Genomic DNA, 118,618 nt, shown 5'->3' with positions numbered 1-118,618 from the left:
TGCAAATTAGATCGAAGAAATTAAGGGTGATGTGCAAGAGTGTAGGTATCAAGTGTGGCACACTGCTATTTGGACTGTTTTTCAAGTAAATGGGAGAGTTTTAATAGTCTAGCTGTTCAAGTTTCAGTTACTGTACCCCACATGTTGCTAAACAAGGCTGGATCTGAGGTCAGTTTAAGTTGTAAGAGAATCTTTTTAGGTCAGGCCTGTTCCATTAATTGTTTTTGTTTAAATAGTTTTTTTTCTGGCACTGTTAACACTGAGAGGATGATTTTGTTGGTGAGAGCAGTTTTATGTAAAAAAAAAAAAACTTTCATAGGGATAAGCTTAAACACAATTTTCAGGTATGTGTGAAAATTGAAGCAATAACACATTTTTTATTCAATGAGACCCGATCTACCAAAAGCAAGATGGTGGATGATGGCGTTGTATTGGCTTGTTCTCAATCTGAGATTGCTTCTGTTGAGTTTATTGTTTAACATCAGCTTAACTTTAGACGGAAGTACACTTTTACTCATATGCATACAAAGGCATGGCAAAGCATCTAATCAATCATCTGAGATCACAGCAGTTAGCAAACAACAAGGATCTTTTGATTAATTACCTGATAACCAAAACAACAATGGTGGACTACAGAACCACATGTGCACAGACTGTTTTTAGGGTGTCATCACCCCTTCTTGCCATGCAAGATGCAGCAACTTTTTGCTAGTTTTGTTTTGACAACATTGTCTTGTGTAGTCATTTTTAAAACAATAGGAAAACTGTTCCATTTTAGTATATTGTTGTCATGTAAATGCACCCTAAGATATAAATCACAAAAGGGTAAAAGACGGTCTCAATTTCCATTTCATGCTGACCTTAACCAGACGCAGGCCCCCTGTGTTGCATGATGGGGCCTCCATAGTTATTTGCTTGCAGGAATACAGTTGTATCTTCTGTTATATTGTAATACCAATAACGAGCACCTCTGAGTGCCTAAATTCAGGATAATAAATTAATCAGAAGCTCCATTGCATTTGATTAGGTCTTGAAGATGAGGCCCTCCCTCACATATGCTCCAGTAGATACATGAAACAAACAGGGGCCTGTGTGTTTTTCCTAGAGGGAACTTTAGGACTGGGGGATGGGGTCTTCGATCCATTTGGGGTGGGGGTCAGACTGCTTGGGGCCTCTGGGCATGTGCCCCACATGATGGTCAGTAATCACAAAGCCAGCACATAAACAATGCATCAGGACATGAATGTGCGACATACACCATGCCAAATCTGATGGTAGTAGTACTTGCTATTAAAAAAATAAATAAATTTAAAAAAACTTACACTTTTAGAAATGTATGATGTCTGCATCTAACTGGTCCTGCACTCTAACAAATAAAGGTTCTTTAATGAGACTGATGACTAAAAACATCCATAGAACTTGACCACTTCACAACGATTTTTAGTTTAGTAAAACATTAGGCTAGCATGTTCCCACATAAAATATGTTCTTGCCACGGGAGCATACAATGGGCATTGTCATGTGGCGTTTCCATAGCACAAGATAGGTATTCAAACAGACCAATCTCAAATATTTTTCCATTTACATGCTCAGAAGTAATTTAACATGTTGCTCAGTTCTCTGTTGCAGAAACTGTGAACAAAAAGAAAGTTGAATCTGGACAGACAAATACTTTAAATAACAGACAAACATACTTAACACAACCTTATCAAGTATTAATTTGAACTGATTTCTGACCATTGCTTAAAGCTCATGTTTCTGAGACTGGAATTTCTGAGATTTAGGCCGTACTCACACTATGTACAGTTGCCTGGAACCGGGCCAAAGCACGCTTGTCCCCACTCCTGTCTCCCCCGACGGCCCGCACTCACACTACAATTGGGCCTGGGCATGCTTACGTCATTGATGCTGCGCTGTTCAGTGAGCGCTCTCGCTCAGCACAGTGGAGATTTCTCTAGTTACATCATAAGTTGTTTGATATGCAGTGACATGCAGTCAAATATTTCGCCAAACAGTCCTTAGGGATGCGGTGAAACGCAGTCAGATATTTTGCCGAACAGATCCGCCACTTTTGGCGCTCATAAAAAGTCATAAAGTCCTCGTGCTGCAGGAATGAGGTTTGCTGAAGGTGCGCAGCTGTCGTGCAGTGAGGGGTTTGCGTCTTCAATAAACTACAGCAGTTTGCGTTTATTGAACAGTAAGATTGCTTAATAAATCCATATGAAACAGTCCCCTAAAAGTCACGTCAAGCTCTCAGTTTCGGGCTTTGCTGCATTTTGCACTCACACTACAAGCGTACCGCGCCAAAGCCCAAGTGAACTGCGCTCAGGCCCGCCAAGTGAACCGTGCCTGAGCCCGATTCAGCGCACTCACACTTCTCAAACGATCCGGGAAACGGGCCTGAGCACGGTTCGGATAGCATAGTGTAAGTAGGTCCGAGACTGGAATTCCGTTATCAGGCAGTACAAAATGCCTCTTTGGCCCCAATTACACAAATATATTTTAGTTTTAAAACAGCGTTTTAGAATAAAAATGATCCACATCCACACTGACGTTTCACCTAGTGGTTCTCAAAAGTTTTGTCCACACTACACCGCTGAAAATGCACATCACGTGAGCACACACACTCTGGCATTCGCTGCAGCCTATGTGCACATCTGAGCTCCAGGCAGTCAACAGGTGCTTTGAGCACATCTACCCAGATGAGAGCAGTGCACGTCAGACAGTTCATCAAGGATCTTCTGCTGGATTTCATCTCACTATAGTTGTTAATTGTGATATTTAATTTGTCTTGTCTCTATCTAATGACTCTTTGGTCTTTTGAATCTATTAATTGTTCTCAGGTAAAGTGTTTTAACTGAGCGCAAAGATAAGTTAATATATTAATGTAACCACGTTCACTGATTGTGCATATTGACTAATTGCCTGCCTTTATTTCTTATATTGTATAAAATTATCGTACGTTTACTTTTATAATGGAAATTATTGATTAAAACTGATATTCAACAAAAGAGACGGTTTCATATTTTTCAAAAAAAAAAGAGGAAAAAAAGGAGGCAGTTATGTTATAGGCTCTGTTTTGTTATAATGCATACAGTGAAGATGATAATCATCTAAATATATACAGTACCTACACAACACCTCAACATTTCTGGTGTCTGTAAAGTTGCTAATATAAAATAAAAATAGGCAGTTCCTTATATCAAGTTTTCATTTTTATTGTTAAGATAACGAAATAAAGTACACTGTTCCCTTTGAAGATTTACCCGACTTGTCCTTGGGAGTTTGTTTTCCATATCAAATTTGCGAAGTCTGAACTTACAAGGTGAGGATTCAAGACTGAACTTTGTGCACTTAATATTGAGGGGAAAGCCTCAATCAGATAGGCGAATTTCTGCAGCCATGCCTCTGTTTTCAGATGTCTCCGTTTTCCCTCATCCACACTGACACAGAGCAGCAGCATTTTAAAACCATAAGCGTTTTCATAAAGCTCCATTTTCAGGGCTCGAAAACAAGGGGTAGTGTGGACGGAAGGCATAACAGTAGCAAAATGTATGCGTTTTAAACTAAACGTATTAGTGTAAATGGGGCCTTACTGATGTCTGTCTGACAGATCTATAAAATGTCCACCCCTCCCACCTAGACCAATCCCCATTCCTACCTGGTTCCCCTCTTTTGAAAGAGCACACAATGGAGTGGGAGACAAAAGAAAACAGCTGAGTGGGCAGCACTGTGTATGCTCGTGTACTGGGGCCCTCTCTAGCTGGGACAGACTGGCTGAAGCTCTGCTTACATAGACCTGCTTTCTGCTCACTACAGCACATTCAGACTCTTGCCCTCTGTCTCTCACTCTTTTTCCGATTTATCTTTTTATTTCTGTCTCCCTGTCTTCAAGTTCTCTGTATTTTTATCTGTCCTATTGTATGTAATTTTTTTTTGAGAATGGCAGTGAGAATGTTGAGAGGTTTGGGTACTATGATTTGTAAGTGATGTAAAGATCTGGTGTGTCCCACTGCTTGTTAATGCAATTATCTAATCAGCCAATCACATGACAGCAGCTCAATGGGTTTGAGCATGCAGATGTGGTCAAGGGTGAACTTGCCTTGATCACATCTGCATGCCCAAACCATTGAGCTGCTGTCATGTGATTAACTGATTAGCTAATTGCATCAGAATGAAGAAGAAAAGTGATTTAAGTGGCTTTGAATGTGATGATTGCTTGTGCCAGATTTTTGAAACTGGGGATATACTGGGTATTTACACAAAACAGTCACTTGGGTTAGAGAATGGTCTGAAAAAAAAAGAAAATATGCAGTGTTCTATAGGTGAAAATGCCTCATTGATGAAGAGATTGACCTGGGGTCCATTTCAGAAAGGAGATTAAGAACACTAAGTATATTAACCCTTAAATGAGGGAAACTCAAACCAAAGCAGAGAAAGTGTGGCAAGTTAAGCCCATTTCTAAAAGGAAGGTAAATTACGGCACCTTTTCCACAGAGCGGTACAGTACAGTATAGTACACATTTATGTTTGTATCCACTGTCAAAGGTAACACGTGAACTGTACTGTACCCCTTTTTTTAGATAACACATAGCAATGTAACATGGTTGACTGAAGCTCAAACAAAGCTTGTCTTTTCTTGTGACAAACAGCCACATGCAAAGGAGCAAGAAGGTGATGTCCTCTATTGTTGCTTGTAGAATCGTTCACATCTAAACACTGCTACCGCTATATAAGCCACATGTCCACATTTGAAATAATGAACTCGAGTTTGCAAAAGATGCGATTGTGAATGGCCTGTACAGCTTTCTTCCTCAAGCAAGAATGACATTGATTTGTACCTTTGTGTCATACACCAACACCAAGTAAAGGTACCATTGGCAGTGGAAATGCAAGGCTGATCTGAGCGACCCATACTGAAAAATACTGATCCGTACTGCTCAGTGGAAATAAGGCATTATACTTAAGGTTTACCATTACTTATAGGTTACCATGGTAACCTACTATGTGAACCTAGCCTATTAAGTATTTTATTTTATTTTAGGCACAAATATTTAACACATTTTAAATCAAGATGATATGTCTATAAAAAAAACTATATAAAATGGGGAAATCACTTTAGACTTAAATAAGGCGTAAATAAATGATATGCCAGAGTGGTAATACAATATGCTTAATGTAAATCTAAATCAAGATTATGTGGAGTGTCAATTACTGTGTGCAATTTTACAGAAGCTCTACAAGTCACAATGAATACAAAACCTCTGAAGAAAGCCTTTGGTGATGTTAGCAGTAGTGACCAGGTTTAAGTCTGGATTTTACCAAGCTCAGATCACATTAACATTTATTTTCAATAGAAATAAATGTTCTAAAAGATTAATTGCTGATAATGATTGTTTGATAAAGCATTTTTCCATTTTAATGCATATATTCATTTACACTGTTGTTATTGGATCTTGTTAAATGTACAACAGTTGGTTGAACCACCTTATTGAAACGGGTCCCAGACTGATTAGGGTTGGTAAAAAAACAACAGTATTGCTTATAACCACTTGTTACAGCTAACACCTGCACATGAGCATTTTTGAATGCGTCGAACACATCCAACCTTGATCAACAGCAGAAGAAGTGCACACTTAAGTCAGCTGAAAACAGTAAAATGAGCTTTAATTCCCATGGGCTCACCAAAACTTAAATGATAAATGATTTTAAGGTATCTTGGTAATGATTTCTGATGTGGCATTCAGATAGTAGGGTAAGAACCTGATTTTGTATCAATGAGTACATTTACATAAACACAGATAATACGATTTTATAATACGATTAAGACAATACTCTGATTAAGAGTCTACTATATAAACAGCAATTACCTTAATCTGAAGTCATAACTGAACTAAACAGAAATCCAATTAAGGCGTGGAGTATGCTACACACAGCAGTTTGACACAGCAGCTTGACACTATTCTTTGCACCTACCGAGTCAATGCAGAACCACAGACACCTGCATTGTGAAATGCGGAGATTTTTTCCCATACATTTCCCAAATTCAATTAAAACAACACTTTTCCAGCAGTTCATTCTTGCATCCAATATCTCGTTTGTCATGGGGGCATGCATGAAATGTTCCTGAATGAAAGTGAAAGTGACAAACTGCAGTTAAAGTTGACAAATTAAAAGTGAAACACCCCAAATTACATGAAACTCCAGAGGAAATGTGGACAGTGTGGTGACGCAATGATGTTAATCGAATAATGTGCTATACCATGTAAAGCGGGATCATGAAAGGAACATTCAAAAAGCGACTCATGTAAACACCTTAATCATAATATTGTCTTATTCAGATTAAGGCTAATAATTTGATTACTGATGTCCATTTAAACGTAGTCAACAATATGAATTGCTGTTGATGATGTAAAGCAGGGGTCACCAATCCTGGTCCTGGAGGGCTGGTGTCCCTGCAGAGTTTAGCTCCAACTTGCCTCAACACACCTGCCTGGATGTTTCAAGTATACCTAGTAAGACCTTGATTAGCTTGTTCTGGTGTGTTTGATTAGGGTTGGAGCTAAAATCTGCAGGGCACCGGCGCCTCCAGGAACAAGTTTGGTGAACACTGATGTAAAGTGTGTGAGAAATTCTTTTTGCCAAATTTTGCCAATTAGTTACAATTCAGCATTAAATAAACAACATAGTCTACATGAGTACTGTTGCTGGTCATGTCCACCTCTGTATGACAACAGTGTTGGCTTCTTCCAGCAGCACAATGGGCCATGTCACAAATCTCCAATCATTCTTTCAAAAACAATTTAAAAAATGTAAATATTAAAAACTTTATATAAATGAGTACACTTGTAATTTTCAACAAAACCAAGCTGACTTATTAGCACATTGTTAAGTCTGTCTGTATTTGTGTTTTGTGTGCACAAGCAATTATTTTTGCTTAGGCTCATAGCATGTGTCCACTTTTGGATCTTCAAATATGTTGGCTCTGACCACCAGGGAGAGTGTGTGCTAAGATAGATGGAGTCTTTCAAGTCTGCGGCTAAGCTGAACACACACACATACAAACAAACACAGTGCTGATCCAATGTAGATTGAGTAGATGACTGTGATTTATGACAGCTCTTGTTTCTTGATACTATTGACTGATGATGTACTGTGATGCTGAAATCACAAATGTGCTCAAGAGAAACCACACGACGAAACGCTACCACATCCCTCCTTCTTCCTTTCTCTCATCTTCTTCTCCCCTTGAATCTCTCTCTTCCTCTCTCCATCTCTCTCTCCGACCTACTAAAAGATATTTATATTCCTCTCACAACCTCCTGGAGTCATCTCACTGGGACAAGCGAACTATTTCTGTTCTTGCTCTGTTTCTCATTCTCACACCACCAAGTTCTACCTATCCTCCAAGTTTTTGAAGGTCGCCTAGCTGTTCCACTTTAGACCACAAAAATTGCTGGCTTAAAATAGGACAAAGAATGTAGGAGATGCAGAGGCAGAAAGGGATCAGGACGAAACCAAAGAGATTGCACAGTAATTTAGGTGATGACATTTGAGGCAAGAAGAAGAAGAATATTTCGCTTACATAAGAAACCAGGCAATGCACTCAAACAGCAGTGGCGGTGATTCCTCAGAATCTAGAAACAAACAAAAAGGAACTGCATCAGCGTAGCATCTGGAGATGATCCCAACTATATTACATATTTATGTAAGCAGTATGAGCTGCACCCCCTTCAGTCATGACAGTATTTACAATATATTGCATTCATAAAAATGCTTGTTTCGAACGAAATGTAGGTAAAATCTAAAAAAAAACAACTATTAAGATTATTCATGTTTAACCAAATTTAGGGTGAAATAACCCAGCATGTTTTAGTGTAATAAATCTAAATATTAAAGGGGTGGTCCACTACGATATCAATTTAAACTTTAGTTGATGTGTGATGTAGCTGTGTGAACATAAACAACATATCTGAATGTAAGACGCTCAAAGTTCAATGCAAAGAGAGACATTAGCCCCTTTCACACATGCAAACCTTTCTAAACCTTTCAAAGATCTGTATGTGTGAGCAGACACATTTAGCTGCTGTATGTTAGTCAGATAACATTTATATGTTCCTTCTTAATGTCAACTGTGTAAATAATTATCAATAAGATGCTTATGATAAGCCCTTTCAACTTTGTAAATAATTATCAATTCATGCTGCTTGACGCCATCGCGTTTACCTTCAAGCTCTGCTTCTTTCAGTTGCTTGACGTGAAAGTTTTGAATAGATGTGTGGAGTCTTTTACTGGAAAATTTCTGTAACGTCCTTGCCTGTGTGAAAGGTTTTTTGAATTTACCGCTAAAGTCGTCACAAGGGCTTCCGGTTACGTGCATTCACCACACGCACACACCCTGCACAGCGAAAAAAAAACTAGCAAAACTATAGCTAGCATTTGACAAAGGAGAACTTCTCCCAGTTCAGTGCTGGATTTGGTTAAAACTTGACAAAGCTCTGGATTGTGAACCACAACCTGCAAGTGTTTTTATTTGTTAAAATTTATCAACTACAGGCACAGTTTCAGCGTTAATGGTATGTTATGAGGACATAAACAAGTATGTAAAGAACGGGAAATGCTGTTTGGCACCGCTAACAATTTAGCTACAAACTCATATTTAACAGTCAAACCCATGAAAACAGCCACAATCTTCAGCAGCGCTGCAGTAACTTTCCGTGCGTTCTACATCTCAAATAACAAACTTGCAAAAGATATGAGAATGTTTTATATTACTTACACATGCTTATTCCAAATATATGTGAAAGATTATATTTATATATTATATTTGTGTTATTTTAGAGAGCAGGCATGAGGTTCAGCTGTGTGCTTTTCATTTTTCCGTTCGATTTAGGCAGCAAATGCTTGTAGGGGCGTGACGTGCCAATCCGCAAATCACAGCACATTATGTTAGCTGACCAATCAGAGCCTCATGAGAGTGGGCCTTGTTAGCAGAGTAGCTGTATATAATTAAAGTAAAATACAGGTATATGAACAAATAATGTGATTTTCTACAAGTGAAACATGAGCACACATTGCTTTGCATCTTACAAACACAAGTCCTAAAATACACTGTGGACCACCCCTCTAAAGTAATAAGTATGTTATTAATATGTTCATATTTTAAAGTAAATAAGTAAAGGTGTAACATTCCTCAACAGAGGTGTAACATGCCTCATCTAAGAACAGAAACTGGAAACCAGTTTAGCCAAACTGGAGTTGTTTATTTAGTTGTTTTTGCTGAACACATAAAACAAAACATAGGAACCAGAACTATCCGTTTTATAAAACAAATTTAAAATATTCGGGAGCACAGTGGCGCAGTGGGTAACGCTCTCGCCTAACACCAAAAATGTTGCTAGATCAAGCCTCGGCTGGGTCAGTTGGCATTTCTGTGTGAAGTTTTCATGGTCTCCCCATGTTTGCGTGGGTTTTGCACTTGTTGCTCTGGTTTTACCCACAAGTCCAAAGACATGCGCTATAGGTGAATTGGGTAAGCTTAATTGTCCATAGTGTGTGTGTGTGAATGGAAGTGCATGTGTGTTTCCCAGTGATAGGTTGCAGCTGGAAGAGCATCCGCTCTGTAAAACATATGCTGGATAGGTTGGCGGTTCATTCCACTGTGGTGACCCCAGATTAATAAAGGGACTAAACAGAAAAGAAAATGAATGAATAAATGAATGAATTAACTAAAATATTCCAACATTTATCTGCTTATTTACACACTTTGGTCTGTGTACATGTGCAGTGTATAGTACCATAGTACATTGCAATTTAGCTATTTCACTTTAACTTTAGCTATAATTAAGTGCCTTGCTATTGTGCATTTCTGATGGAATGCAAATGAAATGAGAGACGAATGAATAAATATAGAAAGAATGAGAAGGGTGCACCAAAATTGGCAAAAGAGCTGAAAGGGAAAAAAAATGAAAGAACTAGAAATGAGAACAGCGGGAAGATGACAAATAGGTTATTTCTCTGGTATGTTTATCACCGGTTTCTTCCCAGAATGCATTGTGTGGACAGTGTCAAATGAAATAGCCCTTACAAGACGCTACAGATGGCTGTGCAAGTGTGTGTGAGGCACAATATGCCTACGTTATGAGAATCAAGCATCGCCACAGAATCAAGCAATCAAGCACAGTAAAACCTTAAACCACCTACTGTACATTATAGGAAGCTGCTAACGAAAAAAAAAACATAAACAAAAAAACATACTAACTCGTGTTTCAGTGAAAATATAAAAAGTCAGATCAATTCTGTGAGGTTTAGAACAAAGAATAGGGGATTTGAAAATATCAATAGCTCATAAAAATAGCAGTCAATGGAAACGCCACACCACAAAAACAAACGTGTAGGCTACATTACATAATCTTTAGATTGTTCTTTCACTCACCAGCACACTAATCTAGTATGGAATAAAAAAGATGAACAGATGAGAGGCGGAAATGATGAGGAAAATAAACAGCAAGCAGTTTTTGTTTTTAAAAGATGTCTAACCCCAGTGGTGGAAAGAGTACTGAAAAAGTATACTAAAGTAAAAGTACCATTACTTGCCTAAAAATGTAGTGCAACTAGAGTAAAAGTATCTGTTGTAAATATTATTCATGAGTAAAAAGTAGACAATTCAAAAGTACTCAAAAGTAGAAAGTATTACACAGTGAAAAGCTGAAATTTGTGGATGTGTGTAAACGTAACATTCTGTAGTGCATTTAGTCATTGCCCAGCAGGCACACATTGTCATAAGACGTTAATATTAGGTTAGATTTAGGTTGTCAGGTGACCAAAATTCAATGTCTAGCCAGCTTCTAAGGACACCATTATATTGATGTCCAATAACAACATCAAATGACGTTGTTATTTTGTTGATTTTAGGTTGTGTTAGAAAGTGACCCAAATCCAACGTCGAGCCAATAACTTAAACCAATGTCATATTGATGTCAAGTACTGACATTTATTCATCAGGTATGGCAACCAAAATCCAATGTCCGATAGATGTCATAGTGGTAACGTCCACACAACTTCAAGCTGTAACATGATTAGACGATAATATCTGGTTGATTTTAGGTTGGACGTTGGACATTGATGTCAGCCTGATGTTTAGTTCTGATGTCAACCAGATTTTCATTTCCAAACAAAATACAACATCCCCACGACATTGGGATGCAACATCAATCTCACGTCATGTTGACATCTTGTGCCTGCTGAGTGCTGAGGCCATTGAAGTCATCATACATCCGTAAACATCCGTCATCTTCTCATCAGTGGCATGCATCTAAACAGTCTTTGGGCCATTGTGTGTAAAGATTTTGGACATCTTCTTGGACACATTTAATGCTTCCAAACAGTTTCGCCGATGTCTTGAGGTAGTTCATTATGATGCGATTTATCTTCTATATATCAATTTGATTGGAAAGGAATCACAGGACTTCCTAATCCTCATAGACAAGGAAAAATAGAAAAAAAATGAAAAATGAAAAATGTGTGAAAAAGAACACATTTTTAAAACTACTTAGTAAATTATAGTTTCTGAAAAAAACTACTCAATTACAGTCATTTGAGTAATTGCAAACAGTCGTCTTGGCTAAAACAATGCTAAATTTGGGCTGTCAGTGAAAATCTTATAAATGAGAATAGGCCAAAACTATCAAATAAACAGAAATGAATGGTTACACATACAGCTGAAGTCAGAATTATTAGCCTCCTTTTGATTTTTATTTTCTTTTTTCAATATTTCCCAAATGATGTTTAACAGAGCAATGACATTTTTACAGTATGTCTGATAATATTTTTTCTTCTGGAGAAAGTCTTATTTGTTTTATTTCGACTAGAATAAAAGTAGTTATTAATTTTTTTAAAAATATTTTTTAAGACAAAATTTTGAGCCCCTTTAAACTAATTGTTTTTTCGATATTCTACAGAACAAACCATCATCATACAATAACTTGCCTAATTACCCTAACCTGCCTAGTTCACCTTATTAACCTAGTTGAGCCTTTAAATGTCACTTTTTGCTGTATAGAATTGTCTTGAAAAATATCAAGTAAAATATTATTTACTGTCATTATGACAAAGACAAAATAAATCTGTTATTAGAAATAAGTTTTTAAAACTATTATGCTTAGAAATGTGCTGTCTGTCTAATCTGTCCATTTGAAGACCAGTCTAGTTTTGGGCTATTCTTAGCCTTGTTTTAGCCAAGCTGTCTACGTTTAGATGTCTATTATACGTCTATTAAACACCAAATTGTTTGCTGGGAAGACACAAACTCTCCTCTCAATGGTGTATACAGAGCAGCATTATTCCATAAATACACTGTCCATTTTGATAAAGTTACATGAAATAACCCAGATCTCCCAAAAAAGTTCTGCCCTCAAACTTTAGCTACAGACTATTTTAATCAATCACCGACCTAAAATAGCCATCCGAAACCAGGACGCTCAGAATCATGCATACAGTCCCCCTCTCTCTCGCTTTCAAACAGACACACGTTCATTACAGAATCCTGTTTTGTGTTATTTAGGCAGAGTGACATTGCTACTGTTTTTATTAAAGCTCCGAGCCTGGAGACATGTGCCGCATGATTCACTCGTTGGGTAACTGTGACTTTGATACAAACTCAATCTCTGACCTCATTAGAAAGAGACAGAGTGGCACGGGGATAAAGAGAATTAAACAACATAGAGAGAAAAAGGAAAAGAAACTGTGCTGTAGACAAATCAGGTCAACTAAGATTTAGCAGGATAAGGTTTGTTCAGCTCCATCTTTCTGCAGGGTGAAACCCATTCGGGTGTTACAGAAACGACTCCTAGTGACCAAACATCTGCCGAATAACCATGTCAAATCTTGCACTTGTATGTGTGTCAGAATGTGTGTTTAAATCACTACGAGCACTTAAGTCACTGAAAGAGTGCGAGTGTCCTATATTTTAGGTACCTCTGGGTTCCGTACCAAGAGAGACTAGCTGACCTATTCATGTGCCTTTCTAATTACGCTAATTAAGACTTAACACGACTGAGGCCTGCAAAGCTGAGCATTATCTCATGAGGATGAGCTGTGCACGCAGGAAGGTAATATTATTAATAACATATTATTAGTATGAACGCATATTAGGTCACGTAACAGACTGTGCAGCTTACATAACCAAGTTCTGTCTTTCAGTATGTTCAAATATCATCTGCTGCACCTCTCTCTCTCTCTCTCTCTCTCTCTCTTCGTTCCCCCTCTGCAACTGGAACAGGCTATCAGAACATCAGATGTTTCTTGTTGCTATGCAACCGGTATATGGGATGGTGGGTTATTCTGTGCTGTGCATGGCACTACTTAACCATTGAAACGCAGAGCCATCTGCATCAGTGGCTCAATGAGGTAATGTGTGTGAGATCCTGAAGTAAATGTGATAGCGAGTCTAGGAGGATTGTCATTCGGCGCTATGAAACGAGGTGCAAACAGAAATGTATTTAGAAAAAACATTGAAATGTGTGCATCAGATTGATAAACATTTCTGAATGTTGCCTTTTTAGATTGATGGTTTATGTCAAATAATTGACATGAATTCATAAGTGAGCAATTTTTCAACTTAAGATATCCAACGTATATTCACAATTTCTATTCATAGTTAAATGAACTTTCATATTCTGCATATAAATACGTATGAAGACATTTTCAGTATATAACTATTTTATAAGGATTATTCAGTGGCTCTTTGGGTACATTAATTCAACAATATAGGTGATTGTGAATCATTCACCTAAACAATGCATTCAAACGCAACAGATAATCTGCTTTCGAAAGTATTTTTTTTTCTATATCTAGAATGCAAACATCAGTATGTGCTAGGAATATTAACTGAGCAGCTACATACAGTTGAAGTCAGCACATTATAGACCCTTTTCACAATTACGTGTTTCTTAGTAGTGGAAGGCGTCTTCGACTTGGGTAAACTCAGAACGCAGTGAACCGCGTAGAGTACAACAACATTTTTTTTACAATCCTATTTGCTGAACTAATAAAAGAAAAACTCCACTATGGTGTTATTAAGATTTTCAGAAAACGGAAAAAACTGAAACTGTGAGACTGATGACGGTTTACAGAGTGGAGAATAACGTCAAATTTACTCTCAGCCCCATTAACGCTGCAATAAATGTTTGTTTTTTTTGTAATTTGACGCAAAGATAATATACTACAGTACATACATAAATGCATATACGTAAGAGTTTATATGTTTAAAAAAATTATTATGATGACTGTTAAACACGTCAGTCCTGTGAAAGTGTCCATTAGCAATCCTGCATTCTTCGCTCCCCTGTATATTTTGTCCCAAATTTCTGTTTAAGAATTTTTAAACAGATTTTTTCAACAGATTTTTTCCAACACATTTCTAAACAAAAGATTTATCATGACAGTATATAATATTTTACAAAATATTTTTCACAATTTTTCAGCTTAAAGTTCAATTAAAGGCTTAACTAGGTTTATTAGGCAAGTCATTAAGAGTGGTTTGTTCTGTAAACAATGGGAAAAATAGAACTTAAGGGGGCTAATAACATTGACCTAAAATGGTTTAAAATATTAAAACTGCTTTAATTCTAGCCAAAAAAAACAAAACAAAAAACAAATAAGGCTTTCTCTATAAGAAAAAATATTATATGAAGAACTGTAAAAAATCCCTTAATGTTTAACATCATTTGAAAAATATTGAAATTAAAAAAGTTATTTGACTTTAACTGCACATTTAAAAGGCTTATTGTTTTTTAAATGTAGTTTAATAAAAGTTTTTTTAATATTCTGTTTTCCAGCAAGAACACAGTACTAAACATATATAAAACTGTAGTCTCTGCATCTCCACCATTACAACTTGCTGAAGTGCAGCAATGTGGCTGACAACATAGGTCACATGGCAATGCACAGATGTAACAATCCTTCAGGAAAGCGTTCATCGGACACATTATATTATGAAGGGCTCAACACACATGCCCTATAATCCTTTCAAAGGGTGTGTCTTCAAGAATAAGCACACTGGGGAGATTAAGTGTGTATGGGAGAAAAATACAGTTCAACTGAATGCATTTCTGCATCATCTATATCAGGGGTCACCAACCCTGTTCCTGGAGAGCTACCTTCCTGCAGAATTCAGTCCCAACCCTGATCGAACACACCTTAACCAATTAATAGTTCCTAAAGCATTCATACATTCATTTTCTTGTCAGCCTAGTCCCTTTATTAATCCGGGGTCGCCACAACGGAATGAACTGCCAACTTATCCAGCAAGTTTTTATGCAGCGGATGCCCTTCCAGCCGCAACCCATCTCTGGGAAACATCCACACTCACATTCACACCCACACTCATACACTATGGTCAATTTAGCCTACCCAATTCACGTGTACCGCATGCCTTTGGACTGTGGGGGAAACCGGACGAAGGCAGGGAGAACATGCAAACTCCACACAGAAATGCCAACTGAGCCGACGTTCGAACCAGCGACCTTCTTGCTGTGAGGCGACAGCACTACCTACTGTTGTGAAGGCCTGAAGGCAGTGTTCCGGCATGTAGTGCAAATGTGCTTTGGAGGTCCTGAGTTCAAATCATGGCATGCAGATTTTTCCCAATTTCTCACCCCTTCTCCAACTTCACTTCCTGTCTAAAGTATGTTAGAGTTTGAACATAAAATTTGGTTGGATGGAGCTGTAAAAAATAGCAGGATCAAATAAGATGATGCAAGTGGTCATATTTTGATCCTCAATTGGTCTCAAGCATTTACGTGATGCAATTTCACAGGTTAGAGTCTATTAAGCTTGAACTTGGAACATAGTGACAAGCAAAAACTGTCGCACTAGCTTACTTTCCGATCTGGTAGGAAGTCTGAAAGTCAATGGACCAAAAAATGATGATCACAATAATATATTAATATATTAGTAATACCAAACAAAATATATACATGCATACATACATACATATACATATATACATACACACATATACATATACACATATACATATATTGTAGCGAGGCAGAGGGAAAACACCGACACAGTTGGATAAGTTTACAGACAAGTCCCCAGAGGGTGCTTTATTTACAAAGTGAATGGTGTGCAAACGGTGCTCTTCTTCAAGGTGAGGTGCTCTGGTGCTCCGGGAAGTAGGTGAAGGACAGTGAGTAGTCGGGTGTGGGATCGTCACGAGCTGGAGTCTGCTGTGGAGAGACGGAGAGACAGAGAGACAAGCATTAGCGCAGGGAGTCATTTGGTGAATGAAGCTCATCTTACTCTGCCGTGGGCTTGGCTTATATGCCTCTCCTTCTGATGAGTTCCAGCTGTGAGCGATCCGGTGTTAATGATGATCCAGCTGGGGTGGATCTGCGACCAGGGCGACGTGGCATTCGTGTGCTCGCTACATTATATATATATATATATATATATATATATATATATATATATATATATATATATATATATATATATAGATATATATATACATACATACATACATACATATGTATGTAATAGTATACATACATATATATATATACAACAGTTCTGTCTGGTTCTTGGATCTTATTGGCTGATAGCCGTGCAATATTCTGCAAATAACAGCACTCCTCCGGCATCATAACTCTTCCCTCCTGTGTATTACTCCACCCACATACAGCGAAAAGCAGAGGACACTCTAAAGTTTGACAAATATTGCTGCTGTTGGACAACATACTTTTGTATGTACTTTTGAGGCTATATTAGGCTAAAATATAGTAGTTTAGATTGCAACTATGCAAATTAGTGTATTGAGTTTGAGATGGGACTCAGGATTGTGTGTATTTTGTGTTGGTCTCTCTTTGTAAAACACTAAGTTACTTTTTGGTTGGCCATCTGTTTGTTTCTAATGTGCTTCCTGATTTCTTTATTGCAGACTAGTTCATTAATAAGAAAGAAAAAATAAATGCCTGCATTTGTGTAACGTTTTTTTCTTACCAGAAACACAATAGTAATCTGGTAGTGTTTGCGCTGCTTTTACTTTTTTCGGGATAATTTATTGTGATCTCTCAATTGCAACAGAGAAATACTGGGAAATCTCTGTAGACTGATGGCATTTCATGGCGTTCAGCTTTATAGTCTTTAAATGTCAGCAATAACACCTGTTTTTTATTCACTTTAGACACTACACTAGAAAATCATTCAAATACTAACTCTTTGGTGAATAAGCTGCAGATGTGAATGAGAGGTGGAAAAAAGTTGTTCCTCATGCAAAAGGGGTTTTAGACTCTCCGTGTTAGATTATCTTTTTTATATACACTAATATGCCATCAAACTGTTGTATAAACGCCATATCACACTCATAGCAGTGCAATGTGGCTGTATATTATGACTGGTGGGACAGGCAACACATGCCTCACACAACCGATATACAGCCATATTGCACTGCTACTCGTGTCATAATATATATATATATATATATATATATATATATATATATATATATATATATATATATATATATATATATATATATATTAGTGCTGTCAAAATTAGTGCGTTAATGCATGCGATTAATTTAAAATAATTAACGCGTAAAAAAATTATGCAATTAACGCAGTTGCAGGTTTTTTTTATTTCCTGTTGTGGTCGACGTGTGTTTAATTTGCAAAGAAATATGGGTAAGACCAAGGAAGCACTTTTTGAAGCAAGTTTCAGTTTAAAACAATTAATGTCACATCACCAGGCTCTTCAGAGTTTCATGCAATTTCAGGTGTGTCATTTTTAACTTTCGACTTCTGTTTTAATCAAATTTGATACCGCATGCAAACAGAAAGAAAAACCTCTGCATTCCGTGACTCGGTGGTCCTTTAAGGTAATCAAGAAATCCCTGCTTACATGGGAGACTCTTAATAAGAGTATTATCTTAATCATATTAAAATCGGAATATTGGTGTCCATGTAAATGTACTCAGAAAGTGTAAGATGAAGTCGCGAGCTGTCAAAGACAGGGCATTCCAATGCCTTTCTGCATGAGTCCTCCATGTTTCATTATATTTTACGTGTTTCCTCCTTAAACGCAACGAAAGCAACGAAAAGCGTATGTCAGAATCCTTGTAAAATACAGCCATACTTTACAACGCTTAGTTTAAGCAGATTTGATGAACGTGGTCATGCGAGTCACTCTGGCTACCCTGTCATTGTGCACGTTGTGCATGTGTGTGTCTGTCTGTGTGTGTGTCTGTGTCAATCCCGTGCACAGAGCACAGACCCTTACAGGGGCAGGTGCTCAACGCGATCGTAAAGTGAAGAGCAAGTGCCTCCTGAGAGGGGCACCACAGCCAATGAGGGAAGAGGGGCAGTGACTCTAGCCACCAGGCCACCCCCCTGTGCACGGCCCTGGTCTGTGTGTCTGTGTGTGCGCGCGCGTGCGTTTCTTAGCAACAAACCTGTCTAAACATCGTTGTCCGTAGCCACTAAATCAAAAAGTTACGAATTGCTGTGGGATTGTGTTGCACTCTCAGCTCACATCATTCAAAAGAAAAGGTCCACATTGTCCCCCGATAATGTCAACAGACTGGACTGTCTTAGCAACTGGATGAATGTAAAGCAGGACTGAGCAAAATTGTTTCTACTTTATAATTAATTGTCTCAACTCACAGCAATACAACTTTACAATGAGTACAATTGTTTGTATTTAATACTTTATTATTATTATAATTTTCCAATTTCCATTTTTGCAATGCCTGTATTGTGGCATTTTTTGCAGTCCACTTAGAATCCAACTTGGAATTTTTTTTTTCTTTATTGGCATTGACTGTTTTGAAATTCAAATGGCATTAACATGCCTGTGTTTTAATTTCTGGAAATATGGCTGTCAAGCCAGGATCTTGATGATTTATTGTGGGTTTGTTGTTTACATGAAGAAATCTGTGTTACAAGTTAAACAAAAATACTAATAAACAATTATATATTAAATTTAAAGAGTATTGTCTTGCATTTACATAAATTTTACATTTGAATAGCCAAAATTACAAGTTTTAGTCTTTTAAATGTGATTAATCACAATTAATTTTCAAAAAAAGAGTGATTAATTAGTTAATTTTTTAATCGATTGACAGCATTGCTTTTTTGCATTTTTAATACTTTTACAGACAACAATGCCATTCAAACAAACAAATAAATAATGTAACATGCATCTCAGTCCAGTAGTTCATGTGACTTTGTAAACAAACACTGTAGCTTGATATAGTTTTTGTTTTTTTATGTCCTGTGTAGTACACAGAGAAGATAACAGTATAATTTCTGAGGTTCACGCCCTCAAAATGCCATTCTAATCTAATAGTCGTTTAAATGAACAGCCAAAGCGCATAAAGTTTTCACCTAAAAACAGTGTCACACAAACATACTAATTCCTTATCAAATGCACTACGTACTTGGACAGTTTTGGATCACATGCTTCACTGAATCATTCAAATGTTTGATGCAAAACTTTATTCACACTCCTTATCTGTTTGCTCTGAACATGCTGATAACACACCGTCTGCTGTCAACTTGATCCTGACAGCAACCTGCAAAATAATCAAAGTAAAATACAGTAACTAATGACAGCAGTGCTGCTGAATGACAGTATATTACCAACTACAGCTACAGTTCGATAAACAGATTGTCAAGCTGAGGCTCTTTTCTATATACCCGATTAAGGACCGTGAGTCATACTGCATGGAGAGACAAAGAGAAAGTATTTCTGAGCTGGAGAATGACTCACAGAAGACCTAATCACATTCTATGAAACATCCAGGTGACAAGTGGGATGCGGAGGCAGATGAATGAAGACATAAATCAGAAAGGAAACAAACTTTAATATGTCATTTCAATCAAACTCTCACCAATATTAGTCTCACCTTCTTTTTTCTCTAAGAATAGCATCATGGTGCAGTGTTCAGACCTGGTTGAGTTCACCGTGTACAGTGCCGATGGCTCCCTCGAGCGGCTAAACTGATTTAGAGCAGCAGATTAACATAATGACCTTGTGTTCTGAACCTGGTCTCTGAGGGGCCGTGCGAAGTTCGCCAAGTCACAACACCATGTAGCTGAGGCTGTCTGGGATTTTATGCACCCTCCCACATAATGAATTAATAAAATATAGAGATCAGAATCTTGCGTTGTCATCGCTATGTCCTTGAGTGAGGCATCAACCCCCCCAGTGTCAAATCCCCCACACAAATCATCTCTGCTATCAGTTTACAGTGAGTCACTTTACATTAACATCATCTTCCTGCAATATGACATCTAATTAGAAAAGTGAGGAACCTATGGATGGACAGGCTGGAAGATCAGCAGTCTAACAGACATGCATATGCCCAGTTCTTAGAGGGCAGTGTGCCTTGATAATTCTGTTTAACATGCAAATCAATTGAGATGTGTGTGTGTGTCCTAGCATTCAGTGTCTTGGGACTTTGGAGACAGTGCTGTTGGTTTTGTTGCTTAAATTAACATTTAAATATAGAAAATGATGCTTTAGAAATAATGCTATAACTTTACCTTTTTGTAAAAAAAAAAATCTGCAATTTGACTTGAGTTGTTTTAAAACTCTTAAAGGCTGTTTGTAATAGAAAGGATTGGACATATGGTAACATGGTCTCTGACAAATAAACGAAGAACTATTACAGAAAGGTAAGAAAGAGAAAACATGACTTTTTTTCATACAATGATAATTATGATAAGTTTGTGTGTTTTCATGTGGGTACTATTAACTATTGTGTCTCATAAAATTGTTTAAACAAATCTTCACATTTATCTGAAATACTGTTTTATGCATGTTTGTTAATATATGATTAGCTAACCAAACAAAGACAAAAGAACAACTTTAGTTATATTTTGTGAGCTTTCCAATGTACATGTAACTTCATAATTAAGAATGTCAAACCCACAAAGCCCAAGTCTGCAGAAATAGAAATGTCATATATGTTGCGTAACGAGACTTATTTCAGTCTGTGTGCTCTGTTACTATTTATTCATTTATTCATTCATCCATAAATGCTTAGGTTTCGCCACTGTCGAATCAACTGCCAACTATTCCAGCATATGTTTTACGCAGTTTTTAGTTCATTTGTAGTTCAATTCACTTACAGCGCATGTCTTTAGATTGTGGGGGAAATTGGAACACCTTGAAACCCACGTGAACACAGGCAGAACATGCAAACTCCATATAGAAATGCCAACTGACCCAACCGGGACTTGAACCAGCAACCTTCTTGCTGTGAGGCAACTGTGCTAACCACTGAGCCACTGTGCTGCCCACTCTGTTACCAGAAAAAACAAATTATTTTATCCAAATCTGGAATTAAGTTCTAAACATCCTTTTAAATTGCAAAATTGGCTGTAAAATTGCTGTGTTTGCAGTAGCTGAGATCCAATTTAAACTACAATTTGGAAGCTAATTTAAAGAAAATCTTAAATAGCAACACTTTCTTTTATTAATTCATAATACATTTTGGTAACTCACTGATTAAAAATATTACAAAAATCAGCTACACATTATTGTCACCTTTAGACATTTCTTTGCACATTTCAGATGACAAAACCATTTAAGGGCATTGTTCACTTTTCACGAGTTCAAACTTAGCTAATGATTGATAATAAAGCTTGTTTGGCATGCTGTCCTGGAAGAGAGCCCTGAGCTTATGAGATCCTCGAGTCCTGGGCTCCCTCCTGTTGCAGGGCGAGAGGGGAGTTTGAGCTCAGGTAGATCTGGATGACTCCCTCTTGCTTATTTGTAGCTAAGTGTCGGATATGAATGGCTGAGAAGACGTGTGCTCACTTAGAGCTTGACTATAAAAATTTTGGATAAGTTGTTTAGGTTGCTTGTTTTTTGAAGTGTGGGAGGAAACTGGAGCATGCGAGCACGGTGAGAACGAGCTAAACTCAGAAATGCCGCCTGGTTTAGAAGGGAATTAAACCAGGGGCATTCTTGCTGTGAGGCAACAATGCTAATCACTGGCCACCGTGTCACCCGTTTGAAAGGAGGGAAAGTAGGGTTGGGTGGGGGGGATCTTAAAGGGCCATGAAACCCCCTCGTTTCAGCAGGGTGTTTTCACACCTCTACTTTGGAAAAAGTCAGAAAAGTGGGCGTATCCAGCTCTGTTTAGGGGGAAGTGTCATAGGAAGAAAAGTGGGCTGGTGTGGGAGTGTCTATTTGGGCACGCGCGAGTTTCAGAGTCAAAATACACACACACACACACACACACACACAGTAGAAAGTGATGGTGTTTAACCTACATGGACATCTGTAGTCGAATTATTTGCCAAATTAATAAATGGTGGACTTTAACTGCAGTTTGGCTCTTTCATTCAGGGAATTCATTCATGCCCCTCGCGACAAACGAGATATTGGATTCGAGGAACTGCTCTAAGCGTGTATTTTTCATGCAATGTTTGATACCGCACGGCGAATGACAGAAAAAACCTCCGCATTTCACGGAAACTTAGATGCACACGGCAGGTAGCGTCAGAAAGTCGCGTGTGTTATTCCGGTCACTAAATGCGGTGAAAACCCTACACGAGGTTAAAGTTTGGTTGTGGTGCTAACATGTTTACACTCGGTGCAATGGTTAACTTAGTTCGATACGAACAAACTGAATAAACAAAGAGCACTGGTCGCTCACTTACCAAATCTGTAGAGACAGGACAATCACCAGCAACTAGACCCGCGTCTTTATTAAGAGAAGACTACAAGCGTATCTGGATCTCAGCGTTTGCAGATGAGAACAGTTCTCAGGTAAACAATAATCCTCTTTAGACACGTAAGTTATTGTTGTCGCGCGTCGCGTAAACTGTTAATCCACACGTGAGACTGAGCTCTCACAGAAAGAAAATGAAAACGAAACTTAACTGCAGCAAACTATAAAAGCAACACTTCACGCTTGTTTTGCCAATACAACGTGGTGTGAGTGTCGTCTAAACACTGTAACAGTAATGAATATTAATGAAGTTGCACAATAGAGCGCGCTGATTGGTTTGAACCAAGCCTTACTTATGCATTAATGCATCACACTGTAAGACGTAATAAGACTCACTCTGGCACAGACGCCCAGTCTGCACGCTGGAATACAACGCTATTATGTCATGACCGTGAAACAGCTTCAAAAATTTGTTTCAAACCGGAAGTACGAATTTGCTTGAAATAACGCAAAAACAACCAATTTACACTTTTTAGTGAAATATAGGTGTCCTAATAGTGTTTTTAGCAGTGTGGGACACATATACGACTGTCAACAGCTCAAAAAATGTGTTTTGGTGTTTCGTGACCCTTTAAAGTTATCGAGATAAGAAAACTCTGATTATTTATAGTGAGTTGGGAATCAACTGATTGGATAATTGGTCATAACCCTGCTAAAAAAATCCAGCATAAACCAGCCTAGACTGGTTGGCTGGTTTTAGCTGGTTGACCAGGCTGGTTTTAGAGGGGTTTTGGCCACTTCCAGGCTGGTTTCCAGCCATTTCCAGCCTGGTCTTAGCTGGCCAGGCTGGAAAATGACCAGCTAAATCCAGCTAAAACCAGCTTGACCAGCCTGGTTAAGGCTGGATATAGCTGGTTTTGGCTGGGCTCCCAGCCTGCTAGGCTGGTCAAGCTGGTTTTAGCTGGTCATTTCCCAGCCTAACCAGCTAAGACCAGGCTGGAAATGGCTGGAAACCAGCCTGGAAGTGGCCAAAACCCCTCTAAAACCAGCCTGGTTGACCAGCTAAAACCAGCCAACCAGCCTAGGCTGGTTTAAGCTGGATTTTCCAGCAGGGAAGCTAACGTTAGAACAGCTGTGAACAATCATAAGCACGTGATCCTCTCGAAAGCTTCCTGCAGGCGATCATTTTAATGCCTCATTCACACTAGCAGTGACTTTGTAGCTGCCTGCCGCTCCTGGTGACGACCTGCTGCAAACAGGTCTGTGTAGGTTCACAGTATGGGCAACTGTCCTCTGAGCGAGCTGAGAGAGGATCATGTGAGCTCTACTGGTGCTCCTATTGGCTTTCGCCCAAGAAATATTTGCATAAAGTTGAAGACATGCCCACCTGGCCACCAAAAGTCGCTGTTGATGTGTAAATGGAGGTCGCAGGAAGTCGCTCTTTCTCCGTTGAAATGAATGGTCGCTTGTTGCTTTGCTGATGCGAGTCACTCGTAGTTTGAATGAGGCTTCAGACAGCCATAAAGCCAGTCTCTCACTAGAATTTCTTGCATCACTTCTCACATGCGTTGCGTACACTGTTAGGCTTTGCTGCAATTTTACAAATTTTTACTGCAAAATTGCCCAGTAAAACACCAAATATAGTTCACTACTGTAATATGCAGTATTTGCATTGTCATTTAAAACTTTTACAGTAACTTAATGCATATTAGGGAGTTGCAATGTGTCTACTGTATCAAGAACTGCTACTGTGGTTGAAAACAAAAATGAGATAATGAAGTTAAATGAGTTAATGAAAATATTTCTAACTTGTTTGGAATTTTTATTAAATAAATAGTAAATGCTAAAAAAACAAAGGTTTTGTAATGCTAGTGTAAAATAAATGAGTAAATAAATGACAGTAAAAGTAGTGTAAAATTGTCATACTGTAAAATTAAATTACGGTAGGGTCCTGCTACTGTAAAACACAATTATAGGTAAGTTACTATAAGGACAGTTGCGGTAACTTGCTGTCAACAGTGCTTCCAGTAAGTTACCGCAAAAATACAAATAAATGTCTAACAGTGTAGTAAGATTTAGTCATTACACCATGATGGTGACTCTTCCTCTTTAAAGTCGACATTAAACATAAATTAGGATTGTTCCTTTTTCCTCTATCGTTAAGTAAATCCACTTAAAATGGCCTGAAATTAGAGAAATGTAAGGCAGTGCATGATTTTGTCCTTTGGGAATTGACTGGAACATTGGAGGATGGGTGTTGACAAAATAAATGAAGACTGACAAATGAAGCAGGGCAGACAAGAAGCAAGACATGTCCTGATATCCCAGCCCGAAAGGCATTACATGTGAAGTAAGTGAAGTTTATTCATAAACTAATTTCGAGAGGAGCACGTGATTATGATTGAACACGGCTGGTTCTGCATTAGCATGCTTGATCCACCAATCAGGCCATTCCTAACCACTATAAAGAGCCAGGGTTTTCTCACTACAGTTATCTTCGATTTGAAGAACCCCCCCCTTCCACCCCTACCTTTTCACCTTTCCCTCCATAGGGCAGCACGGTGGCTCAGTGACTAGTACTGTCGCCTCACAGCAAGAACGTCACCGGTTCTAGTTCCTTAACAGGCCGGTGGTCGTTTCTGTGTGTAGTTTGCATGTTCTTCCCGTGCTTGCGTGGGTTTTCCCCGGGTTCTCCGGTTTCCTCCCACATTCCAAAAACATGTACAACAAGTTAATTGTTAAATCTAAATTTCAATACAGGTAATCTAATAATGCAGCATATCTTTTAATAACCTTCAATCTTAATTTTTAGCTATTATAAAAAGGGGAGTTGTCGAGATCTACCTGAGCTCGAGGCTCCCCTCTCTTCCTCCAAACGGGAGGGAGCTCAGGGCTCAAGAACCTTCGAGCTCAGGGCTCTCTCCCAGGACAGCATGCCAAACTTGCTTATAATCAATCATCAGCTAAGTGTGAACTCTTGAAAGTCATTTTAAGGGGGAGTGAAGGTTATGGAATTTGATTAAAGATTATGAGGGCTAATTAGTTCTTACAAAACAATAAAGTGCACGAACACATCATTTATAACAAACACTACCACATATAAAAATACAAAGAGTGAATTTTGATTTCATTGTGACTTTAAATGTTGTGTAACTAGTAGCCACCCTGTCACTGATCAGTGATGTAGTGTGCACACAACAGAAACTAAATGTTATCCCAGAGAGTAGAGGAGTGTGCTAAAGCACCAATCTGACTGAAAATTACACAATGTGTTCATATCATAAATTGGTACATCAATATTCTCAAAAAAGCTCTGCTTAGCAGCATTATCAAATACAAACAAACAGTTAACATTTTGTACACTTTACAGAGTAATTGACATATATGCTTTTATCTGCCACACAGGCCAAAGACAAAATGGCTGCCAGACATGTCCGTGTGCTTCTCATCTCTGCAGGTTTGTAGCTTCACATATGTCCAAAATAAACTCATAATTACCACACGTTCCATTAAATAACCTTTCCTTGTTTATGATTCATCATCAACATCTCATTTTTGTTCTTTATGTAGGGGTGATCATAGTGACTGGCCTGATAACATATTGGATGATAGGGTGCAAATTTTCTTGGTCCTACAAAGATTGTGACAGTCAACTGAAAACTCCTCATAATTACAATTGTTTTTTTCCTTGTGTCTAGGACTGACCAGCCTGAGATTAAATTGAAGTCTTTAATGAATCCATCCACAAGCAGCCCAGATGCAGCTCAGACATCCGTGAAAGCATCAGCCGAGACCGAAGGTGTCCCAAACAGGCCAGAGGCACAAACAATCAACAACTTTCCTGGAGCTACATCAATAGAAATGATTTCTGGGGCATCTGCGGAATCGAGAGCATCATCTGCCGCTGCTATAGAAGAAGGCTCTTGGCAAACACCAGCTGATAGAGCAGCAGTGAGTGCAGATGGGTCAGTGGAAACTACAGCTGGGGGACAAATCAACTCGGCTGAGACTTTAGAGGAAATGAAGACAGCCACCATTTCACCTGTAACAAAACAAGCTGACTGGACTGAACCAGCAGAATCAACTCCCAATGAAACAGTCACATGTACACAAATTGTAGAAATTACTGATGTGGACACATTCACAGATCCATCTCTAAAATCGGAGAGTGTGAGTGAAACGATCCAAACACGTAAAAGTGAAACAGATGTGGCAGTTTTGGAGAAGCAGACAGACTTGAGAGTCACTGTACCAAAGCACGAATCAAACAGTTTAGCTAATATCATGAGTGCAACTCCGATGCCAGAGCCAATGACAGACGGAGTATTACATTTGATTACTGATATTCCGAATGCTTCAAAAATCACATCTGAAAATCAAGCAGCAACCCAAACTAGACCAGATGCTACATTCAGGACAGCAGCAATTACAACTAAAACAAAAGTAGATTTCACTGAAGGGCATTCTGCTGCAAGCACATTCATAAACAGACTAAAATCAGCAGGAACAGAGACACTTAAAGTTGAAAAAAGTGAAACAACCACAGTCAGACCACAAGAATCTACTCAAGCTATGAAAACCTCACATGCTCCTACAACAATAAATGCGCCTTCGGCTTTGAATCTTGTAACTGTGATTCAAAACGCCACTGGGACACCAGAAAAAACAGAAGCTAAACAATTAAGCACAGAAGGTAGAAGCGTATCGATAAAATCGAATGTATTAACAACAGTTAAATCCATCTTAAACACCACCTCACCAAAAAGACAGACTGTCAAAGTGTTTAAAAAGTTGACAGCTCGTTTACACAAGTCTTTAACACCATGTAAAAGAAAATGTCAAACTAAATCTACTAATAAGAGTACTGGAGTTCGACGTGCACGGGTGAAGATACCCCTAGCACATGATAAAACCTTATATTCTGCCATCACTATGGGTTGCATCTTAATTATATGTTCCATCCTAGCACTTACTGTGTTTATAAAGCATTTTACTGTGTTTCAATACGACTCTCACCATGTTTAATTGTTTCACTAACAAAACCATTTGTTTTTAAGTGTAAATAATTTAATAAAAGACCAGTTTATTAAAGAGGTCATCTAATGCTGTTTTTTATTTATTTTTATTTTAAAATGTGTCCTAAAGTTAGTTTCCAAAAATTGAAAAGACCCAAACCATCTAGATGTGTGTTTAGCCCGCCTTTATTAGACCCCCTGTTTATTTTTCCCTTAATTTCTGTTTAACGGAGAGCTGATTTTTTCAGCACATTTCTAAACGTAATGGTTTTAATAACTTATTTCTAATTACTTGTTTCTTTTATCTTCGCCATGATGACAGTAAATAATATTTGACTAGATATTTTTCAAGACACTTCTATACAGCTTAAAGGGACATTTAAAGGATTAACCAGGTTATTTAGGTTAACTAGGCAGGTTAGGGTAATTAGGCGAGTCATTGTATAATGTTGGTTTATGCAACACTTGGCGAATAAAGCTCTTTCTGATTAGTAAAAATCATCAACTTTCATTCATTTTTCTGTCATTAACTCTTATCCTTCCGAAAATAAGTGAAGTTTCATAAACTAATTTCGAGAGGAGCACGTGATATGATTGTGCACCGCTGGACACTCATCCGTAATCAGTAATAATCCAATCAGAATGATCCTTGCTTAGTATAAATGGATCACTTTCTCCCCATTGCACTATCTTCATTTTGGAAGAATCCCCCCTTCCACCCCATCTCCTCTTTTTCTCCCCTTCTAAAGGGGGAGCGATCGAGACCTACCTGATCTCGGTTCTCCTGATATGCTTCTAGACCGGGCGGGAGCCCTGGGCTCAAATATCTCCGAGCTCAGGGTTCTCTCCCGGGACAGCATGCCAAACCTGCTATAAGTGCCAAGCATATCTAAGTGGGAACTCTTGAATATGCTTTAACTTAAAATAAATGCTCAATGTCCAGTAACCTTCTTTCAGCAAAGGTTTCTTTCAAGTAAATCGAACTTTGGGGACCCAAAAAATGGAATATATTGCATTGAAAAAGGTTGTTTTTCTTATCCTATCAGGGGTGTCATACCGCAGTGTCATACTCACCGCAGCCCTGCACAGTTTAGTCCCAAACCTGCTTCAACACATTTACCTGTAGGTTTTTTACAAGCCTGAAGAACTCAATTAGTTTGATTGGGTGTGTTTAATAAGGGTTGGAACTAAAGTGTGCAGAGCTGCGGCCCTCCAAGAACTGACACCTCTGTTGTTTAGCTTTGCTGTAACCTTTTTTTATTTTTAATTTTTTTGTTTTTTTGAAAAGTGTGTCTTAAAATGTTGGTTTGATGTTTATTACAAACACACAGTAAAATAAAAAAATAAACATACCCACCGTAGGTGCTTCTGAAGACAAAATGTTGGCAAAATTGGCTGAGTGTTGAGAATAATACATGAAACAGTTTGTTGCGAAACGTGAAGAACACATGCTAACTTTACAATTCATTCTCTCCGGCACATCATTAAAAATAAAACAAACTATTGAATTCTACGATGCTGTTTGTAGGAAGGATTTGCCAGGTTTTTGGTGCAGTTTCCTTATGAATTCACAGTCTTGAAAGTCTTACTTTTTATCCAAAAGCAGTTCTTCTCTTGTGATTTGCAGGTTGATAGGCCAACATGAGTTGTTTAAAACACAATTCCTTGCCAAATGTAGGGTTCTGCAGAGCACATTTGTCTGAAATACTGAGTTTTGGTAACATCTGTGTTAGCAAATTAACAAGTTATCTAGTCACTTTGCACCTGTGAGTATGCGTGTGTTCAGTAAATTCAGTTATAGTTCTGAAAATATTTTTAACAAAGACCATGTTAAGCAAAATTGTATAAAATATTACTTTAAAACACTGCATTGAGCTGGGAAAGGCTTAACCTTTTTTAGGCCCAGGTGTCTCATGCCATAACCTCCAGCAGATCAAAAGCAAATATGACACTTTCATGACTGCCATGGCAAATATATTAAAGATGAAGTATTTTCTTCTTCATTTTCTTGTAATGTTTAAAAAATTGTCGCAATCTGCCCATAAATAAATACCTCACCTTTATCTGATAACGATAGTTACATTTTATCTTTTGATTATGAATGCTGTAATTTTGTTGTAGATAAATAAGATGAAAAGTGAAATCTACAATTGATAAGAAAGAAATTGTATATATATATATATATATATATATATATATATATATATATATATATATATATATATATATATATATATATATATATATATATATATATTTACATACAACAGTTCTGTTTGGTTCTCGAATCTGATTGGCTGATAGCCGTGATATATTTAAGTAATATCAGCACCCGTACAGCCTCTTTACCCTTTTGTGTCTTACTCCGCCCACATAGAGCCAGCAAAAAGCAGACACTATAGATCTAAAGTTCAAAAGATGCACGCTCAACTGTTTAACTGTCAGCTTATGATTTGAATCCAAGGTGGAAGAAAGTAGTTCCTCATACAAAAGGGTTTTTGAGACTCTCCATGTTTGATTTTGTTTTTATATACACAATTATGCCATCAAACTGTTGTATAAACGCAATATCACACTCGTAGAAGTGCGATATGGCTGTATATCGGCACTGGTGGTGGCCTCGTGCCAACGCATGCCTCCCACCAGTGCCGATATACAGCCATATCGCACTGCTACTCGTGTGATATTGCTCATTTATATATATATATATATATATATATATATATATATATATATATATATATATATATATATATATATATATATAATCTTATCTAAGAGCAGTTAGTGATTTTCTGTTTTTCTAATGTATTTTGATTTATAATAACAATATGAGACAGCATTGCTCTGTTGTCATTTTCACTCACAAATGCTCGTGCTTTATTATTAAACACGACCTTAACAATCAAGATAACTATAATACAGCGTGGATTACTTCAGTTCAAGAACGGGAGTGTAAAGAATAGACTAAAATTTCAGATAAATGAGGACTCCTAAGACGTTTAGCTACTTCTTGTAAGGAGAAAAAAATGAATCCGTTTTTACGGATTGCTGTGGACACATTTGCTAAGACCATATATTAATCATTAAATACACAAATAAAACATTTAATATTTAGCGCAAATAATTGTTATTTAGAAAAAGCTTAGAAACAATCTGACTCATCATTTTAAACTCAGCATGGGTGATTTGCGTTATGTTCAACAGATTCTGCTTCAGTACCAATATTTAAATCGTGTATGAGTCCCGTTTGTTTTTGTATTGAAGTATTATGCTAGATAGTGGTAAACCCTCAAAATGTAAATGAAATGTTCCTGCACACATTTGTTCAGACAGACCCCGAAAATTACCACCGTGTAAGGTTAACAAGATGAGTTTCAGAGGCCACTAGCCAAAACTAATATTTAAGAAACTATTTTAGATAACGCCATCTGTTGTGCTCATAAACAATTCTAACCTGCGAAGTTGCACCGACACCGGAATGTCTATGTCCAGTGATTGATTGGCATTGGTTAAAAATGGTCCCTGGTTATCTGATAGATGTTTCAATTGGACCTTCATGTACCGGAAGTGTTTATTCTTGACTAAAGAGTCTTAAGTTCTCAAAGCAGGCATTATTGTTTCCAATAAATATTGTGTACTCACGTGCGACGGAACGCAACACATTTGGACCACAGTTGTTACTGAGAATAGAAAACCGGCTCTACGACGCTCTTAATACATGGCCTCGTTGGCGCAGTAGGCAGCGCGTCAGTCTCATAATCTGAAGGTCGTGAGTTCGAGCCTCACACGGGGCATGATTTTTTACTTTTCAACTACGAGTAAACCAAGTACGATTCAAACTTCAACCGTCTTCGTCAGATACACAAGGGTGTAATTAAATGCTCTAAACTCACACATACCCGGTGCAAACTATCCTGTGAGTCTGAATGACATTTACCTACATCCATAGACAGAAACCGAGTACAATGCTTTGTGTAACGTGAAAAATATGTAAATAATAATAAATTATTCTATCTGAGCGTTTCATGGATCTGAAATGTCCATGGAAGTGGCCATTCCAAAAAAAGCAGATGCAACGTTGTATTTCTGCTGTTCTACTGCCTTCTAGCGGCAGAAACAAAAATATAGTTTTTTTAATGGCCGCTAGGTGGAGGTAGAACACCACAAACCGTACATTATACTAAACTGGGATGTTTGACCTCACAAAAGGACAAGGTGCTTCATAAGTTTTAACTTTCATCCGCCTCTCTTTTCGACCGAAGACTCATTTCGGAATTCATTTCAACAGATTCAGAAATATGCATAATATTCTACCTGGGTGTACAATGTCTGATATCACGTTTAATTCCAAAACATCAGATTAATGTCCATATTTGCATATTCATGCAACTTAGTGTTCTTGATTAGACGACTGCGCATCCTCATGTTAGCCTACACCAGGGGTGGGCAAACTTGGTCCTGGAGGGCCGGTGTCCTGCACAGTTTAGGTCCAACTCTAATCAAACACACCTGCTTATAGATTTCAAGTGATCTTGAAGACACTGATTAGCATGTTCAGGTGTTTTTGATTAGAGTTGGAGCTAAACTATGCAGGACACCGGCCCTCCAGGACCGAGTTTGCCCACCCCTGGCCTACACATTGCTGACCATAGCAGGTTTTTCTTTAAACAAGTAATTTTCTCAGACTTACAAATGGTAAGAAATATATTTCTTATTTTTTATGTTGCCATTTGACTTTTGGCTCTTTGAAGGCTGAAACAATTGTTTATACAGCTTAAATTGTTTTCGTGACTTTTGATATGAGGCTAAAGAGTGATTAGCTGCTCGTCACCTCCTGCATATTTTCACACTGCAGCTTTTTTTTTACCACTGAAATGCACCAGTAATCGAGTTTTAGTCCCTGCTGCAGTCACTTTTGAATATTGCTTCTAACGTTAAACTACCTGACAAAAGTGTTGTCATTGACTCCACTTATAAGAGCAACAAACACTAATTTTACTTGATTAACTCATTTGGAAAAGAAGCGCTCCTACTCCTACTTCAGCCTCCACATCAAAGTTCCTGAAAATTAAAATGACTTTATATTCTATATCATACTATTTCTGTTAAGTGATAAGACCTTTGTATGAGCAAAGTCAGGCCTCGCTGTCCTAAATAAATAATTAAAAATCAAGGCATGATCATATTTTATTTTGGTAAAATAAGCGTAATCTAAAGGCCTTTGCCTTCATATAAGCCACTTCTGATACCAAATGATCAACTAGAAGTCAAGTTATTATTTGTTGTTCCTAAAACTTGAATAGGCGACAAGTCTGCCAGGTACATATTATCATGTTCTGGTGTGTTATACTTTTTAACGTGGCAGCAGACTTTTAATATTATATCAATAATATTAATACTGTTGGAGAATACAGACATAAAATAAAATTATAAACTGACCTCACAGAAGGTGCTTTATATTTTTATTTATAAACAAGTTTTGCAAATACATTGTAGATTTCAGGCACATGATTACAGTTGCTTTCTGTACACAGGTTACTGACAGCCTGTAAAACCAAGCATATCATCAAGACCTGGTCATTATTTTTCATCTCAGCAGCATGTGCTGCAGTAGCTCTATTTTTATTTTTGCTACTTGACTTTTCTCTCTGCATCTGAAAGATGAATATAATAAAAGAGAGTGTGATGCCATTTTCAAAGCAAAATTAGACCATTTGTTGATGTCAAGTGGTTTTTACGATTAAAAGTAGGACTTATATTTTGTGTAGCCTCAATAGAAAGATAACCAAGTTGACAAATAAGTTACCCTCACTGTAAAGATGCTGCTAGATTGTTTAAATTCTGTTCTCATGGCAAATCAACTGGCCAAGATGTCTCTATCTAATCAGTTATAAGTTCACCAGAACACATTGCTAATATTTCAAATCAGCTGCTTCTTAAAATTATTATTACATTAATTTATTTGGGCAATGTTTTCTTTTTGTGTAATTATTAGGTTTATATTCTTTTCTCTAAAAATAACCTCAAAATTGTGCTTGATCAAGAAAGCAAAAAGTTTGGAACTTTATGTTCCAGAAGTTTAGAAAATCAAAATCAACACATCCATCTTTGTCAACGACTAACTTCATATAAAAACAGTGATGTGCTCCATGCAACCAAAGAAAGATGTCACCGGTTGCATATCCTACAAAGAAAACAATGAACAAATAATGCACAAGGCAAATTACAAAACACTATCAATGGTGAACAAACATACACCAGTACAAACAAAGGAGTATCAAACTGTCTGAAAGAGAGCAGAAACCAACAACAACAACAAAAACTTTCAACTTTTACAAAGTTAAATCTCGAAGAAAAAACAGTGAAGATAAAAAACACAGTATGAAACAAAATCGTGCGTTATGATAAAGCTGGCTAAAACATGCTAAGCAGCAACATACATACAAAAAACAACAACCCCACTTAAGTTAAAAAAAAAACACATTTCATCCAAGGACAATCCCTCATCTAACAGCAAACACATCTTCAAATGGGCGCAAACCCAAGTCTACAATAAAAAGCGACATAATATTTAAGAGTGAATATTGATTAACCTTTTTTGTGTTTGTGGATAAATGTTCACAACTGCACTTATGCTAGATTTGGTGATGTATATTAGTGGTGGCATATCGATACTTATGTATGTACATGAGAGAGAGTGTGGGCGGCGGAGGTGTTGAGATGAGCCACGTCGCAGTTATTGAGCCCTGGAACGTAAGCATACGTGTGGTCGTCGTGCAGCTACAAATCCAAGTTTACATTGACATCTGAATGAGCCGAAGGTGTTAATACAGCGTGCATTCTTACAGGGGCTCTGCCCTGTCCCTCGACCCGCACACTCATCGATATCTGGAGGAACAAAGAGAGGGAACATTCAAATATATCTGTCTGTATATATACAGTTGAATTCAGAATTATTTGCCCCCCTGTTTATTTTTTTGCCTATTTTCTGTTTAACCAAGAAGATTTTTTTCAGCACATTTCTGAACATAATATTTTTAATAACACATTTCTAATAACTGATTTATTTGATCTTTGCCATGATGACAGTAAACAATATTTGACTAGATATTTTTCAAGACACTTCTATACAGCTCAAAGTGACATTTAAAGGCTTAACTAGGTTAATCAGGTTAACTAGGCAGGTTAGGGGTAATTAGAAAAGTCATTGTATAACGATAGTTTGCTCTCTAAACTTTAGAAAAAAAAAATTAGCTTGAAGGGGCTAATAATTTTGTCCTTAAAATGGTGTTTAAAAAAATTTGAAACTGCTTTTATTCTAGCCGAAATGAAACAAATAAGACTTTCTCCAGAAGAAAAAATATTATCAGACATACTGTAAAATTTCCTTGCTCTGTTAAACATCATTTGGGAAATATTTTAAAAACACCAAAAAATTCAAAGGGGGGCTAATAATTCTGACTTCAACTGTATATATGTTTGATTAAAAGGAAAATAAAGAAAGGCACATCATTAGAACAACATAAGGGCAAATAAATGATGACAAAATAGATAAAAATTATAAAAATTATAAAAAAAAATTTGTATATGAACTAACTCTTTAAAGTCTGTGTGAACCAGAAGTTGCTGACACTTTTATATCAGTATGTTGATGTACTTCTAACTGAAATGGAATATTGAGCTTTCTTTTTGTGCATCGTTCTCACGTAGCAAACTAATGGTAATAGTTATGGTGTGGTTTAGAATATTGTGGCTTGTTGTGAACGCCACTCCAAATGCAGATGCAAATATGTGCCCTTTTAAGCAAAATGATAGTGTCGGGCTATGTGCAATATCTGCCTGTCTGTTAGGTTAAGGCTTGGATGTCAAAGAATATCTTAACTCTGAATGAGAAGAAGACTGAGGCAATTGTTTTGGACCATTAGCCGTCTCTGGCAAGCTGAATCAAACGCTGGACAATCTATCCCATTACATTAAACATGCATAAGAAGTCTAGGTTTCATCCTTGATTCTGCCCTTCTATTTGAAAACAGGTAAATGCAGTAGTTAAATCCTGTTTTTTCCAGTTGAGATTATTAGCCAAAGTGAAAGACTTTTTTTAACTCGTGCAGAATTTGAAAGATTAATTCATGCATTTATATCAATACACTTGCGCTACTGTAACTATATATAGGTATTGGCCAATCCTCTATAAATCGCTTACAAGTGGTCCAAAATGCATCCTCTAGGCTTCTTACTGGCAACTGTAAATTTTAATACATAAGCCACATCCTGTGCTCCCTAAACTGGTATGTTTTAGAATAGAGTTTAACATTTTATTGTATGTTTTAAGGTATTAAATGACCAGGCACTGCCTTATCTTTCTAATCTTATTACTCTTAACATATCTGGCAGATGTTTAAGGTTGTCAAACCAGACAACGTTTTTCAAATTCCCCAGATCCAAAAAAAAAAAAAAAAAAAGGAGACCGTGCTTTTTCTGTAGTAGGTCCTAAAATGTGGAATAGGCTAACTATGTCTATTAGAACAATCTAATAAATCCTTGTTCAAAGGGAAACTCAAACAACATCTCTTAGAAAATGTTTTTTTATCTTTGTTTCTGCTGTATGCATTCAATGTTTTTGTGCTATGTTGGTTGTAGTTAATGCTGTTTTATCTGTTATATCGGTTCAGTATTAGGTCATAACCAGTAATTGCGTACTGACGTCATTTATCTCTTATGCGCGATGTCACAGTAAAATACTATGGCGAAGGAGGCGAGGTCCACTAAATAAAATGCTCATACTACTTAAAAGGTAGATAATTAAGCACATTGCAACTGCTTGTGAGTTTGCTGGAAAGTCTTTTGTTGACACTAAAGAATCGACAGTACACGAGTCGCTATTTCACTACTAGGGAGAGATGCTGGAAAAATCCATCTCTGCCTCTCTCTCTTACACACACTTTGGACATTTAACCCACTGCCCTGGCGTGTTTGTGAGGTAACTTTTCCTCTCCTCTTGTCTGTTAAAGCGATCCAGACACAAGCGTGCCTGAGTTGCTTGTTTTCTCCACTGTGTCTATTACAGACTACCTGTAACTCATCGGTGAACAGCGCTTTCATTTCTAAAGCCAAGCAATGACCAATCATAGGGGTGTAAGATAGCGCTCAAAAAGGACGCAGGATCATTTTTACTTTAGATTATTTGCTATAGATGCTCATGCTGTCTTCTGTGCATGTATTGGAGTTTTGTTTGATACATTCGAAAAGAGTGTTTTCTTTGAGCTATTGAAATTAAATGTACAGTTCATATATCTTACTGATTGTATTAAAGGACAATATTGTATTACAACTAATATATAAACGTTAATATATTTATAGATTTTAATAATAAAAAAAAAATTCTTGTGTTGTGAAGAAAAAAATCTAATTATGTATGGAAAGCATCGTCATTGCACCGAGATATCGAATTGAACCAAATCGATGGCATGATAATCCAAACCGAACTGAACCGTGAGACCAGTGTAGTTTCACATCCTAGTGTGTACAGCACAATGGTCAACTACTGTTGTTTTCTTGTACTTTATAAATAAAGTAAAAAAAAAAAGTCAACCATTGAAGATGACCACAACAAAAATATTCCAGTAAACTTAAGTTTAAATTGTTCAACAAAGAATACCAATGTGCACTAGCAAAATAAACCTTGTACATTTCGATTTCGCATAGCCTTTAAATATGTTGACTTCATTAGTATGACCTAATTTTCAGGATATATAAGAAAGTCTGCATGGGCACTCACCTGTACAGCGTGTTCGTGAGTGGTCCAGTACAAACCCAGTATTGCACTCGCACATCGTACCCAGATAGGACCGCACACACCGTCCGTTAGCACAGCTACACTCATCTGAGTCTTCCTCTGAACTGTCTCCCTCTGAGCACATGAGAGTGACAGAACGAATAATAAAACACTGTGCCAGCTGTTTATCTTTCTGTTTAGCTCAAAGTGATTAAAACGGTCAAGGTCACCTGGGTTGTAGGTGGAAAAAGCTGCCAGGAAGTCACCCTCTCCATCAGACTCGGTCTCCAAATGCATCTCACACAACCTGTTAAAAAGCACTGCAACAAAACAAAAAGAAATTATTATAATTATTTTTTAGTTTTTTTTCATATTGCAATAAATTTGAGCTCTAGATTGGTGAAATATAACAGCAACATCAAGCTTTATAAAGCACTTTGTACATTGAATTAAAAATTCTCTCAGATTATAACACTTTTGTGTTTATACGCAAGGAATGTCTCAGAACTAGCATGCCCAATGAATTTCCTGCGCCTCTTGTTCTGCATATTTTTCTACATCAGCCTTAGTGAATTGTTAAATGTGCGCCTCCCCATGAATGGTCCTTGAGGAAACTTTGCAGCTTTCATGGAGTGAGTTTGAACCAGATGAGAATCTACATAATTTGGAGGAAGACCCTGTGGCACCACCTCAGAACCTGGCCACCCATCAGCCACAGCCACCATGGACATCAAGCCAGAGTCCAAAGAACTTGAAAAAGATCTAATGCCAGATGCCTGCATTATCCCAAAGCCCATCTGTGAATCTCACCAGGTGTATTAGCTGGCATTAGCATCCTTGAGGGCATTCTTGTGGAGTACAAGAGCAAAGAATAGAGCCCAGCGTGTCCTATTCTCAAATCAATTCATGTTTGTTTATATAGCGCTTTTACAATGTAGACTGTGTCAAAGCAGCTTAACATAGAAGCTCCACAAGTCAGTGGCGAAAAACAAACTTTACCAATTGACGAAAGTGAAGGAAAAAAAAACCTTGAGAGAAACCAGGCTAAGTTGGGCACAACCATTTTTAGGCACAAGGGGCTGGAGAACGCTTGATGTCCATTGTGGAGAAGCTGCAGGTGTGAGTAGGTCACCGGTGGGTGATTAGGCTTGATCACGGGATCAATGCGCAGACTTGTCTGTCACTGTGGTCTTTCAGAAATTAGTTTCATGCTCTCCGCTCCTCCATGACCGCCACAACATCGGCTCATGATATGGCCTGGTCCGGGACTATTCTCCTGCTACTAATGTAAGTGAGTTAAACATTGAGCCCATGGAAAATTAATAAATGGGAAAATTTAATGACATTTTCTGCTCAAACAGTCTCACACTAACCCTATCCAGTCTCCTTTGTCTTTGCTAATTCCACCCAGCTCTGAGTCTTCTTTGTATGCGTTGTCTCTGTTTAATCTTTCCACCCCAAGTGTCCCTCAGCTCTTGCTGATTCCACCAAGCCCCAAGATTTCTTCTTCATCTCCTTTGTCTCCACTGAAGCTAAATCCCACTTCCTGATTCCCACTCTCTTTTTCTCCACAGACTCCAGCCAAAATCTGCTTCAGCGATTCCAACCTATTGCCCTGATCTTCACTGAAGTCTATCCGTTTTTGGAGTCTACAGGGCTCCCTCATCTTTCTGACTCCACCTTGGTCTTTGTCGTTGTCTTTCAGGGCCTTTGGCTGCACTTTGTCCTCCAGCTCTGCCAGGCACCTTCTCCCAATTTAGTCTTCCTCACTCCTATTGGCCATGCCTTGTTCCTTGCTTGGTCCAGCAGATCTCATGCATCAAGTCAGGTCTATGTCTCCTCAGTTCCATGTAGATATACAGTAGTAAACATTGGAAGTGGATCGAAACCTTTCATCAAAGTTGTTCTAAAGCGATTTAGCAACACCTTATCTTGTCTTGGGACAGTGAAATTTTTTTTTTGATCCGCTTCAAATGTTGACTATTGTATATTTACAATATTACGGTTTTACTTCATTTATGACCAAATACATCTATCCTTGATGACGTCCTCTGCATTACCTGTATTTCTCATGGGACAGGTCCTGCACTCTGGGCCCCAGCCTCGACCATAATGACAGCAGCACTCCGAGTATGTCACTGTGAGCTCATTCCGTGGCATCGTGCACATATGATCCTCATCAACCTCCTGGAAACAGATGTCCTTATGTGCGGCAGTGCGGTCTGAAAAAGACAGAGATGAGGGGATGATGGAGGATATACGGCAAACAAAACACACACAAAATACAAAGTGGTTAAAGAGGAAGAAAGCAATGGAAAAGCAGATGGAAATAAAGACAACTACAAGACTAACACTGTTAAACGCTATCTTTAAAGTCGGCATGAAATCATAATTTACTTTTAATATGCATATAGTAGTGCTTTTTATAAATCATAAGTCTTAAACTTGAATCCTGGAGGGCCGTAGCTCAGCACAGTTTTGCTCAAACCCTAATCGTACACAGCTATGCCAACTAATCAAGGTGTTCAAAAGAGTCGCGAACACCATCATTAGTTGGATGAGCTGTGTTTGATTAGGGTTGGAGCAAAATTGTGCTGAGCTGTGGCCTTCCAGGAATTAAGTTTGAGACCTATGTTATAAACGATGTTCGGTGTCCTTTATCATTTTCAAAAAATTAATTTGCCCTCATAATCTTTAATCAAATATCAGAATCTTTCCCACCCCCCATTCGAAATGACTTTCTTTAACTTCTGGTCACATGGAATACCTGGTCACACGGAATATCCCTTAGGAAAGGGCTATCAATGTGTTTCTGGTGTCTGGCCTGCCATCGTGGGAGGTTGTGGTTCAAATCTGATATGTTTCCATGTGTTTAGCTTTGCATTCTCATCATCATCATGTATCTCAAAACATTCTGCACCTAAGGGTACCAACGGTGATTCTGGTCAACCGATTCTGAGAACCGATTCTGGTCAAGTAAAAACTGGCATTCAAATCCTCCTCCATTTTGTAACAATTATCCAATTAGTTTCCAAAAGACAAGTCCTGATTTTTTTCTCACTTCACAAAGTCTTTCAAGTAGATGTATGTCAACATATGGGAAAAAAGCACAATAAAAACTTCCATTTCATGCCAACTTTAATATTCCACTATCTTTACTGGTCCATGCATAGCAGTCATGTAGTGAACCGAGACTCAGAGAGACAGCTTATGTAACTTGTTTGACACACAAACAACAAACATTGCTGAATAATTAAATGTTTCCATCAATCACAAGTCTGCATGCCGGTTACTTGTGATACCCACCATCATAGACGCATTGCTTGAGGGCTGCACTAAAGGTGAGTGGCTGCGTGCAAATGCAGTGGAAGGAGCCGGGAGTGTTGACACATCTCCCGTTCCTACAGTAGGAGGGATCCTCACATTCATTCACATCTGTAAGGTGCACCACAGACACACCCATTACTAAAGAGATATACAGAGAGAAGGAGAGATAGAGAGAACAAAGCAAGAGGGAGGAAGAAAAGAAAAGATACATCAGAAGCACACAGTCTTGGGTGAGAACTTCAATAAATCTTTATTATTCAAAGAAGTACACTCACATTTCTAAAGAAATGAATAGGCCTGCCATTAAAACGATGCACCTTTTTTACATTACAATAAGTCAAGCCATCTGTTACTCTGACAGCAATGATTTCTGAAAGCTCTACTCACCTGCCTGCTCTTCAGGTGTGACACAGCTGTTACGGTCGCTTGCCAGAGTCCAGGGAGGAGAGCACAGGCAATAATAGGAGTCTTGGGTGTTTACACACTGGCCATTTTTGCAATTTGCAGGGTCCTGACATTCATCAATTCCTATTTTTATGCAAACAAAAAGAGCAAACTGTTTAAAACATGATCATTTTGGCCCTAACAGGTGTTTTGTCATTTCTGAAGTCAATGGGTGGGGTATTCATGAAAAATAATAAGTGTCCCGAATTTTGGGCACATCAATAGAATGAGAATACTCATTTCAAGACTTCACACTTAGATATTCTTGATAGTAATAGCAGATTACTTAGAGATGATTGAGCCCAGGGCTCCCGGCTGGTCAATGAGCATGCAATGGGGTACGAGATCAGGTAGTTCTCGAGAGCTCCCCCTGGTAAAGGACAAAAAGGGGGAGATGGGGTGGATGGGGGATGCTTAAAAATTAAGATAAAGGAGTTATGCTAGACAGCCAATTTATAGTGAGTTTGGAAAAATCTGATTGGCTTATCGATGATTACGGATAAGAGACCAGCCGCGATCAATCATATCACATGCTCCTCTCAAAATTAGTTTGTGAAACTTAACTTTGTTGCTTTTGTCATAAGTAGTAGTAGTAGTGGTGGTAGTATTAAAGGTGGCCTAAGCAATATTTGTAAAATAGTTTTGACCATGGTGTCAGACCAAGTTCTTAAACACTAGCAGCCTATCAGCACTAAATTGTGTGTCTAGGTTCTTTCAGATAAGGTGTCCACATTTAATTTAATTTATGGTTTATTTATGTTGGTAATTTGACAGCAATATAGTAACAGTAGTTACTATCTTTCAAATAAAATATTTGTTGCTAGATATAATTATATCAAGCAACAATATCAAGCAATTATATTTATTGATATAATTATATCCAAAATAGATGACAGCAATAGCCATTGCTAAATGCCCCGCAGGTCTATTTGTGAAAACCTTTTATATAAGGTCAATTGAAGGTTTTTATGTGTTCATCATGGTTAAAGTTTATATAACTAATTGAAGGTGAATAATTAGTGAGTAACCTATAAGGGCTTATCTACCCCTTAAACTAATATATATATATATATATATATATATATATATATATATATATATATATATATATATATATATATATATATATATATATACATACATACATAATTAACTATTTAGGGCTTTCAAACTAAATAAAAATAATTGATTAACTAAAACGTATGTTACATTTTAGATGTTGATGTACTATAACTGAAATTTCATGATTCAATGATGTAGGATAAGAATGAAATTTTAAGTTGTTAAAATCAACTGTGAGTGTTTTCCATGATTTGCCCATACTGTTAATAGGTTTCAGCATTTATGTAACTACGATTATTGTTCCTACAATATGTTATATTGTTATAATGTAATGTCATTGTTATTGATAACTAAGCTGAATTAAATGGCATAACGAGTCATTAAATGAAATAAAACACAAAATTAAGTATTGTCAGCTGTGACAAGTCATATTTTATGCCTTTGTTGCACTACGTTGTCTTGACAATTAAATCATTTTTAAATAAAACAGAATTTTGTAAAAATGGAATTGGATTACAATCATAACAGTAAAAAAATTCAAAAAAATATTTTTAATGTTTTTCATAATTGATGCAAGGAAGGGCTAATAATCATAGTACAGATTTCAAAAATGGGTAAGGTGCTGTTGGAAAACGGGTGTGTTTGTGTTGGCCCTTTTAATTATCAACATTGTTTGGCAAAATTAGCTCAGTGCTATCGTTTCTGACAGGATTCCCGTAACTATGTAAACTGTTCTGTGTTCCACTGATGTCACAGCCTCGTTGGCGCAGTAGGCAGCGCGTCAGTCTCATAATCTGAAGGTCGTGAGTTCGAGCCTCACACGGGGCAGAAGTTTTTTTCCTCATGAATGCACATCAACTGGTTTTTAGTTGAGTCTGACACTTGATTACAAACACATACCTATAATCATACCTATAATTGTGGGAAAGACACACTTCTTGTTATAGGCATCAGGCACCCAGGGTGGGTCACAGACGCAGTAGAATGAGCCTCGAGTGTTCACACAGTGACCATTGATGCACAGTGACTCATCATGACATTCATCCACATCTACAGAGGGACAGAGAGAGAGAGAATCTTGTAAATTGACTTTTTATTGTGTTTGAAGTGGACAAATATGAAAGATTTAAGGTTCATTGATGCATTTAAGTGTCAAATACACATGCAGTCGCTGTGACCTTCTACTGCTCCCTAGTGGAAGAAACAAAAAAAAAGAATTCTTTCTGCCACTAGTAGGCAGTACAACAGCAAAGAAAACTTGAATTTCAATACCATGGGTCTCAAACTCAATTTCTGGAGGGCCTTGAGCCAACTTCTGCAGTTTTGTGCCAACCCTAATCAATGTGTTCAAGACTACCATAGACTATTAAGCAGGTGTGAGTTGGAGATGGTTGAAGCTAAACTATGCAGAACTGCAGCCCTCCAGGAATTAAGTTTAAGACTTCCTAACTAATTTATTTCTCTGTGTTTTAGAAAAATCTGTCAAATTGTAAACTATTACAATACAAAACAAACAAAAAAAATGAGCAGACAAAGGATTTACAATAATTATTTAATAATTAACAAATTATCATTGCATTCATTGTAGAAATATTGTGTTTATACACTGCTGTTCATAAGTATAAGGTAAGCAAGTAATCATTTTGGTTTGAAAATGTGTCACAAGCCTTTATAAATATAATTATAATGTCATGTTTTAATTTAATAGCAAATCTCTTTAGTGTTGCCAAGAGATCCTTCAGAAATCATTATTCTATGCGGATTTAGTGCCCAAGAAACATTTCTAATTTTTACCAATGTTGAAAACAGTTCTTCTGCTTAAAAGATTTGCATACACAGGGTTTCAAATATAGGACCACGAAGAATGAAATTGTTAGGAATTTTCAATGGCCCAGCAGAAATTTTTTTTTGCCCCATATTTTAAATAATATGTCAAACAAGCAGACCTTAGTTGTGTACGTACACTTTTGTTCAACATAACTTAAAAAAAAATGTGCACACAGACTACAGATATGTTATTAGTTATGAGTAGTTTTGCTAAAGGTTTTATTGAGATGTGTTGTTTGTGATTGGATGTGTGTTGGATCGATTGGGTAGCTTTACATAAACAAAGGAAAATTAGGAGCCATTTAAAATCATTTAAGACAATATTTCAGTGAGTTTAAGGCATAACATTTTTTTCAAAAAGTTTTTAAACCTTAAGACATTTTAAGACTTTTTGATACCCCGCAGATAATCCTGATACATTTTTCAGGATTCTTTGATGAATAATAAATTCAAAAGGTCAAACATTAATTTGAAATAAAATGTAAAATAATGTCAATTAATGTGGTAAATTATTTGTAAATATTGCTGTCACATGTCTCAAAAAAAGAGTCTATTGTGTGTATTTGTGTGTGTGTGATTTTTTTTTTTTACCGATACATTCCAGTAGATTGCTGTCATAGTAAAATCCCTGTTGGCAGTAGCATTCAAAGCCAGGCTGTGTGTTCATACAGCGTCCCTCCTTACAGATCTCATTTGAAAACAATACACACTCATCGATATCTACAAAGAGATTGAGAAAGAGTGATATATCACATGTATGTATTTGTGCATATTAATACACATACTTTAAGCATGCACCTATACCTCTGTGTGCCACAAATCCATATTCTATCTTTTCCTGGTCATGGTAAAACCCTCTGCCAATCGGACAAAGAGAGTGATACTCCGCTGAAAATAACACATAGCTTACATCAAACTGGTGAACCAATCTACCTTTTGTCATATAATAAATCCAAACATTTGTCAGAAATCGAACCTGAACGGTAGACAGGACAGGGGTAGATTTCACAGTGATCCCCCCATCCCACGCCGATAGAGCAGCAGCACTCCTGCTTGGTGACATTGGTTGCCAGTACGCTATCACAGAACACGGTGTCGTCCAGATTTAAGTAGCACTCCTTCTTATCACTCTCAATCTCTGTTTGGGTAAAACAAACAGACTAGTGTTATTAAACATGTAAGTCAATACTTACACTTTAAAAGTAAAAATACCAGCCTTTTTTCAGCCATTACCTTACCGAATGAAGAGTTCGAATGCTTATGCATATGTAAATGTTTCATTTTATAGTGTTTATTGCAGTGTTCAGAATTGTAGCCAATCAGAGACGTGCTTGGTGAGAGTGTGAATGCAAGGGCCAATCAGAGATGATTAAATTTTGGTCTGAATTGTGCTCTTTAGAATGTTTTTACTTACTTCATGATTTCATCAATTACCTGTATGCAGATGTAAACAGAAGATTTGGACTGCATGGTAATCTACTACTGAATAAGTTGTTATGCATGTTTATAATTTTTAAACCATGGGGTTCTCAAACTTTTCAGCCCGCGACCCCCAAAATAACAATTTCAGTGACTCACGACCCCCATTTTTCTCTTAAGGTGGATATAAATATACAAACGTTGCACACACAACTGTAGACATTTATAAACATGAGCATATTGACAACACAAAACAGCAACAGTTTAATAACCAAATAATTTTAATAGTCATTTATTAATTTGATTTAATATTAACCTCAAATATTTTACTTTTAATGTAATAGAGTGCCATAAAGGTTGTCAGAAAGTTTAACCTCGCTTTATAAATCAATCTGCTGCAGCTGACCCTATTGCTGTGTGCACCCCAGGGGTCACAATCCAATGGAAAAAAATTGAAGGGCTGATTAATTTTTATTTGTATGTGGTTTTTGTTGTTTCTTTAACGTAACTATTAACTATCTTCTGTGGGTTATGAATAAAATAGAAGAATTTTAATAGTTTAATCAAATTTATTTAGGTCTCACTTTATATTAAGTGTCCCAAACTTCTATGTACTTACATCAAAAAATAAATACAATGTACTTACTGTGTTTATAATGTATTTGAGAACACTTGTGGTGCTTTTGAGTTGGAATAGAGGTTGGGTTATGGACAGGTTTGGTGGCATGGGTAGGTTTAAGGGTGGGTTAATGTGTAAGGGATGGTCAACAGTGTATTTACAAATGTAATTACAAAAGTTAATAACAGATGTATTTACATACATGTATTTAATCAAGCGTAAGTACACAGTAAATACATGTATTTACACAATAAGTACATTGCAACAAACTATTAGTTCCTATGTAAGTACATATTAGTTAAGGCTACTTAATATAAAGTGGGACTTTTATTTGAGTTTTGGAAATCACCAATTCACCTCGTCATTGTCCTGCAACCCCTACTTTGGCAACCACTGTTCTAAACAATGGAAAACGGTGTGTAGGCTGCCAAACAACTGCAACATTTTACAAACTGACTTCAATAGGTTCCCCTCTGCTTGATTTGTAACATTTTTGCTATCTTTTAGAACTTTTAGAACTGATTAGTAAGGGCCAAAAACATGATAATAATTGAACATTTTTAGCAGCAGTAATCAGCTATTATAAATTTTGCATTCTTGTCATGGATGTACAGAATTATGTATTATAACACTGTTATGTCAAGTTATATTCACCAGAGCCCTTATTTAGCTAAGTTTAAAGAGGTCTTATTATGCTTTTTCACATTTTGAAAGTTAGTCAGTGTGTAGTCTGTGTGTTTGTGCATAGAATATCTAAAACCTAACAAACTTAAAGTCTTGAACAAACTTGAACGGGAATATTCTATTCAAAATTTTATAATGTTTCTACAATGAACAGCTCATTTGGACTAAAAGCTTAGCCTAAATCCCACCTATGGAAATTTGAATGGTTAAGGCAGGGGAGGGGCAAAATAACAACTTTGCTACTTTGATATGTCTTGCTAAAACTTATATGCAAAATTCTGCGTGATCCTCTCGACTAATATACTCAGCTCAAATATTTGATATTCCAATTTTCAAATATGTGTAAGAACACAAATTTTGTTGTTTAAACATCTGAAAAATGATCATATTAGTTGATCCAAGACTTATTTGGAACTGCCATGTTAGTCTGCACTGTAGTGGAGAGATTATACCTGCTGGATCTACAACAAACACGTCAATTCATCAACTTCTCACTCAATACAAAACACTAAGTGGCTGTTTTACTGGGAGAAGAATAAAGTAACAATTCTAGCTGCCCAAACATAGTGTATCTGTTGTGAATATTACACATTACAAATTATGTGTAAAATGAATTATCATTGATTAGGTGTTACATTTTACAAGCCATAAATGGTTTGTTTTGCTAGCAAACAAATATATTCAAATGCCTGCAACCCAAAACAAGCATTATATAATTAGAAACACTGATAAGTTTTTCAATGTGCTTGTCTCTTTCTTGTTTAGCGCCAGCCTCCCCAGAACAGATGTAACTTGTTGCTTTAGCAACTGAAACTGAAAGCACTGAAACACTGTTTAAGCTGTTCGCCAATCACAACGACATGGGAGAACTAAACAAGCCCAGAACTATTCCAGCCATTTGTGCCAGACCAGGGAGAAAGATATTGTAATAATGTAAATTATGTGAAAAATCATATGTTTTCCAAAGCATGTTCTAATACACCCCTCAGACAGAATGAAGACTTTGTATAAGAGCATAATAGGGCTCCTTTAACACCCCTATATATATAAAGGATAATTTGAGCAAATCAGTTGCATTCTATAGATCACAGTTTGTTCTGTGTGAGCTCTACATGCTTAAAATTGACATCTTTATAAACATGATGTAAATCTGTCAGTCCAGGAGCTTGTAAATTTATTTGAGTGATATTAGCTTGATTGATTGTATTGCCTTTTATTTTCCATACTCCAACTGCAAAGCTTCAGGAGGAAATTGTACTTGCATTTATGCAGACTACTGATATGCAGGCGCTGTGCTAACACACTCTCAAAAAACATAAATGAACGAAGCCAGCTCTTACTCTCACAGCTGTGTTTGTCTTCAGACAGTCTGAAACCATCGTTGCACACGCACACGTATCCACCTTGTCGGTTTTCACATACGCCGTGCGGCTGACAGAGACTCCTCTCCCCATCACACTCATTTATGTCTGAGAAGGGAACAGTGAACAAGGGTGAATAAGAAGGCCAAGACTGAGAGGAGGAATTGGCTGATGTAAAAAGTGTGAAATCCCAAACCCTTGCAGTGGCGCCCATTCTCGAGCGTGTATCCTTTCTGGCACTCGCAGCGGTATGAGCCCATCGTGTTGATACAGCGCCCTCGCTGACAATTGGCAGCTCGTTTACACTCGTTTATGTCTATATAAAAAAATAAAAAAAACAACAACATGCTTATTCTGACCTACATGTTTTTTTAAATGGCACCTATGATGAAAATCCTCTTTTGCAAGCTGTTGGACAGAACTGTCTGTATGTATTTTAATTTCCTGACGTTAAAATAGGACTCAAATCCCAGTGATTTTGAGGCCCACCACAACATGGCGTAGGAGTGCGATTTCCCCGCCCACCAAATTGATTGACAGGAGCCCTGTTTTTATAATAACATGCACACACATGAAAATAGTTTCTAGTTTTGTGTGTGTACTGCAAACGGCATTTGTGTGTGACTCATCATTTCAGAAAGACTTGACTAAACTCCAACACAAATACATCAAATAAACTTACTTTGTATTTTTGACTAGTGAGTTGTATTTCAGCTTCATCTGAGTCCGTCTCTATCACTGACTGCTGTTTATCTGATGTAATGCAGGAGAAGTTGACATGCACATGGGAACAGTGAGCGGGAAAAAGCAGCTCATTTGCATTTAAAGCCACAGGCTACAAAAACAGCTATACTCTACTCAGACAGCAAAACTGGCAGATTCTGGAGGCTATAATAAATTATCTGATAGGTGTTTTGAGCTTAAACTTTACAGACACATTCTGGAGACACCAAAATCTTATCTTACATCTTGTAAATGGGGTCAAATATGTGCTGTTTAAGTATCTAAACTAATATTTTTATATATTTTAAACAGTTAATGACCAATGTGTAAAACTGAGGAGCATGATATAATATATATATCCTCCAAATCCTCGATTCGATTACATTTTCGATTCTAAAGTCACGATTCGATTCGATTCGATTTCGATTCCTCCGGGTGCTTCGGTTTCCCCCACAGTCCAAAAACATGCAGTAAAGGTGAATTGGGTAGACTAAATTGTTCGTAGTGTGTGTGTGTGTGTGTGTTTGTGTGGATGTTTCCCAGGGAGTTGTGGGGTTGTGGCTGGAAGGGCATCCGCTGCGTAAAAACTTGTTGGATAAGTTGGCGGTTCATTCCACTGTGGCGACCCCATATTAATAAAGGGACTAAGCCGACAAGAAAATTAATGAATACTGCTCAATAATTTCATTATCAAAATACTCATCAGCAGAATTGCATATTTTCTTTGAATAATAAATAAATAAAGTATAATCACAATAATTTGGAGCCACACTGTGATATTACAATAAGTTTACAATTTAAGATTAATATTTAAGTCTTAAGATTTGGTACAAAAAAGTAACACTGCACAAAATTGTACCTGTGTCTTCTGTAAATGATGGTAAAATGTATGATACTTGTTATTCTTAGTCCAGATAAACAAATTCACATTGTAATATAAAAACAAAATATTTATATATTTCAACCTATAACACTTCTACTGTTTTTGTGGTTAAACTTTAGGACCCCACAGGTCCTTCATTATTGTAAATCTGTGTTATAAATATACCTAGTTTTGGTTCTGAATGAGGTCATATTGGAATCTGTGCTGATCCACAACGTAACTGTCTTTGACATCTGTCAACTCTGTCAACCCAAAATCTACATACAAGCAGTGCAAACTGTAAAAAGAAAATCATGTATTTTATCTTGATATAGCTTGTGTTTTTTCTTTTAAGGTATATGGACATTGCAGTATCATGCGCAGTAGTAAGTTCATGCATGTTGCAGTGTTATAAGATCTATTCCTGACCTTCACAATGGCTTCCTTCTTGCGTAGGCTGATAACCAGCATAACACTGGCAGCGAAATGACCCGTCAGTGTTGATGCAGTGACCATTAGCACACAACCGGTTATCCTGACACTCATTGATGTCTGTGGGGAGACAAACAGACACATATTCTCAACATAACATGCAATCTCAAATCTCTGTTTGTGCAATGGTTGGAAGCTTCCTTTATATTTATTCTCTTTAGAATGAACTTGTGCAGGAAGTAATGAAATCTAATTTAGACTGATTCAGAACAATAAGATGAAGTTTCCTTGTGTTTAGTTGTGTTGGCGCTGTGCCACTGACCTCTGCAGCCTTTCCTGTTAGCCTCGGGCAGAAAGCCCTCATTACACAGACATCGATAAGATCCTGCCAAGTTCTCGCAACGGCCGTTTAGACACACACCGTGCTTCTTGCACTCATCGATATCTGAGAGAGAGAGAGGCAGTAAGATTACACCATCGATTTACACATCTCTCCCAGTTCATTATTGGATTTGGCCAAAAACTTCTCCTTAAAGAAGGAGCAGTTCCAGTGGTGAAAGAAGAAGCTGTAGATTGTGAACCATAACCTGTGAATGTTTGTATTTGTTAAAATTAATATTGTACATGCATACACTGTAAAAACAATCCATTATTTTACTTTTTTCCAGCAGCTGGGGTGTTAAATAACATGGCCGTTAAATTACAGACATTTATCGTAAAATAACAAATGTTAAATTACAGACATTTCCTTAAATTTCCAGTAAATTTCTGTAATTTACTGCTTGTTATTTTTACGGTAAATGTCTGTAATTTACCGGCCATGTAATTTAACACCCCAGCAGCTGGAAAGAACAAGAATAAAAAAATAACAGATTTTTTACAGCGTAGTTTCTAGCATTATGTGTATTATGGCTGCACAATATATCATTTCAGCATGGATATTGCAATCCGTATCTGCAATAGTCACATTGTAAGATATGCAATGTTGTTTCTGAATCATAGTAGACCAGGAGTTACAGAATTGTACTTAATTATTTTATTTACATGGAATACAAAAAAAAAATCTAAATAAATTCTTACTTAGGATTTTTGCATAGTTTCTATTCCAAATATCTACATTTCAAAGCGAAATTAAGGTTATTTAATTTACCACACTGGCAGATAATTTTGATTGTTTTACGAAAAAAATAACTCTTACATAACAAAACATTTGAGAATTTTTAGATTTTTGGACTAGAAGTAAGAAAAGCATTTTTTGCAGTGTGGTTATTCAATTCCTGTACCTGAACACTGTTAGACTCCTCAGGAAACTGTCTAATACTGCTATTCAACTATCTTGTGACACTATTCATAATCACAATATTTAAAGCAGAATAATAAAATAACATTAATGGGGTTTTTTTCAACAAGGATGAAAACAAGTGAAAAGTCTTTGACAATTCAGCTACAAACAAATTCATATTTATCCAGCAACTCCCTCTAACCCACAATCTTCACCAACGCGTGCAATGTCTTTCTATTCGGCCATCTTTCGTCCTTTCACAAAAGAGATTTGAAGATTGAATTGAATATTATGTATTACTTACAGAACACGTTTAACCCATATATAGGGGAATTAAACTTGTCAAATCTTATTTTAGAGACCTGACATGACCAAACTGTTTACATTAGATGCTGATTTGCTAGTAAGAGGCATTACGTTTCCTGGTAATGTAGAGCCGATCTGCGAATCACAACACATTAGGTTAACTGACCAATGGGAGCAGAGTGCAATAGTCGTTTTTCTGTTAGCTGAGTAGCAGTATCAAATTAAGGTAAGACATGGGAAAAAATAAGGTGAATTTTTACAAATGAAGCATGAGCACACACTGTTTTGCACCCCAAAAACACAATCAAGCCTTTAAAAAATCCTTTAAAACAATTTTCTACTTAAATTATTTTAGTTTCTTTGTTAAATAGAAAGTTCAAGAGAAGACACTTCAAATAGAACTCATTTGTAAGACTATAAATGACCTTACTGTCACTTTTGATCAGTTTAAAAAGGCCTGTGTTTAGTGCTCTTCAGAAAATGAGGCTTCTATGTATACACTGTATTTATGTATATGGCCTCAGCCATATCTTTACGTGCGTGTATGTATTCATACCATGACACACTCCTCGCTCTGCCCGGTATCCGGGTTGGCAGGGTAAACACTCATAGGACCCAAGGGTATTTTCACACTGTTCATTAGGACAGATATCCGGTTCCAAACATTCATTGATGTCTGTGTTAGAGAGACAGCAGCATTAAAGGCAATGAGTTACTAACATACATTTAAGACACACACTGCTAATAAAACTAAGATAAACTGTAATGTCACCAAATACATTATGGGTCTTTTTTAAACACATGGTCTAAACTGCATGGTGCAGGTGCACTTAGGATGTGTCTGATTCCACTTATGCTACTTTAATGATGGGAAAAATGGTCAGTGCATGCCCAGAGCATGGTCTAAAAGGGTGGTTCCAATTCTCTTAAAAAGTATTAGCTGTGAATTGGGCAGACTGTTCAATAAATTATTTAGAGTCTCAAGTCATGGCGAAATTTGCAAGAGCAAAGACAGAATGTTTCTCCAGAGGGGAAATGGAAAAGCTTGTGCTGCTGTAAATCCTTTTGTGTGTCGTGGATAAGCCCATAGGCACATATTAATCATATTAATACCCTTAAAATAAGTGTAAAAAATAAAGCACGATATAGCAACATAATAGATATAAAAATTGCAACAAATGAACAATGGACTCATTTTCAGACCAGCTGGTGCTGAACGGGAAAATGTTAACTGAAACAAAAAGCTTTCATCGCACAGAGTATATGATAGAGTCCTGTGTGTTTTGTGTCTATGCACAATATTGATGTGTGTCCTCACCTTCACAATGTGGTGGTTTCTGGATTTTTTTTCGGAAGCCTGGGAGACATTCACACTTATAGGAACCTTGCTGATTAATGCACTGCCCTCCTACTCCACAGATTTCTGTGTTTAAGCACTCATTTATATCTGAAAACATGCACAAAAAAAAGTGTTGGTCATTTATATTGCCATATATTTAGTAGATGTCCACTGCCTTTGAACAGATAATGTTGGTTACTCACCAGAACAACTGCGCTTTCCTGAAGAAATCTCGCTCAGTCTGTAGCCATGATGACAGTTGCATTTATAGGAACCCAAAACGTTTAAGCAAACACCTCTACCACATGGCTGTGCATCACATTCATTCTCATCTACAGAAAGAAGAAGAGCAATGTATATATCCATCGATCAATCAATAAATCTATCTATCTATCTATCTATCTATCTATCTATCTATCTATCTATCTATCTATCTATCTATCTGTCTGTCTGTCTGTCTGTCTGTCTGTCTGTCTGTCTGTCTGTCTGTCTGTCTGTCTGTCTGTCTGTCTGTCTGTCTGTCTGTCAATCTATCTATCTATCTATTCTTTTTCAAATTGTTTTAATCCATCCACCCATCCACCCATCCATCCATCCATCCATCCATCCATCCATCCATCCATCCATCCATCCATCCATCCATCCATCCATCCATCCATCCATCCATCCATCCATCCATCCATCCATCCATCCATCTATCTATCTATCTATCTATCTATCTATCTATCTATCTATCTATCTATCTATCTATCTATCTATCTATCTATCTATCTATCTCTTACAGTGCATTTGTCTGTGATTTTGTGGGTTGTACAGTATGTGTTTGTATTTGAATTTGATGTATGCACTCACCCTCACAACGTTTTGTCAGCGCATGTGATCTATACCCAGGATAGCAGTGGCACATAAAACCATTCTGTGTGTTCGCACACACTCCATGACCACATATGTTACTGTTCAGCTTGCATTCATCCATTGCTGTAAGACCCAGATCCAAAACACACAGCCATAAAACACTTTTTTTTTTCATTTAAGTATCAAAAGGAGCTTTGTTAACTAGTAACTGATGCGTTTTGATGGAACTCACGCGAGACTTGCGTCTGGGACACTTCATGTGAATCTGCCTCTGGGGGAACCAGGACTATGGGAGGAGTCGTTGGCTTTGCCACAATGACTGATGAGTTGGAAGGAGAAATAATAGAAAGAAATAATAAGAGCACATTTAAATAATTAAAAAGTGTTACCAAATGAAAAAATGCATTAAAAACTGAAATCTGTGTTTCCTTATATGCATTTCACATTTTTAACTTCCTTTATTCTGTCACTGTTTGACCATGAAAAAGATCTGTAGCAGTTTCTGAACTCTCTCCAAGGCCTTGCTATATGTAACTAGTGTACTGTGCATAGGGAAAGGATCGATTCTGCTGATACACATCTGATTTCTTTCCCAGCTTTTTAAATTCACAGACATAACCAACATTCTCAATGTGTGTGTTTTAACATAAGCTTGTGTATTTTTCACATGAACGAGAACTTCTTGCAATATTCAGTTGCCATCTGACAACCAGTATTCTGTGTGCCTAGAAAAGTCTATTTCAGGAGTTTAAACTGACAAAGCTTTAACAGGCTCCTATTTGACCCCTTTTACAAGATGTAAGATAAGTCTTTTATGTATGAAGAATATGTCTGTAAAGTTTCAGCTCAATATACCCATCAGATCATTCACAAAACCATGCTCAAAATATCAATTTTGGAGCGAAAGGAATATGTTGCTTTTTTTGTGGATTGTAGATTGTTTTATACTTGTAAAACTCATTCTTGAAGTGCAGCTGATTATGCAAAGTTAGAACCAATCTTTTAACCCTGTTTTGCATCAATACTAATACATGGTACTTTGTAAGTATACCTGGGCGGCGAGGGCCATGTGTGCTGATTGGTGAGAGATGCATTGGCGTGGTCGTCTGAATGGGGACTTCCTGTTGACATGACGGCAAATTCCATTAAATGACCGACCTAAACTATACGTATTAAAACTATGACTTATATCTATCTTTTTATTTTTGCTCTTTCCAGTGATTTGTAGTTTAGAAGTTTAGATGGAAAACCAGGATCTTACCGGAGGCTTGACTTCTGGAACACAAACAGGAAGATGCAATGAATAAACAATTAATAAACAACCTAGCAGTCAAGCTTGCAGATTTAAATGTCTGTACCAGTGTCAGGATTAATGTGTTCAATGCTGGTCAGGAAGGGCTGAAAGGTCAGAGTACCGTGATAGGTCTGTAAAGACATTCCCTTTCCTGCTGGACATATCTTATTAAAGGAAGCTAAAGAGACAAAGCAAATTGAAGGGAAACATTAGAGAAGAGATATTCATTATTCAAAGACCTATTTATAGATATAGGAGCACATTCAAATTGGGCAAAAGTCAGAATGAAAGAATTTTCTCCATTTCAGTGTATGAGAGTTTTGCCATATGGCAAGCCTGCCTTTAAACAAACAGGGGAAACAGACAATTCATGATGATGCTCAGTACTGATAATGTAAATATCACTGATAGCGCAGATATACCTTTCATTCTCTGGTATTTTTAAACTTTGCAAAAAAAACTGTGAGGAACAATGTTTATTTTGCCCTTTTGGTTACATTCAAAATATTGGTACAACTTTTATAGACCATTTTAATGTGGTCATGTGATTGACCCATGAACATTTCCTGCTTATCATCAAACTATTCATAACTGTAACAAGAGGCAATTCAATTATAACTTAATGTTAACATGACATGATGACAATAGGAAATACGTTAGGACAATTGTTTTTGTTTACATTCTTAAAAATGGTCTATAATGTGGATCAAATAAATCCCCAAAAAAATCACATTAGCTATGTTTCCATCCAAAGATGCAAATTAAATGTATGCGCAAAACTGGAATATCGCATAAAAGACGTGCGCTTAAAGCAGGGTTTTCCTCCTGTCAAAAAGAACAAAATTGTCACTTTTTGATTAACTGGCGCCAAATATCAAAAGTTAAAATGGAATTTGCTGCAGTAGGAGAGGCTGCGTGAATCTTTTCATCATTTAATAAATGACTCCGAAGGCAATGCCGATACACAATAAATGTGTGGTAGCGTTTGAAGGCGTGAGAAGCAGAGCACAGACGCTCTTGATATTTCTGGAGGTAATTAATAATATAATGACACTAATACTAAAATGGTTAAGAATGACCATTTTTATGTGCATATCCAACATGAGCAGAAAAATAGGTGGATGGAAACATAGCTTTAGTGAAGACCACACAAAAATGACACAAAATCAGAAAAGTTAACATTTAACATTAGCCCCCACACCTTTTCAAGGGTTAAAAAAAACATTATCTTACAAATATCAAATAATAATAAGAATAAAAATAAAAAAACTCAAAAATATTACAAAGTGGGACCTTGGACCACTGAACAACTGGCCAAAATGTAGCATTTCAATAATCTGTTAAACAGATGAGCTTGGCATTGTTGATGCCATGCTCTAATATTTGAGCTACAGAAATTTAATTGAGGGTCGACACCGTGGCTCAGTAGTTGGCACTGCTAGGTGCTCCGATTTCTCTCACAGTCCAAAGACATGCGCTACAGGTGAACTGAATAAAGTAAACTAGTCGTATTATATGTGTGTGAACGTAATAGAGTATGGGTGTTTCCCAGTACTGGGTTACAGCTGGGAGGGCATCCGCTGTGTAAAACATACGCTGGATAAGTTGGTAGTTCATTTACTAAGCCGATTGAAAATTAAATGAAAGTAAATTTAACTAAATTATTCACTCACTCACTCACTCACCTGTGCCATCCTGTGGGCACCTCTCACAGTTGCTTCCCCATGCTTTACCCACAGTGCAGCAGCACATCTCCTGGGAAAGGCGTGTTGAAAGAGCGTGCTCACATTTCCCTGTTTCCGTAACCATGCGAAAACAGTACCCCAGCTCAACTGTTGCTATCAAGGAGAGGAGAATAAAAAGATCTTGATGCTGGTTTGTTAGCCATTTAGTACTTGCTGGCATTACTGTATATTTGAGCTGAGTTTAAAAAAGTAGTTATAGGTTACCAGCGACGCAGCGTGTCCTTTCTTTCAGTACATAACCAGGTTTACAGGTACAGCGGAAACTTCCCCGCGTGTTTAAACATTCTCCATTCCAGCATACGCCTGACATCATACATTCGTTTATGTCTATGACAGGGAAATGAAGAGAACCACAAACAAAGCATCAGCATGAGTAATAAGATCATAAAAATGTAACTGAGGTAAAAAACATGAGCAAAATGTGCTTAAGTTAGGGTTATGCTGATTACTGACAATGGTCAAATCTCAAATTCAATTCAGTTAAAAAGCAAATGAAACATTTAATGTAAGAGAGAGGTCTCAGGTTTCTTCTTCTGATCCAAGATACAATTTTGTAACAGATTTACCAGCTGTAATTGTTAGGGCTGTTAAATAACTCTATAGCACTTGGCGATGCAACTGATGAGTTTTCCATGATCTTGGTTTTTCTGAAACTGAATCTGTAACAATGAAAGTGGTGATACCAGAAACAAAGTTCCTTTTCAATTCCTGTAACTCCATCCACTTGTGAAGTGGCAGTTAGGAGAATTTATATTATTATACATGGCTTTAAGCAGTTTGTATAGCTCTGACTCTTGTATGAATGCATAAAAACATAAAGGCATGTTTCTAAATTACAGATGAATCGGGCTCATGGTCAACATTTTATTTTATTTAAATGTCATGGAAGGCCAGTTACAATGTTCTCTGAATTCTATGGAAAAGGATGATGGCTTTCATTATGTAGTATTAGCTGAAGTAAACACAACACAAGCCTTTTCTTTCAGTGTTGATTTGTTTGTCTACAACATCTGCCATGGTTTATGTTTACAATGACATCAAAGGCCTGCCAAATCCATCTTTTCTCATGCATTCTGTATGATAACCAAAGAACTAGCTTAGGACTTGTTGGACTTGTATGGAAACAGGCTCAATCTGAAAATGTACCTCTATATACATTTCTGAAGAATGCCAAATATGTTCCAGGAGCTTGTTTTTTTTTGCAGTTTTTGTTTTAGCGAATCAACCATAGGCCGCTGTTTACACATTTAGATGTCAGATTTCTCTTGCAAGTGCCATTCGCGCCTGCTGTTCTCGTGTAAATCCACCAGAGGCCACTCTTGACTGACTGATTGAATGACTGGCTGATTGACCAATCAACTAACCCATTCTCTTCCTTCCATAAACCTAACCAATAGTGTTTTCAAAAGCACCAATTGACCCGCTAACTCACTACCCTAAACCCAACTGACACTTTTAAAAAGCAATTCAGAAAAAGAAGTCCTCATCTGATTTTATCATGTTTTCAGAATTTACCACATTCTCACCCTGTTATTTACTCGTTTAATCTATTTTTTTGGCTTTTGTTTTTGTCTTACCCACTTTCTGGAACTATTCTTTGCCAGACTCGAACCCTTTCATCATGGTCAACTCCTCTCTGTGTCCGTCGACGTACATGGCAAGCTAACTGTACAAACTGGTAACAGCGGGACAGCCTTCCATACAGAGATAATCGGTCAGCTTGTAAACGTGAAAAGGAACGACATCATACCGCCCGGTAGCATTCATTTTAAAGACGAAATGCAACCATACGTACTTCTGGCTTAATTCGCGATCTCCATAAATGTATAAAGGGCTACATTTTCAGAATAAGCCTGTGTTGCAACAAAAGGTTGCAGGTTCAAGTCCCGGCACCAGCAGTGATTGGAGGTGGTGGGAGTGTAAAACCAGCATTCTTACCACCCTCAATACCATGGCTGAGGTGAGTTCCTTGAATAAATATCAACAGTGAATATCAAGTTCCACATAAAATCTTCATGTGTGCAATAATGTGCAAAAAAGCAAACACACATCAGGAGGACATTTTAATAGATTAGATTGCATGTATATAAATGGAAACAACAAGATGTTATTGAATAATTGGACCAATCTTGATGCAAAACCCTCCCAAATCTTGTTAATTATTCTGAAGTGCCTAAGCCCAAACCAGCCCTCCCAGAACTGTATTCAGATGCAAGATAATATGACAGCCTTTTCAATTGTCTTTGTTGTCTGCTTCTCTGAAGCATTTCTTATGTAGGAAAAAGAACTACAGTGGTTTCCACAAACAGACATCCAACCCAGGTTCATTCTGACTAAGTACCCCTATATACATTTCTGGAAAGAGCAAAATAAATCCCAGGAGCTACATTTTTTTTTCTTCAGTTTTTGTTTTCGCGAATCCGCCAGAGACCGGTTTATACGCTTTTTCAGATCTCAAATGAGTGCCATGAGTGCCATTAACCTGCTGTTCTCACGTAAATCCACCAGAGGCGCTGCCGACTGACTTGACCCCCTTCCCTCCACCCAACCAATAGTATTTTGAAAAGCACAGATTGACCTGCCCCACCCCCTTCCCCAAACCCAACTGCAGTGTTTTAAAAAGCAATCCAGAAAAAAAAGCCCCCTGATTTTTACCAGAAACCTTCTTCACTGGACTCGAACCCTGTCATCACTGTCAACTCTGCTCTGCATCTCAAATCCACCGATGTACGTGTCGAGCTACCAGACAAGCTGAAAACAGCGGGAAAGCTGGCCACATGCAGGTAAGCGGTCAGCTGTTTAGCGATAATCATAACGCACGAAGCATTCATTTTAAAGACCAAATACAGTCATAATAGCTCTGGTTACATAATTTGCGATCTCCAAGAAAGGCATATAGGGCTTCGTTTTCAGAATGAGTCTACGGTGCAGACATCTTTGACAGGCAAAGCAACACATGTAACTACACCTAACTAAACAGGGAAGGCCAAATGCTCACAAAAAAAAAAACTCTGATTCTGATTAACTTATTCTGATCCTATTTTTTTGTATTTGGCAAGCACTATAGCTAGCTCTTTCTTTACACACACACACACACACACACACACACACACACACACACACATACATATATACATATACATATATATATATATATATATATATATATATATATATATATATATATATATATATATATATATATATATATATATATATATATATATATATATATATATATCGGAATTGGCCAATTGCTATTGCCTAATAATAAATCTGAATCATTCAGATTCAGATTTATTATTAGGCAATTGGCAAAAACTCAAGATCGGTGCATTAGTAGTCTGAAGGATTCCGTTCTATAGACATTCTTGGTTGAATCTGGGAAAGGAGGACACATACTGTATATCAATGGTCTGAAGCATCTGCTTGCACTAAAACTTGACTGATGTTGTTAGTCATTTTGCTGGTGTACAATTTATTCACTTGCCTAATCCCAACCAATGCGATCATAAATGGAGCTTATCACCAAATTATCAGAAATTTTATGTTCCTTATGCCATTATTCTGAAACTGAAGCTATGCAGGTCCATATACAAAGGTAATCCAAACTGTCTCCTGACTGGCAGAAAGTCCTTGACTTCTGTATTTCTCTACAGTTCTGGAATGAATGCCTGGGCTGTTTTGCATTTCTTGGATATAATCCTTTTTGCCACAGTAATTTAAGAGCTATCTTCTGGTGTATATTTCACTGAGGAAAAATGGGAGTTGATCTAGCTTTACATACTGTGGTAACACTTTAGAATAACGGTCCTTTAATTAATGTTAGTTTATGTATGTACAACAGTTATGTATGTATACTAACTAAGTATAAATAATCTTGAAAATTATTTATTGATCATAGTTCAACATTTACTAATGCATTTAAAAAAAAAGTTGTACACAAATGGCTACAGCAACAGCAACCAACCTTAAATGATTGAATAGATGCAACTATTGAGATCTATACAAAGGAAAAAAAATCACTTTTCTAGTTTATTTAAAGAAGGCTATATTTCAGTGTAAATGTAGGAAATGGGTTAAATATATTTCAATTAGAAGACCTGATTTTGTTGCCATAAACAAATAGAAAATGCTTAACTGATAAATAGATAAATACATGCTAACATGTATGGTCATATATATTCACATTGTATTCTGTGTTATCCCCATGTGTATAATGAAGGTGGTCATTTGAGATTATTCTGTAATGCTAATTTTAATGCTATTTTTATATTTTTATTTTTATGTTTTCATAATTTTTTTTTTAATTTAACAAAATTTAAGTACTATGTATAGTTAGTACACCTGATAATAATGTATTTAAATTGTATGTCATGTAATGGTGATCTATTCCTTCCAGTTCTCCACTATTTCCATAGGGACTCGGTACAAAGGATTTGACGCATAAAACCACAAACTTGCAATGCAACAGTTTACTTTTCGTTTGTCAAGAGCAACAAAAATTAAAAAAACAAAAGGAAGAACTATTTACTTTTCCAAGCTTCAATATGGTTTTAAAGAACGGTCAAAAGACTGTCTACCATCAAGCCCCTTCCTTCTTTCTACATATGACATATGGCATTATGTACTCAATTGAGTCACAATAAAAATTAAAAATAAAAAAATCATAAAAAATCTAAAGTTGTGCTCGTTAACACATTACTTAATGCACCGTGAGTTAACATTAACTGATTTTAACAAAGATTAAAAAATATCTTAATAAATGTATTACTAATTGTTTGTTAATGCTAGTAAATCCATTAACTAACTAATCGTTATTTTAAAGTGTTACCTAAATATTTTAACTGAATGTATTAAATGTATTTTAATAAATATAATCAGAATAAAAGCACAGTAAAAAAAAACTAAATATTCTTCTGAATCATTTATTTTAAACATAAAGTTTAATTAATGAAACATACACAAACCCTTTCACATTAAAAATTGGTTCTTTAAAACAAACTGCATTTATTCCTTTCCATTTTTTACAGCATATGATGGGAGTAACTCCCATTACAAAGCTCATTATTGGGGTTCCATGGCATGTTAAAGATTGAATACCTCCGCTCTACATAAAAATATTTTGGCATGGTTGTCATTTTTATGTGTTGATTTAATGCTTAAATGAATGTGTAAATTTTATGACATCCAGCATACTTACAATTTGTTAAACACAAACTTGCACACAATCCAGCATGTGCACACAGTACCTTGGCAGTGAGTGCTGTTGAGTCTCTTGTATCCCTGAGGGCACGTTGATGCAAAGTCCTCGACTATAGCCTGGTGTTTTTCAGTATCTGAATGACAGAAATCAGAGGAATTTCAGCTGCTGAAGCACCTCATCATCATTTGGTTGACTGATTACTTCAGAACATAACCATCAAACAACAACAAAGCAATAAAAACCAAGTAAAACAAAGCTATATAAAAACAACACTAGTGGATGGAAATAAGTGTCTATGTGGGATTTAGTTTTCGAGAGAAACTGGTAGCTTGCGGTGTGTGTGATGTGCTCCATTTCTTCCCGTGTGTAAGAAGGAGAGAGAAAAGGGCCGCTGTGGGAACATTTCTCTGAAGCTGATATTTTCTCTTCAGCATAAGAACATGTGAGAACAGAGACAGAGTGACTTTCCAGAAAGCCTTTTGCCAAAGCCAACATTTCTTCCTCCTTTTTTCCATCCCTCACTTTTGTCTCCTTTTACTGCAAAGGGTGTGTCATAGGAAAATATGGTGATGTTGCTGAGGCACGAAGACACTCGCAGACGTTCACACACACTCGAACGCAAACGCTAACACACATCCGTTCGCCAGCACACAATCACTGCCTGACTGAGCGCTGAAATGGGTTACAAAGAGAAAAACAGGAGTGGAAAAAGGCAGTTCTCTTCAAGCTCATTTTGAAATGTAGCTCCAAGACTGTGCTGACACATTCCCATGCATCAAACTATGACAGGGTGAATTTATAAGGACAAAAAGTCTAAAGCAGTAGGATTTGTGACTTGAGCTGTTATTTTTAACCAATGGGGTTGTTTTTGGCTGGTAACACACTTTGATCTTATGGCAGAGACCCTAAAGTCCAACTCCAGATCAAAATCCATTTTATATAATAGAAAATAATTCCACTTACATGGTAGTAAAGGGCATTTGTAGCATTTATTTTGGCCCCAGGAATTACCCACACTGCCACAGCAGTCTTCTTGATTTGTCAGACCAGGAAGGGGATTACTACTACACTAAAAAAGGAGAGAGAAATAGAGAGAGAGCGTCAGAGGATATTATCAAGAGGCAAATGTTGTTAATTTCTGTATCATCAGTCACTCACAGCCTGTTTGGGCGTGGTCTCCTGGAAGCACCTCCCCTTGGGTTTATGAGTCGTTGGAGGGAGGCGGGCCACAGTTTTGGTACTGTGAGGCTTGTTCTCTGATTGGTCCAGAGGATGAATGACAACTGATGTGTCTGGCGTGTGAACAACACGAACATTGAACTGCACTGGAAATTTGAATAAGAAAAGAGAACAGTCTTGTTTTAAAAAAAAAACTGCTTTTAATTAATGAATTGCAGGCAAACTTTGACTTTATGACTTTATATAATAAATTATTCATTTTATTTATGTAAAAAACATTAATATATATATATATATATATATATATATATATATATATATATATATATATATATATATATATATATATATTAATATTTTAAATAACAGATTATATACAGGAATCAAAGAGTGAAATTCAATACCTTTTAAGACCTTTTTTAATCCTATTTTCAGACCTTATAACCACTTTGGATTTCAACTAGAAACACTGGTGAGATTTTAACTTACACTATATTTACTAAATATTACTGTTAAAAACTAATCTGAAACTAAAACATGATTTATACATTGAAAAAAAATCTCTTGAATCTACTGTTGCTAATTCAGCAGGTTGGCGCCTATAGAGCTGCAGAAATAATGGTGTTGCCTTGGTTACTGCATTAAACATGGCAGCATGATGTCAAATACAGCAGGATTTTATTGATTTCATAAACTACACAACATCCTGATATTCCAGATTTAATTCAGGCAAACTTTAGCATACAACTATACATTGCAAATTCAAATATGATATAAAATTTATTACCTTGCAAAATAGCATTTACGATTTTTTAAGGGCCTAAATTTCTCTACATTAATTTATCAACTTTAATACTTTTAAGACCCCGTGGACACCTTGAATTAGCTTTATTTTATATTTTCAGTTTTCTTTATATATATATATATATATATATATATATATATATATATATATATATATATATATATATATATATATATATATACATACATACATACATATATATATATATATATATATATACATATATATATATATATATATATATATATATATATATATATATATATATATATATATATATATATATATATATATATATATATATATTTTTTTTTTTTTTTTTGGTATGGGTGTGATGAGATCTCAAGATTGTGATATTAAAAGGTGTCTTTTTTGTTAAAGTAAAAATATGTCTCAAAGCATAGGTGCAACTGGCAAGTTTACATTACACTTTTGCTTATTTAGAGGGTAGTTAGAGGTAAAACCTTTTACAGTGCTCATATATTGTTCTGACTTGATTGAAAATGATAATTCACACTCAGAAAGTAGAATGGAAGTGACAATTAAGATTTCGAGATGACTAGTAAAACATGTCAAAATGCACCTGCAGATTATTTTACCAGATACATATTTTGTCACTGAAGATTCCTTTAAAACACTATATGAAGAGTTCAGATGCAAAAACCCCTAAGTGCCGTCTGAAATGTAGCATTTTTTTCAGGCTCCTGTGTGTAGGCTCAGTGATTTCACTTTTATGGCAAAGAATAAGTCCTTTACATAATCTTCAAATTTAAATAACTCAACAATAACAAACGGGGCTGAGAATAATGCTCATTTTCGATTGAAATATCTGACGGCACTTCTAGGTTTTTGCATCCAAACTGTAAAAATCTCATCTCATGTAAATCCAGTTTTGTGTATTGTTACATCTTGTGGGCAGAGGGTCTAGAGACATCCCAAACATTTTAGTAATTGTATGTTTCATTCACATTCTACAGACATTTTTGTTTTAATTTTTTGTAGTCTAACCAAGACAAAATGAAAATGAACATTTGAAAGTACAGCCTTTCACTTGCAAAAAGCTGGTTTTACGTTAGACTTTTTATATTTAACGACTGTCTTTAAATTTATATACAACATTGGTACATACTTTAATAACATTATAGCAATTTTTACATATAATTCATGACTTATTTTAATAAAAATGTTAAGGTTTGCTCATTATAGTTAACACCTATATCAACATTTAACAATTGGTTTTGTTATTGTTTATCATTCTCCTCAAATGCTTTAGATCACAGGTGTCAAACTCCAGTTCCTGGAGAGCCACAGTTCTGCACAATGTAGTTCTAATCCTAATTAAACACAACTAATTGAGTGCTTTAGGTACATTTGATACCTACAGATAAGTGTGTTGAAGCAGAGCTGGAACTAATCTCTGCAGGGCTATGGCCTTCCAGGAATTGAGTTTGACACCCCTGCTTTAGATTGTTGTTATCCCTATAAAGACTAAATTCTCTCACAAAATGTTTTAGAAGTCACATAATATTCTGAATTTAGTCATGTTTGATCTTTGTTTTAATGAAAAATAACAAATATCTGGTTGGGATATGGGTTAGATGTCCTGTGCACCAGTTACCTTCAGAAGAGTGATGTCCAGTGCCTTGCAGAGTGAACACAGAGTGTGTTTGTGTCATCTGCTGTCGTCCACCTGCACCGATAGACTCAGACAGACTCTGAGACTCACCTGGCACCACCTGGACAGATACATTTATTCTGTCGTCTACTGATCTCACAACATCAGGTTCTAACAAAACCCTTATGCATTCAGAATATTCGTACTCCTGCATGAGACTGTATTTGATTTCTTAATGTGAAAGAGCCGTCACCTGCACAGTGTACACAGGCTGCTTGTTGCCACGAGTAGCTTGAGTTCGAAGTGGGTACTGGCAGAGGCGTCCTGTGAAGCCTGGTGGACAGAGACAGTGTGTGCGGGTACTGCACACTCCTCCATTCATACAGGTCAGAGGACACACCACTGCAGACACACACACACACACACACACACACACACACACACACACACACACACACACACACACACACACACACACACACAGAGATCACTGATTAGACATGCAACATAATGGTTTAACAATATTTATAAATTGTATACATTTTAAAAACTTGCCTAAAAGGTCACACACATTAATATTTAATTGGAGCTCCATTAGCTTTGATTATGGTACAAATTCAGTTTCAATGTGCTTATACAACACTTCATATTATTTCTGTCTAGAATTGCATTAATTATTAGTCAGGATCTTGTGCTGATGTTGAGAGAGTTGGACCTCTGTGCAAGATCTTTTTCAGCACAACACAAAGATTTTCAATAGGGTTAAAGTCTGGACCCTGTAGTGGCCAATCCATGTGTAAAAAATATATATCTCGTGCTCCCTCTTCTACAATCTAAGGCAGATGGATCCTGTGAATGAACCCTCGTGCCATCAGGGAAGAAAAAAAAAATAGATTGATTAATGAGCCTGGTCATTCAATATATTTAGGTATATTCAGGTCAGCTGACATCATTCTTTGGCCACATAACAGTGCAGAACCTAGATCTGACCAACTGGCATCTCCTTAGATGTTTATTTGATTCAAGCATGGCAATAATTTAACCCTTCTGAAAGTCATGAACAACCTTACCACTACCACATGATGTCTCTCTTCTGACATGGTTGTTTAAGAAAAGGAGAACAAGAAGCTGCTCTATGCATCAGTTAGTGATAATTAACTTGTTACCAGCTGAAACATAATCATTCATGCAGTAATTATCCAATGAGAGGCCGTAACCTATTCACTTAGTTAAATTCAGGTGGTGACTTAAGCTGCGATCACACTAGAGTTTGTGTGTGTGTGTGAAATTCTGTCAAGCGGTGCTGCGAAAAGGGACGGGATTAAACAAGCTGATTAGACATTTAAAAAGCGAGCGATTTCTCCATGTTCTAAATTTCTGTCCAGAGATGTCATGTTTGATACTCGATTGGTCTCACGCATTAATATGATGCGATTTTGCAGGTCAGAGTTCACCAAGCTTGAACTTTGCAGAGAAGCAACCTGTGAAACTTGACGCATGACCCTGTGTTTCCGGTCTGACGCATTCACGTGCATATGAATGAAAGTCTATGGGAGGAAAAGCCCAGTGTGACCGCAGCTTTACACGGAAGTGCAATAAATGATGTATATTTAGGATGTTTTCTTTCCACTAGACTGAAAAACACTTTATGAAAAGCCCGAACATATATAAAATGAACAATAATATTAAACAATCAATTGAATATTATCAACTATTTCAATGTTTTTTTTTGTTGTCTTCAACACATTTCATAATCTACAGAGAGCTCTCTCCCATACACATCTGAAGAGATACATATTGACCCAGAATTTTATCAATAAAATAGTCTTGTAATTGAAAAGCTCCCTGACATTTCTGAGCAGCAAGGTGATAGCTTCAGTGTTCTTAAAGCAGTTAATATTACGGTTTCAATATTGCTGAACACTTTTAAGAGAAACGCAGATTTAGACAATTCAGTTATTTAATCTCTCTCATATCAATGCTCCAGGTCTCAAGCCTCTGTCACTTGCTCTAAAATAATATTTTGGAATTAATTGAGGATTAGGATGATATGTGTGAGAAATTAGCCTTATAAAAGAAGTTTTTAGGGGCAAAAACCTGATAAATAACCTAATCAAGCTCTTGAGGTCCGGTGACCATAATTTAAGTTAATGATAATAATTAGATGGAACATTATTAAATATTCCTCATTTACATATTGCGTAGTTTAATTTTATTTATCAAACATACATATGACACACATAAACACTATAATTAAAACCTGATGACAATTACATCATCTACTAAGAATAAAATAGTTGGAAATGCTTTCATTTTTGTTACAAAAATAAACAGACTAAATCTTTAAGTGTGCAAAAGCTTTTGCAAACTGCATTTGATTTTTTTTTATTTATTTTGCAGTCGTAAAAGTGTAAGACCTCATTTAAACATGGATTCAGACTATGTGCTTTCTATCTTGATGTGTCAGACTGTGGTTTGGTTAGATCCACTTATGTGGGTTGAAGCATCAAGCAAGGCTTAACCAGATTATTCTGGAACACTGGCACAAGTAACATGATTATTCAATACCAGCTCATGGTGGTTTCAGAGGGAAAAATCCACTGTCTGTTTGTTATTTTGTTCTGGCCCACGAAGAGCTACTTATAAATTATTCAACATTTGAAGGAAAGGTAGGAGATGACATGAAATCTAAAATCTTTTTTTTTTTTAAAGAATTTAAAACTGACTGACAACTTCGACAGAAAGCATGGTATTTAAAGAACAGAGTGTAGAGTTCTCAAAGTGATGGATTTAAGGAAAATTACAATGCAAAGAAGTGAAACCCTGTATACTACACACACACACACACACACACACAAACACACACACACACACACACACACACACACACACACACACACACACACACACACACACACACACAAACAAACACACAGGGGTTGGACAATGAAACTGGCCAATTTAGAGTTTCATGGCAAAATTTGACCTGCTAAAACTTCATTTCACCAGTAAGAGCAGAGTGTGAAGGTTAGGTTTCATTAACAGAGTAATAATAGCACAGTTTTGCTTAAAAAATTGCAATGCACACAACATTATAGGTAATATATATCAGTGTGGAAAATTGTTGGTGGAGATTTGATGGCGGCAAGTCTTTGTGATGTATCAAGAGCCGCAGTATTCAGAGTAATGTCAGCATACCACCAAGAAGGATGAACCACATCCAACAGGACAAACTGAGGATGCAAATGATGTCCGGGTGCTAATGCAGACTGAATCCAAAAAAACATAACTACAGCTGCCCAACTCACTGCAGAATTAGATGTGCACCTCAACTCTCCTGTTTCTACCAAAACTGTTTGTTGAAGGCTCCACGGTTTCAATATACTTTGCCGAGCTGCTATAGCCAAACCTTTGGTCACTCATGCCAACGCCAAATGATGGTTTCAATGGTCCCAGCTGTGATAATCTTAGGCTGTGCACAATGGGAACAATGAGTCCACCTTCACTTTCCCACATCTGGGAGAGTTATGGTGTGGAGAACCCCCAAAAAAGTGTACCACCCAGACTTTTGCATGCCCGGAGTGAAGCATGGGAGTGGGTCAGTGATGGTTTGGATTGCAATATTATAGTATTTCCTAGGCCAAATACTTGTGCTAGATGGGCGCATCACTGCCAAGGACTACTGAATCATTCTGGAGGACTGTGTGCATCCAGTGGTTCAATCCATAGTACCCTGACAGCAGTATCATGTACAGTATCAGGATGGTAATGCCCTAATACACACAGCAAAAATGGTGGCAGAGTGATTTGATAACAATGAAAGTGAAGATATTATATGATATATTTTAGATATTTATAAATGTATTTTTGTAATTAAATATTCAATATATGTTCATGTATTATGTTGAAAGATTTTTTGTATCTTTGTGATTACAGTTAGTGTATTACAGTTAGTAAATTATTTAATTTCATTTGTAAGTAGCTTTAGACAAAAGTGTGGCTGAATGACCACATGTAATGTAATGAGCGTTGCAGTGTTGTTGCAGGAATGGTTCATACCCCCCAAAAAATTGCACTTCGCAAATTTCTACTTTTTTACCTCTAAATAATAGGATAATCCAAACAAATGCAGATCTTTTTCCATTTTTTTCTTATATATTTTTTGCTTCAACAAAATCTCCTGGAATTATTTGCCTTTTTAGTCATTTTTTGACTAGTATTTGGCACATTTACCTTTTCTGTTTAGGCATGAAACACAAGTCATGATTGAGCCAAAAAGCATGTCGGGAGACTGGAAATAATACAAATACACTGTCAGACTTTTGATTCTATTTAACCAGTGGAGCTTCAGAGGAGCACAAAGGCATGTGATGAGGCTGGCAGTGTTGAACTGTGGCTCGTTTCTCTTGTAGCTTGATGAGAACAACACACGGAAACAATTACAGCTGGCCAGAGTCTGTCTGCATGCGCATGACTACCACCCACACACACCCACACACACTCTCACACAAAGCCATTCTGACTTCACACAAAAATAGGATGACTTTGAGATTTTATGAGACAGATGTAAACAAACAAGTCAAACTTTCTATATAAAACCAAAACCATAAGAGAAGGAAATAACATGTTTAGAAACTTCATTTATTTGTTTTTGTTTTTTTCCTTCATATATTTACTTTCTAATGGATTATTAATCATAGCAGAGACATATTGAATGATAATGGTTTTTTGTTCTATTTTTTGTGTGCAAAAAAAATATTTAATGCCCAAAAATAAAGGTTTGTTATTGGTGTTTATGCCCCATGAAGAAGCTTTAATATCCACAAAATCTTTACTAGACTACATACACATTCTTTACACTAAAAAAGTGTAATTTCTTTCAAGAAATGTTCACTGAAAATGAGGAATAGGTAGCTATTTAAGAAACACAGATGATCACAATTAATTCAGATTCATGGAGGGAATTTATTTGGAAAAAATTTAATTTAATTTGAGTTCTTTATGACACCTAAAATAAAATACTTTCAAACTAGCGATCAAGAAAATGGTGAATTCTGGAGAAAATCTGGAAATGTATTGGCTGATCATTTCCACATAGTTTGGGATTGTAATATTATACACACCTATTGGCAAGATTTGAATTAAGAGATAAATGCAATAATGGGATTGAACCTGGAATGTAATTTTAAAACTATCTACCTGGGAATTTACTCTTAAAAAATACCAAAAAATTATCTATTTCTTCTTAATACGCTACTAAAACTTGTAAAAAGGCCATTACAAAGAAATGGCTCAAGGAAGATCCTCCATCTGTAGGTGAATGGCATGATATTGTAAAAGAGGTGTATGATATGGAAGTACTGACATATTAGACAGACAACAAGACAACATACAGACAACAAACCGATAAAATTTCTGCATACTGGGGTAAATGGTTGAGAAGAATTGTAATGTTTTCATTTTATTGTGGTGCTTTTATTTAGATATGGAGTCTGTTGATCTTTGATATGAAACCCTTAACAAAATTTTATATGGCAACATTTTATCAACCCTAAATATGAATGTAAATAAGACTGTATTCGGTGACCTTTGACACTTGTATGTCTTTTTTTGTTTGTTTGTTTTGTTCTGAACTGTTTTGTAAAAAAACAAGAAAAGGAAATATATATATAGAGAGAGAAATGTTCAAAGGGCGAAGCAGTAGGTAGTGCTGTCGCCTCACAGCAAGAAGGTCGCTGGTTCGAGCCTCGGCTCAGTTGGCGGTTTTGTGTGGAGTTTGCATGTTCTCCCTGCGTTCGCGTGGGTTTCCTCCGGGTGCTCCAGTTTTCCCCACAATCCAAAGACATGCTGTATGTCCTCAGTATAAAAAGCAGGTGAATTGGGTAGGCTAAAATGTCCGTAGTGTATGAGTGTGTGTGTGAATGTGTATGTGGATGTTTCCCAGAGATGGGTTGCGGCTGGAAGGGCATCCGCTGCGTAAAAACTTGCTGGATAAATTGGCGGTTCATTCCGCTGTGGCGACCCCGAATTAATAAAGGGACTAAGCCGACAAGAAAATGAATGAATGAATAAAAGAAATGTTAACTGAAAGTAAATCAGAAATTAGCCTGTTTCCTTGGCATTACTGCAAAAAGCTCCATTTGAAACCTTTGTTTTTAAGAGTACCCACTGAAAAAAAAAATCATCAAACTTCATCTAACCATCAAACAAATGTAAAGGAATTTTTTGTAATGTTATTATAGCACTTCTCTTAGTAAAGTAAAGTGTAATTTGTTACTATTTCTAAAATGTTTATCAGAATTCCATCATAAATTTACATGAAAAATGATTGTGCACCGTAAGGCAAACTGGCTTTTACTGAGACATTACTAGCCTTTTACACCTAACAAAAATATTCTTGCTTAAGATTTCATAAGTTGACATAGATTTGCATGTATGTATGTGTGTGTGTGTGTGTGGGAATGTTTCAGTGTGTCTGTGCTTGCTGAGTTAATTGCAGTATTCCAGACAGACAGAGGTTTCGAAAATACAGCTTTAGACTTCACTACGCCACTAACTCACACACATACATGCGACTTTTTCCAGCAGCATTTAGTTCCCAAGGCATCTGGGCCTTTTTTTAGTATATCATGCTCTCTTATACCTGAAATTTATTCTCACTGTCTAAATCTGCCTCTTTTTTCTTATGTATTATTTAATTTAATCTCAGAAGGGCTGTAACTCTGACAAAACCTCTATAAATTGTATAACTTATTGTGTGCTTATGATTTCTGAGGAATGTCAAATACATTTCTTACTCTTTGTCTGAGCCAAAGCGAATGATAATGGATTCAGCAGACCAGTATGTGTGTGTGTGTGTGTGTGTGTGTGTGTGTGTGTGTGTGTGTGTTAATGGGTGGGGTTTGTATGATTGGACAGAGTGTGTGATGATTTTCTGTGGGTTTGTCGGGGGTGTGTCTGCTGTGCTCGTCTAATCCACGGCCTGCCTGAAAATCACTATGTATTTACAGTAAGATGCTGAAAGCTTCATACCAGCTTTCTCACACCTCAGTATAAAAAGCAGGCAGCTGAACCTATAAAGCTGCCACAGCAGTGGGATAAATCAGCTTCACTACAGCAGGGTTCACGTTAGGTGAAGTGCTCTAATCTGAGACACACATGGAGAAAAAAAGCTGATTATGTTCTTAAAACATCCCTAAAAAACAAACAATAATGTCTTTTTATTATTTATGTTCTGGTTGTCATACTAGTAAACTCTTGGGCTGATGCATGATAATATATTGCAGGTATAGATGCTTTTGGTGGGTTACTTTAGCTAATAAAACATGTTTCAACAATCAACAATCACGTATATGACAGATTTAAGACAAGTTATGCTGTCTTGGCAATGTAATTTCAAGTTGTTGTGACAAAGACACTGACAGGTTTTGTTGTCTTGGTAATGCTAAGATGTCATAACAAAGATAAAGTACCATTCCCACAAATACCTGCACTATTTACAGATCATGTAATGTTATGTAATGTGTGTATATAGCGCATTTATTGGGTATGGCCATACATCCAAAGCGCTTCACAATCATGAGGGGGGTCTCTCCACACCACCACCAGTGTGCAGCATCCACTTGGATGATGCAACGGCAGCCACAGGACAATGGCGCCAGTGCACTCACCACACACCAGCTGTTGTTGGAGTTGAGAGACAGTGATTAAGCCAAATCAGTGGATGGGGATGATTGGAATGCTGTGTTGGGTAAGGGCCAATGGTGGGAATTTGGCCAGGACACCGGGGTTACACCCCTACTCTTTTAAAAAAAGTCAGAGTCAGGACCTCAGTTTAATGCCTCATTTGAAAGACGGCACTCACTGACAGTATAGAGTCCCCTTCGCTTTACTGGGGCATTAGGTCTTCATGTAATGATGTATTTGCGACCGCAAAATCACTCGTCAGGTGAGCTGACCGTCAGCTGGTACCACAGAGAGGGCGTGCGGGCGTGCGCCTGTGAATAAAGTCTACTTTAGTGAACAGATCCAGCATAAACTGACCGAGCCGAGGCCCGAACCAGAGACCTTCTTGCTGTGAGGCTCTTTTGTGTTTCAATATTCATATTTTGAATATCTTTATTTTTATCTTCATATAAGTTAATGGCATTAACACTTGATTTCCTAAAAAAGAAGCTTTACGACTTAAATAGATCAAAATCAACAAGAATGCTACAAAACAAACCTAAAACTCTTAGCACAATGTGGTTATCAGCGAGCTTTTAATCTCTGTTTGTTACTGTTTATCTCATCTCGTGCACACAAAAAAGTCATCAACCCCAAAAATGTATCTTTCGCAAGAAGAGGTATTAAGAAATTTATGTGCTCTAACTTTCTGAAACCACATACAGACATATCAACCCACATGCACAGACTCACTTAGTGCTAATACTTTCTTTTAAAACAGACGTCCAGTAAACTATCCTGGCCATAAAGTATTTTACAAAACAAAGGAAACAACTAGGTACAATGGTTTCTGAGGTTTGGAAGAAAGGAAAAAGAAAACAGAGGTAAATGACAGATAGTGGAAAGGGAAAAAATGAGACTGTTTAAAACATTCACATGTGTTTTGGGTGCCAAAAAAGCCATTTTCCTAGAATGAACCAGCGGCTGGGCAGGAACTCCACCATTAGGGGTGTGTAAACTTGTTTAACGTACAGTACATTATGAGGACCAAATGTCCCCACAGAGGCTTTGTTAACACCTGGTATTAAATGCGTTTGAGACATATTTCAGTTTACACCTGGTGTTTTAATTTGTATTTTTTTTTTTGTCTTACTTTCAGTCATTTTTTCTCATTTCTAATGTTTCTGCATGGGAAGTGAACAGCATTAAAAGTTAATACACAGTTTTTGAGAAAATTAAATGCCATTAAACAGCATTACATTTACTCCTTCAGGCATTACATTTTTTTTTTGTTCATTATGAAGAAAAAAAGTATGAATGTAACCTTTATGACATTTTTTTTTTCATTCATTATCACTGAGTGTCATTAAAACTAAATTTCTGTGACGTTAGCTTTTTGGAAAATGTCAGACATGAAGAATTGAAAGAAAAAAAATGAAAGATGAAGAATTTAGAAGATGGTTTCAGCCTGTTGATGGCCACAATGGAGGATTCTGTAGTGTTAAAAGAAAGGTATTTTATTTGTTACAATGGAACTTAAACCAGCAACCTTTTTGCTGTGAGGCCACAGTGCTAACCACAGAACCATCATGCTGCCCTATTTCGTAATTCTAAAATAGTCAAATTTTTCTCTTGTTGAAAGGACAAAACCAGCTAGTTTAAAATTTGGAGTTGTCCGATACTAAACTGTAATTTCTCTCGTATTTGAATTTAAAGAACTTTAACTTTTACCTTCAGGGAGATTAAAGTTTGACTATTTCTTTCCAGACTAATGGCATTTGATATTTTGAAATACCATCAAATAAATTTGAAGCTATCTCCTGAGCTAATATTATAACAGTTTCATTGTTACATCATCTTGAAACTCAGTGGTTACAATTCACAACTTGGGAAATTGACATTTTTGTCATGGGTAATGTACGCTTACCAACTCGCTGGGCCGTTTATATCGAAATTGATATTTAGCCCCACCCTACTGGTGTTTCGTAACATCTAATTTTTATGAGGTGTTAGCACCAATAGCCTAGTGGTTTAGCATGCAGACATATAGCTCAATGGTGCTCACGGTCCTTTGCTGACCTTTCCCATCTTTTGCTCCCAATCCTTTACACCTGTAACCTACACTGTCCCATCTCAATTGAAGGTGCAAACCCATAAAAAATAATTATAAATTTTACGAGGTGGGTCGTTAGCCCAAAGCTCAACCCCCAACCTGAAGGACCAGGACATACACTATGGACAATTTAGCTTACCCAGTTCACCTATAGCGCATGTCTTTTAGACTTGTAGGGGAAACCAGAGCACCCGGAGGAAACCCACACAAACACGGGGAGAACATGCAAACTCCACACAGAAATGCCAACTGACCCAGCCGGGGCTCGAACCAGCGACCTTCTAGCTGTGAGGCCATGTGCCACCATGCGGCTCCACTGGTCATGTATAACATGTCAAACATGTACAAAGCTATTAAAAAGGCCTATAATTTTAAGTTACCTGTAGAAACCTTGATATCTCTGAGGGGAGGGTCTATGAATGGCGTATGTAGGCCTTTTAATCTAATATTGCAAAGCAATCTTACAATTTACATATCAACGCAAAAGAAGACTCTTGTAAAAATGTTACATAGAGCAACAGCTTTTTGTTTCAGATCCCATTTACACCTGCATGATGGTGTAATTTAGAGTTGTCCACTTGTAATTGAAATTACAAAAGATTCTTAATGCCGGGCATGAATAGCTAAATAGATTTTTTTGACGGTGATGGGCCATATTGTCAAGCCTCACAAGTAAATCAGTTTATAAACGTATGTTGTTGTTGTTTCTTTTAAATGTAAAAATGCTCTAAGATGATTTCTGTAAGCGTTATGTTGGATTGGGGTAGGGTTAAGAGAAAAGAAAAAAATGATTAAATAATTATAAAAACCATTTTGCCCATAAAAATTCTTCATAATGATATAAATGTACATGTGTGCAGTGGTACAGTACCATTGGTACAGTGGCGAAGAAGCAAAGAAATGTTCACATTCCTCAGATACCCTGGCTCAAAGGCCAGCAAGCTCAGACACATACAGACTGAGAACTGGCTCTCCCTGGCAGAAAGACGCAAGACATAAACATTACCCAATGATATATTTATAGATATTTATACAATTATGAATTTATTTTTAATTACATATCAAATATAACACACAGTATGTATGCATGATAAAACTAAGAAACGAGCTCATTAATAAAACAACAGTGCTTTCAAAGTCAGCCACCTCCTCACAAATCGCTTTCACACCAGCCAACATTTGTCACAAATGCCTCAGCTGCAGGGTTATTCAGTTCAGATAAGCTTCAACACCTACAGGTGAGTGTGGTCAACGAAAGACATGTTTATACATAACAAAGTGTAAAGAAGATTGATTTGATTTCACCAAATTCTTGTAATTTCTTTTTAAATATATGCAACCACTGACCTGCCTTTCATCAAATCAGTAAACACCATTTGATCTTAAATAATGCAATTATTTTTAATGAGAAAACACTTCACACCTATCTGAGAAAATGAGTTTGAAAGTTCAAGCTTAAAAAAGTATATAACAAATATATCATAACCTCAATTAAGCAGAATTGCTCAGACATGTAATTGGTGGTTGGTGCTCATGATTATGGTCATCAGTAAAACACTACCTAACATGCACTGTAACAAGGACATGGATATTCAAAAGCTGGTCATTTTTTTAAAAAGTAAATATTAATTTCTTTCAAAAAAAATCTCATTGCTCATCTTTCAAATGGTGGTGTATAAAATGTGTAAGATTGTGTGTCATTCTGATAATTGTAAACTGAAATTCAATTCCAACACATTATTTGACTTACAAACATCACTCTTAACACATTACCTAACACATCAACACCAGATATCTGCTAACAAAGATACTAACAAACACACCAACAAACCTTGCCACTAAATTACATGTTAGCAACCATAATTTGCTGTTCTAAACACAAACATACGGAAAATATAAAAGTGGCCATTAGTGTCAAACTGAAGGTGGGGCGAAAGAGAATTCAACCTAATTCAGTTTCTTGACAAAAGTCCATAGTGCGTGCCTGTTTATATCTGTGGGATACAAAATAACAAAAGCAACAAGCACACGCCCAAGATAATACTGAGCCCAAGTTTCATGGAAAAATATACAGACTATATATGTAATCACTATCAGCTGTGTTCAACATGACAGTCGTAAAAACATCAGAGAGATTTTACAAAAGAGGGGGTGTTTACTAGAAGCCCATGTACATGTTCAGTGCCATATGTCAACATACATAAACACTCCCACATAAATACCACACAAACACAAATATTAACATTCTAGCAAGTATAGATGCCTCTTTCTGGTGAATACAGAAGCATTTTCTTTTAAACACTTTCATAAGACCTTTAGGCAAAATGTTGCATTAAAGGAAAAATAGTATCCCTTTTCACCAGAGGTAATACAAATCTATGTAGCCCCTACAATGTGTCTGTGAAATGTTAGCTCAAACTACTTCACAGATAACTGATAATAGCTTATAGTTTTGCCTGTATTTGGGTATGAGGAAAAACGGTTATTTTGTTTCACTTTAAATGCAAATGAGCTTTTGCAAGAAGAGGGTGGAGCCTATTGACCTTATTCTAAAATGCGGAAGTGCGCCTGTTTTCGCGATTGTCTTAGAACTTCCGATTTAGTCGTATATGGGAGAAATGACTAGGAATAATAAACGGCAGAAAACGGTCAAACTACTTGCTCTACAAACAAATGTTTGCATGACTATACAGACCAAGTAGAATAATATAATAAGAAAATATCAAATTGCAACATCAAGCAGCGTAACGAGCAGTTTTTAACGTCAAAAAATGAATGGAAGTGAATGAGACCGGAAGTCTCAAGCCAAAAAGATTCAAATGGCAGCGCCCACTCGTCTGCGGAGAATAAGGTGAATATGCTTAGGCCTGTCACAATAATCGATATGTTGACTTATCGTGCAATACTTGGAGTTGACTTCAATGTTTTTTTTGGCTATGCAATATATCCCAGTAAACAATTTTGTGTTTAATAGACGTCTAATAGACAGCTTGGCTAAAACAAGGGTAAACTTGGGCTATCAGTGGAAATCTAAATAGACATCTAAGAATAGCCCAAAACTAAACTAGTCCTCAAATAGACAGATTAGACATACTTTATATGTGTAGCCATTAATTTCTGTTTATTTAATGTTTAGTCTAGTTTTGGGCTATTCTTAAATGTCTATTAGATTTTCACTGAAAGTTTTCAATTGAACATTAACCTAATAGAATATTTAATAGTATGAATAATAGGACATGTACCTTTTTTTACATCAAATTATAGAATATAAATAACCTTAAGAATGATAAGTATTTTAAAGTGTTTTTCTGACACTCCGAAATCAACAAATAAGAAAATCTCATAAATAATCAATAAAGGATTAAAGGATTACCAATGAGGTTAAATCCTTACATAATTAAACTGCAGTCGGGCAATAATGGAGAGGAAGAAGTTACAGTTTCTAAACTGCACCAAAATGTTTCTGAGCAGTTAGTGAATGCATTTATGTAGCTGTTGTGGAGTAAAATGGATTCAACTCATCGACTATGTTGCTGTTCTGTTCTGATGTGAAATAAACATTACACTATAAGGCCCGAGTAAACTTCAGATAAGGTTATTTATGTTCTTTGTTTAAGGGCAAAAAGATGTTTGAAAAAGCTGAGTGGAGATATACTGATTTCGAACACTCCAACAGCCCCGTGCTGCAGTAGGCAGGGTTTTAAATGTGTCATGCTGCTCGCATGTACACCCTAACACAACAACAGTGTTGGCTATAAGAGAAGAACACAGTTTCCTAAACAACAGGAAAACAACCTTCTCCATCTTGCCACACACCAAATGAGAAGCACCACCACAGCATGCCACATCTTTAAAATATTTTCTATTTGCCATGGACAAACACTGAATGGTGCTGTAGGAGTGGAGACACTCAAACAAAGAAAAAGATGTGGCGTGACGCTCTGGATCTTCTTGTCTGGTGTGTGGTGTCCTCCAAGTCTTTAAAATGCGATCGTAAAGGTGCGGATATACCCTCCAGTGCATTCATGTTGCTAACCTTGTGGTGATTTCGGATATTGCTCTACTGTCTGACCTATCCATATATAAGATACGAATCAATCGCACACCAAGGAAGGCGGAGTTCAAAAACACATCCACAGTTTGCATAATCTCCAAGGTCCAATAGTAACTGAAATTTGTTTAGGAGCCAAAATGATCTCCCTCAAAAAGTCAGCTTGATGAGCTGTTTTGAACTGCCGGGATGAACTCAAAATTAATTTGGCTTTAGCTAGATTTTGTTCAAATTGACAAAATATAACTTTGTTTTTCAATTTCAGTATTTAATGAATGAATTTAATGAATGAACCCGCCAACTTATCCAGCAAGTTTTTACACAGCAGATGCCCTTCCAGCCACAACCCATATCTGGGAAACATACACACACACAATTTAGCCTACCCAGTTCACCTGTACCGCATGTCTTTGGGGGAAACCGGAGCACCCGGAGGAAACCCACACGAATGCAGGGAGAACATTCAAACTCCACACAGAAATGCCAATTGAGCCGAGGCTCAAACCAGCGACCCATCGACCCAGCGACGTTCTTGCTGTGAGGCGACAGCACTACCTACTGCGCCACTGCTTCGCCTTATTTCAGTATTCAATTAAAGTATTTTTTATCATTTAATACTATTTTATATCTTAATAAAACACATAAAAACTACTGATTATAGTGTATAATATATGATTTACGCTGTCAGTGAAAGTTTTCACAATAAAAAAACACATAGCTGCATGGTAATAAACTCTGTCAAAAGAGATATTTGTATACATTCACAAAATATAAAGTGAAATACTTATTACTTACTGTATACTTACTGTATATGAAGCTCAGTATAAAGTGTTAATATTGACCAATAGAAACTATTTCCTTTTAGGAACTATGTTTTTCTTGAAAACAGATAAGCAGACCAGCGTAAAATATATTTTGTGCAATACAAAAATGGGGATGAATAGAGGGATCTATGTTAACAGGCCAGATTGCCAGCAGTTATGTATAGGACTTCCATTCTCTTATGTAAGTGTAGGGGAAATCTGTTTTGGATTTTCTGACTGGTTTGAATTTATGAGAACTATGTATGATGTGCAAAAAGATGCAAAAAGCTTTTATTGCCATCTGAAATTTCATTTTTCTCAACCTCCTATGTTTATGTTATTTCACTTTACAGTCATCAGACATACCATATTCATTGACAAAAAAGTGAAACTACCGAACCTACCCACAAGAGCTCAAGAGAGTTTTTGCATTAGAACTCTTCATATATTCATTTTCCTTTGGCTTACTCTTTATTTCAGAGGTCACCACAGCGGAATGAACTGCCTATTCCAGCATATGTTTTACACAGCAGATGCCCTTCCAGCTGCAAGCCAGCACTGGGGAACATCCATACAAACTCATTCACACACATGCACAACAGCCAATTTAGTTTAATCAGTTCACCTATAGTGCATGTCTTTGGACTGTGGGGAAAACCAGAGCACCCGGAGGAAACCCAAGCCAACACAGGAAGAGCATACAAACACCACACAGAAATGCCAATTGAACCAGCTGGGACTCAAGCCAGCGAACTTTATGCTGTGAAACAACAGTGCAACTTGACACAACTTGATTTTTACCACTGTGGATACACACCTCCACACATTATAGGAGTAAATTTTGCACAACATATGGCCTTTAAAAGTCTCTGAAACACTAAGATGCTAGTGTTGCATAACAGCAAACTTTTAAAGCCCCCAATTTGTTGAGTCTGACCTGAACTTAAACTATTTTTCACAAACCTTTACAAAACAACAAACACTGCAGACAAAACATCAATCCAGCACACGGGGCAAACTCTCTTTCATCTCCATGTTTACATTTTCCTTCCATGACACAACGTCTTCTTAAGTCTTTTCATTTGGTCACACAGGGGGCTGAAAGTGTCAGAACTTTGGCAAAAGCAGAGGTTTCTGACGTTATGAAAGCAAAACAGATGTGAGAATTCAGGCAGCGTGGACTGATAGGATGCCTGTGATTGTGATCCTCAGTGCTTGACATTTATTTTTGCATTTATAGGAAGGAAAGGAGGAGGAAAGAGGACAGTTATATTGGAATATTAGAGAAAATGTTGTCTGTTCAATGAAAATACACTGCAAACTTTAGCCTTTAATCATTATATAAGATTAGTTCAGGGGCAACTCAGTGGCGCAGTGGGTAGCACGATTGCCTCACAGCAAGAAGGTCGCTATTTCGAGCCCCAGCTGGGTCAGTTGGCATTTCTCTGTGGAGTTCACCCCATGTTTGTGTGAGTTTCCTCTGGGTGCTCCACTGCAGATTTCCTCTAAAGTCATGCTGTATAGGTGAATTGAATAAGCTAAAGTGTATGTGTGTGAATGCAAGAGTGTATGGGTGTTTCCCAGTCTTATGTTTTGGCTGGAAAGGCATCCGCTGCGTAAAACATATGCTGGATAAGTTGGCGCTTAATTTCGCTGAGGTGACCTTAGATTAATAAAGGGACTAAGCTGAAAAGAAAATGAATGAAGAGTTCAGGTTTAAAACCCTCTAAATGCCATTTAAAACGTTCTTCTGAAATTTGCATTTTTCTTTGGCTTTTGTGTGTAGGTTCAATAATTTCACTTTTATGATGACGAATATGTTCTTTTTATATCCTTTAAAGTGAAAAAACACATAGGAGGTTTAAAAAAATACTCATCTTAGAAGTAAATTTCACATGACTCTTGCATCTGAACTTTTCATATATACTACGTCTATGAAGAATTGACTCATTGGAAATTCCATTTTTGAGAGTTGCTGAAAAAAACTGTATTTGGAAGCAATTTGTACTTTAAAAAGTCAAAACAGAGTCAGAAGAGTCTTGACGAGGTGCTTTATCTGTCAGTGTTTAAATGGAGTTGTAAGGTTTAGTCTGACTGAGAAAATATTGATGTTTTGGTGTCTGTGTTTGAATGGGCACCAATGAAAGAGAAAACCAAAAAGCCGTTTTGGGCTCTGAAATAGCAGGGGTCTCTGCAATGGCAGATTAAGTAAAAACAGGGGTCCAAACATAACGCTTGACATCACTGCCTCTCTCAGATCTATGATTAGTCTGTGGAACATTAAAGGGGCAAATGCAGTATGTAAGAATTCTCAATTATTCATTGCTTTTTTATTGCCAGTGTGCAAACAGCTTGTAATGAACCTATAAAAGATGAATCATACCCCGAGTTGCTATGCTGTCAATGAAAGTCTGTAGACTCATTTTTTATGAAGGGTGGTTTTGTCAGGTAAGTTAAAAGGATGTGACATTTACTTGTGCGCAAGAGAGCCTATGACACATGAAATTAATATTTACACTGTGTTTTAAACGTTGAAAGAGCTATTAAAATTATTTCAAAAATACTGGAGAAGGGTTAACATGCAGCATTGTATGGAGCACAGGTGGTTTAAGCCAGGGGTTCCCAAACTTTTTAGCTTGCGACCCCCAAAATAACAATGCTAGTGACTCGCGACCCCCAATATCCTCTGAGGTGGTTATATAAACAGAAACCTTGCAAGCAATAGCGCACACACAACAATAGACCCAAGTTTTTCTTAGTTTAATTTTTTTATTATGTATATCAAAGCTGTAAATGTGCCAGAAATTTTAACCTGATGTTATAAAATCAATCTGCTGCATCTGACGCCATTGGCATGTCCTTAAAATTATGTAACTACCCCAGGGGTCGCAATCCAATAGAACTAGTAACTATAAGCTACTGTAGTAACTATATAATATATGTTAACTATAAACAACAATTTTTCTCTTCAGTAGTTTATTGATAAAATATGGTAATTCTTATGGTTTAATATAAATAAACAGATTTTTGGAAATCACCAGGGGACCCCCTTTCATTGTCCCGCGACCCCTTGGGGGGTCACGACTCCCACTTTGAAAACCACTGGTTTAAGCGACTGGTTGCAATGAAAATACTCACTGCAAACACATCAATCAAAATGACAATACTCAAAAGTGATTTAAATTTTAGCTGGATAGAGCAGAGCAGGATAAATGTTTTAAAATCTGAATGAAAGGACATTTAAACGCAAAACAAGAAACATATGCACACGTGCTATGCCTTAGAAATAGCATGATGATGCAACGGATGTTGATGAAATGATGTTGTTTCTGTTAAATGTAGTTAATGGCTGTTGTGCTATGTATAATAGAGTTTTCATCTGAGAAGCGGCGCAGGTCCATGTTATTCCACAAGTTCTTGCTTAAGAAACTTATCAATAAAGGTCTTGTTTAGGGCACAGGATTGGGCATTTTACTGATTCATTAATATGACTATATCATTGCACTTTGTTAGAGCTTTGTGTGCTTGTCTCCTAAGACCCAGAATATATAATATTTAGTCTGCTTTTTTAAATGAAACTAATGAAATGTAAATATCTGGGCAGTGTACACATCAATAAATATGAAATATGTGCAATATATCTACCTAATCAGACAGTATGATGCTGATGATGTCACGACCCCCAGTGATTTAGCCAATGTCGATTGCTAGAGAACTACACATCTGCCACTTTAATGAACCGCAACTACCGTCAGGCACCTCACACAAACACCAGTTCCTGATTCCCCCTGATTACTAACACACTGCTGGAAGCTCATGATGGACTGACTGTCAGGACTATAAACACAGCACACACACGCTTCTTGAGTCTTGTGGTCTTTAAGTGAGCATTACTAATGCATTTTCCTTTTCTTGCCGTGTTTTTGACCTTTGCTTTGTTGTTTTGCTGCCTGTCCTGACCATTCGCCTGTATTCTGACCACACTTTTAGATTATCTGCATGCTCCTGTCTGTCCCTGTTTTGACCTTTACCTGCTTGACGATTTTCTTAATAAACTGCACTTGGATCCACAACTTCACTGTACCATGACCATTACAGATGAATTGCAGAGCTGGAAGAAACATATTTATACATAAAATCTGACATTCAGATATAATTTTTGTCATGTTTATTTTACATTTATGCATTCGCAGTTCTTAGTTCTTAGAACTGAACCCACAACCTTGGCGCTGCTAGTGCCCTGCATTACTATTTCGTCTATTTGAGCTATTTTGTTTTAAGAGTAGAGCATGCGGTATATTTACATATTCATCTAAACTTTTCTTTTAGCGATGTAGATGCATCAGTAGGCCTATGTTCATTTCCAGTACTTCGGTGCAAAGTTATTTCCAATTTTTTTATATCTAAGAAAAAAACAAATGAAGGACTTGAGTGGCTGTGAAAGAATAAAAGCACAGCATGTTCCATGAATTGTACTGTAGTTTCACAACATGCCAGCTATTCAGCAGATATAAATCTTTCCACACATTCAGTATAAAGAAAAACTTCAGAAATTGTTTGGAAAGTTTGGAAAATTTTGTTCACTGCCTCAATTTCATCGGTGTAAAAACCAGTGCTCTGATGAATGTCTATCACGCACCTCAAAATTAAAATTTTCTGATATTTTAATCCCCAATAACAATTCTTCCATACACCATTACCTTACTCAAAGTCCTCATATACTGTACATACTGTTCCCTGGAAACAGTCATACAGTTTTGGAATGATATGATATGAGGGTAGATTAAAAAAAAGTGACAATTTTCTTTTTTGGTTCAACTATGTCTTTAAATAACAAACATCAAATGAGTCAATGAAAGGGGTGACTTATAAAAATATATAAATAGTGCTAACATCAATAATGGAGCTTGTAAAAGAGAATTAAATTAGCCCCATCACTCAAAAACCCTGTCTATCGTTAACCTTTAGATGTTTTCACTTGTGAATAACCACTGGGTAAGCGGCCAATAACAAATACACACATATATATACACACATTCCTTTGCTCTGCTTTAAATAACTGGCCTCATTCTCACAGTGAAAAGCAGCGAGTTTACTCTGAGTAAACCAGAATGCTTGTTTAAGGGCCTGAGTTTCAATATTGGCCTTTAAAAAAGCCCACAGCTGCCACCTCTCCCTCAAACACAGACACTCACTTATACACAGTGTTCTCTTATCACTTTCCAACACAACCTCTAATTGGTATTTCAAAGTCTTTGACTGGCAAGACCAATTATGCCAACTGCGTCTCACTTGGCTTTGCTATTTTGTGTAGAAGGTGCATGGAAACTTTAGGGAAGATTTGGAAATATTATGAAAAGTCACACGCAAAAGATAGATTAGAAGGTATGGCAATGGGAAGCGACTGAGAAACTAAAGGTCAATGACACTAAAAAAATGTTTTTCAGGAGGGAGTAAGTCATATTTTTTTCATCTTCTTATTGTTACAAGCTCATAAGCTAATAAATAGTAAAACTTGAAAGATCAATGAGCAAAACAGCAAAAAACAATGTTGTATTCAAATTTGATTCAAAGTTTAGGTTGTCCATATTTGCTCTAATTTGGCTTGAACCTGGCATGTCTTTCCACTGAAAGCTGACACTTCAAACCAATAAACTGTTGATCATATAAGCAATCTTGTCGGTTTAGATGACTTGCATTCATCAAACCTCTCAATTATAAACATTTTGAAGCAATGAAGTTTCGGCTTAATAAACTTTCAATGAAAGTTAATCTCTCAAATGACATGAGGATATATAATGACATAAGGATCAGCAAATGATGACAATACATTTCATTTTGCGGTAAACTAACCCTTTAAATGGATTTAAAAGAATTTAAAAAATAATAATTTTTTACATTTTCAGTGTACAACTGACCTTGTGCAGTATTGTAGCGGTTGAACTACACTGTAAAAAATTATGTGATCATGACAGCATATGCTTTTATGAGTTATAAGTTTAGAAGTTAATAGATGAATCTTCTTCACATTTCTGAGGTTGCTTCTGCATTACAAATGACTTCCAAGCCGGCGTACATTGGAACAGCCTTTTTGATTGAAATGAAATAGGCTGGGGTTTCCACAAAGGTAACCCAGAGTACCAAAACATATTTGGGTAAAGTGGCAGTAGGTGGGTCACACAGACCACAACAAAGACAGACATTTGAAACGCATTTTTTTTAAATGAGCACATGTGACTTTAGCATTGTTTTTCAGATGAACAAGAATGTTCACTTAGCCTGTTTCATTAATATCTGCCAACATATTATGGTATTTTTAATCTTTAAAGGGTCAAAACGTACATACAGCACCTTTAAATAAACTAAAAATAAATGAAACTAAACTTAAATAATAAACAAAATCAATATTTTATTGTCAAATACTTAGAGGAGTGAGTGACTACGTTTACACATCAGTAATCAAGTGATTTGCCTTAATCTGAATAAGACAATAACATGATGAAGGTGTTTACATAAGTCGCTTTTTGAATGTTTGATTCATGATCCCGTTTAACATGTTATAGCACATCATTCGATTAACATCATTGCATCCACGCTATTTCCTCTGGAGTTTCATGTAATTTTGGGTGTTTCATTTTTCATTTGTTGACTTTAATAGCAGGTTCCCACTTCACTTTCATTAAAGAAGATTTTAAGATTGATTTCTGTTTAGATCGATTATAACCTTAATCAGATTAAATTAATCAAAAATTGTTGTTTACATGGTAGACTCTTAATCAGAGTATTGCCCTAATATTGTATTATAAAATCAGATTATTGGTGTCCGTGTAAACGTAATCACTGTGTATGAAACTTTTGAAATCTTACACTAAACGGTAACGTTTCGGCTTTGATTTGATTATCAATCTTAGTCATATTATTAGATCTCTAAACCACAGCAGCTTAAACATGTCATCCTTGCAACAAAAAGAGCAGCATAAAAATCAAAGAAAATTAATGAGGGTGGGACAGTTTGACCAATTTTAAAGTCAATGGAGGTTCCAGCCCTGCTGCATATCATTTTCGAAAACAAATGGTAGCTGACCACTGACTCATACGCTCACAAACACACCAGGATTGGCACGCTTCTGGAATGTTCAACTGGATTTCTGACACGTTTTCCTCTCAGAAACTGCTCCTTTGTGGCTTGCTGCATGAATTTTCCATGCATACGAGCAAAGGGGAGGAACAAAGCCTGATTAGCCCCAAAGACTTTGTGTATAGTTATGTAATAAATCTGGCACTTACTATTTTGTGCACTCTAAATCACTGCAAGCACTGCACTCCATAGTATTCCAGTAAAGAAGGATCGCAGACTTTGCTGCAAGTAAAAGCAAGCTAAATAAAGAGAATGAACAGAAGGCACCAAAATATGAGAAAATATGTGTCGCTTGCATGTGAAAGAGCGGGAGTTTTCGTGTGTGTGAATGAAGACTGAAATAGTACTGGGATCATTCTGGGCACTCTACAGAAGTGCAGGATGGTTTGGGGTTAACACACCTCTCGCCACAGAACCCAGGCTTTTCATCTTCTTATTGTTACAAGCTCATAAGCTAATAAATAGTAAAACTTGAAAGATCAATGAGCAAAACAGCAAAAAACAATGTTGTATTAAAATTTGATTCAAAGTTTAGGTTGTCCATATTTGCTCTAATTTGGCTTGAACCTGGCATGTCTTTCCACTGAAAGCTGACACTTCAAACCAATAAACTGTTGATCATATAAGCAATCTTGTCGGTTTAGATGACTTGCATTCATCAAACCTCTCAATTATAAACATTTTGAAGCAATGAAGTTTCGGCTTAATAAACTTTCAATGAAAGTTAATCTCTCAAATGACATGAGGATATATAATGACATAAGGATCAGCAAATGATGACAATACATTTCATTTTGCGGTAAACTAACCCTTTAAATGGATTTAAAAGAATTTAAAAAATAATAATTTTTTACATTTTCAGTGTACAACTGACCTTGTGCAGTATTGTAGCGGTTGAACTACACTGTAAAAAAATTATGTGATCATGACAGCATATGCTTTTATGAGTTATAAGTTTAGAAGTTAATAGATGAATCTTCTTCACATTTCTGAGGTTGCTTCTGCATTACAAATGACTTCCAAGCCGGCGTACATTGGAACAGCCTTTTTGATTGAAATGAAATAGGCTGGGGTTTCCACAAAGGTAACCCAGAGTACCAAAACATATTTGGGTAAAGTGGCAGTAGGTGGGTCACACAGACCACAACAAAGACAGACATTTGAAACGCATTTTTTTTAAATGAGCACATGTGACTTTAGCATTGTTTTTCAGATGAACAAGAATGTTCACTTAGCCTGTTTCATTAATATCTGCCAACATATTATGGTATTTTTAATCTTTAAAGGGTCAAAACGTACATACAGCACCTTTAAATAAACTAAAAATAAATGAAACTAAACTTAAATAATAAACAAAATCTATATTTTATTGTCAAATACTTAGAGGAGTGAGTGACTACGTTTACACATCAGTAATCAAGTGATTTGCCTTAATCTGAATAAGACAATAACATGATGAAGGTGTTTACATAAGTCGCTTTTTGAATGTTTGATTCATGATCCCGTTTAACATGTTATAGCACATCATTCGATTAACATCATTGCATCCACGCTATTTCCTCTGGAGTTTCATGTAATTTTGGGTGTTTCATTTTTAATTTGTTGACTTTAATAGCAGGTTCCCACTTCACTTTCATTAAAGAAGATTTTAAGATTGATTTCTGTTTAGATCGATTATAACCTTAATCAGATTAAATTAATCAAAAATTGTTGTTTACATGGTAGACTCTTAATCAGAGTATTGCCCTAATATTGTATTATAAAATCAGATTATTGGTGTCCGTGTAAACGTAATCACTGTGTATGAAACTTTTGAAATCTTACACTAAACGGTAACGTTTCGGCTTTGATTTGATTATCAATCTTAGTCATATTATTAGATCTCTAAACCACAGCAGCTTAAACATGTCATCCTTGCAACAAAAAGAGCAGCATAAAAATCAAAGAAAATTAATGAGGGTGGGACAGTTTGACCAATTTTAAAGTCAATGGAGGTTCCAGCCCTGCTGCATATCATTTTCGAAAACAAATGGTAGCTGACCACTGACTCATACGCTCACAAACACACCAGGATTGGCACGCTTCTGGAATGTTCAACTGGATTTCTGACACGTTTTCCTCTCAGAAACTGCTCCTTTGTGGCTTGCTGCATGAATTTTCCATGCATACGAGCAAAGGGGAGGAACAAAGCCTGATTAGCCCCAAAGACTTTGTGTATAGTTATGTAATAAATCTGGCACTTACTATTTTGTGCACTCTAAATCACTGCAAGCACTGCACTCCATAGTATTCCAGTAAAGAAGGATCGCAGACTGTGCTGCAAGTAAAAGCAAGCTAAATAAAGAGAATGAACAGAAGGCACCAAAATATGAGAAAATATGTGTCGCTTGCATGTGAAAGAGCGGGAGTTTTCGTGTGTGTGAATGAAGACTGAAATAGTACTGGGATCATTCTGGGCACTCTACAGAAGTGCAGGATGGTTTGGGGTTTACACACCTCTCGCCACAGAACCCAGGCCCTGGCACTGACTGACAAACAGAAGGACACAACAACAGAAAAAGAGGCTGCTTTCTTGGTGCTTGACAAACTGCTAATGACAACCCAAGCTCATAAAAATGCTTGTAGCAACAATTTAGCTAAATTTATATGACGCTGCTTCTTGCATTTGTCATGGCAGTTTTAAAAGTAAGACGTCAACTGAGTGGTGCTAATAAGCATTCAGTTTTATCCAAAAGAGAAAAACAGGACTGTAAGAATGTTTTATTACATTAATTTATGCACATATTGATAAATTACATGGCTGGTGAGTGGGGGTAAGGATTTATCCCATTTTAAAGTAACACACAAAGCACTATTAACCTTACCGTAGTCTTAGACAAAGTGTTACAGAAGAAGAAAATGCACTGGCTGAATTGATCATACCAGGACTCATATTAGAGAATTCTGCATATAAAGTTCAATGAAACAGATTTAAGCTACTGCATGTATACGTACATGCATATATACCTACTTCTGCCACCCACATACTAATATAAATACATTATTTTATACATAATTTTGCAAATATTTCCTGTGATGTTTGACGAAACTCGAGAAAGTATTATTTGTTCTAGCTTTGCTGTTTTCTTTAATATTATCATACCCTTAAGATTTTATTGACTGGCTACAGAACAAACTACTGTTATCCAATAATTTTACCTGATAAACCTAACTTGTCTAGTTAACCTAGTCGTATGCAAGCTATCTTTAATTTGAATTCTAGTATTTTGCAAATTAACTAGAAAAATATTATGTAGCTGCTCTCATCATGGCAAAAACAAAAAAAATTGTTATTAGAAATTATTTATTAAAACTATTTTGCTTAAAAATGTGCAGTGAATGTCTTCTCTTCTCTCACAGGAGGGCTAATAATTTTGACATTACCTGTATATATGTGCACAGCATATTAGTTTGTCAGTTGGTTGTAGCAGCTTTGGTGCCTTTGCTGACCCTTACCCCTCTATCTGTGCTCAATGCTTTTATGTCTGTACTTCACTGTCCTGTTTAAAATAATGGTTTAAAACCCAATTATGCAAAATAGTACACCTATTTTGATAAATTATAGTACAGACTTGTTCAAGCAACTCTATGTAAGTGCATCTTCATTATCTCTCCAGTAAATTTTAAAGAGGGTCTATTATGCAAAAATCACTTTTATAAAGAGTTTAAACACAGTTGTGTGAGAACAGTGTGTGAATATAGCCAGCCACTAATGGTAAAAATGAATTAATCCTATTTTTTATAATGATGCTTCATAAAAACTGTCTGTAGAAACACTTATTGACATTCTCCTTTTGTATATGTGATCAGAGAGTGAAAGCGCTTTACACTAATATGTTTTAGTTTTAAAAAGCATAATTTTGCTACATTAACACCATCCTTCCACACTTTGCCGGAGTTTTCGAGCACCGAAAACGGACCGTTTTGTAAATGCTGAAGAGGCCGTCTTCATTTTAAAAAGCCATCCATCTGAGAATAGAAGCGTGGCTGCAGACATTCACCTATCTGATTGGGGCTTTTTCTTCAATATTAAGTAGCCTACACACAGTTCAGTCTTGCATCCTCTTCTTGTAAGTTCAGACTTCGCAAGTGTGATATGGTAAACAAACTCAGGAGAACACTTCGGGTAAGTCTTCAAAGGGAACAGTGTACTCTATAACATCATTCACAACACCCTGGTTATGTTGTTTCACTTTCTCAACAATTAAATGAAATACCCTCAATACATACCCTCTCTTTTGCTGAATATCAGTTTTAATAATCAATAATGGCCATTATAAAAGTATAACGTACAATAAGATTATACAATATAGGAAATAAAGGCAAGCAATATATGCGGTAACCTTAATTAAGATATTAACCTAACTTATCTTTGCACTTAGCCAAAACACATTACCTGAGAAAAATAGATTCAAAAGACCGAAGTTGGGAAATATGTCATTAGATATAGACAACAAGATGAGTTAAATATCACGTTTAACAAATATAGTGAGATTAGGTCCAGCGGTAGATCCTTGATGAACAGTCCGACGTGCACAGCTCTTATATGGGTTTATGTGCTTAAAGCACTCTGCAGTGCATGCCAGAGTGTGTGTGGTCACGTGATGTAAAACGGTGTAGTATGGATGGAGAGTTGTTCAGAAACACGGGGGTGGACGTGGATTGTTTTCATTCTAAAACGCTGATTTAAACTTAGAATATATTAGTGTAAACGGGGCCTTGGTGACAATCTCTCCCTCATTAGCATAAACAGCCCTAAGGTGAGCTAGCCATGAGGTATTTTGAGCTGAAACTTCATATAAACACTCTAGGATGTGTATGTAGGTTTGTTTTACATCTTGAAAAAGGAGCATAATAGATCTCCTTTGAATTATGATAAAAATAATAAAAGTTGTTGATGTTCTAGTGTTCATTTGAACTGTGAAGGTTGGTAAGCTCACATTTTTTTTATTGAACCTTGGTAAGCTAATGAAACTGTCAGTACAAAATCAATTATTTCCAAAAACATAAGATCGAAACTAAGGCTGCAAAATATATTATCTGCAATAGTCACATCTCAAAGATAAGCAATGTTGAGTCTGGATTATAGTTGACCAGTAGCTACAGAATTGTATTTAATTACTGAATTTAAAAAAATAAATAAATAAAAAACGTACAACTTTCTTAGAATTTTTGTCTTTGTTTCTAGTGCAAATATCTACATTTCAAAGCAAAAATAAAATTATTTAACTTGCCCTACTGGCAGACAATTTTGCTTATTTTCAGGAAAAAAATCTTCATTTTTTTTTCATTTCATTTGAATTTAAAAAACAAAATAATATTTTTACATGATCTAAGAAATGTTTTAGAAATTTTGACTAGAAATGAGACAAAGCTAAGTAAGAGAAGCATATTTTTCCATTGCGGTTAATCAATTTCTGTACCTGAATACTATTAGACTCACCAGACTCCCCTATCTTCTATTTAACTATCTTGTGAAACTGTATTTACATCGTAATATTTAAGGCAGGAAAATAAAATATCGCAATATCAGATTTTTCCAACATTGTGCAACCCTTTGTTAAGTAAGATGATTTAATGTTCAAGTATGTCTTTAGATGCCTGATCTTCCAGACCCTCTGATGAATTCCATGACTGAAACCACAAAGACGAAGTTGGAGAAAAATGTTATATGTATCATCTTGACAACTAAGTCAGGCTTAAAGCATAAAGTAAAATACTTCATGGCAAACTCACTGATGCCATTAAAAAAAGATTTATCATAATGATGATTACAGCTTTAATAGCATTTGAGATTTGCTGCGATACATATTTCCACTAAACACATATGAACTCTGGACTTTAGAAACGGATAAGCTAAAAACTGAAAGAGCTTGTGAGGAGAGTATAATTCACTAATGGAGTCGTATGATAATCAGTGGAATTACTAACATTCAACCAGGGCTGTATTACGAAAGATAACGTTGTGGAGGTTGTGGGAGCTTCTTGTCTGTTTTCATAATCTTGTAGACAGACAGACAAATACTCGGATTCTTGTGAAAACAAAAGGACATGTGTGAGGAAATAAGGGTAAACATATGCAGGAGTGCCCACAGTATAGACATCAGCGATTATTTCAGTGTAGGGTTTGGGTTTGAAAAGTCAGGCTTCGGAAGCTAAAAATTCTGAAAGTGTCTGTGATTGAGGGTTTTTAATTTTTGTATGATTATTGAAATGACTTTCACTAGGCTTGGCCATATCCAATTACAGCTTCTTCCAAAAAAATGGTTTTAACAGCTATAGACATGAATCCATTTGGGCTTCTCTGATGACAACAATACACATTAACGTTCAAAGGTTTTGACTAAGTTTTTAAGAAGCATATTCATTTATCTCAAGTCAAGTATAGACATTTATAATTCTACAAATTGTACATTTCTATTTAGATTTTTGAAGTAATTTGTTTCACTGTAGAGGCACCATGGTGGCTCAGTATTTAGCACTGTTAAATCACAGCAAAAAAGTTTGCTGGTTCAAGTCCTGGCTGAGTCAGTTAGTATTTCTTTGTGGAGTTTGCATGTTCTCCTCGTGTTCATGTGGGTTTAATCTAGGTGCTTCGGTTTCTCTGACAGTCCAAAAACATGCGCTATAGGTGAGTTAGAGAAAATCAATTGGACAAAGTGTATGTGTGTGAATGAGTGTGTATGAGTGTTTGCCCAGTACTGGGTTGCGACTGGAAAGGCATCTGCTGCATAAAACATATGCTGGAATAGTTGGCGTTTCATTCCACTATGGCAACCTCTGGTAAATCAGACACTAAGCTGAAAGAAAGTGAATGAATGAATTAGTTAATAAACAAATGTTTTATTTTAACAAAACAGTAGTCCTGTTAGTCCATGTTAAAATTAAAAGTTTATAATAATAGTAATGTGTAATCTTAATTCCAACAGTATTAATAAATAATAATGAAATCACAATATTTAATTATTTAAATGTAATATGTAAGATTTCATAAAAATCATATTACTTTTAATAAGTGGTGGTTCATTCCACTGTGATAAAGCTGAGACAAAGTCAAAGGCAGATGAGTGAGCGAGTGATTACTTTTTTTTATTTCTACTTATATTATACAAAAATTACATCAGTACTGTTGTTTACACATTTCTTTACACTGTTTTTATTGTATTATCAATAATTATAAAGCTTGTTTTAGAATCAGATTCTGAATCAATGAATCAGATTTAACACCAAAAGGATGACTATACAAATAAATACATTAGCTAAACATATTGTGTAGTTCATTCTAAGGAAATGCAGCAGTTTTGTCATCGTCAGCTTTAAATTGGAGCTCTTCAATGGATTTTTAATGTACATTAGCTGCAAATAAATCATAATTGGTTACAAAAATCTTTTCTTTGTGTCATTAAAGGGACCTCTCACCCACACCTGAAAATTTTGTCATCATTAACTCACTCTGGACTGGTCACAAACCTGTCAGAATTAAAACCTGTAACAAAAGAATTCCACAGTATTATTTCTTTTTTTTCCCTATTATGGAGGTCATTGGTTTCAGCTTTCTTCAAAATATCTAGTTTAGTGTTTAACAAAAGAAGAAAGAAAACCATAAATGTTTGGAACCATTTGAGGGTGAGCAAATAATGAGCAAACAAGCAGGCGCAGCCATTTGAATCTCTTTAGCTCAAGACTTCTGGTCTCATTTACCTTCATTCATTTTTTAACATTAAAAACAGCTTGATATGGTGCTTGATGTTGCAAACAGATTTTTTCTTAATATATTATTCTCCTTTTCATCCTTTTTATGTATAGTCATGAACACACTTGTTTGTAGAGCAAATAGTTTGACCCTTTTCTGCCGTTTATTATTCCTAGTCATTTCTCCCTTAGGCAACTGAATCAGAAGTTCTAAAACAATCGCAAACATGAGCGCACTTCCACATTTTAGAATAAGGTTAATACCTTTAACATTAAAGAGGTGGTGTTGACTTAATGTTACTTTACATTTAGAGTGATTTTTACAAACAACATTCACATAACCTGGCCTTAACAAAATGAATCAGATTATGTGGCAAAAATGAATTTTGCTATTTAGAAAGCAAGTCATCTATCCCACTTCCTCACACACATCACAAACCACCAAATGTCTTGGTCATCTTTTGAGCTTGGTGTGCTTGGACTTCTTTGGACTTCCATAAATGTAGCTTTCACCCAGCCGTGACTCAGCTTCCTCCTTTATTTTTACCGCATTTGTTTATTTTTGGACTCGACTCATTCAAAAACACATGGGCATCCAGCAGACAAAATTAGAGAGCACAAGAGAGCTAGGAAAGACAAACACACCCCAAATGAACCTGTTGAGAGGCAGACCTAAAATAACGATCACTTTCATCACAACAATTCTGATGAAAAACCCAGGCAAACATGTTTGAGCTAAACATACCCACACACACACACTTAAACACTCTAAGCAATGAGCATATCAGCTTCTGGCATTCTTTACTTGAAATAACAAACTAGAGCACCGGTCCTTTACGGAGGGGGGTTTCTCGCACATACAAACATACACACACAAACTATTTTAGTGGTGCGTCGACTGCAACTGTGTGTTTATGTGAACAAAGAGAATGTGAAAGTACAGTATGTGTGTGTGTGCTTAAGAGAAGAGAATATGTTTGTGTGTGTATGTGAAGTCCAGATCTTGCTGCGTAGACTTTATGGCACCATGCCTTACCACATCCAATCTGATACAGCTCTGAGCGAGAGCTACCCTGCCAACCAGACAATATGCAGAAGCCATTACCAAGAGCGAGACAGAAATATAGGGGGTAGAGAGAGGGGCTTATTATTGCGTTTCCAGTTAAAGACTCACTTGCCATTTATTTCCCCATAACAAAAACTACATCAAAGGAAGAGCTCACGCAAAAAAAAAAATTTAATAAAAAAAAAAAAAAAATCATGCTGTAATTTATTCATTTCCAACCTGAGGTGATTTCCCAAAAACGACATAACTCGCAGCTGAACTATCATAGTATGATGCATCGTTTGGGAAAAAAATGGATTTAGTGATAAGTGTTTCCCAAAACCGTAGTTGCTTTGTCGCAGATTCTTCGTTTGAAACACGTAAAACATCCATAATGATGCTCTAATTGGGGCGGAGTAACAACTTCTTTAAAGAAAAAACCCATAATTGTTTTGTGCAAATTATATTGTTTCACACGCATACGCATTTAAAAAAATATTTATATAATATAAATATATTTATATATAAAATATATATATATATAAATAATATTATTTTTGGTAAAAATATGCACCTGTTTTTCATATTAACTGAAATATATATAAACAGCACAATATTATTAAGAATATGCCATATTCTTGTCTAAAACATAAAACTACTTGGCTAACACTCTAATCTCATATTATATAAATCGTTAATCGACATTAATTTATATTTATTGTTGTTGTTATTATTATTATTATTATTAAGTAGGATATTATTTGTTTATTTTTTTTAAAGTTTACTTTTACAATTTGACACATTCAAGCCACTGCTGAAATGTTCTAACCAACAGGCCTATGTCATATAGGGTTACAGTACAGAAACATTTCTTAATAAGTTAACCTACTTTTAATTAAAAGCATTAACGTATCCTATATTTTTGTTTTTGTTTAACAAGCTTTGGAGATGTAAGTTTTGGAGATGTTCTGCTTTTAAATAATAGGTCACCTACATCTTTCGTCACGAGCCACAGCTGCGTTCAAATTGGCATAAATGTTTTCAAAGTGCACTGCGAGGGGAGCACAATTGTCAATATGAAGATCGCTGAAAACTGAACTGTAAAAATACTTTGAAAGCAAATTACAACCTAAGAGAGATGACTTTAATGTTGTTTTTTTAATTATGCCAAGTTTAAATGTTAGAATGTTCTAAATTAATAGGGCAAAGGGGGGTAACTGGGAATAGAACAGCTCGAAAGAGTTTGCGAATGTTCGTTAGAGCGATGGATTTAAGAAACGGCAAATCACCAAACTATGTTTGTAACGACATAACTTGCGTCCATAGCTGGCCAATGATGGTTTTCGGAAATGCACCCCTGTATGACTTTGTTTCTTCTGTCAAAAACTGAAATAGATGTTAGGCATACTAACTGGAGTCAATGTTTATTTAAAAAGACAAGAAAAAGTGCAAAATTCATGTTAAGAAGATATAAACATGTAAAGCTTGTAGTTTGTCACTTCCTGCTAAATGGATAAACGGTTTTATTCATGACATGTCATACTATAGTTTCCATCAAATCATAACCAATCAAATGCTCTCTATCTGACATGCCCCGCCCCCTTCAAGACTCTTCACAGTTGCTTCACATTTAATGTGCTTGAGCTCAACTGCTCTCACTGACAAAGCTGTGATAAAACAAAATGCTATTGGCTGTTTTTTTTAATGAAAAGAGTTATTCTATGTCACACCCTCTCTTCGTGTTTCAGTTGAGATTACATCAAACATTGAATAAAAATGCATATTTCAAAGCACTTCAAGGGACCTTTAATTTATACATCCTCAGGCTATTGAAGATAAAGGTTTTCTTTTTCTTCAGTGGGGTATTAAAGATGCTTTTATCCAGCTGAACACTGTTCATGGTGATTTATAACATACAACACTTAAAAAAAAAACTTTTCTGCTTGTTCAAACTACTGAGCTGAAACAAAACAATTCTTAATGGTTTTTTTATTGAAATGTAATTTATTATTATTGTTATTATTTTTACTTTTGGAGAACAACCTAATTGTTTTACGTTCAATTCACTTAAAATTGTAAAAATTATTAAATCAACGTAATAGACTTATGTTGAAGGATTTGTGTGAATTTACAGTAAAGTTAACAATTACTTTGAGAGTCAAATATATATGCAGGCAAAACAAAATGAATACCTGCAGGTCAGATGAAGTGAAATGATTGTTTTTGCATGAAACTGAACATTATTAGATATATACTTACGCTAATGTGATACGCTAGCTTGATTCGGATTGGTTGATGAACATTGCAATTATTTTAAGGGAAACGTAAAAGCTAAACAAAGTTCCCGGCAGGTATTGACTGCATTGCAGTTCTATTTCACTATCCCACAGAATGATTTCTGGTTTTGTCAGCCTACCTACAGTTGTCAAAAATCTAATCAAAACAAAACAGAAGGCTTTGGGTGTGATTTGCACATCACACAGGAGCTGTCTGAAGACAAAAGCCTGACAAATGTCTTGAAATACAACATCTGAACAGTATGAGTGTAGGGCTGGGCGATATGGCAAAAACAATCTCGATAATTATTTTCCATATTGAACGATAACAATATATTTTTCGATATCAGTTGTTAATGCTTCCAGATTTAAAAACGTACCCCAACAAAAGTTTAAGTGTCTATTAAATGGCATAACATATTTTCGGCCAATAAATTTTCAGTGGCCAAAAATTCGGTACATCTCTTATATCAACAACACACTTTTAGATTTCCATTGTTGCACAATTCTGCTGTGTGATTGACTCTTAGATCAATATGGAGTTAAAAAGTCCAGAACTTATCATCGTTTTTGACAAATTTGAGCACGAATCGATATAATATTGTGGGTGTCACGGTGGCCCAGTGGGTGGCACGATCGCCTCACAGCAAGAAGTACGCTGGTTCAAGCCCTGGCTGGGTCAGTTGGCATTTCTGTGAGGAGTTTGCATGTTCTCCCTGTGTTCGTGTGGGTTTCCTCCAGTTTCCCCCACAGTCTAAAGATTTGGTAGAAGTGAATTTAATAAGCAGCCCTAGTATGAGCATAATTTTTCCAATAATTCAATGGCAAATTGCTAGTTATTGCTTAAATGATCTACAGCTTCAGTAAGTGCCTCCGAATGTGTTTATGACAGTCTGGAGAGCAAGCTTGACCTAATGATGCACAGGTTCAAGTTCACACGTGAGCTAATGTTGATTGATAACAACATTTTAACGATTGGAGCGTCCAATATTAGACGGGTAAAGTGGTGCCCCATAAGTACAATTAAATGTACGACAACACAATTGCTCTTCTTCTTTAGTGTACAGATCCGCTTGCGCCCCAGAATGTCGTAAATGTACTCAGAACTTTTTGCTGAGACTGTGGATTAAAGGTAACAATGTTGTGAAACATGCCCTTGTTTCTTCCACAAACCAATGATAAGGCATTAAAACATCGGCAGAAGCTTTGAGTGTTACTTTTATTTTGCCTGCATATGTTTTTTTTTTTTACTTTCAAAGTAACAGTAGCCTTGCATTTTATCTATTACCAAAGAGCATAGTTTCCACTAAAAAACTTCTACTGAAGAAAACAAGCCTTGGTTGGCTTGACAGTGAGTAAATTAACCGCAGATTTTCATTTTGAGTGAAGTTTCCCTTGAATGAAGATTGACCATGTCATTCAATAAAGTTCTGTTTAATATCACTTGAGATTTTCCTGAAGAAATAAAGCTATTACTGGTTTGGAACAACACGCGAGTGAATAAATATTCCAGTCAAGTCATTCTGTGAACAGTTTGATTTTGGGCGAACTTTGTGGTCATTATTCTTCATCTATGAAAATAAGTGCACTCTCGAGTATCATAGTATGGAAAAACTTTGGCGTTCCTGAATCGTGACCATTTCTGCCAACAGACTGAACCAAACAGTTACACAAAAACAAAAAGCTATTTGCACTGTCTTACCGACTCTGAAGCCAGGCCCGGTCAGTGTGTCCGCCGACTGTCCGTTTTCACCGATGAGAGTGGTGTTGTTGCCCTGCTCGCAGGTGTCCTGACACTGACCCTTCAGGCATGTCCGTTTGCAGATGAGCGGCGCGATGACCACTTTGAAACGCTCGCGGGTTGACGCGCGCTCGCCGCACAGAGCCAGCCGCGGGAGCGCGAGCCAGATGAGGAGCAGATGCGAGACAATCAGCGAGGGCATGCTGGCATCCCTCAATGCCAACACAGGTCATTCACGCTACCACCCACAGTATATCCACGTAAAGCCTGTGCGGATCAGGCAGTTCCTCCAGGCACGACCGCTGAAGACGTTTTGCTGGAGCCCAGTTTGGAAAATGTACGCAAGCACGCGCTCTTTTCCCAGGCAGAGCTGGCTATGAAAGTCCTCGCGCAGAAACTTTTTCCTGATGCCTTCCTGTGACTTTTCAAGTTAGAAACCTGAAAATTTACGTCCGGTTCTGTGGATAAAAAACACAGATTATCCGCGTCGAGGCCGTTTGGCACATTTTTACAAGGCTTTTGAAATTCTTACATGTTTTGAATGACAGACTGGCAGCGGAATAAGGTGGAAAACTCCTCAATCCCTAAAAGCCTCGTCCTCCTCTTTGCTTTCGGTCGCTGCGTGGATGGCGTGTGTGCGCGTATCGCAGTTTGGGAAAGTTTAGGAGGAGGAGAGGCATAGCAGGAGCCAATCCACGGGCAGCCGAGCTGGCTGAGAGCCAGAGCAGCACAGGAGGGAGACTCAAAGTGGTTTTGTTGTCGGTGCTTCTCACCTTCTTTTCCCCTCGTTTCGCACTCATCAAGCGCTCGATGTGGCGGCAGCGCGCGACCTTCCGCTGCGGTCCCGGTGGGTAAACACAAAAAAGGACAGTGGCAATGACTGATGCGGTGTTGCCCCGGGCCACTTATTTTGCATGAGGCATGAGCCAAATTTATTTCCAGTGTTTACCACCTGAGTGCATCAAGAGCGCAGTTTAGGCGATTTACGAACATTTCAAAAGAAAGAAAACGTCAAACATCAAATTAATTTTTTATTTAAATTTTAAAGTTAATTTTATTAAGTGTATAATATGCTTTATAGCATATACAGTACTTTATATAGCACGTGTAACATTCAGTATATAACAGTAGCCTATACATGTCACAACAGTATAATTTTACATAAATACTGAGTTGCTGTATATAATATAATATTATATTTAAAGTTTTTATGCAAGTAGACTATTAAAAAGTTTTTTTTAAGTAAACTTACCATATAAATGATAAACATTTTTAAATAAAGAGAGGGATTTATAGACTCAATCAAATAAGTAAATAAATAACTATTTCAAATAAAAAATTAATAGAATGGAATATTTTAACCATATCTCAGTCAAATATTGAGTAAGTATTGGTCCTGGCTTTTATAGATTTAAAATAAATATTTTTCAGTTGTTATAGGCTAAGTCTTACTTCTTTTTTCTTTGAAGGAAAGTATCTTTTTGTTTTTTAGTCTAAAAGACATTTAGGCTACTAATATCCCATTTAGATAAACTTCTGTAAAGGATAGTTGATGATTTTTAATTTAATATAGGCCTAAACGTGTTTAGTTTTTTGTGAACAGCACAATCACTGTTAAAACAACGTTGGTGATTAAGATTTAACCTGTTTGAATATTGAGTACAAAGAGAAGGATGTTTATGCAAATATGTTTTTGCTGGCAGATGTGGCTGTTTTGAAAATTTACCCCCCACCTCAAATAGAAAACCACAGAGAATAATTTCATGGCAAGGACGTGTGTAAACAAGAAAGGGAGAGTTAAAGAGACCAAGATCAGCCGTAGGAAAGATAAAACTGAGAGAGGGATGATGGAGAGGTAAAGTTAGAGAAAGTGAGTTGAGTCACTTCCTTTAAGAAAAGTGAGAATGTTTGCTTTCAGTCACTGAGGAAATGACTGCATGAGAGCTTCTCTCTCTCTCTCTCTCTCTCTCTCACACACACACACACACACACACACACACACACACACACACACACACACACACACACACAGAGAGAGAGATAGAGAGTTCGCAGGCAGATCTTAAATTTTTGGCTACACAGAGGCATGCAGCACCAAAACCCATAACACACATGCGCAGTTGCTCAAACACACATAGGAATTGCTATTTTAAACTACACATATACACACAGAGCACTATCATGTGAGCGGAAAAATCAAACTGTTGCACTCCATGCCAGCCTTCATTTTCAAACATACAGACATTGTGGATCGTAAAGTGTTGTTGCTATAAGCCTCTGAAATATTATACTACCATTAAACTGAATTCCCGTCAGGCTTGTTTTCACTATAGCTACATGATAAATGAAAGAACAGTTTCCTGATTATTAACTCACCTTCAGGGCATCAAAGATGCATTTGAGTCTCTCTCTTCAGCCAAAGAGAGATTAAGGTTTTGAAGGACAACATTCCAGAATTTTTTCTCATCTACTGCAAGTGAAGGGGCTCACTGTAGACCGTTTAGACGGTCCAGAAATCCATATTTAGGCACTTCAAAGTAATAATCTCAGCCTGTTTTTTTTAACAAAACAATGTGTTACATTCAGAAACCAGACTGAGTAGTTCATGTCTTATTATTTGTATAATTCCTTGCATTTATATAACGCTTTTCTGAACACTCAAAGTGCTTCACAGATGGGGGAATATTCTCATCCATCATTAGTGTTCATCATTTACCTGGATGACACAAAAACAGCAATTCTTTGCTAGACATAAAACCACACACCAGCTTATTGGTGAAGAGGAGACCTAGTGATAAAGTCAATTAAGATATGGTAAGGAGGTCATGATGAATTGAGTCCATTGGGCAAATTTGGCCAGAATAATGGGTTTTTCGAAGGATATGTGTCTGGGATTTTTAGTGACTACATAGAGTCAAGACGGCGCTCACTGAGCAATATAATGTCCCCTTCACTATATTGGGGCATTAGGACCCACATAGACCGCAGGTTTAGCACCCCCTGCTGGCCTCCTTAACAGCTCTTCCGACAGCAACCAAGTTTTCCCTTGTGATCTCCCATGCAGGTACTGACCAGGCTCAACCCTGATTAGCTTAAGTGGGCGACCATGTGAGAGTAGCAGAGAACTAACGGGAAGCCAGAAATACTCAGCACGTACTGCCCATTGATTGCAATGATTAAAGTAAAAGTACAAAACAGCAATTTCAGATAATAAAGTTGAGTAGTTTAGCTCTGAGTAAACAATGAGTTGTCTTGATTTCCAGGTGCAGGTTGATTGGTGACAAAATATGGACTTTAAACCATCAGAAATGGTGCGTTGATTCCTGTTCAATTGACACATTCATTCATTCATTTTCCTTCAGCTTAGTCCATCAGGGGTCACCACAGCAGAAATGAACCGCCAACTTATCCAGCATGTTTTACACAGTGGATGCCCTTCCAGCTGCAACCCATCTTTGGGAAACACCCATACACTCTCACATGCACACACATACACTATGGCCAATTTAGTTTATTCAATTCACCTATAGCACATGTGTTTGGACTGGAAATCGGAGCACCGGAGAAAACCCACATGAACATGGTGAGAACATGCAAACTCCACACAGAAATGTCAACTGACCCAGCCGGAACTCGAACCAATGACCTTCTTGCTGTGAGGCGACATTGCTAACCACTGAACCACTCGTGATTTCTAATATGAAATTCAATCGTAAGCTTAGCAAGCAATTTTGGAGAATTTGATGTTTCCCTATTCAGACAAAATGTCAGAGTATACTGCTCGAGAGGTGTGTCAAAGATGGCCGCTGAGTGAAATGATTTGCCTTAAAAGGATTTTGGTGAAGCTTAGATTTGGCAGAAACTAAACCAAAACGTACCTAGCTAGCCATAGCACCACGATACAGGCTCTGTCAATGAAAAATAGTGTGCACAGATGACAGAACATCTAGACCAGGGGTGTCCAAACTTGGTCCTAAAGGGTCAGGCATATTTTAGTTTTATCCCTTACTAAACACACCAGAACCAGCTAATCAAGCCTATTCTAGGTATACTAGAAATTTCCAGGCAGATGTGTTGAAGGAAGTTGGAGCAAAACTATGCAGGACACTAGCCCTCAAGACTGAGTTTGGACACCCCTAATCTAGACCAGCAAAAGCTATGCTCGGAGTGACGTTAAACTCTGTTTTGCGTAGCATGGAGAGCAGGGCCTGTGGTCTGGAAGCAGGGTGTGGGCTTTAAGAGCAGAGTGGTCTCGGCTTACGTCACATGGACTATAATCACGCCTGAGCGGATACATGAGTCACTTCAGAATCAAGAAGGGAGGAGAGCTCTGGACAAACATCAACTGAATGTGGGTCAGACTCTGGCTGACCGATGCCTCATCGTCTGGGACAAAGCGGCACAACAACATTTTACAACAGACGTTTTTGGGGGCTGAACTAGAATTGATGGAGAGCGTCGAAAAACAAGACTGACAACTGATAGTTAAAGCCATGGAAGTTCTTTGGAAAGTAGTACTATTTCAAACTATTTAAATACACTTAAATGATGTGGAGAGTGGACAGACTGAACCAAAGATGATGCTACAGTATACAGTCTTTGGAAATACAGTTTGGGGACAGAAAGTGCCACAAATTGTATGCTTTTCTTTGGCAAGGATGAATTATAATGCATTTAAATTTTACTTTAAAAAACAAATCGGTGAACTGACAGAAAAAGAGATGAAATAATGAACACTTAGAATGATGTTTCCCATTTATTAATGATTTTAAAATAGCTCATGAGGCTTTGATTTCGGCTCTAAAAAAATTCAATTATGTTTGTTGAAGTGTAACATAAATACACACATAAAATACATGTGTTTATAACTCTTATATAGTATATATACTTTATAAAATGGTTTACTAAAATGGTTTACTCACCAATAAAATTTACTTTAAATATTTATTTTTTAATGGCAAAAATGTTTCTGCACAATCATTTCAAATTGACAAAACATTTAGTGCTAAATTATCAAATATAATATAATGGGGCATGCGAGAGATCTGCAGAGTGGATGGCAACATCAACAACCTGAGGTATCAAGACATTTGTGCTGCCCATTACATTACAAACCACAGGAGGTGGCAAATTCTTCAGCAGGATAGCACTCTTTATATCTCAGCCTCCACATCAAAATTCCTGAAAGCACAGGTCAAGGTGCTCCAGGATTGGCCAGCCCAGCCACCAGACATGAACATTATTGAGCATGTCTGGATGAAGGAGGAGGTAAGATGAATGCAAAGAATCTTGATAAACCCTGGGAGTGCTAAAAAAACACTTTCTTTGCCATTCTAGAGGACTTTATTAATGAGTTATTTGAGTCATTGCAGAGATGTATGGATGCAGTCGCCTAAGCTTATGGGAGTCATACACAATATTAATTCTGTTTCCACTGCACCATGACTTTATATTCTATACTGTACATTATTTCTGTTAAGTCTCCTACCACAGCTATGCTGATGACACTCAGATCTACCTAGCCTTACTGCCTAATGACTACAGCCCCATTGATACCCTCTGCCAATGCATTGATGAAATTAACAATTGGATGTGCCAAAATGTTCTTCAGTTAAACAAAGAGAAAACTGAAGTCATTGCATTTGGGAACAGAGATGAGGTTCTCAAGGTGAATGCGTACCTTGGCTCTAAAGGTCAAACGACAAAAAATAAGGTCAAGAATCTTGGTGTGACTCTGGAGTCAGATCTGAGTTTCAATAGTCATGTCAAAGCAGTCAGTAAATCAGCATACTATCATCTCAAAAATATTGCAAGAATCAGATGATTTGTTTCTAGTGAAGACTTAGAGAAACTTGTTCATGCTTTTATCAGCAGCAGGGTGGATTACTGTAATGGACTCCTCACTGGCCTTCCCAAAAAGACAGTCAGACACTTGCAGCTCATCCAGAATGCGGCAGCCAGGATTCTGACCAGAAGCAGGAAATCAGAGCACATCACACCTGTCCTCAGGTCTTTACACTGGCTGCCAGTTACATTCAGAATAGATTTTAAAGTATTATTACTGGTCTATAAATCACTAAATGGCCTAGGACCTAAATACATCACAGATATGCTCACTGAATACAAACCTAACAGATCACTCAGATCTTTAGGATCTTATAAACTAGAAATTCGAAGGGTTCAGTCAAAGCAGGGTGAATCTGCCTTTAGCCACTATGCTCCTCGCTGCTGGAATCAGCTTCCAGAAATGATCAGATGTGCTCCAACATTAGGCACATTCAAATCGAGACTGAAAACACATCTGTTTAGCTGTGCCTTTACTGAATGAGCACTGTGCTGCGTCCGACAGATCGCACTATTATGTTTTTTGTTTTCTTTTCCATCCTTGTATAACCTATTTTAACTCATTTTAATTTGTTTTTATCTGCTTTTAATAATTTTTATTGTCTGCATTTTATTTTCCTAAACTTGTCTTTTTATTTCCTGTTTATGTAAAGCACTTTGAATTGCCACTGTGTATGAAATGTGCTATATAAATAAACTTGCCTTGCCTTGCCTTAAGTGACAGGACTTTTGTCTCAGCCAAGTCAGACCAAACTGTCCTCATTAAAAAATTAAAATCCAGGCATGATCATGCTTTATTTTGGTAAAATAAGTGTAAACTAGAGACCTTTGCCTTTCATATAAGCCACTTCTGATACCAAATGATCAACTAGAGTCAAGTTATATATATATATGATACTACACATTCAAAATAAACATTCAAAAATTAAAAAAAAACTTTAGTGCTGTTTAATTTTTTTTAGCATATTTTAATTATGATAGGTTTATTCACCAATTTCTAATAACTAATTCATTTTGTCCTACCAAATCCCTTTATTTTACTAGTTATTTAGCAAGAAATTAGTATTCAACTTAAAGAGCAATTTAAAGACTTTTCTAATTAGGTTAACTAGGCATGTTATGGCAATCAGGTCAAAAAAATCAATGGAGAACATTGCCTTCTTCTGTAGACAATTGAAAAAAAGGATTATATTGACCTTAAAATGTTTTTTTTTAATCTAAAACTGCTTTTATGCCTATAAGCCTATAAATAAAATATTATAGGAATTATTGTGAAAATGTCCTTGCTCTGTTAAACATCACTTGGGAAATATTTGCAAAAGTATTACAATTCACAGTTTGGCTAATAATTCAACTGTACATGTATATGCATGTTCCAATTAAAAAAAGGATTAAAAGTTTAATCCTGTGATTCAGACTGTCTCACCCCAGCATAACCTGAGTGAATAAACAGAAAAGTCTGCACGCACAACTATAAACAAAGACTACATATATAAAAGAAAACAGACAGAGGGTTTCGCTACAGACTCCCTCCAAAAAACAGCCCCACCTATAACACTGTCCTGTTTATTTGACCAAGTTCATGAGGCCTGTATGTGCTGTTCACATATACACACACTGCTGTCTGAGCGCTCGCAACCTGCTGAATGTACAGACAGAAATTCACAAGAACATACAAAAACCAATACACTTGAAGTTTTATTTGTAAATGATTATAATATGATGGTACATTATTCGGAATATGAAGCGTTACAGACAAGAGATGAAGACTGTGCCCTTTGTTATAAAAGAGTAAAATGGCTGGTTATACACACTGAAGAATATGCAAGAAGAAAGCTTGTGTTATAACAAAATGATCAACAGATTTGAATGTTTTCTTATCAAAATGCTTATATTTTGAGGTTGTCTTACAATGACGAATAATTCTAGAGAATAAAAGTTCACACTAAATTCATCGACTCAATTTTATCAATTTGGCTGAAGTGTTGCGTGAGTTAAGCACTCAAATAAGGATCTCAATGTTAAACATTCCGTTCTGCATATTTATATTAGGCTATTAAGTCTGGTGTTTTTGGGCTGTGACTACAATCTTTTTGTTGGTCCAACTACAAATGAACCACAGCCGTCAAACCTCTGCAACAACATCCCTAAACTCAACATCACACATGGGCACTGGGAAAAGTAGAATATTGAAAAATAAAAAGCAAACTGTTTAAACAGTCCAAAGTTATTACAACAATTGTCATGGATCTTTTTAAAAGTTCCAGTTACCGTCTTGAAGTAGTTAAGGCTAAATCTAACTGAGATTAATGTACACAATATACAGGTTGAATGTACAAAATGGGATATATATATATATATATATATAAAAACAAAACTCAGTGTAAATAAAAGTATTTCACAAAACCACACAGATTAATGCTATGGCCACAACAGAAAGGACATCTCCATCTTTTGTGAAGCAACTTGGCAGTAACAGTCTTTGCCTCTTATGTCCACTAGAGGGCGCCACTTTTAATGTTTCCTTAAATTGCTGGCTTATTACACCTAATCTGAACGAAGAAGCCTTAAAAACAATCCGCAGATGAGTACATAGCCAAGTCGGACACGTAGATACATTTTTATAGATGAGTCTCAAAGTGAACTCATGAATTAATCCTGGCACACACCTTTCTGATTCTTTGGATCAGCACCTTTCACCCTGAACACGACATCTTCATTTAACCCTTGATGCACATCTGTGTGTGAGCCTGTGCACTTAAACCACAGTTAAGGCTTTAATTTCCCCCACAATAGCTCTTTCCTACGCTTTCTTTTACATAAAAATGCTCATTACACCAATGAATACACCCAGAAGTTGTGAAAAACAGATCGTACGAGATATACCCTGTTAGTCCCACTGAAGCGTCAACAGCTTTTACAATGAAACACAGCACACATAGTAAGAAAAATGACGGCAAGATCTGCAGTCTCTGATGTGACATCTGTGGTGTCATTGAATATGATAATATGTACTTGATATTTGGAACATGTTATGATGTTAAAAGATACATAATCATACTTTAACGAAAGAGATAGATGCTGCAACAAAACGTCACCACAGATTTGAGGTCAAGATGCAGCGACTGTCTTTTAGACCTCAACATATTTCAGTCTTAAATTGATAGTTCACCCAAAAAACTGAAAATTACTTCGCCAATTACTCTCCCGATGTAGTTTCTTTCTTCCGCTGAACACAAAAGAAGGTGTTTTTGGAAAATGCTGGTTGATGGTACTCCTAGGATTCCATAGGAGGAAAAATAGAAACTAAAGAAGTCAATAGGCTCCATCGATCATCCTTCTTCAAAGTAATTTCCTTTACACTATAAAAAAATGCAGGGTTCCACATAATTCATTCATGTTGTCTCAACTCAAATCTATTATTAACACTAATAACAAATTTATGTGTATTAAACATAAAAAATTAAGTTATTCAAAAATAATCTCAAAAAGTGTGTTGTTTCAGCTCATTGTAAATAAGTAATTTAAACATACGAAAGAATATATATATTTTTGAGTGCATGTTCAATGACGAAAGAGACTCAACTAGGTTTTGAACAAGCAAAGGGTGAGTAAATGAAGACAGATTTCGTTTTTTTGGGTGAACTATCCTTTTACAAAGTAGAAAAAAAGTTGTCCCTTCAAAAAAAAAAAAGAGGTTCATAATTGAAAACCATACGGTTCGATATTTGCTTATTTGTAAATGCATGAGGACTACACACAGTCCACCACAGGCTCGCCGTCATTCCCTTCCTCTTCCCCCCACATCCCGAACCTCATATCCTCATCATCCATAGATCCTCCATCGCCTTCTGCCAAACCAGCCATCCCTAAGGCTTCATCAGCCCCTGGCTCCCCCTGATGGGCACGGAGGTGCTTCCTCAGACTGGCTGGATCTTTAAATCCTCGGTGGCATAGTGGGCAGCAGCACGGCCGCTCTCCTGTGTGAATGCGCTGGTGGTGCTTCAAATGCTGAAGGCGGCTGAGACGTTTCCCGCAGATGCTGCACACGTAGGGCTTTTCACCAGTGTGTGTGCGGCGATGCTTCCGCAGCCCATCCAGATGCCGAAACTGCGTGCCGCAATCAGAGCAAGAATATGGCTTTTCGCCGGTGTGGATGCGGAGGTGAGTCTTAAGAGCGCCGGATTCACGGAAACGCCGGCCGCATACAGTGCACGGATACGGTTTCTCTCCTGTGTGGATCCTTAGATGCTTCTTCAGGCTGGAAATAAGACGGAAAGTCTTTCCGCACTCTAGACATAAATGAGGACGTTCCCCGGGGGCCTCCCCCATCAGCTCGGAGATGGAACGCCGGATGGGCTCTTCCGGAGATGAACCGCCAACCCCTGGGCTCCTCCTAGTGCTCATACCCAAACCAGGAGAATCTCTCTGGGCTGAGGATCTAAGGCCAGACGTGCCCTGCGTAGGTGAACTAGGGTCTGTGAGAGAAGATGAGGGTCCGTTCTGAGGCCTGGATGGAGGTGGGGGGGTGGGTTTGGAGGGATGATGGTGCGAACGGGAGCCTCTTTCTTCCTCCACCACGTGGACATATGCCAGATCACACACACTCTGTGCTGAATGCTCGGATTCTGTGGGTGGATCTCGGCCCTGAACACACAGCTGTCCAGAGCCGGGAACCTGCTCCTCTTTGATGGAGAAGCTGGGGTGTGAGGGAGGGTTTTGGGGTCTGGTGTGTGAGAGTCTTCTGCTATCGTCCACCATCTCACCTGTCACACATATTTATACACTGGTAAGAAATAATGATAACAATGGGGTACATGCACGCAGACTTTTAATTTAAGTCAGCCAGCCTCAGCGCTTTCGGTGAATTTTCATCCCATACAAAATCACTGTGTTTAAGATCTGATTTCTTTAAAAGAAAAACTGTTATTAACGGTTAAAAGTTATTTTCACTGCCTGGCTGAGATTTGATATAAAGTGGGTATCAGACCAAACAAGAAGCACTGCATAAAATGTCATGTCTTTACAATATGGAAATTAATTTTAGCACAGTATTTTCAATAGAGTTTTTGCGCTAGCCTGCTGCTAATTAGGGAGCCTGTGTTTAAATGTTTTTTTCTTCTCTTTTTACCCTTTAACAACCAAGTAGATGCTCAAGTCTATTTAACTGATTATATTTGAATTGCATTACAACATCGATGCTGTAAAAGAAACCTTATGAAATTGAAAATGGTCATATAAACCTTTCCCTGGAAGGTCATCATTGGCTGAAAAACACTAGTTGTGCATAAAGTCCACTCGCAGCCTGTTACTGCATTGTGCTTCATACCAATCTTAGATGCCTTGTATATAATGTCAGTTTGATATATTTATTTAGAGATATAATATTGGTGAATGCTAGAATTTATCTTCATTACTGAATTGTTTATAAAAATATATCAACTTAATTGGTAATAACCGGCATTAAAAGATGGCCAGGGGGTTCATGCCTGTTAGTTAATAAGAAATGTTAATAGACCCTGTAAAAGTTGACTCTCTCATTTGTTGACCTCAGCATGTACTACTGCGCTGTTACTTTTTTGTTTTCATTTGTTAATGAACTAATCAACCAGCATTACTGATCAATAAATACAACATGTATATTCAACTTCAAATAATTTCATTTTCATTAGTTTTGTAAAAGAAAAAAAATCAAGACTAATTTACTTTATATCTTCAGGATACATTTAATTTGTTTTTGACCTGTTTGATTCAACCTAGTTATTGGTGTTGATAAAATCTATAACAAATCAAATTCTAGTCTAGGCATGGGATGATAACCTTGTTCAAGGTATAACACGGTTTGGAAAAGTCAAGGTTTTAAAACCGCCAAAATTGTCTGCTAAACAATTCCTACGGTATGTGTAAGATTTTTTAAAAACTTTTTTTAAACGTTTTTTTTAGGACAACAGTATCTCCAGCAGAAAAGATCTCCAAAAATGCCATTTCAAATTGTACAGAAATGAGTGTTTTTGAAACTATTGAAGACAGCAGAAGTCAAAGATTAATTTAAATAATTTAGCCTGACATGTTTACTGCTCCAAAATATTTTAAATGTTTCTCAAAATATTGTGTTCAAAGGGGAAAAAAGTATTTTTTTTTACACAGACATATAAACAAAACTTATTTTAGAGCAGTAATCACAATACCATGGTATCGAACCGTGATATTTTTATCCAAGGTTATCATACCATCAGAATCTTATATCGGCCCATGTCTATTCTAGTCTATAACAGTCTAATCGCATCAAAAAGCAGTGCAAAAAATATTATGACTGGCAGAAATGTAGAAAAAGTAAAAGTACCAGACATCAGATGTTTAAGGAATAAGAAAATCTGTTTTAAAATTAATAAATATGGTGCTCAGCATAAATGAGTACATTTTAACATTTAAACAAAACAGATTTATTAAACAGATATATTTGTTAAAATAACATTTTAGTCACCGAAAATTTTTAGAAATGCAAAGATAATAAAATTAAATCCATGTGAAATGTTGGAGAAAAAAAAAATACAAATTAATTTTTGTTTCTCTTGAATTTTGCCCTTTTTACATTGTTTCTTTTTTTTTTTTCCCCAAACATAAATTTGGTTGTACTAATATTGGCCAGCTATCATCAGTTATTTTGTTAGATTAGCTCCAGATTTGACTTCAGTACTGACTAATCTAATGAATATGCACAAACATAATATAATAATAAAATAATAATATAAACTTCCTCTAAAAATTTTAATCGAAATTAGAGATTTGTGAGGGATGTACTTATATATGCTGAGCACTGTAAGTGTTTTGAAATATTGAGCTTTAAAGATTTGCATTCCATATGGCAAAACTTACACAAGTAAAACACATCACATAAGGTAAATATGCTGCCCCAGAAACAGAACATGAACACTTCAATATTGATAAAGATGTCAGATAGAACCTTCCAATTGCAAGATGATAACAGTCATTTTGAGATTAAAATATAAGCAGCAACCTAAGTGTCTGGAAAATCTAAATATCCAAAGTCATCCGATGTGTAAAAGTGTCAAAACAAAATATGTTACTAATTTACTCTGCATCTTGTCTACCCTGAATCCCTTCGTGTTGTTGAGCAACAGAACCTGAATGTATTGTATATACAAGTGAGTGTTGTCTTACCAGGTCGGTTCATGTCTGAGCAGATATTAGATGAATGCACAGATATCGGGTCATAGAAGCTGTTGGTCACCGTCCCGTCGGCCTGAATGGAGAGGTGGCAGCTCTTGAATTCCTCCCTGGAGTCAAAGCCGTGTATGGCATCGCCCAGAGCGCCACTCAGCTCGGGTTCAGCTCCAGTAAAGCAGCGCGGGTCCGGCTCAGGTGCGTTCCGGTGAGTCAGGCGGCTCGAATTCAAGTGTCCAGCAGTGGAGTACACCTGATGTCCCGTCATGGGCGGGTTTCCAAAGGGACCCTGAAGCTGGTCGATTAATTTCTGCGCGCTACACAGGCACTCCTGTAGCGTCTTGAGCTCTCTCTCGGACACCTCGAGCCGGACCTTCAGCTTCTCGTTCTCTTGCTCTTTGGTCTGGAGCTCGCGCTGGGTCTCGGACAGCACCGTCACGATCTCGCCCAGAAGAGTGTCCACCGCCGCAGACAGAGTGGACCGAATGGTCGGTCCGAGGCGGGTTCGGAGTGTGGAGATGGACAGATTTTTGTCGCGGGCCGCGTTCTGCATGCACTCCTCCTTCTCTCCTTTGTGGGACGAGTTGATGATAGTTTGTTTTCGGTGAGAGGAGCTCGCGGATGCGCTGCTGTTTGCTGATGCTGAAACGGAGCCTGGGTTGATTCTACCCGCTCCGCTTTCGCTGTTGTTGCGCTTTGAGTTCATTGTGAATTCTTCAGTTGTCCACCCAAACCAACAGGTTTACCCCTATTTTATTAGTTAATGCTGTGAAATATTAATGCTGCGTAGAAGGAAATGTTCATCTTATGTTGTCTCGCAGCGACAGTATTAACAAAAACTAAAGATGAGCCAGCCAAGCTACTGTAGCATTGCCATTAGCAAACTAGCCCACACATTCCTCCTGTAAACGGAGGCGGTCGCTTACTTGGTTTTAGTGAAAGCTGGATAAATAGCCACAGTGAACACTCCCGATAATATTATTGTTAATCTGCATTAATATATTAACTGTTTTGTCGCTACGCGCCAGAGCCTTCATTCCACAGTACAAACGCCTGAGGTCAATCCTGACTTTTGATTGGTCAAAGATGCGGTCGCGGCTTAATGACATCCGCCCGCGTAAACAAAGCGCATATTAATGACGATTTCCACAGATTTTTTTTTTTACTATATTTATTGATATAATTTAAAAATGTAAGTTTAACATCGATTTTTCCATGTGTGATATAATTTGTTACTTTTCTCATGACAAACATAACATAATTTATAGGCAATTTATTTAATGGGTAAATATAATATTCACAAATGTAAATTGTCTTTATCATTTCCTAATTTGCAGAATTTTCTTTGTGGTTTAAATTGTTTAATTACTACTTTACAAAATGTTTACAGCAAAAAAGTGTAAAAACATTTTATGAGAAATTTGTTAATGTTATTTAATTTGATATATATATATACTTTTAGTGTGTTTTAACAATACAATCATTTTAAACATAACAGTGGATGATATCAAGTAAAAAAATAAACAAGGACAAAATCAATAAAAGAAAAGAAATAATGCTAAATTATATATATATATATATATATATATATATATATATATATATATATATATATATATATATATATATATTTGTTTATATATTATTTATCATAATTTCTTTTCTTTTATTGATTTTATTCTTGTTTATTTTTGTACTTGATATCATCCACTGTTATATTTAATATGATTGTATTGTTAAAAAACAATAAAAGTGTCAGTGTTTATGTGCATTGTAGTTCTAGCCGTACCTTGACCGTGTTAATTTTGTTTTCACATTTTAAAAAATGTAACATCGCCCAAAAATTGGAATGCAAGTGCCTTCATCTTTATTTAGATAGCAGTAAAGCAGTCTTTATTTTTAAAGACCTTTTAAAATGAAAACCTTGAGAATATATATTCGGGATATGTTGACTTGAGGATAAATCTCTGGATTAATATATCAAACAGATTTTAAAAAAACGTGATGCTCTGTGAAAATGTATAGCTGTATATAGTTAATCAATCCAGTGTTTTTCAGTGTCTCTGCTAATGAGCTGATGATCTGAATTAGGTGTGCATGGTTAAGGAGACATGGAGAATGTGCAGAGTGGTCCTCCAGGAACATGTTTGAGAAACACTGAGTTAATTTACTGAGTTTAAAGTAAAAAATAAAAATAAAAAATGCAATTAAGCGGTTACTTATTTTAGTCAAATTGGGACAGTCTGATGGCAGAATGAGGTTTCATGTTCAAAAAAGACCTTTTGATTTTCTGTTGGACAATATTTATGTGTAAAACTCAAAGATCTCTCTAACTTTATTAACAATTAAAAATTAAATCAATTAGAAATTGCATAGTATAGCCTAAATATAGCCTAATTGCACTCCATAACACTGCTATTATATATATGTTGCATTGTGCAGTTTGCGTAACGTTCAGTTCCTGTGCTGAACAGTGCTGCTTTTGCCATCTGTTGTGTTCTGATCATGTTGTTTATGCTGCAGCGGCATCTGGTGGCAGATCACAGTATTTTTGACATGGATAAGGAATCAATCGCATGTGCCATTCATTCATTTTCTTATCGGCTCAGTCCCTTTATTAATTTGGGGTTGCCACAGCGGAATGAACCGCCAACTTACCCAGCATATGTTTTACGCAGCGGATGCCCTTCCAAGTGCAACCCATCAGGTAAGCATCCATACACACTACTTCACTCTCATACACTACGCACAATTTAGCTTACCCAGTTCACCTATAGCATGTCCTTGGACTTTGGGGGAACCGGAGCGCCCAGAGCAAACCCACGCGAACGCGGAGAGAATATGCAAACTCCACACAGAAACAAAAACTGACCCAGCCGTGGCTCCAACCATCGACCTTCTTGCTGTGAGGCGACAGCACTACCTACTGCGCAAGAATGAAAAAGACAAACACATCACAAAACCCGAGGTTTAATTTTCTCAACTTTGAACACTGTTTGGTGAACTGTAATAAAAAACAATATGATTCATTCTAGAATTTTAATGCAATGAATAATAATAAATAAAAAATATTAATAAGTGCCACTCGTAAGAAATGAGTCCACTAAGAACCTTCATCCTTAATTTCACATGAGATTCTTTACTTTTTATTTTGAAAAAATATTTATTTATTTATTTAGATGATGAAAATGTCCTTCACGGTGACATGGTGGCTCAGGGTTTAGCACTGTTGCCTCACAGCAAGAAGTTTGCTGGTCCAAGCGGCTGGATCAGTTGGCATTCCTGAAACATCCTGAAATTGCAAACATTCATTCATTAATTTTCTTTTTAGCTTAGGCCTAGTTCCTTTATTAATCAGGGGTTTGACACAGCAGAATGAATCGGCAACATATCCAGCATGTTTTACACAGCGAATGCCCTTCCAGCTGCAACCCAACACTGGGAAACACCCATACACACCCATTCACACACATCCACTGCGGCCAATTTAGCTTATTCAATTCACCTATAGCATGTGTTTTGTCTGTGGGGAAACTTACACCAAGACGGGGAGAACATGCAAACTCCACACTGAAATATCAACTGAACTGACCCAGCCAAGGCTTGAACTAGCAGGCAGCGACCTTCTAGCGGTGAGGCGATCGTGCTTCCCACTGCACCACCGTGATGGCGAAATGACACACAGAAATGAAAAAAAAAAAAACAGATTAACACCATTTTTTAAAAATTCATTTTATATTTGAAGAGTTCTTGTGCAAAAACAAATAACGTAATTTATATTTATAAATCATAAATCATAAATCATGTTTTTTTTTTTTTGCAAATGAACCCAATAAAAAGTGTGCAATTAAAAACATGATTTAATAAACTTAATTAAAACTGAGTTATCTGAGCTCTTCAGTTGCTACATAAATCTATTTGTGTGGTTTTATACTGTCATCCCCCAAACTCCTCCACGAGAGAGGATTATGGCAAGCTGCGGTTCAGTACTCTAGAGTTTAGTGCAAGTCCTGAGTTTACACCATCCAGCACATAGTTGGCATTGGCTAAGTAAAATAATCTAATGTGGCTTCAGCACACGCCCATAGAGGAGAGCCATTTTTTAGCACCCCTTTTCTGATTTGACTTTACAGCTTTTACTCACCCTCCTCCTGCAAACTTGTTTGTGTTAATGTTTAGCAACGACAACAACAAACAAAAAAGATCTTGTAAACTGGTATGTGGACTATTAAGTCAGAGACTGGGGGTTTTCAACATTCTTAAAAACGTCTTATTTTCTGTTCAACAGAATAAAGAAACTCACACTGGTATGGAATCACTTGAGTGCAAGTAAAGGGTGACCCTTTAAATGCAGGGTCTTTTATGTAAGTGGCTTCATGCGTCAGCTCTCTGTAATGTCTTTCTCTGGGCTTTTGTGTTCTGTACTCCACTATTACCTAGCTCAATGGTGCTCAGCTAAGAGGGATGTAGCATTAAAAAAATAATTGATGTTAGAGAAAAATGAGAACCAAGTAACAGTGAAATAATGTTAGTCATATTTGAGAATTTAACAGTGCTTAAATTGGGCTGTGCAAGAACATCTGACTTTACTTGCACCCCCCCCCCCCCTCTTTGCTTTTATTTCTTACAGCAAAAAAAGAAAAGGAATTTGCAATGATAAGGACAGCTAAATAGTTTGGACGGGGAGATCTGATGAAACACGTATGCAGTAAATTTACAGTACAAATTTGATTGTAAGCCAAGTACTTTTTAAAAGCTTCAAACAACATGTTACCTCATATTAAAAGAGAGTTGAATATGAATATGCTGGTTAGAATGTAAGTTAATGGATTAGAGATCCTTATTTAAAGAGAACAAAATGTAAAAACATCTCGGAAGAAAACAAAGATAAAATCTGAAGTGGGACCATAAAATCAGTCCTATGTTAGAGGAGTATTTTGACAATAGCTAAAAATACATTGCATGGCTCAAAATAATATATTTTTAAAAAGAAATGGCAAAAATCATTAGAATATTTGGTAAAGATCATGTTCCACAATATTTAGCGAATTTCCAAAATTTACATAAAACTCAATTTTTTGATTAGCTCTTCAGAGTTTTGAGTTGTCCTAATTTGGACAACCTTAACCTCTTAGAGCCCAAGGTGTTTTACACACATTT

The 118,618-nt window shown here is 36.7% G+C and overlaps 2 protein-coding genes, 1 long non-coding RNA gene and 2 other non-coding genes across 8 annotated transcripts; 3 read left to right on the top strand and 2 right to left on the bottom strand.

The window, feature by feature from the left end:
* The first annotated feature begins 20,430 nt into the window (after positions 1-20,430).
* On the top strand, positions 20,431-28,194 carry LOC141385559 (uncharacterized). The gene is made up of 4 exons (XR_012406170.1): positions 20,431-20,681; positions 26,093-26,144; positions 26,258-26,300; positions 26,386-28,194. It is a non-coding gene; the product is annotated as an uncharacterized lncRNA (long non-coding RNA).
* A 3,232-nt stretch (positions 28,195-31,426) lies between these two features.
* Positions 31,427-31,499, top strand: trnam-cau (transfer RNA methionine (anticodon CAU)). The gene has a single exon. It is a non-coding gene; the product is annotated as a tRNA-Met (tRNA).
* A 1,651-nt stretch (positions 31,500-33,150) lies between these two features.
* Positions 33,151-101,064, bottom strand: ltbp3 (latent transforming growth factor beta binding protein 3). Of its 4 annotated transcripts, XM_073950656.1 has the most exons (31): positions 100,962-101,064; positions 100,391-100,887; positions 66,120-66,268; positions 65,870-65,987; positions 63,426-63,592; positions 63,231-63,336; positions 62,314-62,400; positions 57,266-57,388; positions 57,002-57,154; positions 55,381-55,494; positions 55,284-55,297; positions 55,074-55,143; positions 54,255-54,341; positions 54,020-54,145; positions 53,371-53,499; positions 53,147-53,275; positions 52,385-52,504; positions 50,563-50,685; positions 50,238-50,360; positions 48,420-48,539; positions 48,203-48,331; positions 45,117-45,278; positions 44,945-45,028; positions 44,732-44,860; positions 43,226-43,363; positions 41,195-41,335; positions 40,787-40,945; positions 39,541-39,702; positions 37,711-37,800; positions 37,484-37,615; positions 33,151-34,593 (listed from the first exon to the last, which is right to left on the bottom strand). In XM_073950656.1, exons 2-31 carry the CDS (start codon positions 100,629-100,631, stop codon positions 34,442-34,444), a joined length of 3,777 nt encoding a protein of 1,258 aa, XP_073806757.1. In that variant the 5' UTR covers positions 100,632-100,887; positions 100,962-101,064; the 3' UTR covers positions 33,151-34,441.
* Positions 43,069-43,141, top strand: trnam-cau (transfer RNA methionine (anticodon CAU)). Its single transcript has one exon. It is a non-coding gene; the product is annotated as a tRNA-Met (tRNA).
* Positions 101,065-107,958: 6,894 nt separating the features above from the next.
* si:ch1073-224n8.1 lies at positions 107,959-114,536 on the bottom strand. Its single transcript, XM_001921528.6, has 2 exons — positions 113,456-114,536; positions 107,959-111,039 (listed from the first exon to the last, which is right to left on the bottom strand). The coding sequence occupies exons 1-2, from the start codon at positions 114,162-114,164 to the stop codon at positions 110,027-110,029; spliced, it is 1,722 nt and encodes a 573-aa protein (XP_001921563.1). The 5' UTR covers positions 114,165-114,536; the 3' UTR covers positions 107,959-110,026.
* Between the last annotated feature and the right edge of the window lie 4,082 nt (positions 114,537-118,618).

This window comes from Danio rerio, chromosome 5 (assembly GCF_049306965.1).
Source record: "Danio rerio strain Tuebingen ecotype United States chromosome 5, GRCz12tu, whole genome shotgun sequence".
NCBI lineage: Eukaryota > Metazoa > Chordata > Actinopteri > Cypriniformes > Danionidae > Danio > Danio rerio.
This window is presented reverse-complemented; position numbering and strand designations above follow the sequence as displayed.

What these genes read in the sequence shown, in the direction of transcription:
- ltbp3 (XM_073950656.1), bottom strand. Translation starts at nt 100,631, where the DNA reads ATGCCCTCGCTGATTGTCTCGCATCTGCTCCTCATCTGGCTCGCGCTC. An exon ending in AAGGACACGCTGCGTCGCTG is followed by an intron (nt 57,155 to 57,265) that starts GTAACCTATAAC and finishes TCTCCTTGATAG; the next exon opens with CAACAGTTGAGCTGGGGTAC. An exon ending in TGGATTTGTGGCACACAGAG is followed by an intron (nt 44,861 to 44,944) that starts GTATAGGTGCAT and finishes ATCTCTTTGTAG; the next exon opens with ATATCGATGAGTGTGTATTG.
- si:ch1073-224n8.1 (XM_001921528.6), bottom strand. Translation starts at nt 114,164, where the DNA reads ATGAACTCAAAGCGCAACAACAGCGAAAGCGGAGCGGGTAGAATCAAC. An exon ending in CTCAGACATGAACCGACCTG is followed by an intron (nt 111,040 to 113,455) that starts GTAAGACAACAC and finishes TATGTGTGACAG; the next exon opens with GTGAGATGGTGGACGATAGC.